We start from the raw sequence: 142,318 nt of genomic DNA, 5'->3' as shown, positions 1-142,318 counted from the left end.
CCCACTCTCCCATCTATGCCGAATCTACGGGTGGATGTTCCCATCTCAGTGGCGACAGGAGGCGGCGAGGTGTGTGCCTCTCAGACTCGAATGTGCTCGACAATCACCAAGGAATTGGCAGGAGCAGGGACCGGTTCTGAGGAGCTGAGTCTCCTGTGCAAGGTGCTCCCCAACAGGGCCAGGTGCTGGGCCGGGGGCCACACCCCAGGAGCAGAGGCCTGGCCTTCCTTCCGACGTCCTGCGGTCTCCCCTCCAACCAGACCCTGATGTGAGGACTCAGACATGACGGAAAGGGCCGTACTACTACAGCGGCCGAAGGGAGCAGCTGCCTGGAGACCGCGCTTAAGGAGCTGGTTTAAAGCAAGCAAGATTAGCACCTTTTGTCCCCACGCTTGGTGATGTCTGCTTAGTTCCGGGACCTCAATTCTACCAGGGTTTTTATTCATCCCTTCACCTCCGGAGAGCTGTGCTCTAGATCTAGACAAAAAGACTCACATTAAAAAGCTATTTTTACTCACTTAGCAAAATGGACACATAATGTATGTCGCCGGGAACCAAGGCGACGCTTTGCACATCTCCCCGTGGCCTCGTCTCCCTCCTCCCCTGCCCCTTTCTCTTAGATCCTTTTGCCTTATTTTGTAACTGAAACCTCCTCGTGGTACCTTTGCCAAAGGTAGCAGTGCGTAAATTACTAAACACAATTAGCAGATGGCCACGCCGAGCCATGCGCCTCAGCAGGGGCCGCTGCCCGGGCCTCAGCACAGAGGCCGCGCTGGAGCCGCCACCGCCCGGGCGCTCGGCCCCTCGGCCCCGGCGCTCCCCAGCAGACACATCTGAAATCTATAACGCAGTCAGATTGTAAATCTACTTATTAGAAAGGCATTTGTGAAAATAAAGACGTGTGACATTTATGAAATGTTGCAACCCAAGCGTCTATTCATTGCATTTTAACTCTTTATTCCAGTCTTTGTTTCAAAATGACTCGCGCTGGATTTTCCTAGAGAAATGTAAATGTTAATATTTTTTTCTATTCCCCTGACTATAAAGCAGCTTAACATCAAGACTAAGTGGTTAGGAATCAGTTACCCAAGGGCAGGAAAATAATGTGGTTAAAAAATGTGTTCACTGATATTAATTCAAAACTTCAGACCAATATTTTATGAAATTCTGTAGCTGCAAACACGCAGCTGGGCCGCGGCACACACCACCCTCTCTGGAGGACGACGCCCTTCCTAGAAAGGCATTTCCAAAGGAGCAGCCTGCGCCCCACAAGGCAGGGTTGTGGGGGCACAGCAGAAACTACTTTATAAATCTCCAACCCCCAGAGCCACTGGATGGATCCCAGGGGCCCAACCTTGGCAAGACCCTCATCTTGCTCGCAACACACACACCCATGTAGTACAGGGTCATGGAAGCATGTTGCATAAACAATATACAGCACGTGACATATGTGTTATCTACATATAACAATATATAATATAAAATTATATTGAACTGGGCCTCCCCGGTGGCGCAGTGGTTGAGCGCTGGGTTGCAAAGCTGCCTGCGGCCTCTGCGGCGCCGGTTCGATCCCCGGCTGCTCCCCGGCCACAGGAGGAGGGTGCCACATGGCGCGCAGACCTCTCCTGCCGCCCGCTGCTCCCCTCAGCAGTGTCCTTCGGTCCTTCTGCCTGCTCTGCTCCCCGCTCTGGCTCTGGTGAATTCTCGCACCCTCCCGCGCTTCTGACTGTACCCAGTGCTTGTATAAATAAATAAATCTTAAAAAAAAAAAAAAAACCACTGAGCACTGAGCATTTAAAAAAATAAATAAATAATTATATTGAACTTATGCAAATGAATATTGTTATAAAATTAGGTTTAAAAGACCTAGAAAAGTAAATAATGTCATACTCCACATTCTTAATCTTAGGTTAACAAAATATATATTTTATGTATAATCCCCAATTTCCCTCCAACTCATTGGTAAAGTCATTATTTCTTTAGCATCCTCCCATGTATTTATTTCAGACAGCTTTTTTTCCTAAAATCTTCTCTTTTCATCTTAAAATGCATGAATGCCAGGAAGTTCCAATTTTACCTCAGTATTGACATTTATGTTGATGAATATGGTTTTCTTTCTTTTCTCCTTTATTTGTATAGAAATCACGTGACATTCTTTTTCCTTTCTTTTTGATTAAAATGTTATATTTGATCTTCCAGGAATAAAGTAGCTCGCACAAACCAAAGTAAGGCAAAACTTGGAATCTGAAAATGAGTCCGACGGCCCTCCTCAGCGGTTGTCATAAATCAGTCCTGCCACTCAACTTCACATTCGGAATGTAATTTATTTTTTGAGAGAATTTACAACTATTCAAGCTTCGCTGTTGATTGGGTAAGAGAGGGATCTGAGTGAAGTATTTATGTCTTATTAATTCTTTTTTATGACCTATTAATTCCAACAACGTGCAACATGAAAACAAGCTCAGACTGTGTTATCTAAACCCGCCTGTCGCTCCGTCGATTCGACCCTCGTTGGGTGGACCGAGGCCTTTCAGCCGGGACTCTGACCTGGTCCTGCCTCCGGGAGGGCAGCCGGGAAGAGTCAGAGGCCTGAAAACCCCAGAGAAAACTGGGTCCTTGGAGAGCAAGAACACCGCATGATGTTTATTATAGCGTGTCTTTTTGAAATTACACTTGTATTATAAAACTAAACCTGTAATCACTTTCTTCTTATTAAAAATTAGGCCTGAATTCATTTTTCTAATTCTGATCCTTCAAAGCAATCCCATTATCCTTCAGCCGAGGGTTGTCTGGCCAGGATTAGCTTCCCCAACACCGTGAACAGGAGTTTGCTCCTTGAAATGGGAGATCCTTCAGGATGCCAGCTCACGGCCCAGGGGACATTTGGAAACAGCTTCTATTCTTTTTTTTTTTTTTAAGATTTTATTTATTTATTTATACAAGTACTGGGTACAGTCAGAGGCGCAGGAGGGCGAGAGAATTCACCAGAGCCAGAGCGGGGAGCAGAGCAGGCAGAAGGACCGAAGGACACTGCTGAGGGGAGCAGCGGGCAGCAGGAGAGGTCTGCGCGCCACGTGGGGACCCTCCTCCGGTGGCCGGGGAGCAGCCGGGGATCGAACCGGCGCTGCAGAGGCTGCGGGCAGCTTCGCAACCCAGCGCTAAACCACTGCGCCACCGGGGAGGCCCAACAGCTTCTATTCTTTAACCTCAATTGTATTTTCCATTTTATATTTGTTCTCGGGTTTTCGTGGCAGAAAAGAACATAATGGTGTAGGCGATTCCCTTTGGTTTCTACACAAACCGAATCCACACTCTCCTGTTAATGCTCCATCAGTGATGTGAAAAAAGAACTGTTTGGTCTTTAATTATATACATGTGATATTCTGCAGGTACCAGAGTGATATTTTAAGCTCCCTCAGCTTTGTTTCAAGGTTTAAGTATATTAATTTCCATGCAAATCATTCTGTGGCAGAGTTCACTGTCATGCTGATGCTGGAAACCTCCATCTATCAGAGAGAAGGGAGGGATTCTGGAAGGAGGCAGGACGCTTCGGGAAGCGAGTCAGGACAAGTCCCTCTTCCAGGACTTGATCTTTCGACACCAAGTTCCAAGGGACAGCCTGCTTGCTGTCTAAGGGAGGGTGTGACTGAGGCTGGGTGAGACAGGCCTGCGCCAGGTTCCTCATCAGAACCACAGAGGCAGCTGTGGCCCAGATGGAACTCCTGCACCAGGCTGGACCCCCCTGGCCTGTCCTTCCTTCCTGACATCTTTTGATATGCAAAACAGGCAATTTTTCAGAAAGGGGAGAGATTTTACCAGGAGAAACCTCAAGAGTGAGTGTAACCAGAGGATGGCGCCCCACAGGCCTCTGCATCTCCATCGGAGCCTGCAGCCCCACAGGCTCTGCGGACCTGGGGTGACAGCCAGGATTAAAGATGTGAAAGACTGTGAGTGCTCAGACAGACACGCGGTGAGCGGCACCACAGGTGGGGGGGGCTGCGGAGGCCGCAGCCTGGCCCTCTCACCCCTTCCTGGGCTCGACGTGGGAGACAGCCTTCTTGCTTCATGGACGGCAAGTCCCAGGCTGCCAGGGCCCTCCCGGGCCACTGCTGAGCATCCCCATGCCGAGCGCCCGGTTGGTGGTCCTGCATTTCTCCAAGGCGCCCCGTGTCCCAGGCAGCTGTTGACCAGCATGTTTACTGACTCACCAGAGTTAAGAATATTGACACAGCCCTGGCTTCTACAGAGTAGAAATATGTGGACACCGAATTTGTGAGCAAAATTCTGATTTCTTTCTTCAGAGGCCCGTCGGGAGGCTGGCGGCTATGGCCGGCATGTCCTGCTGACCACGCTGCAGAGGCCCGGCCCCTGCCTCGGACTCGCCTTGATCAGTGCCAGGGTGGGGGATGATGTTGTGTACAGAAATTGCAGTTATGTTTGTGAAAATAAAGTGACCCGCGCTCTTCTGAACCAGCACGTGGCCTGTGCTGTGTGTTGGGGGGGAGGGGGGAGGTTTCATTTCACTTTTTTTCCAGTAGTAAACTACCACGCTTGCATGTTGCCTGAATAAGGAGCAGCTTTTTAGAAGCAACAGTAAAAATAGGACTTTTAAAGCCATTAGTATTTCTAAGAAACGGCCGGGAAGCAAAGCCGCAGTTGATATTGAGACATCCAAGCCCCCAATTCTTAATTATTGCCCAAGAGTTACATTGCTGAGGCCCTAACTTCAATTTTAAAAGAAGGCTGTTTTCCTGGGTGCTGTTCTAGCTCCTTCTGTGCCTCGATGTCCACAGTGTGCAGATCAGTACATGGAAACACGAGGGGGAGGGTCAGGCAGGGCCGAGGGCTGGACGACGCCCGTGTGTGCTGGACAAAGGCGCCTATCTCAGCCACCAGAGCCGCTGAGCTGGCCGGGAGTGGACACAAGTGTTGCCCTGAGGTCATCTCAAGGCCATGTGAGGAGACAATGGCTCTAAAAGCAGAGTGGAGGTCATCGGTCACCCTCCTGAGGGCCACTGATGGACCAGAGCAGAGAGGGGGAAGAAACAGTAAGTCTTACCCGCCAGAGACCATAGCAACCCTAACTCGGTAGAAGGTTGTATAAAAATATCTGCTTTCCCAAGTGCATTTATTCAAATAAATTCCTCTAAAGAAAGTCCTGGAGAAAAAAGAAATCATGAAAGTTGGAAATTAATCAAACACGATGCCAGGGTAAGGCATCAGCTACCGTGCGTTGTCACACAGTATTCTCAGGGCCTTGCCTGCTGGCGCGGGGCCGGGCACTACCCTGGCCTGGCTCCCACACCCTCTGTGGGCTGGCCTTCTAAAAACAATTACCGAAGGGCCTCCCCGGTGGCGCAGGTGGTTGAGCCCAGCGCCGTGAAGCTGTCCGCAGCCTCTGCAGCGTGGGTTTGATCCCGGCCGGCCAGGGAGATTCCCACATGGCGTGGCAGACCTCTCCTGTCTTGCTCGCTGCTCCCCTCAGCAGTGGATTTCATCAGTCTGCCTGTTCTGTTTCCCGCTCTGTCTCTGGTGAATCCTCTCACCCCCCCCCCACACCTCTGGCCTGTACCTTGGATCTTGTCTGCATGAATAAAATAAATCTTAAAAAAATAAATAAGTAAATATATAAAAATGAGAATAATTACCGCACTTTGGTGCAACATAAAATAAAACTTCAAATTCCTATGTTTATGAAAATAGTAAACTGGAAGCATCATGCCCTTAAGCATTAACTTTTCATTTTTAAATAATTAAAAGTAAATTATTGAATAAAGTCATGTAGTAAAATGCTCCATTGAGCTTTCGTGACTTTTTAGAATCATCAGTCAAGTGGCCGGTCTGTGTATTCCCTTCTCAGAGAACCTGCAGCTGAAACCGAAAGCCACCGTGTCTTGTTCAGCTAATAAATCTGAACCCGGACACCGGCACGATACAGCGATATTATAAATAAAGGAAAAATATGTGCTGTTCGAGTGGGATCTTTTTTCTCAGCATCAGCTGCAGACTTTGGGTTTGCTTTACTTCAAATGGACCATCTTGTCATTCCAGGAACCGTTACCTGTTTGCTGCTACCCCAGGGGGCCACGGGGCACACGCACCTCGGCGGGGTGCAGGGGCAGGCCTGTGGGAGGCTGTGGGGTGCGGGGAGGGGCCCGGGGGGGGCAAAGAGGCAGCTGGGACTGCAGGTGCAGGGTCACGGCGGGCTCTTTGTGAGGTTTCCTGGGATTTGTAGCGTCCTTGAAACACATGCATGTATCCAAGGTCAGAAATTTTCATTTATTTTCCAAATCATTCCAAATCATAATCCAAATCCTAATAGTTTCTCAGTGTAACGCAGGCCCTAGGGCACGGGGCGCTTCGCCGTGTTGACTGCACTGGACGCTCGGGCGGGCTGAGGCCTGTGGGTCGCCGGGCCTGGGGCTTCCCTGGGGAGGGCGTTCAGGGCGGCGAGGGGATCAGTCCTTAAATGTTCTTCCAGACCCTCGTGCCCGCAGCGTCCTTCCCCACAAACCGGGGCCGGCCCCTCGCTTGGCCCCAGACAAGCTGTCCACCACCCCCGCCCGGGCCTGCCGGCCCAACCCAGCCAGGGAGGGCTGAGGCGTCAACTGTGCACTGGGGGGGAATTCTCCACGGTCACCTCTCAGCCTCTCCCTGGGCGCCACTGCACCGCCTGCGTCTCCACAAGCACTCGCACTGTCCCGCGCGCTGAAGGGAAGTCGGTTCGTTGGAGATGAACAGACAACGCCTTGCCCGCACCGGGAGCCGACGTGCCCGTGCCTCTGTGTGCCCAGGCGGCCGTCTGCGCAGGGCCATGGCGAGAGAATTGCCCCTCGGCCGCCCCACCGTGATTTGCTACCTGTCCCCCCAACCTAGAAACCTGGGCTCTTGCCAGGAGCAAATGAGCAGAACAAATGAGAGCAAGAAGCGCTGTCTTTGTGGTATTTATAGTCTGTGGTCTAAGTAGAAGCAGGAAATACCAGAAATTTCCCAGAGAGAAGCTGTTTCCAGGAGATTTTTCAGACTAATTTTGCATAACCACATTTGCTTATCCAGGAGCCCGAGACAGCTTGAATTAAGCATCTGAACTTCTGGGTGCTCATTTGAACCAAAGCCAAACTCTGAACTTTTCAGGTTTCCCTGTCATTAATCAAAATTCCGGAGATCAATGGCATGTAATGAATCAAGCACAATAGCCACCCTCAGCGGCCCAGGGGATCCCCACACACCATGCTGGGTGGCACTGTGGCCCACGTTGAGTTCCCAGAGTGGACACTGGGCTGCCGGGAGCACGGGAGCCTCGCAGGGGCACGCCCCGTGCACAGAACCGCCCGCTGCTGGGGGGAGGGGCGTCCCAAGGCCTGAAATAGCATGTGCTGCCTTGACCTCTTCAGTCCCACATGGCCCCCAAAACTTAAAGAGGAGGCCCGTTGCCCCAGATAGGTCCCCCACCCAGTATTTCCCTGTTAGCTGACCCACAGCACCCTACCCAATCCTCACCCGCAGGTTTCCCTTCCTGCAGCCAATCCCAGGCCCTCCCAGGAGCCCGGCACCCTGGCTCTCACCCCAGGCGCCCCACTGGTCCTGCCTGGCTGGCGGTGTCCACCCGGCCATAGGTCTGTTCAATCCACCAGCTTCTGCTTGGTTTCCTCTGTCCAGCCCCACGTGCCGTGCACTCGGCCATCTCGTACTGTTTAGGATGGGGGATGTCCCTTCCCAGTGGGAAAGACAGGAAGCAATGACGGGGGAAAGGGATCAGTGGGGCGGCTGCATGCCTAAGGGCCTTTGTGGGCGGCTTCGGAAGTAAGAGCGCAAGTTTCTTGGGGGGATGTGCGCGCACATGTGTGTGTGTGTGTGAGCATGCACGCGTGATGCACACACAGGGATCTGTATATCACCAGGGACTGGGATGTGAGCTGGACACCTCTGCTGTGTGCCCGTGCCACAGGGGCACTCCTGGCACCAGATTCACAGGAGATCACGAAAAAAAAATATGGTCTCTGGTCAAGCAGGTTTGAGAAATGCTGAGAAATGAACAAATTAAGATACATTCATTATTATTATCAGTCTATCAAATTTATTTGTAGATCTCATGTTCCAGAACAATACTTTGGTAAATGTAGTCTATATGATCACCTCTTGTTTGAAAAAACAATTAAAAATGTACTAGAACCAATTTTTTATCTCACTCCCATTATTTCCCATAAATAATATACTGATTTACTTGGCATAAATAAAAAGAAAGTAAAAACATGGGATACTGGTGGGAAAAAATAACATTGTGGAAGATTTAAAAACAAAAAAGAAAGAGGGCCTCCCTGGTGGTTCAGGGGTTCGTCTCAGCACTATGAAGCTGTCCACAGCCACTGCAGCACAAGTTCGATCCCTGGCCAGGGGGTGACCCACATGGCACAGCAGACCTCTCCTGTCTCCCCGCTGCTCCCCTCAGCAGTGGATTTCAGTGGATCCACCTGTTCTGCGCCCCACTCTGTGTCTGGTGAATCCTCTCACCCCCACACTTCTGGCCTGTACCCCAGCTCTTATATGCATAAATAAATAAAAATACTTTAAAAAAGAAAAGAAAGAGAGAAATCCTTGCTTATCACTGCCCATGACAAAGCACTTTTCACTCCATTTCTTCTCCTGCTCCCCACACACTCTCCATCCCCCCACCGTTCAGGTCCGCAAACCCTCTTGGTACCTTTTTCCAGTGATAAAGATGTGAACGCCTTTCAACTGACGTTAGGTCTCAAAAAATAAATAAAGGAATGGAGCAGGAACTGAAAGTAGCGTCTGATGGAGACGCGGCTCCTTGGGGAGACGCACAGGCACAGAGGGCATGTCAACATATATTTAACATTTTTTTGAAATTCCAGCTTGCTATTATTCAGAATATATAATTCACCATATTGCTTTGATGTAAAACAAGATGACAGAACGCTCTTTTAAAGTTTCATCATTCGCAAACTCGCTAGGATGATGTTCCAGAGACTCTCCCGGCCAAGATTACGTTGACTGGGTGCATGGACAGACGGACAAGCCGAGCATCGAGCTCCCCTGACAGTGGGGATGGGAGGTCTGACACCCCATCACCGTGAGGCCCCGTCAACATCAAGGCAAAGACCAATTATTCTAAACAGAGGTGAGAACCGTTTTGTCCAAGAATTTTTCAATTTCATTGTCGATAGCTTTGTGTATTGTGGTGATTAAATTCCAAATTGACCCTTTTTTTAGGAATTTAGAAAAATTAAATAAGAGACCAGGAAAAAGACTAATCAATACAAAGTAAAAATCAAAATCAACAAGCAACTATAAACCAGAGACACACTCTTCAGGGGGAGGGGAGGCAGGGAGAGGAAGGTCTAGAGTCAAAATAAGGGGGGTGCAATTGTATGGGGAATACAACCATAACGAAAATGCACACGTTGTGCAAAGATGAAAAATGATGTAAGAATTATATAAAATAAAATATTAAAAAAATATATGGTTTGTTCCCCTCCTACCCTGGCAGAGACAGGATCGCACCACCAGCACTCCGCAGCCCATCAAGCCCCGGGACAGCCGGGCCGGCTCGGCCGCCACAGCCGCTGAGGGCACCTGACACAGGCCGCGCACCCAGCGTGAGCGCCGGGGGCAGACACGGCCGCCCGAGGGCCACGGTCTCCCACGCGTCAGACAAAGGGGCCCTTGCAGGCTCAAGTACATCAGATGTGACGTTGGCTTACAGGAAAACTTCCTTAGAAAGTTCAAGAAACATAATGTTGCCTGTGTTTTAACCAACTGCTCAAGAAGCGCCTTATTTTGACCGCGGGTCTGTGCGAAGTCGGGGCAAGTGTGTTCCGGCCTGGACAAGAAAGCAGGGCCCGTGACATCGCTGCGCCGGGACTGTCCCCGGGAATCACGCAAGGGCACAGCCTGCAATGGCAACAGCCTCCTCACAAACGGCGTCCAGGAAACACGTCAGGAATCAGGACGCATCTCCCAGCACCGCATCCAATGCACGCCCGACTCACTACAGAGGTGCCAACCTGGGCCTTCCTGGGGGCGCAGGGGCTGAGTCTCAGTGCTATGGACAACCGGCAGCCACTGCAGAGCTAGTTCAACCCCCTGGCCAGGGAGCTGCCCTCAGGCGCCGCAGACCTCCCCTGTCTCCCCTCAGCAGGGGCTCTCAATGGTTGCCCGCTCTGCTCCCCACTCTGTCTCTGGGGAATCCTCTTGCCTCTGCCCTGGCCTCTCTGGCCTGCACCCCAGCACTTGTATGCATAAATAATCGAATCTTTTTTTTTTTTTTTAAAGCACCAACCAAGAAAGAGGGCGGGGCAGTCCCAGCCGGCCCACTCTGAGGACAGGCTTCGGCGGACACTGGAGCCTGACCCCGGGGTTATGAGGCCGGGGGGGTGGGGGTGAGGGTGGGGGTGGGGGGCCCCCAGGACTCACCTTCCTGCCGCGGCTGCCGGAGGGGTGCCAGTCCCACATCAGCGCAGACCCCGTGACGACTCTGCCAACTCCGCACCGAGGGATGAGACCCACAGCGCCGTGGACGCCGAAAGGGCAACAGGGAGGGTCAGTCCTCGGCCTCTGCCCAGCCGTGTCTCGCCGTGGCCGCCTGCTCGCCGCCCGCCCGAGGCCGCGTGGGGGATCCCGCTCGCCTGGCGGGAAGGGCGCGCCTCTGCCCTTGCCCAGCTCTGGGGGTGTGAGGAGGACAGCGGCGTCCCGGGGGCAGCCCTGCTCAGCCCTCCGGCCTGTGGAGCCGGTTCTCCCTGACTTCCGTCCAGCCAAGGGCTGCGACGCCCAGGTCCTCTGGGTTTCAACCCGAGGAAATGTTGGCCTGGCCGTGGCACTGCCAGGACAGCGAGGCGGGCACACCATGGGACTCACTCTGCCCAGCTCCGACTTCCCTTGCCGCCCCCTCATTCACCCGCAACGGACACTCAGCGCGTTTCTTTCCAGAAGGGACTCGGAAGCGCGGCGTGCGGCGTCACAGGTTTTCTTGTTGGTGGCTTGTTGCTCTGGTCGCTGCTGCTGTTCTGTCACCTGGGGCTGCTCTGCGACTCCTTGTGAACCAAACGCCCCTTGTAGGGTAAGGAAAAACGTCGGGCTTTTCTGCCCTCCCGCCATCAGGCTGGATGAGGGATCCCTGCGGTCCTGAGTAATGCCTGAGGGCGGCACCTGGAGCGGGGGTGGGCCTAGGTGGATGGGATTCACCTGGGCTGAGACTGGGCTTTCAAGGGCGGCGTCCGGGGGACGCCAGCAGCAGCCGAAAGAGAAGCCGAGAAGAAGCCAGGAACGAACGGAAGCCGAGGGAGAAGCAAGAGAAGCAGAAGCTGAGAGGAGGCCGGAGAGCCCAGACAGAGTGAAGACCTGCTGGGGGCTAGAGGACGCCCAGCCTCCCGGCCCCCCCGCGCCCCTGCCTGCCCTGTGCCTGGTAAATCTAAATAAAAGACCTGCAAAAGCCACTGAGGACCCTGACTCCGCCTTGACCCGGTCTGCCGGATCAGAAAACCGCTCAGTGCCCTGCTCCTGTCCCGACACCCCTGCAGTCGCCTCCCTGGGCCGCTCCCTGCTCCGCTCGAGCCCGTCAGGGGAGAGCGGGGCTGGGGTTCTGTCGGCGCGTTGTCAACGCCACGGACACCTTCGATGGCATCATCGCTGCTGGAGGTTGTTCCCAGTTGCGGAAGCCGAGGCCTGCGAGTGTCAGGCAGGACGCAGTCAAGGCTGTTCGGCTACGAAGGGACGGAGGAGGTGCAGGCGCTCCATCGCCACCGCCACCCCACATGGATGGGCCCCGACCCCAGCACGGCCCGGGCGCGGGGCTGTTTGGCCGCCGCTCGGCAACCAGAGAGGCTTTACCATTCCCAGATAGAAAGAAAAACTCACAAAGATGTGAGTTCATTCAAATGGCTAAAAATACATAGTCATTAATTTTGATAGGAATGATTTCCAGTGGGCTGAATCCAGGGAAATGGTTGATTAAGTAGGAGAGATAACAGGAAAAAAATAGGTCTAAGTTGAGGTATTACGAGAAAGAGCACGGAGGGAAATGTAGGATGAAAGAAGTTTATTGCTATAAAATCAGACTTTTCGTTTTAATTCTTTGTTCAAATTCTCTCTGCAGTTCTGGGGAAAGGACTGTCAGACGAGGACTCCACGTGGACCCAAAGGGGCGGCCGACAAAGCTGTCACGGCTGGGAGCTGGGAACCCAGACATCCTGACGCGGTTCTGAGCACTCTGCAAACAAAATCGCATTTCTTCAACTCTCCTGTTTGGCTTTAATTCCTATTAACAGAGTTTGCATTTTGCAACAGTTTTCAGTTCACAACAAAATTGAGTAGAAGAGACAGAGGTCCCCCAAGTACTCCCTGCCCCAAGCAGCCCCAGCCTCCCCATTATCAAAGCCTCAGAGCACCACCCGCACTGCAGTCAAGGCCACCAGCGCCCACGGTCACGTCAGGGCCCTCTCCGGGTGTGGCACTCTGCAGGGCTGGAAAAACACGTGTGCGGCACAGGCCCGTTATGCCGGAGCATGCAGAGTATTTCATGGCCCTAAAAGCCATCCGTGCTCTGTCTGTTCACACTCACGCTCCTGTCGCCCCGACAGCCACCGTCCCCACAGTTTTGCCTTTTCCAGAATGTCACAGAGTTGGAATCGTAAGATGCGTAGGGTTTTCTGATTGGCTTCTTTGACGCAGTGACAGGCCGCTAAGGTTCCCGTGTCTCGATTCGTGACTGGATGACTCGCTGCGTTGCAGCACAGAAGGCATCACGTCTGGTGGAACCTGGAGCGTTGCCTGTCCACCAAATGAAGGACAGCAGCGGCCGCCGAGTTTGGGGAGTACAGCTAAGGCTGTGTGTAGGTTTTTGACTGGACGCACATTTTCAGCTTCTTGGGGTAAATGCCAACAGGCATGGCCACGGGGTGTATAAGAGGAGTAGCGTTGCTTTGTAAGAAATAGCCAAACTGTCTTCCAAGGTGGAGGGAGCGTTCTGCCTTCTCGCCAGCAATGGGTGGGCCTTCCTGGCTGACACTGGGTGGTGTTTGAGTTTGGGTCATTTGGCAGGTGGGTAGCAGTATCGTATTGTTCCAGTTTGCAATTCCCTGATGACAGGTGATGCAAAGCATCTCTAATACGCTTATTTGCCATCTTTATCTCTGATGAGTGTAACTGATTTCGCCTTCACTTCTGAAGGATAATTTTACAGGGTAGAGAATGCTAGGCTGGTGGGTTTTTTTCACTCAACAGTCTAAAGAGTCGAACACTTCTCTTGTTTGCTTGATTTCTGAAGAAAGCTTGGATATAAATCTTATCCTTTCTCTTCTAGGTATGTTCTATCCCTCCACGTAATTCTTTCAACATTTCTAAATATCTGATTTTTTTGCTCTTTCAATGTGATATGCCTAAATGTCAATTTTTTGGTATTTATGCTGTTTGGTTGCTCTGCATTTGTTGGAGATGAATCTCTGCAAATTCTCAGAGATTGCTGATTCGGTATTTCTTCTGCTTCTTTCCCTCCTCTCCTTCTAGTATTCCCATTTCACATTTGTTACATGTTACACCTTTTGTAATTGTTCCACATTTCTTGAACTTTCTGTTTTTTTTTTTCCTCAGGCCTTTTCTATTTAGGAATCTTCTATTGGCACAGAGTACTTTCAGAGAGTCTTTCTCCAGCCATGTCCAGCACTGAGCAGTGCACCAAAGACACACTTCATTTCGGTGGAGTGTTTATTAGCTCTAGCTTTAAAAATAATATTTCTTAGAAGTTTCATCTCTGTGCTTGCACTGGTCACGTGTTATTGATGCTCTTTACTCATTAACACCCATCACGTATTAACCACACCTGTTCCAAATTACTAGTCTGATGACTCCAACCTCCCTGGCACATCTGAGTTTAGTTCTGTTGCTGCTGTGTCTCCTTAAACTGTTTTTCACCTTTTCATATGAGTTATAATTCTTTCTCAGTAACTGTAGATACATAAAAGGAACTAAAATAAATGGGAGGAAGGAGCCACCGCGAGGGGCACGTGGCTGTGTGGTGGGCAGCTCCAGAAGAGGGACATCGCTAGAGGCCAGGACTAAGTCTCCATCTCTTAGCGCACTTCTGCCTCGGAACTTCACGTGGGTGTCTTCAATCCTTTCTGCCTGGCGTGAGACAGAATGACCTGAGTTGCTGATGTTGAGATTTTTCCTTTTCCCAGGCAAGGCTCTAAAAAATTCCCAATAGTTTGGGCTCTGGCAAAACAGATAATTTCGCTCGAGGGCAGGCCTTGCTGAGAGAAGCAGAATGCCTTGATGTGTTTCTTGTTGGTTAATTTCCCCCTCCCCTTTGCCAGATACACAGGAAATTTTTCCAGTAGTTGCCATGAGATCTTGGTCAAGATCCTAGAGGTGAAATTCACAAAAGCATGGGGTCTTTGTATCAACGGGCTCCTCTGGAGTTCAGCTTTCAGATTTGGTCCAGCTTTTAGTCAATCACTCCTTATTCTGACTCTGCAAGGACTCCCTGGCCATTTCTACTCTCTGGCTTCTGCTCCAGTAAGTTGTGATTCTCTGTATTTGCCCATCGCTCCAATTTTGCCCTGCGACCTCCCTTCTCTGCTGTATCTAAGAATAGTTGTTGATTTTCCGTGTATTCATCTTTTGCTTGTTATTAGAATGGAGGAACAATTTTCAACCTCCTTACATGCTGGACCAAGTTCCAGGGGTCACCTTCATGATCACAATCATTCTATGAAGGGGACACGCCACCCCCATATTATGAACAAGGAAACTGAGGCTCAAAAGGCTAATGAATTACACGAGATCATAAAAATGTTCAAACCCTGTTGAAATTCAGCTCCAGGTCACAAGCTTGTTGCCTTGGTTTTCCCAAGCATTAATCCCATGGGCAGAGCAAGAGGGGTACAGAAATGGGGAATTGTGCAAGATTTTGACAGGCACACCAAAGCCCAGTGGCAGACATACCAGCAAAGAGGGGGAGGCAGAAATTAACAAGCTGGTCCTGCAAAGCACATGGAATTAAAAATGGCCGAGAACTGCTAAGCCAATGCTGAAAAAAAGAACAAAGTTGGAAGACTCACACTTCCCAGTTTCAAAATCTATTGTAAATCTGCAACAGTCAAGATAATTGATATGGGCACAGGCTAGATACAGAAGAGATAACTGGAGAAAATTGAAAGTCCAAAAACAAACTCTTCCGCTTTTAGTGAGTTGACACTACACAAAGGCACCAATGGGGGAAAACAGAGTCTTCAACTAACGACTCTGGGTGAACTGCCCGACTTCCACTTAGGCAATGATTGTTAAACACCACACCAACAGCTTAAAAAAAGAGCTAAAACTGATAAACTGGATTCATGCATCCAACACCATCACGAAGTAACTTAGAAAGCAGCCCAAGGTGGAGGAAAATCTCTGCAAATCATATATCCAATAAAGGATATACGCTTAGAATTAATTTTTAAAAAGTCTTATAAATAACCTATTAAGAATAATAACCCAATTATGAAATAGGAAAAGTTTTAGAGTAGCCTTGCCTCCAAAATATGGGACAGCACATGAAAAGCCGCTCAGCACCTTTACTCTTTAGGGAAATAAAAATCTGAACCACGACTAAGATGCCGCTACAGAGCCACTGGAACAGCACGATCACAGAGACCTCAGCAGCGGTGCTGGCAAGGGTGTGGGGGAACGGAAGCCACCACGGAATGCAAAATGCCATGTTCACATGGAGAAACAGTCCAGCAATCCTGCAAATATGAACCACAGAGATGCCACATGTTGCAGGATTCCACCTGCGACAGCTTCCCACGAAAACAGGAGCCTGTCCACACAGAGGCCGGACAGGGTCACACGCATCATTCGCAACAGACAAACGTGGGGGCATGTCCCACCAACTGCTAAATGCATAAGCAAAGCAAGAAACGTAATGGGACACTATTTGGCACACAAATAAGCGGTGGCAGGGGGGTGGAATACTTAAACATTCTCTAACAAAGATAAACTCAAACCTGACGCCATAGAAGAAGCTGGTCACAAAAGATCAGGTATTACAAGACTCCAAGTCTATAAAATGTCCAGAACAGGCCAATCCATCGAGACAGAAGTGGATCGAATCTCGGAGCTGGGATGGAGGGAGGGCGGGGGAGGCAGATAGGGCCTGACTCCTGTTGGGTTCAGGGTTTCTTTGGAGAGGATGAAAAATGTTCTGAACTTAAATTTTGATTTGTGACACAAGTCTGTAAATACCCTAAATGCACTGATCTGTGCACTTTCAGCAGCAGAATCGCATGGTGTGTACAGAAAGCTGTTTTAAAAAAATGAACATTCAGATACAAATGAAGGAATTGCTAAAAATGGCCCTTCTTCCCAGAGATGTGGTGTTTTTATCAGGCCAACTACGTTATCCACATCTCCGGAGGCTGTTTTAGTTTATCTACGTGGGGGTTCTTGCAATCAAAACTCCTTCTTGGCCAACTCTACAACTTTATGCAGATTCTGGGGGGCCGTCCCAAGCGAAAAGGTGCATGTACAGCAGGTGTTCGAGCGATGGGTGCACCTTCCACACAACCATTCGGGCTGCAGCAACAGGCTTTAAATAGTTAATTCATTAGCTGCGTCCCTTCAGGACAATAAGTTTAGTTGCAAAATCTTCCACTGTATTTTTTCTTAAAAACATGCGTTCAAAATGGCTTGTAAAAATGTATGTTAAATAAATCTTTTTCACTATGTTGAAAGTTAAAGTGATTTAATAAAAATAGAATCCAACATTTTACAACTTGAACGAGCTTTCAAACGCCACTCCGCGAAACCCATTCTTCTCATGATGGAATCGTTTGACAGTTCCCCCTGAGACAGGCTCCCCTCCTACGTGACTGCGCGGGGCCGTGTGGGATGTGCGCCCGGCCCTGTAACCTGGGAAGGCCACGAAAGCTTAATTAATTTTCAGAAAACAAAGGGATTTGCATGGTCTAATTAGCCTCTGTTTCTTAAACAAACCCCAAACAAAGCTAGGTGATACCGTTTTCAGCAAACAAACCCTAAAACCTAATCAGTGCCCCACGTTTAGACGCCACCATTATTATAGTTGTTCAACCTTTTTTAACTCTCCATTGCTTGGAATAATAATAACCTGTTAGAACTTTGAAATGAAAATCTTTCCACCTGACAAATGCTGATGTTTTTAAGTATTTCAAAAGCCAGTGTCAAGCCGGCTCCCTTTTGATTTCCCCCCCAGGCCTGCGAGGAGCGGGCCGGGTGGGCAGGAGCAGAGGGCCTGCCCGCGCCCCTGCGCCCCAGTCCCCGCGGCGATCAGTAGGGGGAGCTCTCCTATTAGTATTTAAGTGACCACTAGAGCTCTGAAGCATTTTTATGGACTCTCCTGGGGACAAAGGCCAGGGATTTGCTTCCATCGCTGCTCTAACCTGAAGAATATGAGTGAGGTGATTTATTCAAAGTTGGAGATGGCCCTCGCGCTGCATGGAGAGGCGCCTTCTTAGAGCGGCTGTGCAAAAAGTCACGAGGGCGTGAAGGCGGCAGGCCCGTAAAAAATGACCCCCAGCCAAGGAGGAATCGGGCACCCTCACTTCAGGCCAAATGAAACTTAATTGGCTCACATGGAGCTCGTCTTGTAGAGATGATGGGGTATTTAGAAAAGCTAAAGCAAAAAAAAATGCAGACAAACAGGTTTGTGAGAAGGTGGTCCTCGCTAGGCCCTGGGGAGCACTGTGGGGTCCTGCAGAGGCGTGACTGGTCACAGTAACAAGAGAAAACCCTTGAGTTAAAGAGAGTCTCGTCACAAGGAAATGAAGGGCGTGCTGGTCAGTGTTCTGTGCGATTTACCAAAATAATCTTTCACAATCAGATGGAGACTTGCGTGATTCCAACTCGCACTTGTAACTGAAGTGACCACGCTCTTACAGACGTCAGCTGGCACGTACCACAAGGACGAAGCCGAAGACCACGGAACACAGAGTGTGGTCACCAAGAGGCCACGGCAGCTACAGCGTTCTGTCTCACCCCCGGCAGCCTATCCCCGGAGTGTGGCAGCGCCAGCAGGTGCCAAAAGTCCCTCTTATTAACGCAACTGCCAACGACTAGCTATGCCGACAGCTTCTTAGAGGAAAGCTAGTGTTCCCGGGGCTCCTGCAGCTTGGGAGCAGAGGACTATATTCTGGCCAGAGGGACACAGATGGAAGGGTAGGGGTGAGATGGGCAGCAGCACCCTTCAGAGAAGGGGACACGGCGACCCCGACCCGTCCCCCCTTCCCTCTGCAGGAGGAGGACGGCAGAGTCAGCTCGGGCCCCGGGGAGAGGCCAGCTCCCCGGGCAGTGCAGCAGGGAAACACGAGAAGCTCGAACACCTTCCTCCTTCGCAGAACAGACCCAGAACGCCAGCTCTGGCTGCCAGAGGAAGCCACGAAACCAGCGTGGGGCTGACATGGAATTGAAATGGATGCTGGACCAGCCCTGAACAGCTGGGAGTGGAGCCCCCCCCACCCCCCCCTCACCCCCCCACCCCCCCCTCACCCCCCCACCCCCTCGGGCAGCCAGTGCTGAAGCCCAACCTGGATACAGGTCAGGTTGGACATGCTGGTGCAGTTCGACACCAATCACACAGCTGGGATTGTAAATGGGCCGATCTGATCGGAGCATCCCCGACTACCAATCAACTGAAATGGACCAATGAGCGTGAAAGGCAGGCACCCTGGTGGAGTATATAAGTCAGGCTCCAGTCACCTTCAGAGGCAGACTCTTCTGGACTCTCTCTTAGAAAGGCCTTTGTAGTGCTGTGACACTGGTCCCTGCCTCTGGCACCGGTACGGTGCCTTTGCAGACCTGCCCTCCGACTCTGCCACCAGCAGCCCTGTGCACGGTGTCTCTGGGAGAGCTGTTTGCTGTTGGCTGAAGCCCACATCTCTAAGAGCTGTGACATTGGTTGCTGCCTCTGGCACATCCAGCAGTGTCCCCTGATGCTGTTGCCTTTGGTACCTACCGGTACAGCCTCTAGTGTTGTCCATCCTACCGATTGCTGCTGCTGGCTGCTGCTGACTATGGGAAGACCTTCACCGAGACCCTCGCAGAGACCTTCACATCTAATCTCTGCTTCAAACTGCTGCCTGATGATTGATGCTGCCCCCGCCTCTAACACATCCCTTTCTCCCAATTTCTCTCTCTCCCCTTTGTAGATAAACCTGTGGTTGTTGAACCCTGAGTCTGAGTCCAACCTGGTGAGCGCAGCTCTGAGAATCCAGCAACCATGACATTTGCCGCCCTGCCCACAGCTTTGCACGGTTTTGTGACCTGTTTATGAGAGGAACATACAGTGTATGTTCCTCTGACCACAGTTAGTGTATGTTTCTGTCTCCACACTTTAATCTACATCATAAAGAAAACCGAAAACTCCTTTCCCCTCCATTGTGAAATTATCTGAAAATTTAGCATATGAGCCTGGGATTACATTGTTCTATATCAACAATTTATAATAAGACTTATCTACTGGTGATCCAGTGTTTCTACCTGGACGTAGATAGCTACTGAGATGATAACTAGATAGATAGATGACAGATGACAGACAGATGATAGATGACACTTAGGTGATGGATAGAGAGACACAGATAGATGCTAGATAATAGAAAGATTTAACTAGTGGACAAGAAGAAGAAGGAGTTGGAGAAGAAGAAGGAGAGATTATGAATATAAATATTATAATATTTAAAATAACCAATCATGTGTTTGCTCCTACTCTTTTCTGATCCAATTCTCAGCTCAGCCATTAAATGACCCGACAGGCCCCTGCTCCAACCTCTCCCAGCAGGGGAGAGCTTCTTGTAAGCACTTAGGGCAACTTTTTTTTTTTTTTTTTATGTGAAGGTGGAGGTAACACCAGCTGAGTAAATGCTTGTGACTGAATGGGAACCGGTGCCTTTGTTTGCAGTTGTAACCTGTCAATAACATCCCCACTCAGAGCTCCCTATTGTACCAGATGCTGCGTGTTTATGTCCACTGAAGAGGGCCAGTGTCTTAACTCCCCACGCTGGGCTCTCCCCGCTACCCACAAATTCTTCATCTTCTCTTTAAAATCATTATTTTTTCCCAGGACCTTTTCTCATTAAAGTCTAGACTGGAAAATTCTTAATAGCTAACGTTTTTCATTTAGCCAAAATATATCTAATTTGCATGGGGCATTTTAAAGGTTTAGTCTTTTACAACTACCTGACTTAAATAAATTTGTTTCAGTATTTCCCAAAAAATGAAGTTTTAGAAGAAGGAAGATTTTATCCTCAAATTTTCTTTAGTTTTTTTTTTTCTTTTTTCTGTATGTTGTTTTTAGAAAATTGTGAGAGATGAATAAAGTATCGCAAATCTGCAGTGCCAGAAACATCTACCAATCTGAATAGGAAGGAAAATATAATCCACCCTCAGTGCTAAATCCTACAGGTGTGCTGGATATTTGTCTGTTAGACAGGTAACACTCTCGGTCTTCTAGAGAATTCTAGACCTGTCAGAAACGGTTACAATGAAAAACATTTTTTTTCTGGGAAGCAGAAATACATTAACGCCAAACCAATGCATCCTTTTCACTTACATCCAAGCAGGAAAGAGAGTCCCTTCCTGAAATTCAGACCCATTCTACCACATCTCATTCTTAATTATCTACACAAATATGGCAACTGCTAGCTCACTTCCGCTGAGGCCCTGGCGCCTGAGACTAGCTCTCAGAAGCAGCTACCCTTCACGAGACGTGGCAGCTGTTGGACAACTCACAGCCACATTCCACTATAATTAGAGCCAAGAAACACTGGAGAACCAGATCCAATTGACTCTGAAAGGAGAATGTTAGTCAGCCAGAACATCCTCACTCAAAATAGAGTGGAGGAAAAAAATTATTCAGTAAACTTTAAGATTTTCTTAAAAAAAAAAAAAAATCCCACCAAAACAATTAGCTATGCCAGAGAGAAAAACTGCCCGTGACCTCAAGTGGTGTCTCTGAGGAGCTCACCAGGTCTTCACGGGGGTCAGAGGCTCCTCATGGATCCCGTCTTGGGCTTCAGAAGGAGCCGCAAACACAGGGAAGGAGGTGGTGTCGCCCGGCTCTGAGGGGCGTCCCAGCCACCGGGCCAGAGCCTGGCAGCTCCGGGGGTCCTGGGACCACAACCATGCAGGGCGAGCAGCGCCAGCCAGCACCAGGCACACGGCCGGGGCGCTGGAGACCGGGAAGGAGCGCCGTCGGGCGTTACTTTCTGAGCCCTGGCCCGAGGTGGCCAAGGTGTGGCAAGGACAGCCTTGCCGGGGCAGCTCAGGGGGGTCAGGCCAGCAGACGCCACGGGCAGTGACAGGAGAGTGTCCTCACACGCAGCAGCCCCGAGCACCGCGCCCTGGGGGCTGCTGACAGCGTGCCAGGCTCTCCCCTTCTCCTTCTACTCGCAGATGCGGCCCCACGGTCACTGCGGTGCTTTCATTGAAGGGTGAGCCTGGTCCTTCCCCAAGGTGTTTCAGATTTCCCAGCTCAGCTCCACGCCACACAGTGGGTGCTTTACCTTCAGGGCGCGCAGTCAGCTGAGCCCAGTGCGGTGCCTGGAGTACAGGAGAGCAGAGGAGCCCCCCGCCCCGCCAGGACCCCACATTCGGACGCTGCCTGCTGACCCCGGCCAGGCTGGCCGGCCTCGGAAGCCAGGTCCTCAGCCGTGCTCGTGGACCATGAGCGCTGGTGGTTTGGGCCTTCCGGAAGGTCATGGCACCCTCTGCCATGGAATGGGGTGCCGGGACCGCCGTGGCCCAGGCCCCATCTTGCTCCTCTGAGTCAACCCAGACAACTTGCTTGATCTGCGTTTTCTCTTGGCAGTTCACGACCTCCCGGACATCACCTTGCGGGGGCCACCCCGACAGCGGCCCGAGAGCCTCCCGCAGGAAGGGGTCATCGCGCCCTGTCCCGCCCGGTTCCGCGGACGTGTGTGTGAGGAAGGGCGGGGAAAGCGAACTCACAATGCACGGAATGAAGGACTTAGGGACACCCCAGCGACGGGTGCGACTTCGCTGAGGTCAGCTCCCTCCAGTGGCTCCGGTTAGGGCGTCTTCCCCGCGCCTGGGACCCCGGGACTGCTGGGCCGAGGCGCGGGGCCCCTCCCGGCCACCTGGGTAGGGCTCCCCGCCTGCCCCGGCGCCACCAGGGACACCCGCCTCCTGTCTCACCACACGGGAGATGCTTAGAGGCAAATGGGACTTTTATGAATATAATGCTAATAAAAATTGATCTTTGAAAATGAAGTTGCCTCTTCATTCCACCTGCAGGCTCGATCAACAAGCCCCTGGAGTGATGAATGCCCGCGTCTCCCCGTCATAATTGGCCAAATATTCTTTTACTTAAACAAGCCCCTGTTCTACTATGGGCAAATAATAAATAGATCAGTTAGCAGGTTCGAAGACCCGGGAACACGGACGTACGTGGACCAGAGCAAAACGCTGCCGGCGCGTTCGAAGCTGTTGGGAGTCCCCGCGCCCCAGCCCGCATCCCCGGGACCCCGGGTCGGGCGGCGCCCCTGCCTCATGACCTCCTACACTCATGTGATTGAAGCCACGGTCGTGGATGCTGTTGATGATTTATTGTATGAAAAATGTAAATGATCTGGATGGCAGATGTTTTATATTTTCTGACCATTCATTTTCAGTGGGAATGTAATTAAAATTTATGAAGTGTATCTGCTGAATTGCATTGGCAATTGATGGTCTCCTCCAGGCTGTCCATGGAGAGATGATGAGTGATTGTGGACGGGGAGATGTGGTGACAAGGGCAGGACGTGATGTCTCTGCCCGGTGAAGTCATCGGGCCAAGAGCAGCGTCCTTGGCCTCCTCCCCGGGCCCCGCCCCACCCGCGCGGGGAAGGTGGGGAGGGTCTGGCCTCAGACCCGGCGGAGTTTAGACTCCTGGCAGGTGCCCGAGTGCTCGCCTTCCCCAAGGATGGTCTCCCGAGAGCCTGGTCGCCCGAGACCCATGGATTGAACGTGAGCCTTCAGCGGAAACCCACAGCACTACCTTCGGAACATTCCAAGTGTCTTCAAGGTTTGCTCGTATACAACTTTTCAGCCTTCAAAGTTCCTATGAAGAGCCCCGAGGAAGGCGCTAAGGTCCCTATGTCCACCTCCCCTGGGCCTGCCATGGGACGGGGCAGTGACCCACGCACCCACTTCCCCGCCGGCAGCGGTGCCTCAGGGGGAAGGGCCTTGCTGTGCCTCCCGGGGTCTCAGAGCCTGGCGCACGCCCGGAGGAGTGTCAGCCACGCGCCGGCCCTACGCCCGAGGGCCCGTGCGGAAGACGCTCCCATGGGGGAGAAAGAGGGGAGCTGGGTCAGAAGCTGCTGCCTTGGGGGTTACTAGCATCTTCCTTGCTAGTCTCTCCTCTCGTGAGACCTTTCCTTCTAAAATTCCGAAGTGTCGTTGCTGATAGTCTTACGGCCTGCAGCTCAGTGCTCCCCGTGCCCACCTTCAATCTGGGTAGGCCAAGGGGTTGGGTGACCCCAGTTTAGGAAATAGCCAAGATTCCTAAGCCCTATTACTACAGCCCGAGGCTCTGCTGATGGAGGGGTTTTCACTTGCTTGTTTCTTTTACACCCCAATTTTCATATTCAGCTGCACCAGTACCTTGCGGGGGTCCGATGAGAGGGTCATCGCAGCTGCCAGCACCAGCAGGCGGGGCCCACGTAGGCCGACCACAGCACACGCGAGAGGGGCCTGTGGGTTTTGTGGGCTCCATCGCCCTTTACACCCACGTTTATTTCTCTCCCCCCTTTCTCCAGCCTTGCCATCACCAGCTCCCCACACGGTGTTTAGTCAGGAACTTCCCCAACCACTACTTCTAATTCCTACAATCAGGATTTTGACAGCGAGTTCTTCTCACTAAAACAGGAAAAGAGGTAAAATGATTGAAAAATTGACCCAGATCCCTCATCAGACCCAGAACCTGCAAGTCAACTTTCTGACAATTTCCACGTAACCTTAAACTTCTTGGTCGCCTCTGGCTCTGTCACCCCACACAAGAAAACTACCTTAATCTACAATCAGCACAAAAAACAATGTATTTGATGTCAAAAGTGGAGGAAATGGCTGAATAAATTGTGGTAGAGCCGTATGAGAGGTAACTGCAGAACATAACAGAACGTGCCTTCATTATTTGACCCTAAAACTCCATTTCTGTGCATTATTTCAGGAATAAACAATTAGGGGAGTCCATGAATATTTAGCTACAAGTCATTTTTTCAGTTTCATTATAAAGCATAAAGTCCCACCATCTAGATGTCTGCTAATAGTTTGTGTGTGTGTTAAACAACCTATTTAATTGTGGAACGCGATGTAACTATTACAACTGACCATTAAAACACTGTCCACAATAATATGAAATAATACTTATTACAAAACTACATCATGGTGTCACTTAGCTTTATACAGTGTATATGTGTAAATAATATTTATATATATTGTATTATGTTGTTATGTTATATTATGCTATGCTATATATAGGATTTAACTGTCCTAACTTTATATAAATATATACACATATAATAGACATAGTTATATAATTATATTTCTCCTTATGTATTTAAAACTATCTTATTTTATATAAACATGAAATCAAACTTTCCACTCAAATATACACAAATAGAAACAAAAAAATAATCTGAAATATAGCAGCAGTCATCTCAAAGTGAGAGGATTTTTACTGATTGTATTTCCTTATCTTTCTTTACAGTAATTTCATTTTTCTTATAAAGAACTATGTTTTGTAATAAAGAAAAACAAAAGTTTAAAAAACCCACTTTGAAAATTATAATATTAAGAGATGAACTCAGAGTACAAGTCTTCATTGGAAGTATTATCCAAATTTTGTTTTAAACATTTGAAATAGAGTCTATTTGCTTCAAAACAATGTGGTGATATAAATGATTTTTCCTAAGGTTTGGTATTTGGGGTGATTTTAAAAAATTTTTCCTTACACCTTCGTATTTTCCAAGTTTTCGATTGAAATCATGTGTTTGATTTCAATCAGAGAAAACAGTAACTAGCAAGCATGACGTGTCTAGGGTAGACTCGGGGAGCCTTTTAAAATTCGAGTTAAAAGACTAACATAGAAAGCGCAACCCTGGGACTAGGGCGCGCGAAGGGAGAGGAGCACCCCGGGCTTCTGTGCTGGAAACTTTGTTTTCGAGGCGCCGCACTGTTTCCCAGACTCGGGCTGGGTTCTCACTGACAACGCAAGCATGTGGAGCTCGCGTTCCCGCGGAGCTGTCATAATAAAAAGACATTAACATTTTCGTATTTGGGCAAAATGTTTAACACTCAAACATTTGTATTTTTCCTTCAGTTTTCAAAACAACTTTAAATCTCTCTTTTCAAAACAGTGTGAACTGATGTCACTCATTAGCTAGCAGGTGGCCGGGAGCGGCTGCGATTTGCTGCTTCTGTTTCTGATGGAGCCCGAAGCCCAGAGCAGGTGAGGACCCTCGAGGCCCCCACGGGCACTGTCACCCGCCGGGGCCGGGACACCCAGGGGCGCACGTCTGCTGGCGGTGGAGGGCTGGGCCGGGCACCAGGGCGAGGAGCATCCCTGGAAGAGGCAAGCGCAGCAGCCCAGCTGTGCGACCCGAGGAGGGCAAAGCCTCGGGGAGACAGGAGTGAGGACAGCGGAGAAGACCGTGCCACCAAGAGCCAAGGGTGCCTGCTGCTACCCGCTCTCCAGGCGCCTGGCAGGACGCTCTGCACACGGGCCCGCGGCCGGCAGGTTCAGCGCCAGTGCAGTGAGGTGGCGGTGACAAGGTGCAATTGGAGAGGCACCCAAGGGCGAAATCATCAGGGTCCCCCCAACCTGCTGGCTGGAAAGAACGCGGCGCACCTGGGGACACACGCGCATGTGCGAGGACGTGCTGCCCTGGTGGGCTGGGGGACAGCCTCGGCTCCGGGCCTGCCCGCCGGAGGTCAGGATGGCACAAGCCCCAAGCCCTGCAGGAGACCCACACCCGGCGAGCAGGGCTGGGCCAGCGCCCCCCACCCCCCGGAGCCTGGCAGGACGCTGGCGCCACCAGGCCCTCTCGGCCACACCAGCAGGTGCTGGGCTAACTCCTGCGTGTACTAGAAACGCCTCCTAATCAGCCGAGTCAGAACCTCGCTCTGTGACCCCCACCTGGCCTTCTCCATGTCGCCAGCAGGCTGTGGCTCTGGTGACAGGCCGTCCCTTCATGAGCCGCGGGGGTCCAAACAGAAACGCAAACTCAAAGCCTGTTTTCACCCCAACTTTATCAAGTCCGCGCCGTCGGCCAGAAGGAGTCACGGGGCCAGGCCAGCCTGAGTCTGGGGAGGGAAGACGGGACCCCCCAACCACTCCCACTGTGGGGGCGCGTCCTCCACCACCCGGGTCCTGTTTGCTTCCACTTGGACAACTTTCATCCTGAAATAAGATGGATTCTTCTCGAAGTGACGGTGCTTCCGTTCTGCAGGGTCCAGCTCCCGGCAGCCGTGTCCCATGGACAAAGGGGCCCTGCGGATGGCACGGGGGCCCTGCGGATGGCATGGGGGCCCGGTGGATGGCACAGGGGGTGCGAAGATGGCACGGGGCCGGGAGGACAGCAAGGGGGCCACGAGGACGGCCCGGGCAGGACGGGACGAGGCGGGCCCCCAGATGGCACCGGGCAGTGGGACAGGACGCGGCGAGCCGGCTCCATCCCGAGCTCACTCTCCCCCAAGCGTGTCACACTCCGAGGGAGAGGGGTGCCCAAACGTGAGGCTCCGACGCCAGCGCCTCCTCTCTTGACTAATTAGGCTTAACCAGAGCGGTGGCCTGTCAAGCTGGGGAACCTTTCCCGAGAGAAAAAAGGCGCTGCTCCCCAGGTGGGTTCCGGCCGCGCTCCCTCCTGCGGCACGCTTGGCATCCGTGACAGCGCCGTCAAAAATAATAGCGAAAACCCACTGTCTGTCACGACGGAATAATTATGTATGGGCTGTGCTCACATTCGGGACGGATTATATATTTCATTGAGGAAAATATCTATGGCTTTTAAAAAGAAAGTAATGCGCTGAGGACACTGCCGAGATGAATAGCCAAATCAAGAACTTTCAGGAAAGTTCTGGCGAGTGTGTGTGGAGAGCGTGTCACTCAGACACGTCACTCCCCAGCTGCTTAATTACAAAATGCATTAATGTTTTATTACACCCTTATCGGTAATTAATCACCCACTTTGATGTAAAGTTCAGCCTCAGAAAACTATCACGAAATTGTCCTTCATGTACGAAGGAGGCGTTTTAGGGGTGAACGGAGCCGAGACAGAGGGGAGCCTGACTCCCCGCGAAGGGGAAAGGATGCCACCCCGGGAGCCCCGAGGCCCACACCCCAGAAGCAGAAGACGGAGGGACAGAGGCGGAGAGAGACCCGGAGGGCGAGAGCGGGAGGCCGAGACAGAGAGTCAGAGGGGAGGCGAGCGGCTGCAGCGGTGGAGGTGGGGCGCGGAGCCTTCCCGGGGCTTCTTCAGGTGCAGAGTTTGAATAAAAATGCAAAACAGGATGCTCCCATTCAGTAAATATTATCATTTTTATTCACTCATTAATTAAGTTGCTTAATTGCTGCTGTCAAAAGCCTCGAGTTTGTGGCTGGGCTGCTGTCGAGCTGAGCCAAGCTGGAGGAGAGGCGAGGAGCACGGCGTCCCGTTCCGGGAGCACCCGCGGGGACGGGCATGGGGAGGAGGCTGCGTGGGAGCAGGGTCCAGCCCACGGCGTGGGCCTTCGGGACGGGATGGCCTTTCCAGTCCACGACGGACGCCACCACCCATTGCCACGTGGGTCTCTGCTCTGCGACAATCATCCTATGCAAACCGTTCCCACCTTGGGCCGCCTTCCCGAGGGGCTGGCCCGCTGGGCGGCCCTTCGCATGTCAGAGGAGTGATCAGGCTAAGGGCACACTTGTCCACTGCGCTGTGTGTGTGTGCACGCGTGTGTCCCTGCACACCCCTCCCTGCGAGCCACACCGTTCCACACCCCAGGGCCTGGGCCAGACCGCCGCTCCGCAAACACCTAGAGAAACAGCCTACAAAGTGTCTCGTCGCTGACATTTGATTAATGTTCCCTGGCCTTTCCGTGCTCAAATATGCTTTATTTGAAATATTTGAATAACCTTTGAGCACTGCCCTCCAAACATGTCACCCTGTGCATGCCCAAGAGAACAGCCCAGCGCCCGGGGACAGGGCCCAGACTCCGGAGCACAGACGCGGGGGGGAGAGGGTGCCTGTGTGTGGGGTGGCCGCGAGGGGGCCGAGGGAGGCCAGCACCAGGGAGAGCCACACAGGCTGTGGGGCCACTGGCTCAGCCGCATACCCCCAACTCACCAGCAGCAGCTCCTCATACGTTTTCTTGGAAGCGCTTCTTCACATCAGACCTGTCTAGGAGCCGTGAGGCTCCCCCAGGACCCCCCTTGCACCCCTTTGATCTCCCCCCTTTTCTCTCTCAAGCTCAGAAACCTCACGTCTTCACCTGTGGCCGCCAGTTTAGAATTGTTTTGTTGTCGGCTCATCTGCTGTGAGTCCTGCACTCACATGCACGGAGACGCCCAGTAGTTTCCTGTACCCTGACTTGCTTCACTACTCATGCTCCCCTCCATTCCGTCCATCCCGCCCCGATCCGGGTACCCACCTCTCCTCGTAGCCAAGCGGTGCCCCGCGGTAGGCATGGGCCAGTCCTTCGCATGTCAGAGGAGTTATTGGGCTAAGGGCACACTTGTCCACGCCCCCCGGCCCGGCCCACCAGTGGCCCTCGGCCTTCCGCCCATCCTGGCTGAAGCCACCAGAACTCACCGCTTAGAGCCGGCGGGTGGCTTCACGTTCTCTAGACAGACGCCCGAAGGGGGCTTGCTGGGCCAGACGCTATTTCCATTTTTAATTGTTTTAAGGTCAATCCGGTCACTTCCAGTGTGGCCGCTGCAGCTGACATGCCCACAGCAGCACCGCGAGCTCCTCTCCCGCCGCACCCTGAGCCATTCCTAACTGCTCTCCGTGCGGGATGTCTGCCTCTCACCTTTGGAGTGCAATTTTAGAAAATTGCAGATGGGGGTGCACTGCTCCCCCGTCCAGTGTGCTGGTGTGTGTGTGTATGTGTGTGTGTGCATGCACATGTGTGCGAGTGGGTTGCACTGTGTGTGTGCATGTGTGCTGTGTGCATCGCACCTGTGCTGTGGATGTTGGGGTGTGCATGTCCATCTTCCCAACTCCCTGGGACCCACCCACAGGCTCTCCGGGTGCCTTGCTGGCTGTGTGTCTGGAAACACGCCCTCACCCAGACTGGGGAGGCCACCCCAAGATCAGCAGGTGAAAGGCTGGGAGGCAGGTGGTTTGACGGAGGAACTTGAACCTTTATTTTGCTGTGAAAAGACATATGGACACAGGAAACCCAGAGCACGGGCCCTGTGGACTCTGACTCCAGTCACACTGGCAGATGCGGACACTCCCGAGCCCTGGCAGGACGACCTGGGCACAAGCATCGATAGCAAGCAGATGCCCCAGCACGTAGCCCGCACAGGGCCCTCCCCAGACTGGGGCTCACCCCCGGGGTGGCTTTGTGCCACATTATGCTTCTCTATCACAAACGCTCCTGGAGAGGCTGTTTTCTTGAACATGAGGTGAGACAAATTCACACAGATAAAGGTAATATTCTGGAACAATTTTCTAAAATTGAACTTTCCACGTCGACTTTCTAAAACAAGAGGATACGGCTGGGCCCCTGCTCAGGTTCCTTCCTATACAGCTGAGACACCTCACCACAGACAGCGGCTCAGCCGGCGCCGGCTCTCTCTCCCCACTGCTCGGGGTCCAGCAGAAACCAGAGGCTCTGGGAAGGGGCTGGAGTCTGTAGGCCTTTCTGTAGGCATTTCAGCTTCTAAATGCCACCCATACTCCTTGACCTGGGGCCACTCCCTTCGCCTCTGAGCCAGCATCTGCAGGCCGAGTCTCACCGGCAGTCATCCTGGTGTTCCCGCCCATGGCACTGGGCCCACCTGGACACTCTCCCTATTTTAAGTCAGTTGATTAGTAACTTTAATTTCATCTGCATCTTAATTCCCTTTTGCCAGGTAACCTACATGGTTATAGGTTGCAGGACGAGGAGGTGGACAGCCCTGGGGGATATCCTCTGTCCACCACACTGCTTCAGGTATCCAGAGGCCAAATAAAGAGGAAGGAGGAGGTGGACAGGCAGGGCAGGTGGGGGGGGGCACATGGGGTTGGCCAAACACTCACAAAACACGCCACTGAAAACCAAGAGGTCGCTTCGGGGCCAGATGGCCTCAGTGGTGAATGCTAGCAAACATTCGAAGAATATCTAGCACCCATCATTCTCAAACTTTTCCACAACATCAAAAACTAACTTCTAATTCATTTTATGAGGCCAGCATGACACCAATATCAAAACCAGACAAGGGCAGGAGATGCAGAAATCCTCAATAAAATATAAACAAATAAAATACAATACCAATTCAAGTAAAAATACCATTAAATTTCAATTCAAGTAAAAATATCATAAACCATAATCAGGTGGAATTTATCCCAGGGACGCAAGGATGGCTCAAAACATACAAAACTTACCAAAGTGACATATGAAATCAACAAAATGAAAGATAAAAAAAAGTCACCTCAATAGATGCAGGAAAAGCATCTGATAAGATTCGGCATGGACGTGTTATAAAAACTCTTAATATGGGCCTCCCCTGGTGGCACAGGTGGTTGAGCGCAGTGCTGTGAAGCCGTCCGCAGCCTCTGCAGCGCCAGTTCGATCCCAGCTGGCCAGCGAGGGTCCCACATGGCCGGCACACCCCTCCTGTCTCGCCCGCAGCTCCCCTCAGCAGTGTACTTCGTCAGTCTGCCTTTTCTGTTCCCTGCTCTGTCTCTGGTGAATCCTCTCACCCTCCCGCGTGTCTGGCCTGTACCCCAGTTCTTGTATAAATAAATCAATCTTAAAAAAAAAACCTCAATAAAATAGATGTGGAAAGCACATACCTAAATGTAATAAAAGCCACATATGACAAACCTACAGCTGGCATCATATGCAATGGGGAAAAACTGAATGTTCTTCCTCTAAGATCAGGGACACAACAAGGATACCCACTCGCTCTACTGTCACCTAACATAGTGTTAGAAGCACTGGCCAGAGCAATTAGACAGATAAAAATGAAAAAGAAAAAAGAAATAACAGGTATCCGGATTGGAAAGGAAAAGGTAAAACTATCACCATATGAAGATGACATGATATTATATGGATAAACCCAAGATACTTCCCCCCAGAGTGTTAAAATAATTTTAAAAAAATTCAGTAAATTGCAGGCTGCAAAATCAATATAAAAATTCTTATATACAAGCCGTGAACTAGAAAAGGAAGAAATCAAAACACTGCCATTCACAATCACATCAAAAAGCATAAAATACCGAGGAATAAATTAAACCGAGGCAGTGAGACTCTATGTTCTGAAAACTTGGGATGTTGGGGAAAGAAAGTCGAGACAGTGTTGGGGTCCCGTGGGAAAGGAGTTGTGGGGGAGCGCTCGGTGCAGCCGCTGTGGGGAACAGCGCGGAGGGTCTTCAGAAAATCAAACACAGAAACACCGTGGGGTCCAACAGCCCCGCGCGGGGCGAGAGCACGAGAACACGAATGAGAAAATGACCCCCCATGTTCACTGCAGTAACAGTCACGACAGCCGAGACACGGAGTCGCCCCCGGCTGAGGCGGGACCGCCGGGCAGGACGCGGGGTGACCCCGGGACGCGCCCCAGCGGCGCAGGCGGGGTCCTGGCGCCTGACCCTGCGGGCGGGCCTCGAAACAGTCCCAGTCGATGGACCGAGGCAGGAGGAGGCCGCTGTTCGGGAGCGAATAAACCAAACCAAAAACACACACTCGACCCGACAGCAGGACGGGCGCCGCGCACGGCGGGGCCTCTGCACGTCCCGGCTCTGGGAGCCACAGGCCGGAGGCACCCGGGGGGCCAGGCTGCGCCCCCCACTCGCCGGGTCGCCCTGACGCCGCGGTCCGGGCTCCCCCCGCCTGCCTGAGGGCCACGGGCGGCTCGTGGGGGGCCCGGGGGGCGGGCGACACCTGCCGCGGCTCTTCACACAGGCCGCCCCACGCGGGTGCGGCGGGGCGCGCCCTCTTCGCAGGGAGGGGCTCGACCCGCACCCAACAGCAATGTGCAGACCCCCCCACGCTCCTGCAGGGAGCCCGCGGGCGCTGGGGCCCTGCGCTGCCCTGCCCTGCCCTCCTCTCCCCTCCCCTCCCTCCCCTGCCCTGCCCTGCCCTGCCCTGCCCTGCGCTCCCCTGCCCTCCCCTGCCCTGCCCTGCCCTGCCCTGCCCTCCCCTCCCCTGCCCTCCCCTCCCCTGCCCTGCCCTGCCCTCCCCTGCCCTCCCCTGCCCTGCCCTGCCCTCCCCTGCCCTGCCCTCCCCTGCCCTCCCCTCCCCTCCCCTGCCCTCCCCTGCCCTGCCCTCCCCTGCCCTCCCCGCCCTGCCCGCCCTGCCCTGCCTTCCCCTGCCCTCCCCTGCCCTCCCCTGCCCTCCCCTGCCCTCCCCTGCCCTGCCCTCCCCTGCCCTGCCCTCCCCTGCCCTCCCCTCCCCTGCCCTCCCCTGCCCTGCCCTGCCCTGCCCGCCCTGCCCTGCCCTGCCCTCCCCTCCCCTCCCCCCCCCCCCGCGGGACCGTGGGCCCAAAAGCGTGGTCAGGGCCACAACCAGCCACCAACGAGGCCCGTCCCGGTGCCGGAGCAGCCGCAGCTGCGAACCTGAGAACCGGGTCCCGGCGGCCCGGAGGACCCGCTGGCTCCCCAGCACCCCGTCCTGCGGCGCCCCAAGGTCGCGGCGCCCCCTGGCCGGCTGTGGACGACCTTCCAGAACACTCGGGGCGCAGCCGGCGCAGGGCAGACGGGGCGCGGGGCGGGGTCTGATGGGCCTCCCGGCCCCCAGAGAATCTGCACCCCGTCTGGGCTCCCCGGCCTCCCCCACCCCGGCCTCTCCTCCGTCCTCCGCGCTGCTCCCCGGGACGCGGCCCGAACAGCTCCGCCCACAGGCCCAGGTGCTCCCGCGCGCCCCCTCCAGGCCCCCCCCCCCCCGTCGGGACCCCTCGCCCCCTCCAGGCGCCCCCACATCGTGCCCACCCCCATCCCCTCCAGGCGCCGCCCCCGTCAGCCTGCCTGCCCGCCCCCTCCAGGCCCCCCCCCCCGGGACCTCCCCCCGCCCCGCTCCAGGCGCCCTCCCAGTCGGGACCCCCCCCTTCAGGCGGCCCCCGCCCCCTCAAGGCGCCCCCCCCTCGGGACCCCCGCCCCCACCAAGCGCCCCCCGTCGGGCCGCCCGCCCCCTCCAGGCGCCCCCCATCATACCCCCCCACCCCTCCAGGCGTCCCCCCCCCCCCCCGTCAGCCTGCCTGCCCCACTCCAGGTGCCCCCCCCCTGTCGGGCCCCCCGTTGGGCCCCCAGCCCCGTGCCTCCCAGCCAAGGCCGCGGCCACGGCCACAGGGGCCCGGCTCGGCTCGTCCTCGCCGCCAAGCTGGGCAGGGGGCGCCCGCGCGGCCCGTGGGGGGCCTGAGCTGCCGGTGGCCCCGGACCCTGCCCTCCGGCTGGACCCCAAGGCCCGCGTGCTGGGAGGAGGAGCGCGGGCACAAGAGGGGCGCACAGCCGGGGAGCGGCTTTGATGTGCGGGAGCAGGATGGCCCGTTCACACTTTGATGCCTTCGGGTCGGGTTGAGAGCGAGGTCAGGGGTGGCGCGGAGGTCACCGGGGCTGCCGGCTGTGAGAGGCGGGCTGGGCCGGCGCGTGATGGATGGGCCGGGCCTGCGGCGGCACCGGCGGGCCCACAGCTGCGGGGCGGCCCTGACAGATGTGGCGGGGCCCCCTCGGAGGGCGCCCCCTCCCTGCTGCCCCCGGGCCTGGGAACCAGGCCGGGCCCAAGCCGGCCCCGCTGGGCAGCAGCCCCCGGGCGGCTCGTGCATCTGCTGGCGGAGCAGGAGGGCAGCGCGGGAGGCCTGGCCCGGCCTGGGGAGGGCAGGACGTTTGCTTAGTGGGGGCAAAAGGCAGCTTCTCCCCCCTCCACCTGCGTGGCGCTGTGCCAGCGGGATGACTAAGCCGGGAATTTCACAGGGGAGGCAGTGGCCAGCAGGCGGGCGGACAGTCCCCCTGGGTCAGCTCTAATCCCTGGAAACAGAAGCAGCGCTGGCCTGTGAGGGCAGTTGTCCCAGGCCCGCTGGGCTGGGCGCCTCCTGCCCGTGACCTCGCAAAGAAGGCCTGGACGGCTCCAGCAGACTCAGGTTTTAAACAGAACGCCCCGCCATTGAGCAGAAAGAGCCTTCTGGGGGTTCTGCCTAGGGGACATGTCCTCTGCCCTCCCCCGCCCCCCATGGACCAAGGCAGGTAGCTGAGAAGGACGCAGCCCTGAAATTCTCCTGTCCTGCGTCTGGGGCGCTGCCCCGGGGAAGGAAGCCAAGACGTGCCGGGCCAGACGCAGGCCTGCGTCCCGGGCATTTGGGCCAGGCACACCCCGCGTTGTGGACTGGGACAGAGCAGGGGTGTCACGCGAGGCCCCTGGGCGGGCAGGGGAGGGCGGGTGACAAGCCTGCAGTATCAGGAGGTTGTGGTGGTGTCAAGACCAGGCCGAGGCACTCTCCCCGCCCTGCCAGGCACAGGTCGGCGGTCCCCTCCCTCTCCCTGCCCTCAGCCTGGCAACAGCTGCACAGGCACACAGCTCTTCTAGGGGGAGCCAAGCACAGCCCAGAGGGTCTAACAGCAGAGCCTAAGCAGCAGGAGGCCAGGCGAGGGCAGGGGAGGGAGCAAGTTCTGGGTGAGGAAATGGCCGGCGGGTCCGCTGGGCTCCCTCTGCCCATGTGGCTCGGGCAGCAGGACCCGGGGTGCACTGCTGAACACTGGGGTCCCCAGGAGCTCCCCTCGAGGTCTGACTACCTTTCAAGTAGTTCCACTGATGGGCGATGATTAGCTTGTGGATTTTTCAAAACCAAGGCAATTAAAACACTTGGATAGATGTAAGCTTTGCTTATTACACCAAAACATCATGCCCTATTTGGCAAAAGGGAAAGTTAAATGTTTATTAAAAGACTCAACACGAAAGTAGCCTGGGATGATGGCTGTGAAATGCAGACTCCTCGCAAAGCTCCTTCTCTGGGGCAGGAGCTGCGCACACGCGTGCTGGGGTGGAGGCGAGCTCAGTGGTCGCCGGGACCCAGTGGACAGCAAAGCACGTTCCTCGAAAGCCCTCATGAAGCAGACAGTGAAATAAATGGAGAGACAGAGAGAGAAGATGCACGTGGCCAACCACAGAAACAAAAGGGCAGAAACAGCCGAATGTAAGTGTGAGTCATGACCAGGTAACATGCGCTGCCATCAGGACTCACAAGACAGAGAGAGATTGTTCTGAGGGAAACACCTTACGAAAATCATCTCCCAAAAGAAAAAGATGGTTAAAAAAAACTACCATACCGATAATTTTGAAAGAAATTAAAAAGCTTGTCAAATATCTACCACGAAAAGTTTTCAGGCAGAGAATTAGGTATCGACTTCCCAGGGGCACATCATTCCTGTGGCATTTAAACGATCTTAAGCCGTGGAGAACTTTCCAATCATGTTTACAAAGTCAACCCTAATACCAAAGCCAACCAGGAAAACTGTAAATAGAATTTTAACACACTTGTAAATATAGGCTACAGAAATTCTAAGTATTCACATTGTGAATCCAACAAAATAAAAAAGTGTCGCACAATGAAAAGTGGGTTATTCTAGCCTGGTAACACAATTTTTAACACTAATTGTTTGAAGAGAAATTTGAGATAAGCATATCAGATGCAAAAAAAAAAAGACTTTGAATACAATTAATACAGACGTTCCCTTTTTTAATAACAAATAGTAAATTAGGATGGAAAGAGAATACTTAAATGGGCCAGGGAATGTAACTTCCAAAACTCACAACCAGGGCCTCCCCGGTGGCGCAGCGGTTGAGCGCTGGGTTGCGAAGCTGCCCGCGGCCTCTGCGGCGCCGGTTCGATCCCCGGCTGCTCCCCGGCCACCGGCAGAGGGTCCCGCATGGCGGTTCGATCCCCGGCTGCTCCCCGGCCACTGGCAGAGGGTCCCACATGGCGCGCAGACCTCTCCTGCCTCCCGCTGCTCCCCTCAGCAGTGTACTTCGGTCCTTCTGCTCTGCTCCCTGCTCTGGCTCTGGTGAATTCTCTCGCCCTCCCGCGCTTCTGACTGTACCCAGTGCATGTATAAACAAAACAAATAAATAAAGCATGCCTCTATAAAAAAAAAAAAAAAAAACAACCAAAACTCACAACCAATAATTTACACTGAGTGGCAGAACATTAGGGGCATTCCAGTGAAGTCAGAAATGAGTACGGCTAAATTCATCTTTTTATTTCCAGTGTTGCTTTGGAACGCCAGGTCAATGACATCAGATAAAAATATATTTACAAAGAAATTATTGGAAAGAAATATATAAAATTATTACTAGTTGAAGATGATCTTCATTATGTATGAAAAAATCAAATTATATTGGTCAATAAAGTGACTGAGCCAAGGTAAAACAAAAATCAATTGATGTCCTTCTATGTCAGGACAACAAACTAGAGACTATAAAGGAAGGAAAATTCTACTTAAAAAGTCACTGGAGCAAAACAGAGTAGTAACCAGTGGGGTAGCCATTCAACAAATGGGTCAGGGTACAGGATTAGTGACATGGAAAAAGACGGAGTTAGTTAGACCCCTCCCTCCCACCACACACCACAGTTAACTCAAAATGGGTCACAGACCCAAATGTGAGAGCTAAAGCCATAAACTCCTGTAAAACGTCAGAGAAAATCTTTGTGATTTGGGGTTACATGACAAATTCTTATATAAAACACCAAAAGCATAAGTGATAAAGAGTTAACAAGGGAATTGCTGACACATCTTGTTAAATAAGTATCCAGAGCACACTAAGAATTCTCATAACTCAATTTTAGGACCATACGTAGCTCAATTAAAAAAGGCCAGAAATTCATATAGAAACTTTCTCACAGAAGATACGCGAATGCCCACTAAGCGCACGAGACGTGTGCTGGTATCACCCACCAGGTGAACACACTGAGATACCACCGCACGCCCACGGGACGGCTGTCGTGAGAATGTCCAACAGCACGACGTTTTGGTGAGGACGTGAAAAACTGGTTTCTTTATACACTGCCGGTGGGCATGGAAAATGGTGCGGCCACTTTAGAAAGAGAGTTTCGCGGTCTCTGAAGAGGTCGAAATAAACCCATCGTATAGCCCAGGGATTCCATTCCTAGACGTCTACTCAAGGACAATGCAAACACACGTTCATGCGAAGGCTTGTAAACCACTGCTCCTAACAGCATTACTGAGAGCCCAAAAGTGGAGGCGATCCAGGTGTCTATCAGGTTACGGATGGACAAAGCGGATGTCACGTCATCGACGATAAATGCTTTGTCAATAGAAGAGAACACAGCACAATATGCTGCGACGTGGATGAACCTCAGAAACATGACACTACGTGAAAGAGGCCAGACAGAAAGACTGTCCATCCCGCAGCTGCATCCACAGGGAAGTCTGGGGAGAGCCGTCTACGGAGACTGAGAGAAACGAGTGGTTTTCGCCAGCTGAGGGGAAATGTTGATTAACGGCAGAAGGGCGGGAAGAAAACCAGTGAGGGTAAAGGGAATGTTCTGGCTGCATCATGGCGATGGTGGCACCGTTGGGTAAATATACAAGAGTTACTGAATTGCATACTCAAGTCAAGTGAGTTTTATGGTATATAAATTATACCTGAGTAACATTATTTAACAAAACGTGTCAGCAATGGGCAGGAAGTATATCACTAGAAGCCATTTTTGCAGTGGCACCGTAACTTAGCTGTGCTGGGAAGCGACTGTAAGCGACATAAATAAATCCCACTAATCCCAAAATAAGCACATCCACATCGCAAATTCCCTTTGGTCGGATCCCCAGATGCCTATGGCTGCTCCTCCCCCCCGGAAGGCCTGACGCCCGAGACAAGGAGACATGTGTCAGAGGGAGAACAGCACTACAAGGAGAAAACGGTCTTAGCTGATTGTGTTCAAACTTTTTGTGGTTGTCACAAATGTGACTCGTCTCGGAATCTTAGTGCATGCAAGTGAGGGCCCCAGACCTGAAGCGCCCTTAGCTTAGCCATAAGTTTGCTTCACTAGAAGACATGAATGAAACAAACATATTTATGAGTGGTGTCAAAAATATTTATGACTGGTGTCCTTTTTTGCATATCTACTAATTTTGATTGAATGTTAGACATGGTGGAGCCTCTTCCTCCAGGGAGTGTTCAGTGTGTTGTTTGGCGGATAGAGACTTGGGAAGTTCTCCCGAGGCAGGACTGCCGTGATGGAGGCTGACAGCCCCTGTCGCCAGCGAGGCTGGGATGTGTCGTGGGGCTCTTTCTTCCCGGCAGGCTCTGAGTACTTATTGTTTTGGAATCATGGACTTGCCAAAAAACCCCTTTGCTGTTCAGTTTTCTGTTTAGCTTCTTCATTCTTTGATTGGTGCAGGTAAGTAATTCAGCAAATGACTAGGGGTAATGAGGAAGTGACTCGTCTGGCTATACCTTTTGTGTTAACTTTGACTTTTAGAACCATAGTAACACCACCCCCCCCAATAAATGGGCAAATAGAAAACAAATGAGTAAAAAATAAAATGAATAAGGATAGAGAAGTCACAATTGAATTAAACAGCAATATATAAACCTAGCTGTATATGAGTAAATAAGTAAAACACACTGAAAGTGACATGAAATTAGCTTTCACAATTCTGTCTTGTTTTTCTTAAAGCTGTATTGAAAGTTGTTAGTAAACTAAAGTAAGTAGTTGAAGAATTTTAATTTACTTCTTTTCACATACATTAAAAAATATTTCCAGAAGGAGGCATCCTAAAATAGAACCCTAAAATTTGTCATTCTCTTATAAGCAATCTTTCTCTGTTTTCTGTTTTCCTCAGTTCTTGGCATGATGGATTCCAACTGAAGCTACTGGAGAGGGAGGGTGTGGGTGGGAATAAAATGGGGAGGGGCTAAAGGTCTACAATGAAAGGATGTGGGTGCTTTGGGCGCATGGGGTGTGGCGATGCAAACCTGAGGAGCTGTACCGAATCTCCTGAACCCTACACAGTGCTGTAAACCAGTGCTGCGCCAAGAAGTAAACAAATAAATAAAAAGAATAAATTAAAAAGAATATTCAAATTGGTAAGCCTGTGCTGAACAGTTTTAGGAAAAAATAAATTTTTACACAAACATTTTCAAATTACCTCAACCCACTTTTGGTGAAAATTATATAAAGCCATTTTTTTGTGTGGTGGGCAAAAATAAAAAAGAGAAAAATTAAAAAATAAAAAAGCCAGAATTTCTTTAGGTATAATTTCTTTGTAAGTCATCAAGTAAGCTGTGTGCCTTCGAGGTGTCACTACACATTCAAACACCTACTTCATAAAAGTAAATCTAAAAATTTATAAAATGACATTGAGTGACGTGTAAGCATGACAACAACGCCAGGCCGCGCCGGAGGGTATGAAGTGCTGACTCGCAGATCTTAGAAGCTGCTCCCCGTAAGGGAAGAGGAGGAAGAAGCTGTTCTCTCCTCTAGCTCTTCCACCTCAATTTTCTGGGGCACTTACCCAGAGTCACTTTTTGAATTAAAGTAAATGTCCTGAGTATTTTTTAACTACAAGTGATTTTTATTTATGCTTAATTACTGATGAATTACTGAACTTCAACTTTAACTTCAAATTGATCCCTCAAAACTTGAAGCTCCTGTCATTGCCGTGAGTATCCAGTCAAGCTAATCAGAGAGTCTGATTCCAATTTGATTTTTTTTTTTTTTAGAAAATTGTTCCAATTCATTATGTTTTGCTCTTTGCCATTAGAGACCTCCTCAAAGCGAACCAACTTGCTCAATGATCAGCCCTGGAAGCTGAGTAGCAGAAAACAAAACACCTGGCAACATTTTCAGGCGAAATCTGTGCAAATACATTTTTCAGCAAGTCTACTGCTCTGCCCGCCAAGGCACTATCAGGCTCCTCTTGACAAACAAGGTTAATAGAGAAGGCTGAGCAAGAAGGAGATCATGGAAAATACAATTCGCCGACACGTCTAAAAATTTTAACCAAAACTCATACACATTTACTCGCCAGTCAGAACCAAGGCCTTTTTTTTTTTTTTTTTAAAGTTAACGTTCATCGTCTTTCCTTTTTACGCAAACCACACCCCACCTCACCGTCCATGTTTTGTTTCATACTTTTTCCTCGAGAGGAAAGGAAACATTTTAAATGCAGAATCTCAGTCTTTCAAGATTTTTTTGCAAACCTGAGTGGTTTCTTGTTCACACTGAAATCATTAGGTTTTTTTTTTTTTATCAACTTGACTTTGTTGAGCCTTTTCCAATAATCCAACTTACTTTTCATAGAAAGAATAACTTTTTATTCACATATTCTGTTAAATAATCTAATTGTAATATGAAGACACATGACAGAATGGTTTAAACACACTTGGCAATTCATAACCTCTTCTCCACAAACTTGAACAGTCTGGCAATGGATTTTGAGGATGGAAACATCATTTTGTTTCAAAGTCATTTCTCAGACCCGGTATGGGAAACAGCCAACCTTTAAGTGTGCTACTTACAAATAGTTAATCCAATAGTGGATTGATTTTACACTGCTCTCACTTATTCTCAAGCAGATATTGTACGGCTAATGAAAATATTGAACTCTGTGTAATGTGTCAGTAATTAACCTACTACTTTTGGCCACAAATACATATATCAATTTGTGACCAGCTTACAAATTCAGGCTTTCAGAAGGTTTTAAATATGGTGAAGGGAACATTCAAGATAGTTTCATCTCATAAAGTAGACCTTTATTTTCTGCTCTGTGCACATTCTATTTTGGTATTCAGGACTGATTTTAATAAGAATAACTTACCAGGGACTCTTCACAGCACAGCCTTGTTTTCCATATCAGCAGAACGTATTCATTCATTTATTTTATAACTTAATTAATTTGTGAGCTCATAACCCAGGCATGGGCCGTATATCTCCCGTGTCTAGCCCTGGGTACTGCTGATAATTCAGACACTACAGGCCGTCTCCAGCCCTCCCTGTCCTTACGCCCCTCGGCATCTTCCCTTCCAGAGGAGATATTTGTTCAAGGCAACTGGCCTTACCTCAGGATGGGGGCAAAGAAAGTGCCTGCTGGTTGCCTCTGAAGAAGAGGACATGGCAGGTGGGACCAGGAAGGCCTGGGGTCACCGGTGTGTTTGGGGGGTACGACGGGGGGGAGTCTGAGGCAGACAGGTGGGAGGCACAGCCCTGGCGAGAGGAAAGCCAGAGGCAGGGGCTGTGAGCAAGCCAGGGCTGCGGGTCTGTGAGCAGGCGGGGGACGCGGGAAAGAGTGGGGGGCCAAGCAATCCCCACCTTGTGCTAGTTCAACATTAGCACCAGCACTGTAGAGGCCATTTCCAAAAACACTGAGTTATTTCCCTTCATAACACATTTACTACATAAAACAATCTTGAGATAATATCAGAAAATAAAATTTTTATCAAGCAAATGCACAGCTGCTTCTAGAACTTTGTCCCTTCTCCTATACTCAGCTCTATCTTTTTTATTTTAGTGGCATTTGGGAAGATTTGTTATTTTTCATAATATATGGTTGGGATTGAAATATTTTTCTTTAATTTCCATATTCCCAAAATTCACAATACTATTTATGTGGTCATATCACGACGAATACGACTTCATGTCACATAAATAGTCCTGAAACTTTTTATGTTGTCTCCTGCTTATGGAGGGGAGTTTTCAGAAACCCTATATTATGGCCCCGCTCTCGGCCCGCTCCCTTCCGAGGCTGGCTCCGTAATATATGGATGGAAGTTGCTGCTTTGACGCCCGTGTCAGCCCGAAACCCGCTTCCTGTGTGCATCAAACGCCGGTGCACGATAAATCAACACGTGTCTGCACGGCTATATATTCTTTCTGTGGCTTTAAATATTTTTATAATCACGGGTGCGATATAGGACTCGGGGGACCCTTTAAAGCAGCATTTGAAACAGCTGAATGGAGATTCAGGAAACCTGTGCGGCTGCTCGGTGGCAGAAAAACTTCTCTGAACCTTTGAAGGGATCAGGGTTGGCTTTTCCCGGGAGCGCTGGTTGGTGCTAACGGTGCTGACACCGTCTCGGCAGAAGCCCGCCTTGTGCTCCCCTGCACTTGAGGGGAGCTGGGGGACGGGCTCCTCCTGCCCACACACGGGCCCGGCCCAGCCCAGGGCGTGCGGCGAGGTGGCCCTGGCAGCGCTGCGGGCGGGAAGTCGCTCTGCCTGTCGCGCCTGTGCTGTTCAGGTACAGCAGGCCGGCTCTGGGAGCGCGTGGCTGGGGAGCAGACCCCAGTCTCCAGGTCTGGGAGACCCGGCGGTGACCGGAGCCCGGCCCTGGGGTGTGGCCACCCATGCGGAGACCGGAACAATCTCAGCGGCTGAGGTTGTGCAACAAACTCACAGGAAGGATTTTCAGCAAGGCTCTGGCGCTGCACAATTTGAACTAGGCCCCCCGAGGCACTTTGAGCGTCTCTCATCAGCGAACCCCTGGCCGGCCTCCTCCTCGCACCCTCGGTCACCACCTGCCCGCTCACCTGCCCCGCTGGGCCGTCTGGGCTGAGCTCCCAGCCAGGGCCCACCCACAGCCAGAGCCTGCACTGGGGTGGCGGGTGCTCCGGGCAAGGCCTGCTCCCGAGGCAGGAGACAGAGCCCAGGGCCAGGGCCAGGGCGCCCACCCGCCCCAGGACAGGCCCGAGGCTGGTGATGGAGGTGGTCTTCCTCTGTGCTTTGCCAGGAAGTCCATCTTTCTAGCGTGGGGAGAAGAGAATCAGCTTCCAAATCTTCCCATTTGGTCGTTCGCAGTCACTTCTTTTCCGTGGGGCGGGGCTGGTCTGCAGGCCCCGTGCACCTGGGGCCTGGCCACGAGACCGCAGGTCAGCGGCGGGAAGCGAGCAGACCCCGTCCCTGCGCGGCCTCCCGAGCCCCTCCCTGGCCCGCGGCCTCCGCGCGGCGTCTCGCGCCATCAGCACCGCGGCGCTGGGAACCCCTGGGGTCCCGCCTGAGCCGCACCCCAGGCCCACGGCTGCCGGTGCCGGGAAAGGGCGACCCGGCGCTTGGTCTCCCTCGGAGTGGACAGACTGGCCGGCCCGGCCTCCCCGCGCCTGGCCCCGGCGCCCCCGGCCCTCCCGCCCCACCAGCGCCCGGGAGCCTCTGGGCCTGCGGACGGGCCGCCCCGTCGGGTATTCGTCGCGCTCCATCCGCGGGAGGGATTAAAACCCCAAATTCGTTCACGAAACGGAACCGGCTCCACGAGTAAACCAGCCCCTGCCGAGGCCGCGCCCCGCGCAGGAGCCGCAGCTCGCCCGCCGGCCCTGGACGGCCGCCCGCCCCGGGCGCGGTGCTGGCGGATGGAAAACCCGCGCGCGGCCCGCGGCCCTGACGCCCGCGCCGCAGGTTCGAGCCCCACGGCCCCCCCGCTCACCACTCAGGAGGGCTTTACTGATCTCCGGGCAACGCGTCACGTCCAGGGGGCATCCGTCTTCCTAAAACCACGTAAGATTTATGATGGCGACTTGAATGCCTCTACAACTATCTGTTTCGCACTTTGAAACACCAAGAAAGAGGAAAAATGGCTATTTTAAGGGATTTGGAGCAGTGGTTATAAAGAGGCCAGAGACCAGCAAATGTCTTGAGCTGACACACAAAAATAAATGAGGAAAGGGGACAGGATCCCCAGCAGGGGCCCTGCCTGCCCAGCTCCCGCCCCAGCCAAGCGGCCCTCTGAGAGGGGACACGGCCCGCTCCCCCAATCCTGCCGTCACTGCGGCGCACCCTGCCTGAGGCTCCTGAGGGCTTGGGGGACGCTGGCTCCCAGCGAACTCCCTTGCCAAGGCTGTTTTTTTGAATTACTTAAAAAAGTCACAGAACTGTGGAGCGATCCGCTTGCAGAAGGATAAATCTTCAGGATGAATGGAAGGTTTGTGGAGAAAGGTTTAGCCAACAGACAAATCAGCAATAACCTCTGTGAAAGAGTGAACAGTCTCCTTAAAAATGACCCCATGTGGGACCTCTGTCAATGTGCGTGGCCGTCCCGTCGGGCCCAGCAGGATGGTCTCCAGCAAGTTCTGCGGAGTCTTCATCAGAGTCACCGGGCGCCCTCTCTGGAGAAACCGCCCGGGGCGAGGGGCGGCCGGGCCCAGGGAGCCTCGCCTGCTCCCCGCACCTCCCCCCTCCGTGGCCAACACCCCACAAGTCTCAAAGTGTTTGCACAGGACCAGGATGTGGGCAGCCCCCTTAGGCAGAGCAAAGCTAACTGACCTTGGGCCTGAGCGGGAAGAATTAGCCTCATCAGGAGGATCCAGCAAAGCTCACCTGCCGCTAAATCCACCAAGGTCATGGCTCAGAGGCTCTTAAAGTGAAGAGAAGCAGCCACGACTCATCATCAGAGGAGAAGAGACAAAGGGCTTCAGTCGGGCTGGGGGGCTAGGTTCTCGCTGAACCCCGTCTTGTGACGGGGACAGTGAGTCAGTGGTACCCCTGAGAGCGGCGGCTGCCTGTGGAAGGTCAGTTTCCTCTGGAAAAGCCCTGGGCTCAAACATTCCCCCCAGGACAGCCACTCGTCTTATTTAGCATGTACTCCCAGGATGATGGGGCGCCTGTGGGCCGAGATGCACCCCCCACTCGCCCAGCTAGTTATTTCCCCACAATGCACCAATGTGACAAATACTGACCAGCTCCGTGGGGCCAGGATAAAGCTGGCGTTGAAGGTGAAGGCAACGTTCAGCACATTTTTCCTAATTACTCAGCCCATCTACTCCTTAGACAGAAAAATACACCGCGTGCTGGGCCCTCGAGCGCAGGGAGCACTTGTCACCCTCCTCCGCCCAGTGCCCCCTGGGGCATCGAGTGTCTGTGTGTCTGCTTCCTTCCCAAGGGCAAGGGAAACAGACATCTGCAGACAGACACGCACCTGCCAGAACTAGAACCCACACCCGGTCTCCCAGGAGGGAGGGGGCAAAGCTGCAAGCACCGACTCACTCTCCTGTGCCTCGCCAGTATCCCGCCGGCCCAGGGGCCTCTATTCACAGGTGCAGAAGCGGGTGCCCTGGGGTGGATGCTGGTGACAGGGGAGGCCTTGCAAGTGCTTCCTGGGGCCCGGCAGTCAGAAGGCAGCAGTCAGCAAAAGACAGTGTCCGCATATCCTCTCCCTCCCCCAGCCCCGCCCTGACTCTCACCCTGACTCTGGGCCATGGAGCTTGGGGGCTGCTGAGGCGACCCAGGGTGGCTCTTGGGCTTCCTCTCCCTCCCATCTAAATCCAGCCTGTTAGCATCTCCTACCACCTCCTGTCCTCACAGACCATCTTTACTCCTGTGTCACCCAAATTTATATCTTCAGCCTGAATGCCTTGTCCTGAAAATTAGGCTTAAAAATTGCAAAGAATGCAAAAAAATAATATTACTCCGAGGGGATATATACGCACTCCTATACTTACTGCAGCAGTGCTTGCAACTGCTAAGGTAGGCAGGCAGCCTACGTGCCCCAGGACGGACGAGGGATTAAGAAGACGTGGTGTGCACACACGACAGAGTACTACTCAGCTCTGAAAACGTGACCTCTACCCTTCGCCCATGAATGGCGCCGGAGGGGATGGTGCAATGTGAAAGGAGTCAGGAGGAGAAAGACAAACACCGGGTGACTTCACTCACACGTGGAATGTAAAGAAACCAAGGAAGGAACAGATGAAAAATTAAACCAAAACTACGCCTGGAAATCTGTCTGCAGCATTGAGGCAACCAGAGCGGGGGAGGGGGGCGGGAGCAGAACCTTTCAGCCACTTTCCGTCCGTGCTGTCAAAACCACCGGTGCCCCCAGAGACCCCGGGCGCTGTCCTTCTCCTTCCCCCCCAACCCTGCGTGTCCGCCTCCCCTGCACGCCCCCTGTGGCCCCGCCCCAACCCTCACCGCCCCCCACCCCCGAAACCACATCATCAAGCCGAAGCGCCATCCTTGTGCTTTCTCCCTGGGGTCTTCTTGGAAAGACATCGGGTTGTTAGGCTGTCCTAAAGCTGATTCCACGCAGGCTTTGTGGACTCCACCCCCACCCCAGGCCAAAGCCAAAGACACTGGGAACTCCAAATCCCATCCCCACCCAAGGGAAGGTGGCTGGGACCTGAGGGTGGGGTTCAGCAGCCAGGTTGGTATCAAGCCAGACACGTGGGCTTTGGGGATCCCCCCATGTTGGCTCCCCGCCAGCTCGCAGCGTCCGGCCAGCTCTGAGAGTGACTTTGGGTTTCCAGGTCGGCGGATCGGGTAGGACGCATGAAAGACTTTATTTCCCTATTTTCTCCCTGAGTTGTCCATTTTCCTTCTTTCCTTTTCCCTTGTCAATAAACCTTTTATGAACCTTCTGTGGGCGCCTGCAGTGGAGTATTCATAAGGCCCTTGTAAGCGCGCGGGTGAGGACCCACAGCCAGGCTCCCGTTCAATATCGGGGCTGCCCTGTAACAGGGTCACCTTCCCCTTTGCTCTCACACCTCCCCAGACCTCCAGAATGTCACCTCCCGTCTTGCCAGCTTGGTGACCTTCCCTGCTTTAGCCTCCTACCTACGCATCGCTCTCCTGCACGCTCTGCAGTAGACTTTGTCACCGGGTCGACTCTCCTTCAAGCCACGCTCCACGGGGCAGGGGTGTGTTTCTTCCCCGCTGAGCCGCGGCGCCCAGAGCAGGCCAGAAAGTACCAACAAGGATTTGTTGAGGGGGAACGTCTGACGCTGACTCCGTGATCTAGAACCAGAAGATCAGCCTGATGGAGGGCAGGAGGGGGTGACTTCTCCTAAAATGTCCCCAGTGAGCGTGTCCACGACATCCTGGAGACAGACAGTTCATCACCACGCTGGTGGTGTTGTCTTTCAGCCACCACCACGGGGCTCGTGGCTTCCCGGCAGAACGACTCCGCACACGCGAGTACGCGAATGCCCCTTCTCACCTGCATCATTGGATGCAGGTGGCAGAACTGAGCTACATGCCAATCAAAGCCGCAGAGGGAGAGCTGAAGGCGGTGGGGAAGGCTGGAGAGAGAATTTGCCATTCATAATGCGACAATCCGAGCATCTTTTTTTTTTTTCTGTAGCACGTAAATATTTTTATTTTGGATGTTCAGAGAAAATTGTGATTTATTTTGAGGTACTTCAAAATTCATTAGTTTACAAATCAGCACAGGTCCTCCTGATTCTCTCTGCTAATTAGACAGCTTCTCCTTGGAGCCAGGTGTCTGGGACAGCAGCCGCAGACACGTGAACAAGGAGGGAAGAGCGAGTCTCAGGATCCGGCCTTAAGAAATGCTAGTTAATGGGGTGGAGGGCTGGGAGAAGATTCAGGAGGAAAAGAATAAAATATACTTGTAGGCGAAGAACTCTGAAAAGCAAGGGGGAGCCTTAAGCTGAGCAAGATGTATTGTCAGGAAGAATTGCTTTTTGTCAAAGCAGCAAATCCAGAAGACTAACAACTTAGAGTCAATCATGGAACTCAAACAGCAGAACTTCTGTGCGTAAGTAGGCATGTGGGCATGCAGGTATGTGGGTATGTGGGTCTGACTGTGATGGTTTTATTTTGCTATGTATGCAAATGTATAGAGAATTTCAAGAATAATAAAAGGAAAATTCATTTGTTAGGGGGTGGGAGAGACAGGAGACATTTAAGAGTGATGGGCAACACAGCCCCTTTCCTTTGATGCTTAAAAGTGTGTTCATTAAAAACAAGGACTTTCTCTTACATGATGTAGGGTAAGGAAAAATGTCAGGCTTTTCTGCCCTCCCGCCATCAGGATGGATGATGGATCCTTGCGGTCCTGACTGCATGCCTGATGGCGGCACCTGGAGTGGGGTGTGGGCCTAGGGAGATGGGATTCACCTGGGCTGAGACTGGGCTTTTAAGGGCGGCGTCACGGGGACGCCAGCAGAAGCAGAGAGAGAAGCAAGAGAAGCAGAAGCTGAGAGAAGGCTGGAGAACCCAGATAGAGTGAAGACTTGCTGGGGGCTGGGAGGCCTGCCAGCCTCCCGGCCCCCCAGCACCCCTGCCTGCCATGTACCGGGTAAATCCCAATAAAAAGACCTGCAAAAAGCCACTAAGGACTCTGACTCCTTCTTTACCCGGTCTGCACGGGATCAGAAAACCTGCCCTGTGGTCCTTCCTGACCTTACACATGATTATAGTGCAGTGACCAAAGTCAGAAAAGTCAACAGTGAACCATTCCTATTAACTGGCTACAATCCCTGTTCAAGCGAGTGAACTGTCCCAGCAACATCTTTCAAACGCCCATCCTGGCCCTGGAACTCGTCCTGCACCTCCAGGCACTCACTTGTTGTGTCACTTAGACTCCTTGTGCCCGGCCTTTATCTCTTCCATCTTTCTGTTTTGCAGAGGAGAAGCCACTTACTCTATCCCTTCCCTAAACTTGGGCGTGTTGATGCCGCCTGGTGATGGCTCGGGCTGTGCCTCTTTGGCGGGGACGTCCAGGAAGGACGTGTTTTCCCCCTCGCTGCTGTGGATGTTGAACTTGATCACTTGTATCAAATGCAACTCACCAGGTTTTTGAATGTCAAGCTACTATTTTTCTAGCTTCCCTTTTTCCGTAAAAAGTAATCCATGTGGATATATTTTGAGGTTATAGAAGCACCAATTTCATCACACTGTCACCCACGATCTGTAGCATCTAATTCCACCACTTCTTTAATCCATGTAGCTTTTTTAAAATTTTGGAGCATCATACTTCATTATTCACGAATTTACATTCATTTTTATAGATTAAATTTCTCTCGAGATTCCTGATCACTTATTATAACCATATTTTCCTTTAAGTCCTTGAACAAATTTGTAAATATTGTTTAAAGCCCTGGGTTGCTAAATCCAACATCTGGATCTTATCAATGTTCATTTATCTTGAGTCTCAGTCAAATTTTCTAGCTTCTGTCCATGTCTAGCAATTTATTTATTAGACTAGACTTTGTGGTGTGTGGATGTTCCTCAAAAGCACATTGGTTTTGGTCTGGCATTCAATTAACTGCACTGAACTCAAACTCCAAGTTCTTAACTGCCATCCTTAAAGTGGGCTTGAGGTAGGCCTCAGTCTCTGGCCTCACAGGTGTTGCTTTTGCTGAGCCCTTGGGTCTCCCCAGCATGTGCAGTTGAGCAGTCCCCAGGGAGAAGTTCACACACAGATTTGGGGTTACCCCTTCTGCATTCTTCACTCTCTAGAATTCCCTCCCCACTTTCCAGCTGCTGCCAACCCCAAACTGTGCCCGGTGACCTGAGAGCCAGGGAGCGATGAACCGGCCGCCGTGCAGGACTCAGAGTAACCTCACTCAGAACAGGAGTAAATGCGACGGTGTCCGGTGAACTCCCCTCCCCCGAGGAGTGACCCTGTTCTGTTCTGTCGACTTGTCATCATCCTCTCGTGCCTTCCAAGATTTATTTTTAATATTTTCCCCAGCTTTACAACAGTTATTTGTGGAGAGTTGTTCTTGTGCAAGCACGATCATCAGAAGCAAAGTCTCTAACCACCAGCTTAAGTCTAACCATTCTCGTGGTTTCTTAGAACTTTGCTTCTCTCAGTTCCGCCCGTGACGTCGTGACTTTCCCCCCACGCTTTTTCTCTCTGTGACATCGCGTCTGACCTTGTTCCTGTCTTTGTTCCAAACATTCACCCGTGGGAAATACATAATTCTGTGCCTTTTTTTTAAATGAGCTCTTAATACTTCAAGTTGAAGTTAATTTTCTTTAGCGAACGAGAAGTCCAGCAGGTCCATGAATCATGTAGTTGGAGCTGGCAAACACGGGTGCCAGAGAAAAGGAAGACCTTAAGAGAAACCCCCGCTTTCATCTTATAACATGCACATTTCTATCTATGCACACACACCTTAGGAACCCAGGTGTAGACGGTCCCACGTCTATGTGCCTCAGGAGGATGTGAAAGTTTGTATCATGTACCCAAGATACTTTTCCAAGTGTCTTCACTCCATTCTGTCAGAGTCACAGGGTTTTGGCCTCCCCTGATGGCGCAGCGGTTGAGTGCAGCGCCATGAATCTGCCCGCAGCCTCTGCAGTGCGGGTTCAATTCCCAGTGAGGTCCCACATGGCCCAGCAGACCTCGCCTGTCTCCCCGCTGCTCCCCTCAGCAGTGGATTTCGTCCGTCTGCCTGTTCTGCTCCCCACTCTTTCTCTGGTGAATCCTCTCACCCTCCCGCACATCTGGCCTGTACCCCAGTTCTTGTATAAATATGTCAATCTTTAAAAAAAAAAAAAGTCACAGGGTTTTAAAATAACGGCTCAGCTGATCGCCGCCATCTTCTCACTTGGTCCTGGGGGTGCTGGTCACTGGCCCATCTCACTGACCCAACCTTCCTTGGGACGAATCCACGTGTCCATTAAAGCACATCCCTGGGCCTCCCTGGTGGCACCGGGGCTAACGACAGCACTATCAAGCTATCCATAGCCACTGCAGCGCGAGTTCTATCCCCAGGGAGGGAGGACCCACGGGGCGCAGCAGACCTCTCCTGTCTCCCCGCTGCTCCCCTCAGCAGTGGATTCCAGTAGATCTGCCCGTTCTGCTCCCCGCTCTGTCTCTGGTGAAGCCTCTCACCCCACCCCCACACCTCTGATCTGCACCCCAGATCTTGTATGCATAAAAAAATAAATCTTTACAAAAATAATAAAAACAAAGCACACTCCACCTGCGCCCGCGCTGTCTGCTAGGGGTTCTCGTTCTCACCAGGAGTCGCCGGCGCCCTGGGCGGCCCGAGTCCCACGGTGCAGACAGAACACACAGTCTCCTGCCTCGAGGCCGGCTCCGCGCCCACTGTCCTCGCTGGTGGGGGGGTCCGTCACCCGTGCCGGCTGGACGGAACAGACTGGCGAGGGGAGGAAGTTCGGGTCCTACCCGAATTTAAGACAAAGACGCAGGAAAATCTCAGGGTTGAAGACAGATGAAGTGAAGCTGGAAGTTGTGCTAGAAATTCGCAGACTCAAGTTGGTGAGACTCTGGCCTCCCTGCAATTTACGGGCCTCCCCCACTTGTAACTCTGGCCTAACAACGTGTCATCTCTCCTTTTCGTGTTATTTATTTACAAGTGCATTTCCAGTATCAACCCCTTCGTTCATTAATCCTAATATGGCCTTTTCCAACGTCTACTTACCATTTTAAATACTTACTATAATTTACAGGGCTTTCGTGAGCACATCCAAGGTATATTATATGGGGCGAGCTTAATGGAAAGTCTTGTGTACCAAAGCAGGAAAAAAACACATTTAATTTATGACGGCTTTGAATTTCGATCATAATTTACTCACGGAGACCTGTTCATACCAAGCAATACCAATACAATTTTCAGAAGCAATAAAAAAGTAAAACAATAAATGCTGATCTTAATTAGTTTTGTTTGGTTTTTTCCCTGAAAGCACAAACAGATTCCGTTCTGGGGTGATGGAAACTACAGTGAACTCGGAGCGCTTGACGTTGGATAATTGCTCTTGCGCTAATTCCATTAGCTGAGGTTCCAGGAGCGCTTCAGCCGCCAGGATTCTCCAGCGAGCGCGTCCCCCGCGGTCCTCAGAACCGGCGGGCTTGGGTCACCCCTTCCACGGAGCGGACACGGGGCGTTCCGGGCGCCGTGGGGGGCCGCGCCCCGGCTCTCGGCGGGGGCCACCCGCGGGGGACGCGCCCCGGGCAGCGCGGGGCCTCGGGGGCCTCCCGGGGAGACATGGCGGCGTCTCGGGGTCCGGCAGCCGCGGGGCGCGGCCACGGGCTGGGCCTTGGGCGCGGGGTGTCCTCGGGGCCAGGAAGGGCCCCCCCGGCCGCGCGGAGCTGGGGGGCGGTGGGGGGGTTTGGGGGCGCTGCGGGACCGCGGGGAGCAGACGCCGCCGGGCGCAGCGGGCGCGGGCGGAGCAGCCGGACCCCGCGGCCAGCGGCTTCGGGGTTCGCCGCGCCCCGGTGGATAGGCTGATTTTTATGACCACGGAGCAGCCCCTCGAGTTTGGCTGAAGTTTGGGGGAGGCCTGGACGGGGGCAGGAGGCGACTCCGGGGTGGCCCTGGCGGGCCCGCGCCCCTGCAGGGGAGCAGCGCCCGGGGCCCCGCGCAGGACCGCGGGGTGCGGAGGGCGCAGGCCGGGGGCCCGGGGGAGCCTCGATGGCCGGGGGCGCAGGCCGGGGGCCCGGGGGAGCCTCGATGGCCGGCGGCCGGGCGGGAACAGGAACCGGCGCGGGGCGGGGGGCAGCCGAGCGCAGCGCGGGTCAGCGGCAGCGCGGGAAGACCGCCCCAAGCTCCCGGACAGACCCCCCAAGTCCCCCGAGGGCGGGCGGCCGGCGCGCGGCAGGGGGAGGAGGCCACGGGGCCCGCGCCGGCCACCTCGGGCGGCGGGAGGAGGGCGCGTGAGCACAAGCCCGATGTTTCTGGATCCCCTAAACCCTGCCGCGGCCCGGGGAGAGCGGTGCCCTGCAAACGAAGTAGGGTGCAGGCTGCTGGCACCGCGGGTGTGGCTCTTGAGGTCCACTCAGCTGCTGACGGGAGGCGGGCAGAGCCCCGCAGGCTGTACACACCCCGGGGCGGGGGGCCTGGACGGCAGAGACGAGCCAGCGCCGGCGGGGTGGAGAGGAGGCACCCCCGTCTGCAGTGGAATGAGATTTGGGGGGGCGTGAGCACACCCAGCTGAGAGAGCAGAGAGCAGTGAGGAAAAGGTGCCCCCCAGAACCCTGGCAGGCGGGACCAGCACAGCACCCCAGAACCTCCAGCCTCCCAACCCGCCCGGTCCCTAAAGGGACCACCTCTGGGGTCCACCTACACTGTCGTCTCTGGGGACCCACCTTCCAGGGCCTCCAGGTCACCCCTTCTGAGGCATCAGACCAGCCTGCAGCGCCAGGGGTTAGGGGGAGACCCATATTTAGCCCAGACCCTGGCGGCGGGGAGCGCCTGACGTCTCCGAGCGCGGCGGGCCCATGTGCTGGGAATGCCTCCTCTTCTAGGACAGATCAGGGGAAACTGTCCCTTCACAGAAGCAAAGCAAGCAGGGTTCATCCTCTGTGTTCAAGGGGTGAAAAACAGAAGGGACCTGCAACGAGAGCCTCTGGGCCATCGCTAGCCCGTAGCTAGGGCAACCACCTGCTCCAGGCTGAGGAGAGCCAGGATGTTCTCCAGGGAGCCGGTGCTCCCAGCAGAGACGACCCTCCCAGCACACGGGTTAGTTCAACCAAGACACTGATGAAAGGCCACGGGTCCGTCATGGCCGCTGGGGCTCGGCCCACAAATCGCGGGGTCTCTCGTTGTCACACCTGGTAGTGGGCGGGAGGAGCCCGCGTGACACAGGAGGGTGGCGCCGTGACTTCATAAAACCAGAGGTGGCTGCTGACCGCGCACGTGTGACTGGTTGGCCAGCTGGGGGGAGGTCTAGCGCCCCATGCACCTTCCCGCCCCGGCACGGCTTTGCTCACAGGTCACCAGGTGCGAGGGGAGCCAGGAGTAGCCATGGAGAAGGGGAACCGCCCAATCTCGGGGACACAGGACAGGTAAACTGGAGTGAGGGGGGAGGCGGAGGAGGGCAGGTGCTCGCAGGGAGGACGGCACAGTCCCTGCCCTCTGCCGCCTGGCGCTGCATCCTTCCTGGCTCCCCAACCCGCCGCAGCTGCTTCTGGCTGCACAGCCAGCCTGGCTCAGTACACGACTTGGTTCAAGTTTTCAAAAAGAAATTTCAGGAGATGAGCTAACTGTGGGCAGGCAAGTATTTAAGTACAGTTGCTGATTGCTTGAAATGAAATATCTAAAACCCCCCGACTATAGATTACCTGCATTTAGGTCACCAGTGCCAGCCGGTTCCAAAAGCTGTTTGGAATTAAAACCCAATTTTCCATTATTAACCCACAGAGAGCCACCTCCGAGCGATTCTTCTAGAAAGACTCATCTTTTCCCAGCAAATAGAGCTTCTTATTTACAGTGCAAGTGCACACCTTGCCTCCACACTGCGCCCTGCCAGGAATCCTTCCCAGCTTGTGGGATAGAGCACCAAGCGAGGCACGGGGAGGTAGGGGAGCCCCCAGCCCGGTGGTGGTTACCACCTTGTGTCCCCCTCACCACACGCTCTGGCCCGGGATGGCAGAGCTGCGGGGAGAGGTAGAAATGCCACACCAGGGCCTCCCCGGTGGCGCAGAGGTTGAGCGCTGGGTTGCGAAGCTGCCCGCGGCCTCTGCGGCGCCGGTTCGATCCCCGGCTGCTCCCCGGCCACCGGAGGAGGGTCCCACATGGCGCGCAGACCCCTCCTGCCGCCCGCTGCTCCCCTCAGCAGTGTCCTTCGGTCCTTCTGCCTGCTCTGCTCCCCGCTCTGGCTCTGGTGGGTTCTCTCACCCTCCCGCGCCTCTGACTGTACCCAGTGCTGGTATAAATAAATAAATAAATCTTAAAAATTAAAAAAAAAAAAAGAAAGAAAAAAAAAAGAAATGCCACACCAGAGGCAGCTCTGACTTGGCACAAACCCAGAGCTCTTAGAAAACTAGAAAATTAGATCCATTTTATTTCATTCGTGGTCACGACTTTTAAGTTGGTCTCATTTCATCCATAAGAATGGAATTACCATGTTTTATATTGTAATGACCTGATTTGCATATGATCTTCAAGAAAAGTAGGTTTTAAGTTTTTCCCTCTAACTCTACTTGACAGAGAACAACTTGGTCCTTTCTCAGCACTGATCTCAGCCGTCAAGGCCTCACCTGGGTGTGGTTGATTCTCTCCAACCACCTCATCGCCCCGTCCCCACCGCCGGCATGACCACCACCACCACCACCACCACCACCGCCGCCGCCAGGAGCCCGGGCCTGCCTCCGCGCCAGCGTTCCCAGAAGCTGGAGATTCAAGAACTTAGGGGAAAGTGAAGGTTAATGTTTAGTTTATTTTTTCTCTTCTTTAAGTCTCCAACTCTGGAAAGAAAAGGCCGGGAGCCCCGACGGTTCCCACATACAGGAGCTGCTGCCATGGGGGGTCTCGTCCCTCCCTCCTCCCCTACCCGCGGGCTCCCCACTGCCCCCACCATCTGCGGCGCCCTCTCCGGTCTGCGGCACTGACGAGCTCTTCTCTCTGAGGCGCGAGTCTCACCTCCAAGCAGATGGGGATGCTGGCTGAAGACAGGCGCGCTCTCTCTCTCCACCCTGAAGGTGAGGCCTGAGCGTGCTCTGACCCTCAGCTCAGAGGGCAGAGATGCTGGCTGAGTGCCTTTTGTTTGCAACCGTTGAAAATGGATTTGAAGTCCCGTAACCCTTGACAGATGTCGCCGGTCAGCCTCCGAGTAAGTGGCTTAGGTGAACCATGGTTTGTTAATTAACACTTGGAGTGTGCGTTGGCTCAGTCTCCACCTGCGGTCAAGGGTGTGCGGGCACGGGGCTCAGGCTGTGCCCAGCGGGAAGCCGGTGGTGCCTGTAACCTCCCCATCTCTGAGCACCTGGGCTCTGCAGGAGCCAGGGGAGCATGGATCCAAGGAGGCACCCGACCTGGGCTGACGCACACACCCCCGGTGCTCCCTCCTCCTGCTCTTGCTTTCTTGCGTCTTTTCTCAAATTTGAGGTTAACTTGGTGCCAGAGAGCTTTTCTCATTAAGCAGAGGAGCCCATGGACTGAACTAACAGGCCGGGGCTGGCAGCGTCTCAAGGCGGAGAGTCCCTCTCCCGGGTCCTTCTGCTGCCTCCATCGCTGCCCCCCAGACCGGCAGCCCTGCCCCGGGCTCCGAGCCGTGAGCAACCGAGGGCCCCTTCACAGGACAGCAGCCCTGCGCGGTGCGCGTGGCTCAGACAGGCGGGCGCGCAGCAGAAAGGACGAGAAGGCATGTGGACACCGGCAACATTTCAGACCGCGACGGTCTCACCGGAGGGGCTGATCCCCAGGAGCCGGGCTGGGTCCCGACCGCGGCCACGGGGGTCACGAACGCTGCTGCCGGCTCCCCGAAGGGGCTGCGCCCTGCTCGCCAGCCTTGCGTTTAGGTCTAGGCGTGAGTTCTGGTAAAAATAATATCGCGTCTGCTGTGTGTATAATCATAAGATAACTCATGAATATTCAGGGCGAGGAAAGAAAAAAAGAGCTCCCGTTTTAGTTCTGACACAGACACCCCTAATAAAATGTTGTCACCGATAAGAATCTTGTTGATTATATTTGCTACTTAATTTTGAAGTGTCGGGGGATTAATATTATGACATGGGATTGCTTGGTTAGGCAGAAATGACATCTGATTGTCTGTTCAGGGGAGAACCCTCCACGGAATGACGGAAAGTCTCAGTTTACCCCGGGAATAATCCGCTCTGTGGTGCTACCGAGTGAATTAGCGAGAGAATCGCCAGAAGCCTTTCTCTCGGAGCAGAAGACTCTCCAGCTCACGCTCTGCCGGGAGGTCGGGCCTGAGGCACCAGGCACCACGAAAACCGGTGACAGGGACGGGCGCCCTGCTCTCAGGAGTCCCTCCGAGGGGCCCGCGGGTCCCCACAGTAGTGAAGGTTTTGCCGAGGGGTGTCTAAGTGACCCCCATGGGGCCTGAGGACCCACTGGAGGCCCGGGCCCAGGAGCTGGGGTGGCACCCACTGGTTCCTGCTGCCCCATCATCTCCAACTTGCCTCGACTTATCTTAATGCCTGACTGAGAGCCCCAAGGCACCCCTGGCTTCGAGTGTCAGCAAGTGTGCAGGTAAAGACAGGAAGGTCTGGAGTCAGCTCCCAGCCACGCTCCTGGGAGACCATCCCATCCGCTCCGAAGACCCTCCTGGCGTTCCCACCCTCCAGGCCCTTGCTACGCTCTCGTCTAGCATTAAAGCGTGACGTCATCGAATGGTGAAATGTAAATATATGTTACCGCAACCTAATTATTTAAAAATTATTTAAAAATTCTCACTCATGTGAGGGTGACACGCACATAGCTCTCTAATCACCAGAGGTGCAGCTGAAGACAAGTTGGAATTTGAAAAAAAGGAGACCGATTTGGTAGTTAAGAAGCAATGACATATTTCAACAATAATTAAATCCACCAAGCCCAACTTTTTATAACTAGAATAAAGCCGTTCACAGTGTGAAGAAATCCCATCTTCCTCCCTTTGCCTCAGTGTCTGACCGTCTCGAGGCTGGAAGCCGTGAGCAAGTAGACAATGAAAAGGCGAATGGCAGCAGCCCGAGAGAGCCCATCCTGGACACGTCGGTGGAAAGTGCCCATTGTCCTCGCTCGCCACTTCCCAGCGAGGCCGGCCCCCCTACTGAGCAGTCAAGTCCTGGCCCTCCGAGGGGCCACTCTCAGCTCAGAGAAACTCCAGCCCGCGAGCCCAGGGGCCTGGTCTCGCTCAACACGCAGAGGGCACCGAGGGGGAGAAAAGGCGCCTAGAACACAGCCGCCACTCGGCTCCGTCTGGTTACCAGCGGGGAACAGCGAGTTCCCTGCATCTTGCAGCTCGTAGCTCAGCGCCCCTCACAACATCAGAGGAGTGTCATGTGCATGTAGTTTGCTGCCAGGGAGAGTCATCAGCCGCTGGGGGCACGGTGTCCCCTATTTCTTTCATTTTCCACTCTTGAAAATGTATTTACAAGTTCTTTAGCCAGAGAATCGTTGGGTATAGTCTTGGGCGGGAGGGGGCACTTGTGTCTGTTTCTTCTTTCCGAAGGAGCCTGTCGCCACCGCAGTCCCCTCTCCAGCCAGGCCGGTTTCCATCGAGAGGACGCCACTGTTCGGGATCTTCTGGACAAGATGGGTCAGCGTGACTGCCGGTCGGGATAAAATCACCAAGCGTTTACACGCGGCCTGTAACTTCTGCTGAACCAACGCCATGGGGCATGGCCTGGAAACGTTTTCTTGGCACACTGTCAAATATATTTTTTTGGAAACTAAAACGCCAGTCCGTGGTCTAGACACGCAAGTCCCACTGGAGCCGGAAGCATCGGGTCACATCGCCTTCCGTAACTCCCCAGACCAGGGGCTGCTGCGTGCACAGCCCGAGGAAGCCGGGAATGACCAGCCCCAGGGCGGCAGCAGCCTGCCCCGCCAGCGCGGTGCTCGGGGCCCAGCCGGCGCCTGACGCCCGGGGTAACTCACCACAACTCCCCGTCCCCCAGCTATTTCCATCATTCAGTAGAGAACAAATTCCACTCTTTTATTTTTTTCTGAAACATGACCTTAAAAGTATAACCTATTATTTATTTTGTTGAACAAAGAGTTGCTGGTGCCACGAAGCCTGGAAACCAGGCGTGGTGAACAGTCGCTGTAATTCTCTCCTGCTCCCGTCCGAGGACGAACACGCGCTCAGGCGGGTCCTTCCCCGCGGAAGTGCCGCTGCCGGGAGTCAGGGCGGCACCCGGGGGCTGGGAGCCAGGTGAGTGAGCGCCACGGAGGGATAAAGGCAGCGTCCACCCATCTTTCAAAAGAGGGAGAGGACACCTTAGCACCTGTGAATCTTCAAGAAGATTCTAGAATACCCCGTTCTCAGCCACCTAGGAGAGTGCCGATACTGAACACCCAGATCGTTTTGCCAAAAGGAAACTGGGCCAGTGGACACTCACTGGGGGGTGCCCAGGTGCACACAGAGGAGCAGCAGCCAGCCGGCCAGCCAGGCCTCTGCACACCCCCTGAAAGGGACGGGCGCCTCTAGTGTCCTCTGAGGGCCTGTGGCCTGGGATGGTCTAACAGACCATTTCTGAATGAGGCCTCTGGCCCTTCAGTAAGAGCATCTCCCAGGAAGCAGGCCCAGAGCCCTCAGCCGGGCCCTGCGCTCAATTCCAGAGCCACCTCCCTGGCCCCTGGAGGCCTCCGCCTCAGGCAGGGGTGCGGGTGTCTAGAAGCAGTTCACAGGCTTCTATTCTAACCGGGGAGGCACGTGGATTTTACTTTATCTGTCCTCGTCAGAAATCCCCGCTCCTCCCCGCAACGCGCCAGCCCCACTCAAAAGGGAAAAGCAAGAACAGAACACCCAGGCACGTGGGTGGCCGCGCATGGCTCCCGCAGCGGGACAGGGCAGGGCGCCCAGCACACCGCTCCCCGCAGCACCGTCCCTGCCGCAAAGCCAGTCACCGAGGACACAGAAGCCGCGCCCAGACACCCTGGGACAAGGCTCGACCTCCGAAACCGAATTTCTCCCCCATTCAGTTCAGTATTTAACAGAGGCCGGAGCTGCGAGAGGCAGCGGGCTCCGGCACGGTGGGCTCCAGCACCTGCTGCACTCACAGACCAGCGCGTTCTCGCAGCGGCGCGGCGGGCACAGGCGAGCACCCCTCCTCCCTGGGCGGCCAGGCGGGGCAGGGTACAGAAGGGCAGGCCTGGGCACCCGGGGAAGGCGGGCGGCAGCGGCCCGGTGTAGTGGTGTCCGGCGCACGGACTGTGCAGACGGCGGCTTACCTGGGGATCTGCTCTACACCCTGTATTCTTCATGATTCAGGGGTTGCAGGGTGGTTCCCGCGGGGCCACAAATGACATTTCATCCTCACACTCAGGGTCCTGGCCCAAGGGAACTGTTTACAGCAGAGCTGGGCCCCACCCTCAGCTGCCGAGACTCCCGCCTGCCTCCCCTCCTCCTGCAGGAGAGGCGGGGCCCCCACGCCCTAGGTCCTGATCACTGTGCCAATGCGGGTCCTCCAGGCGGGTGTCCCTTCCTGGGCCACTGACCCAGGCAACGGAGCGGAACCCAGAGCCCAGGAGACGGCCCTGCTCTGCCCCGGGGAAGACACCCGGGTGGGCATCAGGTGCAGGCGCGCAGGAGGACTTACATTCTGGGCGACCTTTCTGCCCCATTAGAAATGTTTTCAGCCTAGAGTTTCGGTTGATTCGTATAATGATTTCCCCAGCATGTGTGACAATCCAGATTCTCTCCCATCACAGCCCCGGCAGGGCAGGGCGCTCTGCGTAGGGGACGGAAGACTTTTGCACATAGTCTGTGTCTCCCGGGATCTCTGGGGTTGACAGGCTCCCCCATCTTACACCCAGGGGGGATGGAATTATACGTCAGGCCCAGAACTGCACAGCCCACCAGTGGCACAAAAAGATCGTTCAGAAACCAATTCAGTCTCTGCAGGTCCGTGGTCTACGGTAAAGGCTGCATTTCCAGCTGGCAGGGAAATGACTGTTTTTAACTCTTAGAATAATTGACTGCCTACTTGAGAAAAAGTGAAATAAAGACTCTTGCATTATACCACAAGCAGAAATAAATTCCTCTAAGGTCAAAACCTAAATATAAAAAATAAAAAATACTGGAAGAAAATTGGGAGAATATTTGTGTGATCTGGCAGTGAGAATTAACAAAATAAACAGTGGACAGAATGACATGTTTGTCTACAAAACATTATAGACTTTTCCCCAGGAAGACCAGACTAAGGCAGTGGCTAGGCAGGCTCGGTGTTACTAGCCCACATTCAGAGAAGTGCAACAGCCCAACAGGAACAGCCCCTCCCATGGACCACGACCGCGTTCAGGCCCAAGAATGCAAACAGCCGAGGGAAGATGCTCAGCCCGCTGCCGGGAACGGGGGCATGGGAGACAATGACAATAAAATACCCTTTGCCAAATGGCAGCTTCAATGGAACAGGCTGCTGGCACCGTCACTCCTGAGGGTGTGATGAACTAGGCAGCATCCTAACTCCTGGCAGGAACGACCACTGGCACAGAGCAGAGATGGGCACGTTGGCCCTATCCAGTAAGAGTGGATGTGCACAGCCTCTGACCGTGCAACCTCACTCCCATGAGCTGATCAAAATATCCGAGTGCTATAGACACATGCAGACGTGCAGGCTGGCTTGTGATGGAACATCGCCGCAGCCTGACACCTGCCAATAAAGGAATTAGCTTGATGAGCTAAGGTGAGCTCATGACACAGAAGGTCACATTCCTATCAAAACCTGGAAGCAGCCCTCAATCAGGGAATGGTTAAATAAGTAACAGTGTCACCATGGGGTTGAATACTATGAAGCTATTAAAAAGAATGGAGAGAGACAAAAGGCTGGCTGGGTGATAACCAGGGGGTAAAGCAGGTTGTAGGCAGAGGATGGATGTTCCAGGTGGTCAAGGTCACAGGAGATTACACAGACAGAAGGGGGAGAAAGATACAGACGGTGAATAGACAACGTGATCACAATGTTTCCATCCACTTTGCGTCCCTTAATCAGTTCAGGCTGCTCTGACAAACTCAGGACAGTGGCCGAATCAGTAAAGATCTATGTCACAGTTCTGGAGGCTGGGCTGGAATCTCAAGATCTGGGCGCAGGCAGATCGCGTGTCTGGTTCGCTCTCCTCTCCCTGGGTCCTCACAGGAGAGCACGCGTGTCTCTCCCGATGAGGGCACTAATCCCACCTCATGTCTCGCCCTACCTGCCTCCCCGGTGCACTCCCAGCCTCCTCCTGGGGGGAGGAACAGAGCTGCCAGCATCAACGCTTGCAAAGACTTGGAATAAGGAGACTGAGAATCCATCTAGACCCAGTCTGGCTCCACGTGCACCTGCTCTGGGGACTCGGGCTTCGCCTGCGAGAGGCCCCACTCAGGTGGCAGACCCTCAGGAGCCCGGCTGGGGCATCTGGAGCGCCGCTGCCCCTGTCCAGTGTCAGGAGCCGTCCCCTGGGCCCCAGGGGCACAGGTGCAGTGATTGATTCCTTATAGCCACTGTCACCTTCACCGACTCACGAAGCCGCTCCACCTGTCTCAGCAGGAGACCTTGCATTGTTGATTCCTGCTACAGAGCAGGGAGGAATGAACGCAGCAGATGGGATTATGACTTATTTCTCAATGTTGAATTTATAAAAGGATCTTTTGTCAGACACTGCAGAGCCGTTGGTGGGGATGAAATGACTCCTACACATAAAACTGCTAACCTTCCCTACAACAGGTGCCTTATTTAAAGAAGGATCCCTGAGGCTCACTCAATATTACTGTCAACTCTCATAGGAGCTTTGCCCTCTCCTGGACTGCAAATCCAGGATGGGTGGGCCGCTGTGGACGCTGGCCTGGCCCGGGGCCTCCACACTGTCCCCAGGGCCTCAGTGAGCAGAGCGGCCCCAGAGCTGTGTCCAGGCCTTGCGCCCTGCACCCAGGGCTTGCAGGGGAGAGACGTCTGAGCCAGCCCCTGGGCTCGCTGTCCGCCACGTCAACAATGACATTCAGCAGCGTCACGGAAACCAGGCTTGCAGCCGGGAAGCCACACCCTTGGGCTCTCTGCCCTTGCCCGGTGGCCTCGGGGGCTCTGGCTTTAAGGGGCGCGCTGGCGGGCCTGCCGCTCTGGTGCGGGGCCAGGGTGGGGCCGGTTGTCGTGGCTCCACGGCTCCACGCCGGGCTGGGAAGCCACCGTCCTTGCAGCTCCGTGGGCTTGCGTGGGCCCCGGGCTTGTCGGGAGTCACTCGCAGACCGTCGCTCTCCCGGCCTGGAAGTTCCTAGCATCATCCAAACTGCAAGCAAAAGCTCTTCCTTAAAAAATGGAAAAAACAGGAAAAAATCAGATTCAATAAGGTATTCGTGGGATGAGCAGGAAATTTCCCTGACATTTCGATGACATCCGTCAGGAAAGTCTTTCCCTCCGTGTCTTCTTAGCTGAGTGTGAAGCCGTCTCAGGCGGCAGCAGAACTGCCGTTGCCACCACAGCCCGGCCGGCCGCGGGCTCCACTGAGGGGCCCCGCAAGGGTCGGGGACAGAACCAGCAGCCGCTGCTCGGCTGCATGCAGGGCCCCGCGGGGAGACGAGGTCGGCAGCGAACAGCTCTGCTCTGGAGGCTCGTTCTCCTTTTCTGCTCGGGAATATTCTGGAAGCGAGAGCTGCCGGGCCACCCGGCCGGGTGGAAGCTGCGCCTGGCGGTCGGGGGTGCGGACGGCTGCCTCGCTGCAGGTGGCTCCCTGCTCCCCGAGCACCAGGCCCCGCCCGGCCCGCCCCGGCGCGCGAGACAGGCTGTGATGTTCTGTACATCACACGCGCTAACAGCCTGTCAAAGTCAGAGCGACGCCAAACTGAGACGCTGACGGTGTGGGTAAGATGTTAGAGGAGATGAAAAAGGGAGTCCTCATTACTGTAATAAAAGCAGCGGGGACGCGCCGAGAATCAATTACTGATCTGTGACCTGCTGAACCCGCCCTGCGTCGAGTGGTGACTGGCGGGGCCTCCTCCATCATCAGATGATTTAGGGCGGGGGCCGCGGCCGCGAGTCCAGCAGACCCGCTTTCTTAAATCGTCCTAACGCATTCCCTGGTCCTGGTGCGGAGATCAAATTGAGCAACTCAGGTGCTAAGCTCCGCGCCGGCTGGAAATGAGGAGGAAATAATTAGCAACGGCACGAGCTTTGCCTGGGCTGTGACGCCTCCGGCGAGAACCAGGGAGACTGGACGTTCAGGCCCAGGGGTCCTTCGGGCGCCCCTCTGGCCGGCGGCCCGGGGCTTGTCGAGTGTGCGTGCAAGGGCTGGCCTCGGAGCGGGCTCAACTCCTAGTGCCGCCAGCCAAGGGCCAGGCCCGCAGCCCCCGAAGCACATCTCCGCCACCCGCCCTTGGGTCTTCGCCCGCCCGGCGCCTCCCGAGGCGACGTCGTCTACCCAGCATGATGCGGACCTCACAGGGCCCCAGCAAGTGTTTGCAGGCCGGCTGGAGGGAGGCATGGACGGACCGAGCTCCCCTAAGACAAGGAGGACGTGTTTCTAGGGCCCGTGGTGGAGAGAACCCCCGAGCGCACCCTCGGGTTGAACGACGAGGCCGCCGCGGGAGCCGTGTTTGGTTCTGACCGAGGACACGGGACTTCCCAGAGGTCTTCAGGGAAAGGCTCTCAGGTAACTCAGGGCTTCTGAATGAAGGCCAAGAATGAGTTTTAAATCTGTGATAAGTGTATAAAAGTGGGAGCAATCCTTTTTTATTATGTATTACCTCCCCGGTCATTATGAAATCATTTCGTATTCATTGTGATAACACCAATCATTAATATACTCATTTGGCATTCAGACGACTCTCTTATGCACTTCGATGGGGATTCTGTTGTAATTAACCACTAGTCAATGTTAATAGTAATGGACGTTTAAAATAATGTGCTACCAGGGAGGGTCACAGCGGCCCAGGGCCCGCGGTGCCGGCCCGGAGAGGGTGACGCCCCAGCAGGCAGCATCCCAAAGGCAGCAGGCTGAGCGCGCCCCCGGGCGTGCTGGGACACGAGTTTCGGTCGTCTCTCCTTGAGAAAACTTGATTTGAATCTGAGAAGAAAACGGTGACAACCTGGCATTTGATTCAGCATTTTTCTTTTGGTTTCTATGCAGATCAACTATGTCCTAAATTATCCATCGCTTATTTCCTCATTTACAAGCTGTGTTTTTCTGTTAGAGAGCAAATCTGACTTTCCTAAAGGATTGTTTCAGAAAAGGAATTTGGGGCGATGTCAAGATAAAATGCCCGTTTATCCTCAGATCAAAAAACTCTGGGCCCTACTTAATATGGTGGCTGACTCGCCGTGCTGCTCCTCGTTTGGGGTCAGCTGGAACCAGAGCAGCGTGGGCTCTGCATGTCCTGGGTGGGGGTGCACCGGTGTGGGGGGCGGGCCAAGCTGGAGCTGGTTTTGTCCAGAAAGTACAAGGCTCCTTTCCCAAGGCGCCCTGGTGGATGATGATTCCAGCAACCCCAGCCTCTGGCCTCACAGATACCTCGTTCAATCACCTGGCGCCAGCCCGTCAGAATGTAGAGACCCCAGCAGAGGGGATTCGAGAATCACGCAGCTCCTGGGACTCCCAGCTCCAGAGGCCTCGGGGTGTTTTCAAGCCTCTGACCTCGCACAAGAGAAGGAAGTCAGCACACAGTACCCGATCCTTGGAGGCCAGGAGGCCGCCCATCCAGAGAGCCCCGCTCTTGTGTGGGGGACACTGCCCCAGGCAGCCAGCCGCGAGGTCTGCCTGGCTCACCACTTACCTGGCGCCTTCTCCTTCAGCCAGGCATCAAGGCAAGAGGGACAGCACAGGCAGCACACAGGTGCACCTCTCACCTGGCCCAGCCCACTGGCTTCTGGGCCTCAGAAAGAGTGGCAAGTGGTGCAGGGAGGTGAGAGACTCACACACTAAGGGGGCGTCCCGGGGGGCAGGAGTGACTCAGTCCAAAGCACCAGGCCCCGGACCTGCTGTGCCGCTCCAGCCAGTGCTGCCCTCCCGGTGACAGCTATGGCACAGCTGGGGCGGGGCTCACCCAGGTGGTCTGCTTGCCAGGAGACCCCCGGCAGGGCCCTCAGGCTTGCGGCTGGTGAGGACCAGGCCCAGCTGAGCTGGGGGAGCCTGGCTGTCAGCGCCCGCAGCCCCCAGGACACATGGGCGCCACGGCCCAAGTCCCACAGCCTCCAGCCACTCTGCAGCAGACCTGTGTCCTTGATCCCCTTAAAGAAGTTCCCCTGGGCAGGATCCACTGGACTCTGCTCAGTTGTCTGATCCACACCACACTGAAATTTCTAGAAGGCCACAACGGGATGGGGTTTCAAGATGGTGTCGGCGAAACACTTGGTTTTACTGCCGCCTCAAGGCTGCGGGTCCTTCAGCCTCCTCCCCCACGTGTCCCACGGCCCAGCTGCCAGCAGCCCCTCCAGCCCCAGGCGTTTTCTGAAGGGGGGTGGATTAAGAAGTGGGGGGATTGAGAAGCAAAACAAAGGAGGTAAGAGCCCAGCGCCCCCGGGGTGCCCGCCCCATGCCCACGGCCTCTGCCCTGCCTGTGCCCCGGCCCATCGCACAGGCGCAGTTCAGGCTCCTCCCAGGCCCTCCCGTGAGTGGACACGGAACTGCCCCGCGCAGGCCTGGGGCTGGCCCCGCTGTGCCCCTTTAAATTCCACGAGCAGAAAGGCTGGGCCCGCGCTCCACCTCCATCCCTCAGGAGCTGCTCCTCACGCTACTGTACCAGTCTATAAAAACCATAAAGTAGAAATCTTTAATTACTCGGAAAGGTCAGGCTTCAAATTGTATATTTAATCTGGATTTAAAGAAGTGTGTTCTCCGAAGAGTTACACCGCGGTGTCAAGACACACTCGGGCGCCCCGCGACACCCCATGCGCGGCCACGCCCCGGCGGCCCTTCCCTCGGAGCTGGAGGCTCGGCGCGTGCGGGGACACAGGCGAGCGGCCCGGGGACAGGGCAGCACCAGCCTCGAGGAAGGATGCTCCTGGGTGGCTGCCTGGAGTGGCAGGTCCCCCAGGGAGGGTGCTGCCTGCCTTTCTCCCCCCCTCCTCTATTCTGCCCCCTTCCTCCCTCCGTGTTCAGAGTCTGTTACCCGGGCTCGCCAGGTGCCTGAGGGCAGCAGGAGCACAGCTGGGGTCCCCTGGGGGCTCCGGGCAAGCGGCCAGCAGGTCAGAGACTGACGCCACATGGAGGACAATTCCCTGGTCAGTCTAGTGCCTTCCAGCCAATGTGGTGGGTGCCGGTGGCCTAACTGCCCAGAAGGGCCAGACACGAAAGGGAGAAAGATGTCGCTAGCCCAGTGGCACAGGCGTCAAACCAGTGCTACCAGCGGACACTCAGGCCGGGCAGGAGGGGGCGAGGTACGCAGGCGGGCACATACAGGCATAGTGGGTGGTAGCGGGAGTAGCGGACAGGTGATGATGACAGAGGAGGGGGGCGGGAGGGAGAGAAATGGGTATATGGATGGATGGAAGGACAGATGGATGAACGGATGATGGACAGATGCCTGGCCGGGTAGGTGATGGACAGGCGGACACACAGACGTAAGGACGACCTCTCCATGCGGGTGACAGCTTCAGTTCCCGGCTCTGAGGGTCTGGCAGCAGCGATCCTACTGGCCTGGTCACGCCTGCCCCGCGGCGCGGTGTCTCGGGGTGACTGGAACAAAGGGACCAGCCTCCCTGCAGAGCCGCCCGGAGTCCGGCTGGTGCAGGCGGGGCGAGATGGCCTGGGAGCTGTTTTGTGCCAGAAGGAAACAAACTGTCCAAAGAACATGCCAACAGGACACAGAAGTGAACTCCGTGGTGTCACTACTGGCCTCGGCCTGGCAACGTGGGAGTCAGAACGAATCCTGCGGGTAAACGATCCACCCCACGGAGCGAGCAACAGCCTGTGGCTGCGCGGGTCAAATCCATGAATCAGGAGGAGGAGGAGAATCTCCTCCTAATAACGAACCAGCAACTGGCTGCTGTGGCCTCAGTTTTGCAGCCCCCCGGGGTAACGCGGGCGAGGCCCGGGGGCGGGAGCAGGGCCGGGCAGGGAGCCGCGGGAGGAGGCGCGGTGGGGCCCGGGGCGCGGTGGGGCGGTGCAGGCGGAGGGGACGCGGCGGAGACGAACGCGACCTAAGCAACGAGCTTGAAAACCACCCGTCGACACCGTCAGAAACGCCGAGGGGTGGCGGCGGCGACCCCTGCCCGGCGGCGCAGCGCCCCGAGGCACGGGAGGGGCCGGTCTCCCGACGGGCACAGGGAAGAGCCCGCGGCGCGGGCCGAGGCCCTTCCCACGCCCTCCGCGCTGCTGCGCCCCGGCCGGGATGGGCCCGCGTGGCGCCGCCCGGGCGGGACTGGGGGCGCGAGGCCAGGGGCCCCGGACTAGGCTCTCGGCCGACCGCCCTTGTGTCGCTGGCAGGACGGGCCGCGCGCTCAGCAGCCCCGCCCGGCGAGGAGGGGGTTCCGGCCTCGCGGGCGCCGGCAGGCTCAGAGGGCGCCCCCGCCTTCCCACAGACGGGACGCAACGGGCGGAGGCCGGACTCCCCGGCACGAGGCCTTCAGCCCCACGGCCGCGCGGCCGCCGCCTTCTCCCCGCGCGGGGCGTCCCGCCCTCCTGCGAGCCTTCTCCACGCGCCCCCCGAGCCCCGGCCCACGGCTCCCGGACACGGCTCGGAGCGGGCGCAGGCCGCCCTCCTCGACGAGACCCGCGGTGGGGGGGGGCCTCGCCTGCACCCCCCGGAGCCCGCCCAGGCGGGGCTGGACTTCCCGGGAGCGGCCGCGGTGCCTCTCCAAGCGGCTCCGCCGTATCTCCGGGAGCGCCGCTTCCGCCGGGCCCGGGCGGGCGTCCTCGGAACCTCGTGGGCGCGGCGGACGTGGACAGCCGGGCGGCGAGGCCGGGAGGGAGCTCGCCCCCCAGGCCCACCCGCCTCTCCTGCCAGTGCGCGCGTGGGCGCCACGTCGCGGGGAAGCCTGTGGCCCGCGCCTCCTCACTCGCGCCCGCAGTCGCGCCCCCGGCCGCCCCCCTCGCGAGCGTCTTGGCGTTTGTTCCGCGTGATTGTTCTTCTGATCAGGGGCTCTGGGGGCGCGGCAGGCACGCTCCACGCGGGTCAAGAGCACCGCAAGCGCCAGGAGCGGCTGGCATGGCCGGTGCCTCTCCCGGAGACGCCTGCCCGAGCAGGTGGGAGCCCGCTTGGCCCGCGGCCACCGGAGCTGCAGGTGTGCGCCGCGCTCCACCAAGTCGCCGCGGTAATGAGGGCAGGTCCGCGGGGACCCGGCGGGCGGGGGCGAGGGGAGGGGTGGGGCGGGGAGGCTGCGGGCGGTCACCCCGGGGAGCCCTCGCCCCTCCTCCTGACACCCTGGCTGCGATATCAGGTAACGGCAGCAGCTGTCCAGGGGCGGCGGGGACAGCCAGCGCGCACGTGGTGGCGCCGTGGCGACCATGCACCTCCCGGGTGGTTAGGGGAGCAGGCTCGGGGCACAGCTGCGCAGGGGCGCGCGCGGCGGCGCGCGGAGGCCTGGCCAGGCCGGCCCCGGGGACGTCCCGGCCTCGCGAGGCCAGAGGCAGCCGCCCCGGCTGAGCCCTCCAGTCGCGCCCTTTTCTTTGCCCTCGCCGCGTTGTCCCTCATCTCGCCTTGGGAGCCGTCACCTGGCCAGCTCGTGGCCTGAGAGTTAGTGCCGTGCGCCTTCCCGCCCTGGCTCGCCGCTCCGGGAGACAATCCAGGCCGCGGGCAGCGGGCAGCAGGTGCGCGCTCCGACGCCGCAGGCTCCCCTGTGCACCCGGCTGCCCCGCGCGCCCCTCGGCCCTTGCCGGCAGCGCCAGCGACCCCCGGGCGCTGCGACGTTTGCCAGGAGGGCTGGCGCGGGCGGCGCGCTCTGCGGGTCTGCGGGTCTGCGGGCTGCAAAGGCGCGCGCAGGGCCGCCGCGAGCGGGAGTGGGCAGATGAAGGTGGCCGAAGGCGGGCCGAGGCAAGCGGGGAGACGCGGCGAGCCCGCGGCCCTCCCGTCGCGCCCGGAGCCGGCCAGGCAGGCGCAGCTCGCCGCTGTGGCCTCCTGGCCAGGGCAGTCCCCAGGCGCCCGGGCAGGCACCCCTCCTCCAGCGCGACCCTCTCCTCCGCCCGAAGCGGCCCCGCGCCCGCGCCCGCCCCCCCAAGCCCTCCTCCTCTTCCCAGGGCCGGCGGCTTCTCCTGTCGGGCGGCCCTGCCCGCGGGCGGCGCCCCGGCCACAGCCACGCTTGGAGCAGCCGGACAGTGGCCGCAGCAGCGCCCGGCAGCGCAGGGAGCAGGTCTGAGGTGCGTCCTCCAAGTCTAAGAGCATCCCACCCGGAGTGGGGTGCGGGTTCAGGCAGGTGGATCAGCGCCCGATATCAGGGCAGAGGGGGGGGGGGGGGGAAGTGCTGGGCCCTGGGGCTGGGGGTGTCCCAGCCGCACCAAAGCCACCAGGATGCGGTGAGGTGAGCGGGGTGTGCAGGCCTGACTCTCAAGCCAGGCGTGCCCAGCGCCTGCCCCAGCACCTGCCGTCCCCCAAGGTCGCGCTTCCCAGCCCCGGTGCCCGCCCGGGCCAAGATGGGCCCGGCCCAGGGTGCACAGGCGCCACGGAGGCAAGGGCTCTGTCTCCAAACTGGGGACGAGAAGATAACAGGGCAGAGGGAGTAAGACCGTCCCTCTACCTGAAGGATTAGACATAGAACGTCTCTACCCACAGTCACCCTGGAGCCATGGGGCGGAAGGACGGGGCACCAGCCATTCCCGGCTCCAGGGCACCAGGCACCCATTCGACCTCAGTGCTCCACATCTGTCTTTGCCACCTCCTGCCCTGAATGTGTCTCCTTGGGAACCGGGTCGGCCCGGAACAGGCCCCGGGACACAGAAGGCACTGAGTGAGCACCTGAGGGGACCAGTGGGCCTGCTGGGGGCAGTCAGCATGGAGACCTCCCCCTCCAAGTTGCTGGAAAATTCATCCACTAGTACTCACTGAATGCCCACCACTGTCGGGGTGTTTTAGGGTACGGAGGGGCCTCCCCACAGAGCTCCATACGGGTCTTTGCGAGAAGAGCCGCAGCAAGTGCAGTCCTCTCATGAGGGAGCTGCCAGGCCACCTGCCTCTCCACCCTCTGCTGCAGGGCTGAGGCAGAAAGGGGCACTGGCCTCTAGACACTTCCATGGGCCATGGGTAAGCACTTCCTCCCAGGTCTTGGGATGTGATGCTGAGGGACCAGAGCGACACAGGGCTGGACCCCGAGGCACTGCTGGCACACAGGGGCACACAGGCGCTTGCACACGCTGCGGAGGCCAGGACAGGTGTGGGTGAGCAGGTGCCCGAGAGAGCGGGGCCCATGCACAGACTGCGCTGGGGCAGCCAAGACAACTATAGGACCCACAAAGGGTCCCCTCAAGCCAGATGCCCAGAGCCAGGTCCAACGTGGAGGCCAGCGCCAGAGGCAGAGAGCCCTCGGAGAGGGGGGCTGGCCCGACCTCCGAAGGGGGAGGCTCCCCGTGCACGGAAGCCCGAGCAGGGTCGCGAGCGCGCTGGGGCGTCTGCTGGAGACGCGCGAGGACCGAGGAGCTGGCCGAGGGGGGCGGCTTCTGCTGGGGGGAGTAGGCCGCTGTCACGGGTTCCGCTATATTTAATCAATATTTATTCCCGCGTTATTAGCCGTAAGAACATTAATAGAAAAAGTGTCATGTAAACATAAAGTCTTAACTATCGCTAGCAAATTGGATGCATAAGCTGATTAATTTGAAATCTGTTTGGATATCCTTTGGGTCACAGCGCCAAGTTTCTGGGTGTTCGGTTTGAACTGGTGACTTTCAAAATTGATGCTGAGGGCAAGAGACAGCGCTAATTAGTGCACGAGCCGCTCACAGCTGAAGAGCCGGGGAGGCGTCCTTCTTGGGTCAAAAGTGAAAATGAGCTTGGCTCCCTCGCTCCGGAGCCTGTTGACACCGTCCTCGTCACAAGGCAGCGCACTGCCTGGCAGAGCTGCCCCACCATGTCACCAGAGCCCCAGCCCGGGGCCGCGGGGCTAGCAGATGAGTCAGGCGGCCGGGGCGGGGGAGCCCCGGGGCCGCGCTCCACGCTGGGGCCCGGCAACTGCAGCCCTTTGATTTCACGGGCAGTAAATTCATAGGGGCCGAGTTCAAAGGGGGAAGCAGAAGCGAGGATTAATGATGCATAGCCAATGGGAAAGACAGTGTTATCTACTTTATTTCACCAGCGCGTTTCATTTCATTGACGGACCCCATAATCCCCCGTCACGTGAGCATATAAATGAGCGCAATATCAGAACGGGAGCCTTGCTGCCCTAGAGCGCCGTGGCACAGGCCGCAGCCTCCAGGCTGGGAGCGCTGCGAGCCCAGCCAAGGCGGGGGCAGCCGGCAGCCTGCCCCGCTCCCCTTGGCCCTGAGCGGCTCCTGGCAGCAGAGTGCTGGAGGCAGTGGCCGCACTTGGGCCGGGCCGGTCGCAAGGACACAGCTGGCTCCTCCCTCTCTCCCTCACGCCCTCCCACACACTCTGGTGCTGAGCACGTCAGGGCTGCTCTGAACACACCTCCAGGAGCCCAGGCAGGTGTCTCCTGCAGGCGCGAATCAGTGAACATTCCGCGCTGTGTGGTGGATCACATCTCTCCTGGGGGGCCCCCTGCAGCCCCACAAAAGGACAGGGTGGTCCACAGCAGGAGGGCCTCTGGGCGGCACCCCCAGGGAGGGGCAGGAGACAGACTCCAGGCCGCCCAGGTGAGGCTGCCAAGCGCCTCCTGCTTCTCCATGACCAGCAGGTCCCTAGGGCCTGGCTGTTCCCAGAAGGGCCTTGGCTCCTGGCCAGTCAGACCTGGCCCAGGTCAGCGAGGTTAGGCCTGGACGGGGCTGGAAGGCAGCCCCAGCAGTGTTAGCGTTTGCTCTTTGGAGCCTCAACTTCACAGAACGTCACCAGCTGTGAGGGAGCCAGGAAGTGAGAGCAAGTTGGACGCTGCACCACAGACACGGGGGTGGGGGGTGGGGTGTGTAAAGCAACCAACCCATTCCGGGCAGGTTTATGAACAGTTCTAGGAGCCACATGCTCTTCGCCGTTGTAGTCGCCGCACGCCTCCGTGCACTCCGCTCCTCCACCCTCGACACCGCACCCCCACCACCCCGCACCGTGCTGCACCACCCTTATAAATCAGTCTCTCAGCTCAGGTGCACCCACCTACGCATGCGCACACCCCACTCCAGGTGCCCGCCGTCAGGCATGCACTCAGGACCGCAGGGTTCCATCATCTAGCCTAGTGGCGGGAGGGCAGAAAAGCCTGGTACCTTTTACCTTAGCCTACAGTCCACCCCCTCAGGGTTTTCTGCCAGATAGTCTACATGTATACAATTTTCTCAGCAAACAAACACTGCAGCCCTGGCCCACAAAAGCAAATACATCACAATATAACAAAATACAACAGAACACAAGTAAGTCCAGGCAGGGCATCAACCTAGTGGCAAAAGACAGTTATTGGTACCAACAGATGAGCCACCAAATCTGCTGCCAAAGGCACTGCTCATACGAGGGAGGGGAACCACTCACGGCATCTACTGTAACACGCCAGGAGCCGTCAGGCTTCCTGGCCTTCTCTGGCTGTAGTCTCGGCTACAAGCCACACACAGCATCCACCCCCAGGATGCACTCGCTCTGGGATTGGTGGTTCTATACTGTTGGGAGTCATCGCCAAGCCTCAGGGTTTCTGTCTGCGGTCGCTCCAACACTCGGCCTTCATGGCCACCCATGCGACTCGCAGACCCCTGCACTCAGGCCAACCCACTGCACAAGCACATGGGTCGGGGATCCAAACTCTGCATTCGGCTTGGGCTCCACCCCAAGCCACGTTCCCCACCCATCCCCCAAGGACAGGTTCCTCAGCTCCTCACCCTCACTCAAGAATGAGCAGGGCATCCCCCGCAGGTGATTTTACGAGACTCCCAGGGCTTCAGCATACCCAGGCTGCTTAACAGCCACTCAGGGCTTCCCAAACTTAGCATCAGCACCAGCTTTTGCTTTCTCAGTTGGCTTTTCTTCTCTGCCTGGCTGCTGGGCATGCACAGGCTGCTTTTGGCCATCCCACTGGCCACCCCCAGATTCCCAAAAGACATAACTTGCCAAGGTCCTCCACCTTCCGCCAGGGTTGTCAGTCCAAGTCCATCAGTCCAAGTCCATTAGGCCTCTCCCTGCCATCCTCACCGGCGAGCTCCGAATCGTGGCCCTCTCTTCCCGACAATTCTTGCTGCTTCAGGGGTCGTTGGTTGGTCCTCTCGGGCGTCTCCTCCTCCAGCTGAGGTCTCATCCCGCAGCTCCCGGACGGTGTCCACCTTCTGTGCCACCATGGCGCCTCCAGCGCTGTCACAGGCAAACACAGTCTGTTACTCCTTAGTCCCTCCAGGTCTTCGGAGGGCTCCATACCCGTCTGCATGGATCATCTTGCCGACTTATGCCAATTGTAAGGGTAGGAATGGACACAGTGCAGGTTTTCTGATCCAGCAGACCAGGTTAAGGAGGAGTCCTGGAGCCCTCAGTGGGTTTTTGCAGGTCTTTTATTGGGGTTCACCAGGCATATGGCAGGCAGGGGTGCTGGGGGGGCGGGAGGCTAGCAGTCCTCCCAGCCCCCAGCAAATCCTCACTCTATCTGGGTTCTCTGCTGTTCTCTCTGCTTCTCAGCTTCTCTTTCGGCTTCCGCTACTTCTTTCTCGGCTTCTTGGCTTCTGCTGGCGTCCCCGTGACGCCAACCTTAAAAGCCCAGTCTCAGCCCAGGTGAATCCCATCTACCTACGCCCATTCCTGGGGAGGTGCCCACTGGGCGAGGAGGTCGGCCACCGAGTACCATCTGCTTGTGGCCGGCCACCCGGCAATCCCTCCCCAGGTTCCAAAGGGTTTCGTCTGCGTAGAGCTGTCCTGCTTCGAACCGTCCTGCCGTCCACGCCAGTTGCAAAGCAACCAACCCATCCCGAGCAGGTTTATGCACGGTTCTAGCAGCCACGTGCTCTTCGCCATTGTTTGTAGTCGCCGCACTCCTCCGTGCACTCCGCTCCTCCAGCCTCGACACCGCACCCCCACCACGCCGCACCCTGCTGCACCACCCTTATAAATCAGTCTCTCAGCTCAGGTGCACCCACCTACCCACCTACGCATGCGCACACCCCACTCCAGGTGCCCGCCGTCAGGCATGCACTCAGGACCGCAGGGTTCCGTCATCTAGCCTAGTGGCGGGAGGGCAGAAAAGCCTGGTACCTTTTACCTTACCCTACAGGGGGTTACGACCGCTGGCGCAGACGCGGGAGACCACAGGCGGGGGGAGCACAAGTGTCCTCCTTCCTCTATTCCAGGACGTCGGGTCCTCCCCCGAGTGTCGAGCAGAGGTGCTCCACAGCTCCCACCACACAGGTGGCGCGTCCGGGTGCAGCTCCTGGACCCTGGCGCCCTGGCAGGTGTGGTTCCTCACTCCGGGAACACAGGTGTGGCCAGCCAGAGCCTCTGGGCCTCCCCAGACATCCGTGGCCCAGAATGAGCAGCTGGCCAGAGACACCTGGACTTCATCCATAACCCGGTTCTGAAGGGCACCGGAGGCCCCCGGGGGACGCCCACAGAGATGCCCCAGCTGCTCGGCCACGCCGCCTCTCGAGACTCCGATCGTCACTCCGGGAGCGGCACTAATTGAGCCGCAACAGGAAGATGAGCAGGTGTCATGGCGCCCAGGCCCGCGCTGCCTGCCGAGGGGACAGCCCTGCGGCGTCCTCAAAGCAATAATTCCATTTTATGTCTTTCACATTTAATAGCAAATTCGCCATTTAATCTTCAAGACAGAAGTTACTTATTCTCAATCTGCGGCTCCGCCACAGCTGTAATCTCATGCCACTCACCGGCCGGGGGCACGGAGACCATCACACTCCCAAATCAGACCCATTTTTTCATTAGCTGCTCCCTTCCTGCGAGGCCGCCTTTACAGCTGGCTGATCAGCAATCAACACCAGTTTGTTTCAATCAGAACCGCGCCCGTAACTTCTCATTTGAAAACCGCTCCTCCAGAAGCACATTAGTGGGAGACACAGAGGCCTCCTGATTGTAGCGCCGGCGGGTTTTCTCCTGAAGAGAAAAGGCAGCTGAAACCCCGGAAAGAAGAGAAAGCCCACACGCTCGTGCCTGCCTTGCTGGGCCCGTGCGGCGGGGCTCCCCCGTCGTCCTGGGTCAGCACCTGCTTGGAGTTAGGGACGGGAGAATAAAGCCTGTGGCAGGCTTGGAATGGAGGTGAGGGGCGCCCCTTACCTTGACCCGCAGGGCCAGGAGCCCTTTGCTGTTGAAAGGCGGAGGCTGAACCCGGTGGAATCTGACGCGCAGACGCGCGTGTCCCTCCTCTCGGGACAGTGCGGGTCCGGGGTAGTGGGTTTGCCATCCATCCCTCCCAGAGGAAGGAAGGGAGCAGCGGACACGGGCGCCCCCCGGCGCTGGCGGCTGGGCTCATGTCCCAGGGAGGCCCTCTGCCCCGAGTCCCGGTGAGTGGCCAGCCCCCCCACCGCCCTGCCAAGCAGGGACACTTCAGAGCCGGCTCCCGCGCGCTGGGACACGCTGACTCTAATAACAGCTTTAAAATGCTTTTCTTATCTTGCTCATCCTGGCTGGCTTTCACAGGGGAAGTACATGGCCACACACACTCGGAAATGCACTTGTCACAGCTGAGGGACAGCTGGTCACCCCCCCCCCCCGCGGCTGGTGGGGCCCGGAGACTCCGCCAGTGCACGCTCGCGGCGGGCCACCGAAGCCACAGAGGCTCTCCGCTTGCTTCTTATTGCAGGGGCTGGATTTGGGGGTGTTCTCCGATGTCATTCCTTGACGAGGGGAGGTTGTGGATTGCTTGGACCACAGAGCAGTCAGCTGAGCCCGGGACGCATGCCAGCACCAGCGCCTCCCCAGAGGGTGCACCCTCCCTAGAGGTATAGGTAGCCAGTGCCGAGGCCGCTCCAGGAGCTTGGGAGCTCTGGTCAGGGCCTCCCGGGTGAGCAGGTCAAAGCCACGCTGAGTGCTGCGGTGTGGATGAAGCCACCCCAGCTGGGGAGGACGGAGTCTGGGGAGGGCTCTGAGGGAAGGGTGGAGACAGAAACTCTGACGACAGCAAACGGGCACCAGGAGCGGCGGCTTCTCACCCCCACACCCTTAGCGCCACACCCTGTCCGCAGGGTACCTGGCCACCCTGCCTCCTGAGTGTCCCTGTTTGTCCTCCAGGAACTGGGCTCCCGGAAACCACGAGGGAGAGTTACTTTTTCCTTGCGTTTTACTGTCTTTACTGATCTTCGGGAGAAATGTCTTATGCCTAACCCTGGTCCTCTGGCACACGATCTAGCACCCAGGCCCCAGTGCCAGAGAAGGCTTGAAATCAGAGGAAAATCAGAGCAATGAAGAGAACAGATTACAGGTGTGCGGGGACAGTCATCCTAGCACTTGCCGAGAGCTAGGGTGTCACCGCCACGAGCTTGGGGCGCGTCCCGAGGACCAAACCACCCGGTTCCAGGTCAGGAGCTGGTGGAGGCTCAAGGATTCCCCCCAGAACCTCTGCCCCCATGCCGAGTTCCATGTGAGAGCTTCGGCCAGGGCCGCCCCTCCCTGCTGTGTGAGTCCATCATTCCAGCCAGAAACAAAAACGAAGAGGAAAAGGAGAAAACGTCATCATCGACCCAGCCCTTCCTTAATAACCCGTCACCGCTGGCTTTTGCCTTTGTCCAAAACGTGGCTTCTCTTCTACCCAAGGGAGGGGATCAGGCTGCCCTAGGCCACCCGAAGGGTCTCGTCGCCCACGTGAAGGCAGTTCCTGAAAGAGGATTCACAGACTTATATTGTAACCTACCCATTCTTCCATCAGGTGAGAGGCTAAATCTCACGTCAAGGTGGCCCAGCTTCCGGGGCAGAGTGAGGCTTGAGGCTGAGACCCTCAGTAGAAAGACACCAGTGATGTGAGTTTTTTGAAATCTCATATATCGAGGTGATGACTTTGGAGGGAACAGCCAAACTGTGGGCTCAGTTGTCGGCTGACAAATCAGTCATGAACATCTATGGCAGGGGAAATTTTAACACGGAACAGGCAGGATATGCCCTCACTTTCCAGAAGCTTCTATAGGGTCAGTGCCAAGGGGTTTTGCCCACAGTGTGAAGATGAGTCTGTGAAATTACCTGCGGTCTGAGCACACACCCCGACCTGCACAGGATGCCTCATTCACTTACTCAAACAAGAGATTATGAATTGCTCCCGAGCCAACCAGACCCAAAGCCAGCAAGGGGCACAAACCAGGGAGGGGAAGGCTGTCCCGTGGACTGTCCTCCGGACCGAGGGGTGGGCAGGGCTGGGAGCAGCAGAGAGGGCAGTGCAGGCAGCCCAGGGAGGCCAACCGCCCGTCAGCCGCATCGGTCCATCTGGTAGACCTTGACCAACAGCTGGGCAGCAGCCCCCCTCCACCCTCCCCCTCCGTCTTTTCTCTCCTCGGTCAGCACAACGCACACCACGGCGTAGTCAGGGAGGTGCTCACGGATGAGTGGGTGGAATTTATCCTTAAGCTCTAAGACCACCTGAGGGACTGTAGGTAGAAATGTGACAAGATCCGCTTTGCCTTTCTCCCAAAATCTGGAAAAGATGAAAGGTAGACTCATTCTTTCTTTCATCCATTCATTAATCCACTGAACACCCATTTGAGGAGATTCTACTACGCGTAGGGTTCGGCACTCAGCAAAAGGCCACTATGATGGGCAGGAGACGGAGCTCACTGAAGAGCCAGGGCTGGACGCATCAGGCGCAGAATCACTCAAACACCCAACAGTCCGGCTTGTGCCCGCGCACTCACAGCAGACGGACGTGGCTTAAGCGCTGCTTAGCAGTTCATCGAGTCTCACCTGTGTGCTGGGGATTACATTGGACATGGGCACTCAGCTTCAGCAAAGCCCATTTTGACAAGACATCACGGCGGCAAACCCCACAGGGTATGAGCCTGACAACGCGCTATGTGCCAGGCGGCTTCCAAGACAGCGATGTTTCACTGCGGGAAAATGCAGACAGCGTCCTGCTTATTCTCCACGTCGACACCCCCCCCCCCACCGTGGACATTGTCCAGGAAGGATTAGCAGGAGGGCATCAATTTACAAATGAAACCAGACCCTCTTCTGCTCTGGGGGATAGTCTTCGAGTCTAAAATTGGACATGTCCTGCACCATCTCAGGCTCGGTATCGCTTCCAAACCTTCCTAACAACACTCCCATGCCCCAAAGTGAAGAGAATCTTGTCCGACCAAATTCTCCTCAAATTCAAAATGTTGCCACGCACTCACGGCCCTCATCGCTAAGCAGCATGGGCGTGTGCAGGGAACACGGGTGTGCAGCCCCAAACCCTCCGCCCCTGCACCTCACCCTTGGCAAATACAAGTGTGAATGAATCGGACGGAAAGTCCTTTGAAAGGAGCTTTGAAGCCCAGCGACGCGGCTCTGCAGGCAGAGGGGAGAGGCGCGGGCGACCAGACCAGGCGCGCTCGTGCTGGCCCTGACGCTCCCTCGCGGTCTGACCTTGAGTAAATCGTCTCCTCGCGGTGCCTCCTCTCACCCACCCTGTAAATCTGAGCTTAGCACTGACCCTCCGTTACCTCGTGGGTGCGCCGGGAAAAGAAATGAGGTAACACGGCTGAACTTACGAGGAAACCTGGAGCGCTTGCAGGAAAGAGTGACAAAGATGATTAAGAAGCAGCTGGATTCCTTGAACAAAGGTTACGTGGCACTCAAGATCATTTAGACTGAAAAAGAGAACACCGAGGAGTGACTTAATTATGTCCTCCATGTACGGCGATATTTTCATGTTGATCTTGGTCTTTTTCTCTCTTGCACGCTCTCCCCTCCCCCCTCCCCCCCCCCCCCCCCGCTCGCTCCCCCTCCTGACCAGCAAGAAGAGCCGCTGTCCTTACCTATCACTCAACCCCTCCCGACTGGACCAGACTATTAGCCCCGTGACTCCACCGGGCCTGATCGAAGGTTCCTGCCCAGCGCCTCCTCCACCTCAATCCCTCCCCCGCCCCCGCGCCTGCTGACATTGATCTGAAAATCCCCAACCTCGTGCCCAATTTCCTGGCTCCTGGATCACCTAGAATTGTTAGAATAAAATACAGAATCGTGCAAACTTGTCATGTAACAAAATTCTTGTTAACCTAAAAGCACTCCTCTTAAATTCCTCTTCACCCTCTCCTGTGGCAGCTCTGTCAGCAGTGGCCTGACCTCGAACTTGACTGGAAATATTCAGACCATTAGAGCCACTGATAGGAGAGAGGGGGCCACGGAGAGGGCCAGGGAGGGGCCCAGAGGGGCTGCAGGAGGGGCAGTGCAGCCATCACGGGCCGCGCGTTCTAAAACGGGAAGACACTGAGCAGGCCCAGGGCATTTGCCAGAACCTTGTGATTTAAATCCAACCTCCTGAGCTCAGCAAGAAATATTAGAATTCTGTCACCAACAGGAGACGCGGGCGAAAGGGAGCAGCTCTGGTAGACTGTGCTAGGACTCGGTCTCCGTCACCCTGTCCAGGAATGCCGTGGTGAAGGCGCAGACCTGCTCACAACAAGCAGGCAGAAGACGGTCTCTCTGCCCCTCGCTCAGCACCTGCCAGTCCGCTGGCCCGGGAGGCGGGCAGGCCGGCACAGACGAGGCCACGGGCTCCTATTCCTCATGATAGAGCCCAGATTGCTCTGGAGGGGCCTCCAGCTCCTTGCGATGTGGCAGTGGCCAGCCTGGCCAAGCGGCCATCCCTCCCAGTCATGTCATGCGACCACCCATCAATAGGGAACAAGCACAGGGAACACTGGCACCAGAACTGACGTCCCAACCCTGGCCTCTGCTCTGTACTCGTCAGTGTCAGGGAGGGAAACGGTGGTTTTAGGAACGGAGGCTTTGTCGTGGCTCATAAGCCAACCTGCACATCTGCACACAGAGAACGTGCTTCAGGAACTCCTGCATGTCCAAGCGGGCACTCACTTGCCAAAATGCACATTGCTGCCCCTTCCAGGCCGACGGACCCTCCCCCAGGAGCCCCGCATCACCGGGAAACAGTGGTGGACGCTGGTTCTGCAGCTGTGTCTGTCCCCTCCCACGGCATATCTGAGTCTCATGGGCCTCAGGAAACCTAAGCAAAGAGGGGAAGCTGGGTGGGTGCTGACAAGCCCCCACACTCCATTTTTCCAGGAACTGGGCTGCAACTGTGTTCCGTTGAGCCCCAAAGTAGCCTCCGTTCCCATCGTCCCATCACTTGAGTCCCTCGTGGACATTTCCAGACAGAGCGTCTGTCACCCTCACGAGGCTGCCGCCCTGGTGCCAAGGCCTCTCCGGGACAGTGCTGAGGGACGGCGCCTGGAGACGGTCCGCGGAATCCTGGCCCCGAGACGGCCGCTTCCCAGCCCTGCCTAGGCCCTCCCGCCAGCCTGATGCGCCTGGGCAGGGGCCGGGGGCTGGGCTTAAGGAGACCCCCTCGAGTGTTCCTGACAGGAAGGGGTTAATCTTGTAACCTCCTCCGGCCGTGCCCCAGTCCGGGTTGTCAAGGGGGGAGATAAGCACGGGGCTATTTTCCGGTTTTGTTTCACTGTCTGTCAGGAGAGTGGGCCAATTTCATACCATTTGCCGCTTTCATTACTGTCTCAAGGTTGTCAGAAGAATTGATAAATTTCAGACTGTTTTTCTTGTCCTCATTACAATCTTAAGGTTGTCATGAGAATAAATTGATTTTGTGCCATTTTTGTCCTCATTACAGTCTTTGTCATGAGAATGGCTTCATTTGGAGCCATTTTTGTTCCTGCGGCCATTTTCACCACCGGAGAAGAGATTCCTCCTCGGGCAGAAAGAGCCCGTCCAGGGCTGACCGCTGCGCTGGGCGCCTGCAAGGCTGGGGGAGGGGCGCCCATCCCGCCTCAGGAGGAGTCTGTCGGGCTCTCCGAGGTCCTGCAGGCCTGGAAACAGGACAGCATGGCTCTCACCGCCACTTGCTGCACTTGCGGATTGTCCCTCCTGCGGGACAGAGAACGTTCTAGATGCCTCTAGAGGGCTTCCAGGCAGAGCAAACAAGTGATCCAGAAGGAAAAGCGCCAGGAGGCACAGAGGCAAGCGGAAGTGACATCCCTGAGACACGGGGGTGGTGGCTCCGACGCAGGCTTTAACAGCACCTTCACATGGCTCCATCCCACGCCTGTGCCGGGAACACGGAGAAGCTGTCCCGCAAACGTCTGACTTTCCAAACACAACACAGTAAATAGCCCAAAATAGGCTTGATTTCCCTTAAAGGAAAAGGACTCAGGTCCGAGTGGACTCAAAGTAGATGATGGCAAACGGGCCCCTCCCACGCGGACGGCGGCCCCGTGTGTGAAAGCAGAGTCGCAGCTTTCCATGCGGTCGCATGTTCAAGATGAGCAGCGGGAAACTGGCTTGAGCTTTGAGGAGCTTCCTGCTGGAGATACGGCCACAGCTAGAATTTAAGAGAAAGGCCCAGATAGTCGGGGGTGGGCTTGTGTTGTCAGAGAGGACAGCAGCGATGATGTCAGTCTATCTACTGGCCACATTCAAATCTAGCAGTCAGTGTTTATCTCCTAGCTTTTTTATATATAAAATACAGCTATTAGATAACTGAATTAACTATTGACCACGAGCTAGAGAGACAGGAAGAGGATTAGCTAAAGGCAATAGACAAGCTTCTACTGGTCTCTACTATCATGGTCTCTACTATCAAAGGAAGGCGCATCCATACCACAAACCTGCTAATATTGTCAGGCCCAGGTGCAAAGCTAGATTGGGAATCACTCAAATGTCTTTTAAGGGACGGAGGGTTATATGATATGGGGTAGATCCATGCAGTGGAATACTATTCAGCCATGAAAAGGAATGAAGTACTGACACGTCCAGTACATGGCTGAACTAGTGCCTGGTGCATGTTCACATTATACCACGTGAAAGACACCCATCATGAAGCCCATGTGTGGTAAGAGTCCCTTTACACGAGAAGTTCAGAACAGGTAAATCTGGAAAGAAAGCAGAGCCATGCTGGCCTCAGACTGTTGGGAGAGGGGGAGAGGGGTGACGACTAATCCAAGGGGCACAGAGTGTCTTTGAGGGTGATGGGAATGTTCTCAAGTCAGGTCACAGCGATGGCCGCGCAACCTTACACATTCGCTAAATCCATTCAGCTGTACAGGTATATTTTATAGAACATAATTCATACCCGGTTTTTAAGGAGTAACTGACAGGTTCGGACACGTCTCCCCGGGAGACCGCAGGCCTGGCCGAGGCAGGGAGCTTGGGGAGGAGTCGGGGAGACGCGCAGAAATGGGCGGGTCAGCGTGTTCTTCAAGTGAAGAGAAGGTCACAGTGTCCCAAGCGCCGCCGCGCGAGGAACCGTCAGGCGGGGGAAGCGGTGAGGTGAGGTGAGACGGGCTGCACTGATGCATTGACGGGCAGCAGGCGGGCAGGACGAGCTGGGCGGACGGGCGAGGAGAAGGGTGGACAGAACTGTCTCCAGGGAGGCAGCAGGGGGCAGCCGGCTCCGCAGACGCCGCAGGTGAGCGGCGCGGGCCCCGGCGCGGGCGGGCAGGTGCGCGGGAGACCCCGCCCGCGGTCAGAGGGGCCGACGGCCCCTCGGCGGAAGAGGGGTGTCCACCCCTCCCGAGGCCCGGGAGTCAGGGGTGAGACGCGGCGTCTCCTCAGCGAGGCCGGGGCGGGCGGCGGGAGCCCGGCCGCTCCGGAGCCCGGGGAGAAGCGCGGACGGAGGCCCCGGCGGTGCGGACACGAGGCCCCGGCGGTGCGGACACGAGGCCCCGGCGGTGCGGTCAGCAGACTGGGCGCTCCGGCCCCGCGCGGCCTGGAGGGGCCCCGGGCGCGGGCGCCGTCGCTGGACCGGCCCCTCGCAGAGGCCCCGCGGCGGCCGCCCGGCGGGACCGGCCCCTCCCCTCCCCGTCTCGCGACCGCGGGGGGCCCCCCACCCCGGGACTGCCCCACCCCGGGACTGCGCGCGAGGAGGCCCGGGAGCCGCGCCTGTGGCCCCGACGGACCAACCCCGCGGGAGACGCAGGCCCCCGACAACCTGATCGCCGAGGCCCTGCCAAGTGACCCCTAATTTTGAAGAAGCCGTCCATTCCCAGCAAACCGACTGACGCGCTGCCGGGGGCCCGGCCAGGGCGGGGCTCGCCCGCTCCCGGGGCGCCCCGACACGACCCGGCCTGCGCCCGAGAAACCTCCTCTGGGCACAGCTGGGATTTGCTCATGGAATCAGCCGTGACACTATTCACTTCCCCGAGGAAAAGCCGGACCTGCCCTCGCCACGCCGGTCTCCCTCCCCCTCGGTCCTGAGTGCGGCGCCCCGGGACTCGCGGGTCCCCCAGCGCCCCCGCAGGCCGCCGGCCAGAGAGCCCCGGCCCGGTCCTGCGCCTGGCGGCACCACCTCCTCCCAGAGGCGCCCCGAGGCGGCGAGGACCCCGCGCCGTGACCGGGGCGCTCGCGTGGAGCCGGGTCTCCGGGGCTGCACCCCTCGGCCGGCGCCGGATGCGCGGGGCTGGTCCGTGGGGCCAGCGCCCGGGGCCCTGCCAGCCGCACCGGCGGCGTCTCCCTGAGCAGAACCCCAGGGGCGCTCTGAGCGGCCCAAGCACACCCAGCGCCTCAGAGAGGGGCCGCGTTCGCGGACGGGGCTCCCCCGGGAACCTGAGGAGTTTCCTCAGCGCAGTGCTTACTGGTCAACCTTTCCCAGTTTCTCGTTTTGTTTAGTGCTGCAAAACTGAGCAAGTTTTTAAAGCAGGATATGATTTTTGCAAAGAAATGTCTAAACTTACTGAAATAATGGAAGTAGCAAAAAAAAGAAGAAGAAGAAAGAAAGAAACAGCAAATAGGGCAGCTTTGCTCAGCCAGTGCAGCTGGCAGATTGAGAAAGCAAACGCAGGGCCGCTGCGCCGGCCCCAGAGGGCGGCTGCGCTTGGGTCGGGCCTGGTGGGCCACACTGGCCACGTCCAGCAGCTGCCCCCGCTGGCTCTGAGTCCCTTGTCGGAGCTGCCTCTGAACCCTGCTCTGCTCCTTGCACCGAAGGCGGCAGGCGACCTCGCTACAGAGCGAGGAGATGATCCCTTGATGAGGCCACGGGGTTCCTCTGTCTGTGGGGGCGCTGCAGGAGAGGCACGTGGCCAGGAGGTTGCTGGGGACGTCTGGGAGCCTGGCCCTGAGTCCCGAGCCTGCACCTTTGGGACCCCGCGGAGTTGGGAAAATGTGCAAAGAGGCTCTTCAGCCTCAAGAAGAACAAGGCCTGAGCACAGCCCCACAGGTGGAGCTCAGCCCTGGCTGGTGACACCATCCAAACTAGCGCAGCAGGACTCGAGGCCTTGGGCAGGGGAGGTCAGCTGGAAGCTTACGGGGGAGCCCTGCAAACAAAAGCTACACGGATTTCCGGGGTGACGGAGGCAGAGAAGGAAGCCGAGCAGCTGAGGACACCGGGCGTTGGCCTCAGCAGCAGCCCAGGGAGAGGCAGGGACAGCCTGCCCCTGGGCATCCAGGGAGCACGGCCTTCCACGGCCTTGATTTAGGACTTCCAGCCTCCAGAGCTGGGGCAGAATAAATTTCTGTTGTTTTAAGTCACCCAGTTTGCAGTATTTTGTCAGAACCACCCCAGGAAACAAATGTATTTAGAATGAGGACAAGTTCCATCGTGTTGGGATAGCAACTGCAACGATGATGGTAGGAGGGTCGTCGGAGCCGCCTCTGTGTCTGCACAACCCGTGAATGACAGCATTGGTTAGTCTCCCACTTTGCAGAAAAGAAGGCAAAGGTCCGGGAGGGGGATCGTGACCTGGCAAGCAGGCCCCCCGGCTCAGGGAGCGCGCCGGGAGTCAGATGGCATCTGCCTGGCCCAGAGCCCACCCACACGAGGTATGTGTGCCCTGCACAGACAACCAAGACGCACCCTGAAGTCTGGAGACAGAGGGAGCACAGGCAGAAGCACAGGCAGGGGCGTGCGTGGCCCCTCCTGAGTCCGGAGACCGACTTAGCTGCATTTGGTCTAAATCATCCAAAGTTCAAAATATACAGGAAAAGCGTCCATCGCCTTCTCCAAAGCCCCGCATCTCAATGTAAATGCAACTTGGATGTTTAATACGTCGTGCCTCTGTGTCCACACCGAGGGCCTTTCGCGAGCTGTTTCCAGCGTGTGTGCTCCAGTAATAAAAAACAGCTCAGGTTTAAAAATACCATATTAATAAACATTTATCAATTCTTATCAAGCAGCAAAGAGAAACATATTGTCTTCTCTTATCTGACACCGGCTAGAATAAATAAATTCACATTACAAACACCTTCATTTTTCTTTCTTTCTTCTCCCTCTTTTCCTACCATGCAAATGTGCACGCTGGGGGGGTTGCTGTGCATTAATGGCGGCTTCTCGACCTTGGCACTCTCCACGCTTGGGACGGGATAAGTCTTACTTATCCGTCCTGTCCGCTAGCTTCTTGAATCCGCCCACTCAATGACATTGGCCAGCCCAAACCCTGCTCCCCAAAAGTCCCCAGAGATTGCCAGATGTCCCCTAGAGGGAAGGGCAGGTTGGCCCCTCACGGACACCCCTGTAGTGGATGCAGGTGCCTTTTCACGCCTCTCTGGTGTGGGCTTAAAACTCCTGAAGTGGAGCTTGAAGTCAAGTCAGATTCGAATACTAACTCAGTAAAAAACGGGAACAATAAACAGCTATTACACTGTTCAACAAAGTCCACATGCCTGGGCCTCCCTGGTGGCGCAGGCGGTTGAGCGCCGCGCTGTGAAGCCGTCCGCAGACTCTGCAGTGTGAGTTCAGTCCCGGCCGGCCAGGGAGAAACCCACATGGCGCAGCAGACCTCGCCTGTCTCGCCCGCTGCTCCCCTCAGCAGTGGATTTCGTCAGTCTGCCTGTTCTGCTCCCCACTTTGTCTTTGGTGAATCCTCTCACCCTCCCGCACCTCTGACCTGTACCCCGGTTCTTGTATAAAAATAAATAAATCTTTTTTAAAAAGGTCAACATTCCTCCCTCCCAGGACTTGGTGGCCTCAGGGCATCTCTTAGGAGGCTGTGCCCTTTTGGGGTGTTGTCCACCCCCAGCCTCTGAGCCCCTGGAGAGCAGCCTGGTGCTTTCTCCCCTGGGGTTCACAGCGCCCGCTTGCACTTCTGCCCCAGAGCCAGGCCAGGCCTCCCCTGGACTGAACAACAGGCCCTTCTCTGACAGCCATGGCGGCAGCAAAATGACTTTAGTTCTGAGAGACCCGATGACCACCCCAAGCAGGGCTGAATCTCCCACCGCTGCCAGCAGCCGGGTCTGTGGAGGGGACGCTGCCTGGCCAGTGGGGCACGGCCGGGTGAGCTGGGCATGGTCAGTGGGCGCCGCGAGGAGCCTGGGCACACAAGCCTCTGCAAGCGCCAGCGCAGACACAAGCAGGTGTGGCCCAGGCGCGGACAGCACTGCCCCAGGGCCTCCTGCGCCAGCAGGGAGGGCGGCCTGGTCAGAGCGGCGGCTGCGGAGAGGCCCCGCAGGGGGAGACCACGGGCGCGCGGGGCCTGAGAGAAGAGGGCGCGGGCGTTGTAAGCTTGTTCTTCAGGGTGGGGGCGTCAGGTGCTCTCCGTGGCCCCGGAAGGCGCCGCGTGCCTCTGCCGCCGTGGACAGCCCGGCGGGGCCCCGCCCCGGAGCGCAAAGCTCAGGCCGTCTGGCGCGGGCGTCTCCGCGCTGGTGGCCGGCTGGGCGCGCGCTGGTTACCGGGCACCGCGGGCCGTGAGCGCGTGACCTCGAGGCAGGACACGGCGCCCCCGGACAGCAGCGGCTCCTCCAGGTGCCCGCGCTGGGCAAAGCGCCCTTGGGGGCCGCCTCCCCGGGCCCGGTCCGCGCGGGGCCTCCCTCCTGCGCCGCTGACCCCGGTCAGCCCCGCGGCGCCCCGGGCAGGTGCCGGGGGTGTCTCTCCACGGGCAGCCAGCGTCCCCGGCGCCGTGCCAGCCGCCGCGGGGCTCCTGCCGGGCACACGCACAGGGCGCCCCTTCCCCCCGGCCCCGCCGCCCTGGGACAGCCCGGGACTCCCCGGGGCGCGCATGTCGTCCTTGCGCGTCTGAGACGCCTCCCCTGGCTCGGCGAGCCCCGCGCCCCGCGCCCCTCGCCCCAGGACTTCCGCCGGGCACCCTGTCTTGTTTGACCGATTTCTACGGCGGCGCCCGCTCAGCGAGGCAAATGCCCTTTTAAAGGGCAAAGCAAATTCTCGCTTAGATCAACTAGGGGTGAAACATGACATAGAAAATTCCAGCATCCCTGCAAAGAAGCCGTTCCTGAAGGAGTCCCGGGCTGCCATTTGAATGCATGCCCCTGGGAAGCACAGCTCATGATTATTTGTGTAGATTATGCAAACTTTGCCTTTTCAAAAACAATGACTAAGTTGCAGAGAATCAGGCGGAGAATTTGGACGGTGCTAAGTGAGAAGGATGGGGAGGCAGGATGCTGATTTATAAAGGGCAACAACCAATTCCTTATATTATCCCCGCGACCCTGTCTCCTGCACAGCAATCCCCAGCGCTCCCTCCTGAAAGCCCTTGGTTCTCAGCTCGCCCCGAGGTATAATGTTTGATAATATAACTACTGCTTCTGTCACTGCGTTTTGTACAAACGCATTATATGTAGCCGGAATGGTAAAGATTTATGTACGGGTATGGAAAATAAAAATCAGCATTGATTAAAAGCCCCAGATAGCCCATCCAATACCGCCCAAAGAACATCAGTTATTTTGCATTTTGACGTGGCGATTGATAACTCATAAATGCAAGCAGGAATGACAAATGCGGATGGAAACTGGCTTTGACAAAAACGATAACAGTATCAGTCTCCAGGGGCGATGGAGGTATAAGCAGGAGCTGTTTAAAATATTTAATCATTTTATGAAAGCTGCAAGATGCTGCCTGACCCTGAAGGAGTGTGAATGTCACATGGATCAGAAATTGCCAAGTCTTTGAAGTGAAATAAAAAAATGGTGTTATTATAGATCCTTCTTGACATCCTATCATTTTTGTGTAGGATTAAAAATATGTAGACGAAGCTCCGGATCACGGGCCCGGCAGAGGTGCGGGCTGGGGAAAGTCGAGACACGCAGCTTGTGAATTTTACTTCGAAATCCCAAAGCATTTCTTTGCTTTTCTTCCAAATGGCAAGAACAGAGCCCAGCGCACCCAGCCGAACGCCGCCGCTGGGTTCCGATCGAGGGTGAAACCCCTCCCTCCCCGCACCTTGGGTCCTGCCTCCAGCTCCTGTCCCTCCCCCTGCTCCTGCCTCCCTTGGGACTTGAGTCTCGAGTCTGCATTTAAATATGGGCAGCGCTGCGGGGCAGATGTGGCATAAATAAACGTGGGGTGCATTTATGCAGCAGCGGGGGGTCTGGGTTCTCATCTCCCCCCATCTGCCGTGGCTAAGTCCCAGGACGCTGGACCGGGTGGCTGGGCATTCTCAGCACCGTGCAGCGGCTGCAGCCCAAGCTGGACCCGCTTCCCTCTGGTCCAGCCTGGACCCTCTGCGCGGTGCCCCCTCTCCATGCTGCATCCTGGCAGTGGGTGTTGGGAGGCGTCTCCTTCAGGACCTTCTCCCCATCCATTCTGGGGACTTGAGGTCCCCTCGGACGTCCTGGGATGGGAGTCACTTAGCCCTGGCAAATGAGATTGCTGGGATGGGGTGTCACTGCGTGGGCAGGCGTGCCCTCAGGCCCCGGGCAGCAGGGACGCCCAGGCGGGCTGGTTCCCATCCCGTGCTAGCTTGCCTGCTGGGTGTCCACCACCTCTCTGAGGCCAGGGGACACACCCCCTAAACTTTGGGAGTATCGCTCTCCTCAGGGGCAGACACCCATGCACACCCTCGTGCCCACACGGTCACACCTGTGAATACCTCACACACTCATGCACATGTGTGCTCACACCACTCACTTCCACCGGCTCTCACACTGATGTGTGCCTTCCCATTGGTGCACACATGCTCACACACACTCACACACACATCTCACATGCACATGCAGGCCCAGCCACACTGGCTCACACGCCCCAGGCCTGTCCTCCAGCGCGCGGGAAGCAGTGGGTGCCTCCCGCCCACCCCGTCCGCACCGTATTGTGCTCACTTATGTGTCACTTTCTTCTGCACACAAGGACAAAAGGACATGGCCGTGGGAGTGTCTTCATCGCCTGCTAACCCCACACCCCATTCTTCTGAGCCCACGCACCTCGGTGGTCCCCTCATCCCCACATGCCGCCCTGTCCCCGGAGCCCCCACTGTTGCCCAGGGCCGCTGAGCCGCCATGACCCCAGAATTGCCACAACACGCCACCCGGCCCTTGAGGCCAGACAGAACCCCTCGGAGAGGGAGCATGCCGGCTGGAGGGGAGGGTGGACCTCCTCCTCGGCGGGCCTCACGCCCACTTTACACAGGAGGGAATCGAAGTTAGAAGAACAGCATCCCTGGCTCAGGGTCACAGCCTGGGAAAGCAGAGCTGGTGCACCCTGGCCCCTGCCTCAGCTCCCAGGCCTCGGCCTGCTCAGGGGAGCCAGCGTGTGACATCCTGAGTGATCCCCCCAGGCCTGTCCTCTGGCATGTGGCTGCTCCAGCCCCGGCACGAGTCAGCCCCAGCTCAAACCACCAAAGCCACTGAGGCCCTGGGCCCAGCTAGCTTCCCAGGCCAAGTGCCCTGACCCCCGCCAGCCTGCCCTGTGGTCCCCAGGGCCCCCGGCCCGCTCAGGCAGGCCTTCGAGGCAGTGCAGGCACTGCCTCACCCGGGTAACCTCCTTCCTCTGCTCCTTAAAGGAAAGCGCAGACCCTGGGAAGCTCTTGCAGCTACTTGAGTCCAGCCAGCGTCTCCTTCCCCCGAGTGCCCATCTGCTGGACACGAGCACGGTCGGGGTCAGTGATGTCGTAGGGGCCAGCCTTGTCTCCCCTCGCTGGACTGCGCGTCTCTTGAGATACTAAAGAACACACCACAATCCTCACAAAGCTCGCAGCTCAGCTGGGGAGGCAAGACTTCTTAGGGACAGAGCGGGCCTCTAAGGGGGAACGGCGGGCGCCATCTTGGAGACCCAAGACCGAAGGTCGAGAGAACCGGGTGGTCACCCTGGCTTCACGCCCTCGGGGAGCTCCTGCACCCCGAAACCTCTCTTTTCTGTGATCTGTCAAAGCAGACATTTGCCCTGGCCGACCTCCAGCACCTCCTCAGTAACAGCCTGTGGTCCGGCGTCGGCATCGGGACGTGCTCCCAACCCGAAGGCGCCTTTGCCGCCCTGAGAGTTCTGCGGAGACCCTGGGAGTCACACTCCCGGTGCGCGCCCGGCTGCCGGTTCTTAATCATCCTGAAAACCTGGTCGCGTGTAAGCCGGGTCCAGGGAAGCCCCACGTGCCGCCACGTCTTCGTTGGCACCGAAACTTTGAAAGCCGTCCCTGACGTCTGGTACCTTGGCAGGACACGGGCAAACAATGCCCTCTTATCCAAGAAGCTGGGAAACGGGACCAAAAAGCCAGTGCACATCTTGGCCAGACGTTCAGTGCCTGGCATGGGCATCAGGGAAGGGGGGGGTCTCTGAAGCCTTGCTTGCTCCTCTCCGCCATCCACTGCCAACCTGGGCTTCACGATGCGCTCCAGGGCAAACTCGCCACGCAGCAGCTTATTACACTACTTAAAGCCAAACGCAAGGTCATGACTGCCGGGTCCAGGGGCACAGCCCATCCGTTCAGCTCATCATGATGACAGCAGACATTCTGGGAGAGAAAGGCTGAGGAGTACCAAGGGATGGTGACCGACTGAAGGAGAGACGCTGTGCTGCTGCCAAAGAAAAGACAGCCCATCAGCGGTGACGGGCCCGACAAAGTACATCAAATGTCTCCCCCAAAGGCCACCCAGGGCTGCCCTGCCTGGGACTGTGGACAGAAGCAGGACAGGCCGAACGCGGCTCCCACGCTCACTCGGAGTCAGGCTAAGGCGTAGCCGGTCCGCATCTCGGCGGCCTCGGCGCTGCGGGACTAGTGGCTCCCCCAGTGCAGCCCGACAGCGCCTTCGTACCCCGGCCATGGAGCTGTTGAGTAGTTCTCTGACTCCTTAAGTTTTTGAGTCCTGCTGAGAGTAGCATGGCTATTTTTGCATATCAAAGGTATTTGCATGCTAGTCTTTTATCTCAGCGTGAGAGATGTTAAATCAACAGCACCAGCTGGAAATGCACGGGTGCAGCAGCCGACTACACCTTTCAGCCATGAAATGCAAAACTGCACCTTTCTTCATGGCTGTACAGTGTCCGGTGGTGAGGCTGGACCCCTCTTCCGGGCGCCGCCCTGCAGCCAGGGGCACTCAGGCGCCTCCATCCCGGGTATGGGAAACAATAGCAGGTATTAACAACAGACATTGAAGGCACATCATTTTTTTTGGTTGATGATTTTGAGTTCTTCGGGTACATGTTCAAGAAGAGGGTGTTCTTTGGGTGGGGCTGTTGCATCACATGATATTTCCATTTTTAGTTTTTAAAGATAAATCCAGATCATTTTCCAAAATGGCCGCACCAGTTTACATTCCCATCGGTAGTATCGCAGGACTCCTCTCTCCATAACTTCTCCAGCCCTTGTTGCTGGGGTAGTTTGTTTTTTTTTAAGATTTATTTATTTATGCATACAAGAACTGGGGTGCAGGCCAGAGGTGTGGGGCCAGGGGTGAGAGGATTCAGCAGAGACGGAGTGGGGAGCAGAACAGGTGGATTGACTGAAATCCACTGCTGAGGGGAGCAGGGGGCGAGTCAGGAGAGGTCTGCTGCGCCATGTGGGGCGCCTCCCTGGCTGGAGATCGAACTCAGACCACAGTGGCTGCCAATAACTTGATAGCACTGTGTCTTTAACCCCTGTGCCACCAGGGAAGCCCAGCTGCTGGGGTATTTTTATATGCTGTTCTCATGAGTGTAAGGTGATATCTCCTTGTGGATGCGGCCTGCAACTCCCTTACTAAAAGTGATGGTGAACATTTATCCAGGCATCTATTGGCCTCTGGTCATGAGCTTTGGTGAAGTGTTGGCTCAGATGAGCTGCCCATTTATTAACTGAGTTGATTTTTATTATTAAATTGAGCCAGCGCTTTGTATATCTTTGATATTTAACCCTTCATAGGTTTTATATTTTATTATAGCCTTTAATATATTTAGAGTTTACTTTTGTGCGGTGAGTTAGAAAGTGATACAACTTCATTCTTTGACACGAGGCCATGCAGTCTCCCCAGAGCCATGTGTTAAAGAGCTTCCTTTCCCCAGTGATGGTTGTGGCTCCTTTTTGATACATATGTGAATTTATTTCTGGACTTTTGATTCTCTTCCATTAATCTATGTGTCTATTTTCATCGCAATAAGCTACTGCTTTAATTACATTACTCATAAATAATATTTTAAATAATTTTATGTATTAATGACTCCAATTTTAAATCAATGGTATAGTTTGTATTAATTGTTTTACCTTAGCAATGTGGCCGAGTGTGCTTCACTACCTTTGACAATGAGCAACGTGGCTCATTGGTCTCTTAGGGTTCTCAAGGTCTGTTCAGTTAGTCCATGAGGCCAAAACTACTTTCATCCTAATTCTAGGTGTTATCTGCCTCTTGCACTGAGTTGGCACTGGTGCTAATGGTGGAAAATCAAAACTGAGCAAAACTGGGGCACCGAGGGAAGACCATCCATTGCTATTTCTCTTACTACCTCACAGTCACATTATCCCCCACCCCAAAAAAAAGACTGTTTCACTTCATTGATGAAGCTGTTAAGAATAATTTCATTAAATCTTGATCTTCTCATAACTTGTCTTTGAAGATTCTGAGTGATGAAATGGAAATTTGCATAAGCGTCAAAGGAAGCTGGTCCAGAAAAGGCATCTCTGGGGCTGCTGGAGTTGGAACTGCACTGGCTTTTCTCCTGGAACCCCCTTTTTCCTTGAAAGAGTGACTGACAGACAAACTATGGTTATTCACACTTGGATACTTGGCAGATTCTTCTCAAAATGAATAAAGTGAGCCTGTTACTACAGGGAAAACAGTTGGCAGTATTTGTTGCCAAGGATAAAATTCAATCTTTCAAGTGAAAATTAGAATTTTGAAAAACATTGTCTATCACCATGAACTTGACAACTTCCCAAAACTTTAAGACTTTTTTGATGAGATTGGGTAATATTAACAAATGTCATATTTTGATCATGTTAAATGAAATGTGTCAACATTGGGAAGCTCTGCAGAGCTCAGTAGACCAATAATTTCAAACCAATGCAAAATATTGAAAAATAATACATGGATGAAAAAACTCTGCAAAGTGCAAGGAAGACCAATGGGTGTTAATATCACAGAGCATAAAAGTTCATTGATATGATTTCAGATGTCATTTTACTACTAAGTTTTAAGAAATGCCCTTTTTCCAAGTTTTGGTGTAGCATCAAAGACAAATATCTACAATTATCTGAAAAGACTCTTAGTGTTCATTTTTCCAGCTATAGAGCTGTATGATGTCATAGTTTCATCATCTATTTCTACCCAAAAGTCACAATAAAGTAAATGCAGGAGCAGATGTAAAAATTCAGATTTGTGGTAAGCCACACATTGAAGAAGTTTTTCAAAAATGTAAACAATGCTGCCCTTACTATTTCTTTCGCTTTGGGAATATAGCTATTGGCGGGGGGAGGGGGGGGGGACATATGTTATTTATGCTAGCATAAAGTTATGTGCTTAATGATGAAGTGTTTAAATGAATTAATAAAGAAATATCTCCAATTTTCTGTTTTAATTTCTAAGATAATAAATGCCAGTAGATACATTCCACATAAATAAATGCTCTCTGCAGTTATCAATACATCTTTGGAGTCTTGGGACCAGTCTAAAAATGTTGGTTTAAGTCAATGTGGTATAATTTAAAAAACAGGTCAAAACTTGGGTTATTTTTAATACCTAATCTGTATTTATTTACATTCATCATCCCTGTTGAAAACAATTCCTCTAACGGTACAACCTACATATAATTAACACTCTACACATTAGCCATTAGGGCAGCGATTGCGGCTGCATAGTTCCATTCCCACTCCTGATCGTTGTGGAGTGAGTGGCCAAACTCACCTTCAGTGTGCCAGAGGAAGCAGGCGTGTCAAAGCTAGTGATTTCGTATTGACTTGTTCTTGCATTATTAGCATTGCCTTCAACACGCAGTTTCTTTGAGAAATTCTTAAGTCATGTCTCCATTTTGCAAGGGTAGGTTGGGGTGAGGCTAGAAACATGACTTGTAAAATATGATTTGCAGGTCGGCACTGGCAAAGAGCAACACTCAAAATGTTGCTGACAATTTTTCCTCCGCCTGGTCGAGTTCTACCCTTCCCTGAACCTACCTCAAGGACAGTAAGAGACACTCGATTGATCATACGATACATCCAAAGAATGATCATGTGATACGTCCAAAGAATGTCATCCAAGGATGACACCAACACCAATCTGCATGGTGACACAGCTAAGTTTCTTCTTTCAATAGAGAAAAAATGTGTAAAAATATATATGTGAATATATAATTATACACCTATATGTATATATAAATGCATGTGCATATTATACATGAACGTATTAATATACTCGACATACTTATATGTGTTTGATTTACATATATTTATGTACATTTTTATTAACTTATGAAGTCTGCATATTTATGCCACAAGTATGAATTGTATTTATAAAACCTCCTTGTACCCCAGGACGTCATTGGGCATAGTCCCTGGAGCCTCACTCAGAAGCCCACTGGATGAGGGGCTACCATTCAGCTGAGCCGACCACTGCCTCCGCGGCACGGCTGACCACATGGTGGGCACAGAAAGAAGCCTCATCGCCCCCGGGACACATCCGTACCGGGGCTCAGATCATCCAGAATCGCAGGGTAAGGCAGGAGAGCAGCTCTCCCAGGCCCCTCCCTGTCTTTTGAAAGCCCCTTCTCATGATGAGCACCTGCACCTGCGAGTCGCCTTCACTACTAAGTCACGGAAATGACTTGAGGTTCACTGGACGCTGCTCCTGCTCGTGGGCTGCAGGAGAGAAGAGAAGGCCACCTCACCCTGCCGTGCACTGGGGACACGCAAGAGCACCGCGCACCCCGGAGGGGCAGGCAGGCCTCCCCAGCTCCCACACCTCTGGAGGGGGCAAGAGGATGCTGTGGGGTACAGAGGGGTGCAGCAGAGTGCAGAGGGGTGCAGTGGGTGCAGAGGGGCACAGAGAGGTACAGAGGGGTGCAGCAGGGCACAGAGGGGTGCAGTGGTTGACGCGCCTCCCTTCTCAGTGATGGAGCCGCTTGGAAAGCCTTGACTTCTAAGAGCCATGGCAGCCTCTTCCCTCCTCCCATGCGCTCACTCTGTTCTTTCCAGGAGGACATTAGAGCTTTGTCTGTTCTCCCAGAGGCACTTTAGAGGCCAGGGTGAAGCCCACCCTTAGGTCTGCTGCTTGGCTGCCATGGCTGGCCTGGGTGGGTCACAGAGCAAAGGGCATTCACAGGACAGCATCGAACATTCCGGGAGAGGAAGGAAGCCACGCATGGCCAGAGGAGGGAGCCTTCAGTCCCTGGGGTCCCAAACACCCCCTTTCCAGGCCCGAGGAGCTCGTGTGCTTGGGGGCTGGGAAGGCAACACCAAGGATGGATTATCTCATTTCATTTAACCCGGCTCTTTGTCTAGCAAACCATGCAATTAACAACACTACAAATGGAATCTCCCTCCATCAAAACAAAGCACGAGTCCACCCTGGAGGATTTACTGGCAAGGCTTTCTTGATGGGGCTTTCTAGAGCTTTCTGAAGACAAAGTGGCGAGTCAATTTGCAGTGAGAAAGCAAGGTGAGGACTTCCTCTCCCCCGCTCCCCCTCCCAGCCCCCACCGCTCCCCTCCCCACCCCCCAGCAGTTCATTTCAATATCCTTATACCTAAATCTGAGACAATGTGTAATTATATAGAAGGAAAATCTGTCAGAGGATAGCTGGAGTTGCTTAAATCGTGCTGATTTACAAAGATGAGAGATTTTTCCCCCAACTAAAAAAATACCTTTCTCCGGGTGGAATGGCAAGCAGCCTCCTGCAAAGTCAACTCCTTTCCTGAAAGTCATTGCTAGTTTTATAATTTCTGAGTCATTAGATAACAGATAGAACTCCACACTTAGTGGTTTAAATGTTTATGGTCTGCAATTCATTCTTAATGAGCTCGCTCCATGTCTTTATTCTTCTCCGCGCCCTCCTGCTGGGAAGTGTCTTGCTCTGCCTTCCCTTTTGTTAATGATTCCGCAATCATTTTGGAGCCATTTCTCCTGCCTTATGTAATTCTGACACCACGAAGCGCCCAGCTCACTGCCTCTCAGTTGGAAATGTAACCTTTAATGTATTAATTTCTCTTGCTCAAAACAATTTAACCTCTGTCTTGGTTTTGTGATTGCTAAGTGTTCCAATTAAATGCCTCTTTCATTTTTTGTCCTGGAGGGCTGCATCTTACGCGAATTATGCTGCCCACACCCCACCCGCCGGCCGCGGCCACGCTGGGCGCCCTGACGCGCTCGCCACCGATCCATTATCTACCTCACGAGTGCCTGTCACGGTTCCAAAACCCCTCCTTCCCCAAAAAGATTAATTAAAGTACTTCCAAGTGCAGGCGGCATTGGCTGTGAAGGAGAAACGGATTATTTTTTTACAAGGAGGAGTCACCTGGGAGCAGAAGGGTCGCTCTCCCCGCGTCCACCCGCTTCTCAACCCACATCCTTGCATGGAGAGTCCTTGTGCTGCAGCACCGCGCACCCCACAGCTGGGCAGGGAGGACTCGACGCCCCTGAAACCATCACCAGGCCTGTCAGAGGCTTCCGCCCGAGTATCTGCTCACTTACTGGGGGCTCCCCTGTCCCCCTCTGGGTCTATCCTGGCAACCCGAAGAAAAGCTGCACATCTGCAAGCGGGTTTCCACTGCCGGGGTTCCGGCCCCCCAAGGGGCACTGCCCCGCCAGGAGCAGCATCGGAGGCACGAAGGCACCACGTCTGACAGAACTGGTGCTGGAGCATTTTCAAATAGTTGCAGGTTTTCCCGATCTGGATGCTTTAGCCGCGTCGTGAGCTGTGTACCAGCCTGGGAGAGAACACGGTGGCCTGGGGCTGCTCCTGGCAGGAAGCGCAGGGACAGAAGAACATGTTCAACGACACAAGATGGGGGACACGGAAAGCCCCGGACAGCTGGGTTTCCTCAACAGTCAGCAACCCGGGGCGGCAGCCAGAGCCCCGAAGACCCAGCGGCCAGACTCACGGAGGAACCTCATGTGGAGAACTCAGCACTCGTGGCTCTGGAAGCTCAGGCTGCCCAGGGCGTGCCGGGAACCCCTGTCCTGCCCCCAGCCCATGTGTCCGTCCTGACAGGCATGGCCTTGGGGTCCACAGGGCCCAGGTCCTGCGTTTTTTATTTGATTAAAACAAAACCCTCCTTGTGTCTGTCATTACAAACGCACAGATGCTTATTGCAGAAAATTCAATCAAAATAAGACAAAAGAGGAGAAAAGAAAGCAAACCCTAATCGCATCTTCTGTGCCTCTAACGAGGCAGCCGACGCAAGTCCTGGCCGTGGCCACTGGCGCCGAAGGCACCCCCTGCTCGCCAGCGCTGGGCGCACAAGGGCTTAAAAATCTTAGCGCCTCTCCCACGTGCAAGGAAATTTAAAAGGGAACTGGGCCATTTTTTTTTAGAGTTTTCTTATTTTAAAAGCAAATGAAAATATTTTACGGCTTGCCTGAGGACGTAATGCTGGGGCCGGCAGGTGCCAGGAGCCGCACGGTCCATGCCCACCAGGAAGGGCAGTGGCCCCACGGGAGGCGAGAGGGAAGCCAGGTCCTCTCCGCCCTCCAAGCACGGGCATCTGACAGGTCCCGCGGAGAGAAGGCTGGTCATCTGCCCGGCGAGGGGAGCCCAACAGCTCCCTCTGGTACCCACACCCCGAAGCGTCGACTGTCCTACCCCCTGCGGGACGGAAGGCAGCCCCAGTTCTGATCATCTTCCTGAAGACGCGCCGCGCCGCCGCCTCGGGCCTAGAAAGAGGACTTGCTTCTGGGCCGGTGGTTTCCTCGTCCTTCACCCCCAGGCACAGCCTCGCAGGGGTGCTGGACTCCAGGGCGGCGAGTGTAGACGCCAGGGGCTGGGCCTGGCCCACCTCAGCTCCTCCTGGGCTCCTCACAGCTGGAGACACTGACAGCGTCTCAGAGTAAATTTTTGGATGACTTTTAAACGTGTGACAACAGAAAATAGTTATGACAATGAAGAAGCTCCTGGGAGGACAGGAAGGGAGGGCAGAGCACGTGGGGTGCAAACATAACCCACTTCTGCCAGTAAATACTCGCACGACCCCTCTGTCCACTTTTGTTGTGTTATTTTTCGTGAGGTCACATTGTCGCTGCACTGCATGTGATTTGGGGCATAGAGTCACCCCGATCAGAGGTACGTCACCCCCACGCCCCCGCCAAGGCCCCAGCCTACCCCTGCTCCCTGCCCCAAGCCCGCCTGGTAGCCTCGGCTGGGCTCTCCCATTCCCAGCCCTTATTTCAGGCTGTGTCTCTGCATCCCCACCCTGCCTGCGCGCGGCGCGTGCCCCTCCAGGACCACCCAGGCGTTCTCTGCGGCGCTCACGTCACTGTGGCCCCGTCCTGCCCCCTCTTGCCCCGCTGTCTCCACGAAGGGGGTTGCCCATCCAGCGCTGCGAGAGCACGGCAGGCCGGCGCCCCACCTATCCGCGTTCTGCCTTCCTCGGGCAGGGCCTGGCCAGGGCGGCTGCATCCTGCCACGGCGGGCGGGTGTGTGGTGCATTTGAGGCCCCTCCGCACTCTTTCCCGGGGTGGGGCGTCGAGCTCCCTGGCCCTGCGCCCGCCAGCCCGCCCCGCCAGCACGTTGTCCCTGTCTCTGGAGTGCGGTCCCCCGGGCGTGGGCCTGCTGTCCACTTCTGTGTCTGCTGGCAGGTGAGTGGAGGCGCTGCCCGCACCTGAGAGGCCTGGGCTGGGAGCACAGTGGGCGGCGCCTGCAGAGTAACCGCAGGTGCTCACGCCCCAGAGCGAGGCCGGCGCACGCCGGGTGAGGACGAACTTCCGTTGGGTCTCCTGAGAGATGGTGCCCTGGCCTGGCCATGCTACCTTCACCCCAACCAACACGAGGCCCGACGTCCCGACCATGGGGGAGGAGACGGCCCTTGCCACAGAGCACACGACTGGACGGCGCTGGCCGTGGGGGGCAGCAGGGCAGGGAGGCCAGCGCTGGCCCTGGTTGGCTGATGCCACCAGCCTGCCAGCAGCCTCCCCTCTTTCCAGCCCCACCTCCCACCTCCAACCCTGGCTCTTGGGACAGTCAGAGGCCGGGGCCAGACCACAGACCTGCCTGGCCGGCCCTGCGACGCTCCCCCCCACCCCAGGGTCGTCTGGGTCTGATGGCTGCCACCCTCATGCTCCACCGGTGGGTCCCTCGGAGCTCCCTTCTCTGTCCCAGGTCACCCACAGACACGGCTGCTCAACAGAACCTCGCTGGGGGGTCACGGGGGTGCAGTAAAGTGGAGGAGGCAGCTCTGTGTGTTGGTCTTTGTTATTATTTACTGTTTAGAAGGCCTGGGGTGTGTGCGCTGTGGCCTCTTTCCAGTTGCTTTTACTTATGTTTGTGTCATTTTTATTTTCCTTTTGTCTCTGTGACCACCACGAAGCACAGCATGCTCGCTCCGCAGAGTCCCTGACGGCGTGACTGTGAACCCGCAGAGGCACGTCCGCCACTGTGCTGCACGGCGGCGGCGTTTCTGCCCCACTTCTGTGCACGGTCACCAGCAGCCGCACAGCCCATGCTCAAATATTCCCCCTTCTGAGTGATGGTTTGGCCACAAGAGACTCACCCTGGCCTCTTGCCTGTGCCTCGTGTCACCGGAAAGGTCAGCAGACCCGGTCATTGAAACTGAGCCCGGGACCCCTGCTGAGGGCCTTTCAGCCCAGTGTCCACTGGACCAGCTGCGGGAGCCGCTGGGCTGTGGCCCAGCCCCCCGCATTAAAGCCGCGGGGACACCAGAGGTTATGTCACCATTCAGCTGCGCTTTGAGGTGAATGTCTGTCCTTGGGATCTGGAATCAACCAAAACAAATTTGGGGTCAACTGGGGGTCATCCGAGGGCCCTGGCTGTGCTGGGGGCGGGGGGGGGGGGGGCACTGCCCTGCCCATGGCTGCCCCTGGCCTGCAGCTTGCGTGGACCAAAGAGCTGGGGGTGGGGTCCAAAGAAAGGAGAGAGTTAGACATCCCTCCCTGTGTAGCCTCAGTGTTCCCATCTAATAATTTTTGTTTAAATGCAAATTCTTGTCACTCCTTATGCATTTGAATCAATCTCTCAAAAACAATTGCAAGCGCCAGATGAAAACCAGTTTCTCAACAGCTGGAGAACATTCGCAGAAGGCAACTTTTGAAAAGCAGAGCTGTGGAGAAAGACAGAGATGGACACAAAAGGAACCAGCCTCGGTGTGGAAAGTGCTCTGACCCCTCCGGCCCTGGGGGAGACTGGGCCTGGGGGGGCCCGCAAGTCGGGTGAGAAGCGAGTTCTGTGTCATGAGCACCATTAATCAAAAATTGCCCTGCCTTGTATTTTATTTTTAAAAAGGGGCTATTATTATTGTTGTTGGTATTAGCGTCTTCTTCCTGGGTTTTAAGGCTGGAAAGGCTGTTGGAGTCTATCCTGACCGCAGTGCCTGGCACGGGCAGATGAGGGGCCTCTCCGTAGGCGCAAGGGGCAGAGACTGCGGGAGAGAGGAAGGAGCCACAGCGCGCTCGTGACCTGAGCAATTAGTTTGAAACCATTTATTGATATGTGTGCCCCAGATGGATCGTGACTAAGTCCTGACTTTTTCAATGAAACAGCTATTATTTATGTCTTAACCTTTCTTATTTTGCCACAATCATTCGGATTCAAGCGCACTCAAAGACATGACCTGGCGATGCGACAGTGGGATCAGGAAGCCGACGGCCACAGGGACTCGCTCCGTAACACACGCGCCCTCCCAGGCCAGCTGCTGCGGACGCCCCACCCACAGACGAGGCAGCCAGGGATGGGGGCTGTAGGACTGCTCGGGCCGGTACGTGGGGAACCAGGGCTTCGCCCTGAACCTCTGACGCCGGGACCCGTGCTCTGGGCCGGGCACACATTCCCTGCCGATACTGGCATCATCCTGGCTGAGCGTACCCTGGGCTGGCACAGCGCTCACCCAGGGAAGACTCTTGCCCCGACAAGATGATGCAGCGGGATTCCATGCAGGTGGCCGGCTAGCTGGACTCACAGCTTATGTCACTTAGTTTGACCCAAAATTAAGAGAAGTTCCTGAAAGAGTGTGCGACTTACAGACAGGCCTCCCGGCCCAAGGACCGGCCACGAGAACACTGCGGGGACATTTCTCCGCGTGGCCAAACCACAAACCAAAACTCATGAAAACTTAACCCACCGTGCTGCTGCATCTCATCCAATGACCCACGAGGCCAGGCGCCATCACCGCGGACAAGATATGCCACAGCTCAGCGCCCAGGCCATGGGGCCAGCCCCGCGGGTTGAGAGCAAAACTTTGTACAACAATGGCCGAAATAAACACAAAACGCCGGACATTCACATGTGATCGCTTTAAGCAATCACGCGTGATCCACGGATGCTCACACTGGTTTGTTTCTTGGATGCTTTGGCTGCATCTCACATGCTGACATGTGTATCTCCGCGACCAAGTAACAGACACACGGATAGAGCAGGAGGGCTCAGAAAACTTCCCGATAGGACGACGCGATGGGGAAAAGTTGGGATGAAGCCGTGTTAGCATTTACGCCAACCGTGAGGCTACGCTCGGGTAACCATGGCAACCCTGCTCCAAGGCCAGTGTGTTGCAGAAGCTTAGCAACCCAGCATGTGGAGGAGGAGGAGGCCAGCGGGAGTGGCACCGCCTCCTGCGGTGCCCAGGACGCCTCACCCCACGGAGGGCACATGGGTGTGAGGAGACGGGAGCTCTGGAGGGGGTACCACCGCCCCACCTCAGCAGGGTCTCTAGCGAGAGAAATACCAACGGTCGCCTCCGTGCCTGATTCTGTTAACAGTAGGACCAAAAGCTAAACAAGTGACTAATGCATTGTCTGAGGGTCTAGAATTTTCAACATTCTAAACCAGATTTGCAAAGCAAGTTGTCAAACCTCCAAAACTCTCAGAGAGAAAACACGTGCTCCTTCCGAGGAGGGCAAAGTCCCAGGCACGTGACAGGGCCAAGCAGGACACGGCCGCATGTAAGTGCAGAGGGCAGGTATTTCATAATCCTCATGGGAAAGGTATTAGAAGGGAGACCCAGGAGGAAACTTGTGCCCTTGAGGACATTCGCCCAGACGACCGAATTCCTGCAGAAGAGCGGGGTTTTGGAGGTTGGCACTGCCCTGAACTTCATTCAAAATGAGACGCGTCGAGTCGCAGAACGTCCAAGCTGTCCCCCAAAAGGACTTGAATAGACTCTGACTCTCAAAAATTTGGTCAGGCAGGTGTTCCACGTGAAGATTTAAAGCTACTGCACTGGCTTTCCATTTTGTATTTTATAAATCATTAACAAGAGCCAAGTAAGAACCCAAACAGAAATACCCCCTTCGCAAGTGTGGAGACAGTTAACCTTTAAACAGACGGGTAATCCCAGACAGCTCTGTGAAATTAATAGAGCTTAAACCTGAGGTCTCGGAGCTTCGGGACACATCTTTGGGGACCATGCCATGTTTTTGATATCATCATAAATCAACGTTTTCCTCGTCAGTCCTCACGCCTGCATCGACTCCCTCAACGCCGCATCCTGAGTACGTAAACCATGGCAATGCAGCTCTGCCACGGAAGGTTCTGGGTATGTGTCCCATTGCTGCCAGGAGGTTGTCCAGGGGGGCCTGCAGGTGGAGGTGGTGCTGGGGGTGGAGACATGTGCCCCGATCCTTCAAGGGAGATGCCCTCCACCTTCCAGGAGGGCAGGTGAGATGGGACCAGGGCACCCTAGCTCTGAAGGGGAAAGGCGACCTGATCACATCAAAGGAGCTTGGGGGGCCACATCGGTTCAGATCACCATGGGGACACCCCTAGAGGGCAAGGTTATGTCTGGGGACGCTGCCTCCTTTCACAAAAGAGGTGGTCCAGGCCGGCCTGCAGAAAATTACAGACACGGGAACAAAGACAAGGACTGGCCCCCTACAGCATCAGCCTTTCCAGCTACGGGAACAGGTACCTGGGGGCTTTTTTAAAGACGGGTCAGTTTTGAATGTGGCCACAGTCCCTCCAGGAAGAGAGAAGCAAACGGAAGGAAAGCCAGAAGCCAGAGCTCTGAGGCCAGCCTCAGCCCGCCGGCCGAGTCAGCCATCGTCAGCCGCTGGGGAGACATGGATGCCAGACAAGCACAGAATGGGGCCAGGTCCCGTCTCTGGCCTTGATGCTCCTGGGGTCACCAAGCCCAGGACCCGAAGCCGGAGCCCTGCACGCATCAGCCCCGCATCACCGCAGCGTCTACAAGCTGCTCACCTTGCGCCCTTCACACCCAGGAACAGCCAAAACTACAGGAGCAGTCGCGGCACAGACAGCCGTCAGGCGGTGACTCCCCAGCGAGGGAGCAGCATTTGCTCTTTCTGCAAAGGATGTTTCTCACTGAGCTGCAGGGACGGGCCAGGTCGTCCAGCACAGACCTATCTGGGCTACTTTCTATTGCAAAAGTTCATTAGCTGAACCGCTGCGATGGTCAGGAAGCCCTAGAGCTGGAGAATTCAATAGGGATGGACGCAGGATACAAATGGACAGACGGCATGTCTGGACAGATGGACGTCAGCCAGCCGGGGCTTGTCCACACACTCAGAAACCCACAGGAAGTTCACCTGGGATGGGGCAGACGGCGAGACACGCCCAGAATCATGAGACCTGCTCTTCTTACCTTCTCCTGGGAGGTCCAGCAGCACGTTAGCATAAATGCCACCAAATGTTGGCCCCGAGTCTTCCTTGTTATTTTTATAGACGTGTAATTAGTGACGAGATCCCGCCGCCTTCTCTACGGACTCGAGAGAAGTCCGGACTCCATGCAGCCGGCCGCCCCATTCTGGGAGGTCCCCGGCGTCCCGGGCTGGGAAAGAAACAAGCTTCCATGAGGCAGGGGGTGGGGGGACGCCAACCCTTCCCCCCCGCACACGCCCAGTGCACATCACGACACGGGCCGCTGGCCACCAAGGGTGCCCCGGGCCCACCCCGCCACTTCCTTGCAAAAGCGCCTCTGTCCGCACCCACAGCCGGGAGTTCTGCGCCGTAAAGATCATAAAGAGCAACGTCCCATGTCTGGAAACAGAAACGATTTCCAGGAGAATTTATGTCTCCGCCGTAATTAACCTGCGTGTGGAGCGGCGCCCGCGCCGTCCTCCTGCTAATTATTAAAACCCAACTCAACGGCTCCGCTCAGCAATAGTCCCAGATAAACAGACACCCCCAAGTTTTTGTTCAAAGCCTCAGCCATCTCCCTGGGCGCAACAGGCTGCAGCCTCCTGCCTTGTCCTCTCCCTGCCCGACGAGACAGCCCGGGGCAGCTGGACATCCTGGGGCACAGAAGGCTCCACGCCTCCCGGCGCCTCCCACCACGTGGGCCATTCCGTTGAGTGCCTGGAACGTGTGCCAGTCGGGCGACGCCTCCCGAGCCCTGTGCGCAGAGACTGTTCCCACCACCTCACTGGGCGAGAAGGCACACAGCCGAGCGTACACTCCGCGCACACGGACGTGTGCGTCCGCGTGTACACCAGCGCTCCCAGGGGCCCCGGTCGCCCCACCCTTGTCTGTGGTCAGAGCCACCTGAGTGTCCAGTGTCCACACGGGAGGCAGCTGACCAGGGAGCCCGCCCACAGATGAAAGCACCAGGAAGACAATCAGCCTGGTGGGAGCAAGAGGGAGCCCAGGCCTGGGAACTGTGTGCCTCGGCCGCAGGCCGGAGTCTCAGGGCAGCCCGGGCCCATCCAGCCCACGGTGAGCACAGGCCCCCAGCAGAGGGAACCGCCGCTGGCACCCCATCCTCTGGGGAACCCCAGGACCAGGAGGTGGTATTAGCTGCTATGGGGCTGCTGCAGGTTTATTTCCCTCCTGGCCGCAGTCAAATGTCAGGCGTGTGTGTTGGGGGCGCTGGGCCACCGCTCCTACCTCCCCGGAGCAGTAAAGACCAAGAACCCAACACTGGGTGGCTGCACAGCTGCCCAGGCCACAGTAAGTGACCACAGCATGGTCTTAAGACCAAGATGGAGCCTGGCCCTGGCCGGACCTCGTGAGGCCTTGCGCTGCCTGTGTACCCCAGGGCAGCACCCCCGACATGCCTCTGTCCCCTCACACCGTCCTGTCTGCCCAGCTCCTGTGTCCATCCACCACTTTCTTCCAGAGCATCCTGACCCACGGGACGGGTGACAGGCGCTGGAGGCCGGCGCTCGGCAGCGAGGCCCAGGCCTCAGGACGTTGGGGGGGGGGGACCCTAATCTTCCTAACAGGAGGGCATCTGCCGCCTGGGAGTGGCCCAGGAGGGTGTTACCATCACCCCCACGCCACCTGCGGCCACCTGGGAGCCACAGCCAGGGCTGTCCCTGCGTCTGGGAGAGCCTCCACACACCAAGGGAAATGGTTCCCGAGGCACTAAGGGGGGGCCCTGCCCCCCGTTATGCTGCCTAGAAAGTGACATTCAGTAACAAGCCGCTGGAGAGCCTCGCTGCGCCCGAGTATGGCTGGTAAACCACGCTCGGGTGTCTGCAAGTTTGTTCCATAAAATAAACATGTTTTACCTGAGCCAAACTGCATCGGACTCTCATAATTCATGCGAGGACCTAAAACGCTTTTCTTGCTGTTATTTTTTTTTTTTAAGATTTATTTATTTATTCATACAAGCACTGGGTACAGTCAGAGGCGCGGGAGGGTGAGAGGATTCACCAGAGCCAGAGCGGGGAGCAGAGCAGGCAGAAGGACCGAAGGACACTGCTGAGGGGAGCAGCGGGCGGCAGGAGAGGTCTGCGCGCCATGCGGGACCCTCTGCCAGTGGCCGGGGAGCAGCCGGGGATCGAACCGGCGCCGCAGAGGCCACAGCAGCTCTGCAGCCCAGCGCTTGACCGCTGCCCACCGGGGAGGCCTCCTGCTGTTATTTTAACGTGCTTCGCTGCAGGATGAATCTGGGTTCAGAATCTCAGGAATTAGAGATCGGGGGATCCGGGGCAGCCGCGCCCCCCACTCCGGACGCCGCGCCGGGGAGGGGGCCTCGTTGGCCGCTTCTGCCCCGAGAGCGCCCTGTCGGGCCACACCCCAGAGAAACGCGGGTTTCCGACCCGACCCCCACCCGGGGCGTTCCTGGCCCGCGGATGGCGCCCGCGGCTCGGGGCAGGACGGTCTTGATAACCGGGTTGCTCCGAGCCGGCCGCGCGGGTGTAGACCCTTCACCAGGAGTTACAGCAAAGGAGCCCAGAGGCACCCAGGACCCCCCATCACGTTCCCGCTGGAAAAAGTCATTTTCAGGGGGACGGGGCCTTTTATTCCATCTTATAAAGAATTTTTTAAAGCAAAACAAAATATTAGACTTGTTGGAAACAGGTTTCTTGCAAGAACTGGAGAACAGGGGCGTCACCCAGAGGGGGACAGAAGACCCCAAAGCCGGGCCTGGCGGAGCAGGGGTGGGGGGCCCCTGCAGTCCCCCCACGGGCGGGCGGCGAGGAGGCCCCGGGCCCGCAGCGCGCGTCGGGAGGGGCAGCCCCGCGGGGCGCGTGGGAGCTGGGGGGGCGCGGGCTGCACCCGCGGGTCGCCTTGCGCGGGGCTGCCGGATCCGAGGTGCTCCGGAGTGACTGAGGAACCTTCCGCTTCCCGAGCCGCCCGCGCGGGGACAGCAGCCGCGGAGCGGGGGTGCGCGTGGGGGTGCGTGCGGGGGTGCGCGTGGGCGCGCGCGGGGGTGCGCGTGGGGGTGCGCGCGGGGGTGCGCGTGGGGGCGCGCGTGGGGGTGTGCGTGGGTGCGCGTGGGGGTGCGCGGGGGCGCGCGGGGGTGCGCTTGGGGGTACGCGTGGGCGCGCGTGGGCGCGCGGGGGGGTGCGCGTGGGCGCGGGGGGGTGCGCGTGGGCGCGCGGGGGTGCGCTTGGGGGTGCGCGGGGGTGCGCGTGGGGGTGCGCATGGGCGCGCGGGGGTGCGCGTGGGGGTGCGCATGGGCGTGCGCGTGGGCGCGCGTGGGGGTGCGCGTGGGCGCGCAGGGTGGGCGCGGCGGCCGGGGGGAGCGTAAATCTTCTGCCCCGCGGCTCGGGAGGCAGCGCCGGGAAACCCCCCCTGCGCGTAGCTGCCGCTCCAGAGTCCGCAGCTGGTCCTGCGGCTGAGAAGATGAAGCCCCCGCTCGCCCCGGCCGGCCGAGCTGCCCCTGGCGCTGTGGGAACGCGGGCGCGGGTTTCCTCCAGCAGCTGGAGAGGAAGGACGCGCCCGGGAGACGCCGGCACCGCCGCAGCCGACGCTCGTGTCCCCGCGCGGCCTCTGCGATCGCGGAACGCGCCGCTGTAACTAACGCAGGCAAAACGCAACCGTCACCCCAAGCGCAGAGACACGTCCATCTCCCGGACACGGCGGAGGGCGGGGAGGGGTTGGCGGGGAGAGGGGCAGAGAGGCCGGGAGGGCCCTGCCCGGGCCGCAGTCCCCAAAACAACCTGGTGAGAATATTTGAAGTCAAGGTGTGGGGGAAGCTCAGCTGGGGGGCAGGGGCCGGGCCGCCGCCACCTGGAAGCCAGGCCCACGGCCTCTGGGGGCTGCAGGACCACGATTCCCGGTGCTGAAAACAGAGAGTTAAGGAGAGACGGTTTGGGCCGCTTCACTGAAATTCACAGGGAGAAAAGGAAGATGAACAGCGCGCAACCCGGAAAGCACCTAGTGTCCGCCTGGGAAGCCAGAGCAAAACATCACACCCGGAGACCACGAGGATGCCCTCAGGCCCAGGCGGCCCGGCACGGCCAGCCCCGGATCTGCCATCTGGTCTCATCATCTCTGTGTTTCACTGATGACATCCCACGGCAGGTGGCCTTTCAAGACCCACTCACAGGCCATGGACCCCTGAGCCGCCCCAACGCCAATCCCTTTTCATGGCTGTGTAATGCTCCCTGCGGTCTGTGCCACGGCGTGTCTGGCCACCCACGTGGGAGGACCCCTGGGCTGTTCCCTCCTTGGAGCCCTCACAAATATTTGCTCAACACACTTGCACGCAGGCTTGCAGCGGGCACGGCTGTCATTCTCTTGAGCTTGTGTAGTTTTTGCTTTGTTTTCCTTTGTCTTGCTTCTCACGGAGGCGACTCCAGGTCACAGCATTGTGTGGGATGCAGAAGCGCAGGCCCACACCAGCTCAGTGTTTTAAGAAACTAGTAAGCTCCTTCCCAAAGCGTCTGTAGCATTTTCTATTTCCACCAGCAAAGTCTGCAGGATCCGATCTCTTCTCATTCTCACCAGCACTTGGCGTCCCCACTTTTTACTTCACCCCAGCGTCCTGATAGGAGCGTGCTGCCACGTGGGGAGCCTGCCGAGCAGTCCCTGGCGGCTAATGATGTTGAACACATTTTTATGTGTTTATTTGCCATCTGTATGTCCTCTTGGGTGAGATGTTGCTTTTTGTCTTTAGCCAATTTTCTAATTGGATTTTTGTTCTTTTACTCTTGAATATATAATGAACTCTTCCCGTATTATAGATATTCAGTCCTGGCCAGATACGTAGTTTGCAAATATCTTCTCGAATTCCATAAATTTCTTTTATTCTTTTAACAGGATCAATCTGTCGCACAACAGAAGTTTTTCATTTCTAGGAAGACCAGTTTATCATTTTCCTTTTGCAAGCAGTGCTTCTGATATTAAGTCTAAGAGATTTTTGGTTGGCCCTAGATTGCAAAGATTTTCTCCCATTTTCTTTCTATAATTTTTCTTTTACACTGAATTTCTTTATCCATTTTGCATTAGTTTTTGTGTACATTGAGAGGTTTAGGCGGGGGGGGGGGGCACTTTTTTCCTATGAGTATTCAATTGCTCCAGAACCGTCTCTTGAAAAGGCTGTATCTCCTTCATTAAATTGCTTTATACCTTTTCCAAAAATCAGTTGGGTGTGTAAGTAGGGAATCTACTTCTGGGTTACCTGTTCTGCCAGTGATCTCCAGCCTTGCCCTCAGCCTGAACTGCTGTACTCACACACTGAGTCTGGATGGACCCCCCACCAATGTATTCTTCTTACCTAAGATTGTTTTAGCTATGTACTTTGTCTTTCCAAATAAATATTAGAATAACCTTATCTCAACCTGCAAAAATAATCTTGCTTGGACTTTCAAAAGAACTGTGTGTATAATTATTCATACGATGCTGAATTCTATTTGCTAATATTTTATTAAGGACCCTCGCATCTGGATTCACAAGTTTTCTTTCCTTGAACTGTCTAGTTTGGGATCAGGATCATACTAGCTACGTAAAATAAATTCTAAAGTGTCCCTATACTCTTCAATTTTCTAAAATAGACAATGTAGAGTTGGCATTAATTTCTCATTAATCATTGTAAACACCGAAACTCTCCAGTATAACCATCTGGGCCTAGAGATTTCATTTATGGGAATTTTTAAACAACCAATTCAATTTCCTTAAAGTTACAGGTTGTTCAAATTATCTGTTTTATACTTGGCTAATTGTGGCAGTTTGTGATTTTTGAGAAATTGGTCATTTTATCCAAGTTATCAAACATCTGTGTAGTCATTCATAGAATTCCCTCATTTTTTTCTGCTGCCTATATAATCTTTAATGATTGACTTACATTTTCATCTCTGATAATAGTAATTTTTTGCTTTCTCTTCTATTTTCTTTGTTATTCTTGCTAAATATTTGTCAATTTGATTGGTCTGTTCAAAAAATCAAATTTTGATTCACTGCTTTTTCTGTCTTTAATTTTATGGATCTCTGCTTTTAACAATATTAAATCTTTCATTCTGCTCGCTTTGGATTTACTATGGTTTTTGCTTGTTTTCTATGTTCTTGTGTTGGGAGCTCAGATTATTGCTTTCAGACACTTCTGCTCTTCTAGCATATGCATGTGATGCTATAAATCCCCCTCTTTGCACCACCCTAGCTGAATCCTACAAATGTCAATACGTTGTATTTAGTTTTCATTCAATTCTATACTTTTTAAAATGTCATTGAGATTTTCTTCCTAAAGTTAGCTGTTCAGTTTGCAAGTATTTGAGTGTTTTCCTGTTACCTTTCTTTATTTTCTAATAGTTTGATTCCATTGTGCTCACAAAACACACTTTATTTTGACCAAGATATAGTCTGTTTTGATACATGTCAAATGGGCATTTGAAAGGAATCTTTTCTGCTCTTGCTTAGTCAGGTGTTCCATTAATATTGATTAGAATTTGTTGCTTGATACTGTTAATCGAGTTCTATATACTTTCTGTTTTGGTGCCTGATGGTACTGTGAAGTGTTGGAATAGCCGTAATGATATTTCCAATTGTGGAATTGTTTTCCACAAAGTTTTTCCTGTCGGCTTTCCTTTCATTTCCATCAAATTTTGTTTCATAGATTTTATGACTTTATGGTTTGCTAATGCACATTAGGACTGTTGTATGCTGTTGGCAGATTGACCTCTTATTTACTGTCCCTCTTAAGATTTTCTTTGCTCTACTATTGATATATTTTGATTAATGTTTGTGAGATATATCTTTTCTATGCTTTTCCTTTCAACTGGCCTATATTATCTTATCTGAGGTGAATTTTTACAAACATCATATAGTTGTGTCTTGCTTTTAAACATACTCTGCCAATCTCTTTTAATAGGTATATTTAGATAATTTACATTTAGTGTAGTAATTGATATTTTATGACTCACATGATTGTAAATGACATTTTCCCTGTTTCACTATTTTCTTCTATGCTTTCCTGAGGTTTACTTGAACACTTTTTACAATTCGATTTTTATTTATCCGTAATGCTTTTTAGTGTATCTCTTTGTATAATTTACTTTAAGTGACTTATCTGGATATTACATTGTATTCACAGCTTACCACAATCTACTAGTGTCATCATTTTATCATTTCAAATGAACTATACAATCCTAACCTCCTTTTATGTCCTTTCATTCTTCCCTGCAGATAAATATCCTTTCATTTTTCTCTGCTTATAACATAATCATCTTAAATATTTTCTATTCATATACTTACAACCATATTAGACAGTGTTATAATGTTTCATCTGTCAAAACTTAGAAAAGCTAAAAGGATAAATGAAATCTATTGCATTTATCCATCTCTTTACTTACTCTTCCTTCCTGGTGTTTCAAATCTCCTTTTATCATTCACTTTCTGTTATTAGAATTAGCTTTAGTTATTCCTTTAGAAGAGACATGCTGGAGATACGTTATCTTAGTTTTTCCTCATTTGAGAATGTCTTTATTTCCTCTTTATTCCTTAAGGATATTTACACTGGACATAAGAATGTTAGTTGACCATCTTTTTCTTTCTGCAGCTGACATTTGATTCATGATTTCTCATGAAAAGTCCATGATCATTCAAATTGGTTCTTTTCCTATAAGCAAGGTATTATTTCTTTATTACTGCTTTTCTGACTTTTTTTTTTTTTTTGCATTTTAGTTTTCACAAATTTAGCTCTAAAATATCTTGGTGCAAATTTATTTGAGTTTATTCCATTTGAGGTTCACTCAACTTCATAAATTGTAGGTTTATATCTTGTATTATTTTCTATCATGCTTTGCATAAGGATCTCAGTGTCTACAGGCATTTCTGGGTTGTCAGTGACTTTAGCTCCATGTCTGGAACGTACTAGAGGGGAAACCTTGGAACTCAGCACTATGTCACCTTGGGTCCCTATCTTCCTGGACAACCTCCTTTCTTCTCTCCCCACTCAAAATTGTCTTATATTTGTTTTATACAGAGTAAAAAGTGTTTTAGGTGTTGTTAGTGGAAGGAAAAGTGCTTCTTTTCTGCCTAGAAGTGAAAGTGTCATCCAAAATATATCCAAATATACTTTTTTAAAGTCTAGTCAAGCTGAAATATGAAGTTAATGTCTCTGTGGACTGAAAAAAAAGGCACAGAAATGAGTGGGCGTGGAGCAGGGCTTCCATCCAGAACACTCAGCGGCAGCTAGGATCCACTTCTGCAGAGTCACAGGACTTGAAACACTTCATGTGTGAACATAAAGGAAGACGATCCCCACTTCAGGACTTAAGATGAGAAACCTCCAGCCACAAATGCGTTGATGAAGACTCACGCATGCCCCAGGAGCTCGACAGCTGTGAGAATGGGCGGACACAGAGAAAGCACCGAACAGACCTGGGTCCAGTCGCTTTCTGCATAGTTGTGTGGACAGGAGGCTCTGAACTGCCCACAACATCAGCAAGAAACAGGAACCCCTGTAGAAGAACTGAGTTGGGGTGGAGGGGCAGAGGGAGTGATTCAGAGAAATCAGGGAGAAAGGAGGCTACAGATATATTGCAAGGCCCATATGACCTAAGCATACAGAGAGCAAAGTCAGCAGTCAAAGCATAAAGTTATTTCCAACAAAATAAAAATAATAATGTTTAAATGACTTTAAAATACATCTTCATAAGATTCAGAGAAGTAAAGAATAAGAAAAATTCAAGAAAAGAACATGGCTAGTTATCTACTGCCACCATAATGCTGTGTAACAATCACCACCAAAACATGCAAAACCTTTGTGGCATAAAAAGTGCTTATTGCTCCTGCATCCGGGTGAGCTGAGTGGCTCTGCTCATCTCAGCTGGCGTGCCTCACTGTCTAGGACTGATCTACTTGTTCTCAGCTCATCTGACCAGAGCGATGCAGCACTGCTCCATGTGTCTCTCACCCCCGCCCCCCAATGCGCTGGTCTGCACATTTTCTCATGGCAACAGCACAGGTGCAAGAGAGTCAGTGCAAACACAAAGCCCTCCGGAGGCGTAAGTCAAGAATATGGTCATCGTCACCACCACTGCATTCTCACGGCCAAAACAAATCACAAAATAAACCCCGACTGAAGGAATGGGGAAATCGAGAACTGCAGGTACAGCAAAGGGAACTACTTCAGGGGAAGATGAAGAATCAAGCCCATTCAAGCACTCAGCCTGCCCTAATGAACAAGGAATCAGGAAATAGAAATAGGCAAGTAAGAACCATGAACAAATGAATATAAAACAGAGATAAGTGGAAAATTAGGAAATGAAAAACGTCACTCAACTGAAAACTAAGTAGACAAAGTAACTCTAAAATGATGCAGATGAAGAGGGTATTAGTGAGCTGGAAGATGATCGTGTGGAATTTATCAAGAATAAGGCACAGAGACACAATGATAAGAAATACAAAAGACAAATTAAGACATGGAAAACAGGTTAAGAGGTCCCAACCTTCCTGACGAAAAATCAGACACCATAGCAGTGAAGCCATTATTCACAGATTAAAAAGTGAAAGCACTCTGGCATTCTGGATGGAAGGAGGATCACAAGCCCCCAGTTAGAAAGCAAATGCTAGATCCCGGTGATGAAAAAAATAAAAATAAAACAACAGATAAACACACAGCAGTGAAAATAAAGACCATGAGTTAGCACGGTATCAAATTTCAAATCAGATTCCAAAAATGCCCAGGGCACAGAAATAATCTCACCTGAATGTTGAAGAAAAGCTATACCAGCCTACAAGTCTGTATCTAGACGGACTATCACTCAGTTGTGGACGTACGTTTTCAGATTTCAAAAACTACTATTTTATTAACCACAGAGAGCTCACTAAGGGACGGGGGAGCCCTACCCATGAGTATGTTTCAGTCAGGAATAAAGTAAAGAAGGAAGGAGGAGGATTTTTTAAAAAAGAATAGTAACTTGAGAAATCAGTTTAAAAATCTTGGTTAACTACTGACTCATTTTTTGTGAATTTCCATTTAAGAATAAAAAGGCTGAATTTTGTGAATTTTAAACATGACAAAGCAACATTTCTAGTCCAGTACTATTCTCAATCTGATTGGGACTTCTAAAATTTACTGAAGTCAACGACCGTTTACCCAGGAGAGTTTGAGCAGTACTGCTCCAGACACAGCAGGAGGGGGGCACTGATGCTGGGGTTCACTGCAGAGTCAAATGTGCTGAGATCCTTGTCTTTTTCAGAGGGAAGTTAGAGACAAAGAATAAATTTAGATTTAATTAGAAATTTGTCCATCTGCTTAGAGGTATTAGACAAGTGTTTGCCAGGTTTTTAAAGCCATTTAGGGCTGTTTGAACAATTAGCATCACTAACAAAATAAACTCATGCCCAATGGAAGATAGTATATTTTGCCATTAAAAGTCATCAAAGGAAGTTTCTCGAATCCTGAATGTCTTGCAATTACCTTCTAATGTATTTTGCATATTTTTAGACAGAAATAACTTCCCATTTACAAAGTGAATAGCTGTGAAAAGAGTCTGCTAATGCTTCTGGTGGATTTGAATAGTGATCAGGACTGGGGGAAGGTCAATTAAACCCACATACTTCACTGGAGTCTTTTTTATTATCAGAAGTGTCTTCCTCCCCCAGCCAAACTTGGCCTGTGCAGTCTGGCCGCCTAGGTCCTATAAGCACTGTGTGGAACTTTTGTCTGATATTTTGCAGCACAAAATGTGCCTGGCTTATCTTGTTTACAAAAGTTGGGGGGAGTGTGGATTCTTCCCTAGCTCACTACTTTGCACCCTCCTCTCACTAAGGACAGCCTTGGCCGGGAGGAAGAGCCCGGGGGCAGGGCAGGCAGCAGGGGCTGGGCAGCCGAGCACAGCTGGTGACCACTGGTGACCGAGATCGCTGTGCTGATATTTAAGTCACGCTGACTGATGATATGAAACTTGGGGAGATGTGAAAAGAAACAGAACTCAACTTGCCCTAGCAGCACTACAGTGGGGGACATTCCCTTCTCCCCTCTCGCCTCTCACCCCAGGCAGCAACAGTGTGGGGCGCCCTGGAGGGTGTTACTTACGGTCATTCTCCCAGATGCCCCCTGGCGGGACCGCAGGCCCGGGGTGCAGTCTTGGAGCTTGTCCGGGACGTACAAAGGCTGGCGGCTCGGGCTTGACACCGGACTCTGCCAGCAGAGCTGGGGTGTTCCTGCTGACCTGGCTGTGTCCTTCCCCACGCCCACGCCCACCCCCACCCCGAGGTCAGCGTGATGATTCTCCCAGTTTCAGATCACCCGAGGCCCGGGAACGCTAAGCTCAGGACCACAGGCCCAAGCTGGACTCGGAACCCACCGCCCTCAGTGTCCACAGTGACCGCTTTCGCCTTTCCTGGCGCCCCGTCCCGTCCACCCAGCACTTAGGGGCGTGGAGGGACAGGGCTGCTGAGAGCTGGGCTCAAAGGCAGAAGAGTTTCAGTTCCCACGGGTCTGAATACGGCTGCTGCCTCTGGGGGGCCCGGAGGGAACAGAACAGAAGAGCAAACGCAAAGAAGGAACAAGAAGGAAGAAGGGAGGGCAGGCGGGATTCTTTACTTTCATCTGTTTTTTTTTTCATTTGTTTTCTCGCGCCCAGGACGGCAACAGCAGATCTGCGAAGGACTCCGCCGCCAGCCTTGGCACGCACCCGCTTGAGCTCCGTGGGATGAGCCCTCGCTCTCCACGCGTGCGCACCGGGGCCACAGCGGTGCCATTCAGTGGCACCTTTACAATGCCAAGCGCGATGTGGCATCAGGGACAGCGGGCGTGCGGGCAGAGGCACGGGCATGGCGACCTCCAGCCCCAAGGGCAGGCGGGCCGGGCAGGGGTTACCCAACCTGCCGGCCGCCAAGGGCAGTTAGAGCCGCGGCAACACCGGCTTCAGCTTCAGACCAAGCAGGAAGCGCCCGGCACAGGTGGCGGGTTAAGAAGCTGTGGGTAAGCACAGGGGGCACCACGGGGGATAAGGTGGGCTCCTGCCACCTGCGGGCCCCGCATGCAGCTGGAGGGGATGCGAAGTGAATAGAGCAGAAGACGGAAGGACCAGGTGGTTTCACTCATGAGACTAGAGAGAAGCAGAACAAAGGAACAGACAAACCCAAACCAGAGCCCAGAAACCCGTAAGGTGGAGGCCACAGACGTGGCGGGGGGAGGGCAGAAGGGGAGGGCCCTGTGCCTGGGGGCGCAAGTGTGGCCGGGACCCATCTGAAGAGGTGCGGCTCTGCACCCCCTAATCACAGAGTGATGAGCATGAATGTTCCCTTCCCGCTCCTGTCACCCCAAGACCCCGTCCCCAAGCTCAAATCCCCCGAAGGCTCTGTCCACAGCCACCGACCCTGCCTGCCCGTGCGGGGCGGGCACCCCTCTCAGCCTCGGCGTGGCCCACTCTCCCTGCCACGCCGCTTCACCCGCTCCCAGCGCTGCCCCCAGGACACCACCGCCTGGGTCTGCCGGGTTCCCCTGCCCAGCACCGAAAACGAGACCCTGGCCCGCCCCGCCCTCGCCCTCCCCGGAGACCCTGCTCCACACCCCAGGCCCAGGGCTGCTGCCCCGGCGCCGTCACTTGGGACGCCCTGACCTCGTCGCTCTCTACCACGGGCCTCGGTGCCCTGCAGTGCCCCGGCCCTGGGCTCCCCAGTGGCGCTGGCCACGTCTCGGCTCTGCCCCATCGCCCCAGACGTGACTCACAGAATCCGCACCGCCACGCATCAGCGTCCCCCGCAGCCCACCTTTCAGCTCCTTCCTCCTAGCTCCCCGCCCTGGCAACCTCGACGACCTCCGGCTCGCCCAGCCCCGCGCCGCAGCCCCAGCCCCTCCCCTGCCCGGCTCACCCAGCACCTGCCCGTAGCACCCGGCTTCCCCTCGTCTCCTCCGCTCTTCACACGCCTGACCCCGCCTCGCCGGCCTCCCCGCGGCCTCTCAGGCCTGCCCGCCACACCCACCGTCTCCCGCTCCACCTGCCTCCGATGGGCATCAGCAGCTGCAGGCCTGCAGACGCCAGCTCTGTGGGGTCGGCGCCTGAGCTCCACAGGCAGAGAAAGGCTATTTCACTCTCTGCTCTAGTCTCAGGCCTTTCCAGAAAAGCGTCTGGCCACGACAGGCCCTTGATAAATCAGTGCGGGTGAGTGGATGAGCCTCAGTGGGGGGGCCTGGCAGCTCGGTGGCCCTGACAAGGGCGCAAGTGGCCCGGGGGTGCCCCGGCCCGCGGGAGGAGCCGGCCTGGTGCTCTGCCGCCGCCAGCAGTGTTTACACAGCACATCACCACAGCCTTTCGTCTAAACTTTGGGAATCCACCTGAGCAAATTTGTTTGTGGTGGCAGGACAGAATGTAAATGTTAACCACCTTGTAAACCTGCAGCTGACGGGAGCAGGATGCGGAAGAGAAGGCGGGAGTGTTAATAGCCTCATCTCACCAATTAGGAAGTCACGTTGGTGGAGCAAGAAATGGAGGTTTACGGTGTTTGTGTTTAAAACCTCAAAGGCAACCATAAGAGCAAACTCAGAGTCCTACGAGCAATGGCGGGCGGGGGAGGCCAGAGCGGGAGGCGGTCAGGTGAACTCCGGGCAGCGGGACCTGGAGGCTGGGGGGGCGGTGAGCTTGGGCCCCACAACCCAGGCCGCTGCAGTGAGGGGACACCTGAGGACATGGCCCAGACACAGGCCCCCGTTCCCGCCAGCAGGCCCCCCACTCACGGTTCTGGAATCCGCCTAAAGGAGAGAATTGATCACTGGCCCAGGGACCCTCAGAGGTGATTTTGTTAGGAATCTTTGCCGACATTGATCGCTGGACGCAGTAATTAAAGCCCATCCTTGCGCCAGCAAGCCCCTCACTCGGCGTGGAGAAGAGGGCCCGGCTCCCCGGGACAGGAAGCAAGCCGGTGCTGGAGACGCAGGAAAGGGTGACTACGGAGTGGATGGGGTCATGGGGGGAGGCTGGGGTGTGAGCTTGAGTCTGGGGGGGTCAAAGGTCATTATTATCGGGTCTCTCTTAACTGCAGTGAAGCACGAACTCTCTCCTGAAATGGCCAGCCCTGTAAAGCAAGGCTTTCCTGCGGACGGTGTCTGCGCCGGGCCAGCCTGGCTCTGGCGAGAGCGCCGCTGAGCGCCGGCGTCTGACCACGGCGCCAGTCCTCCAGCAGGCGGGACGCTGGCTCGGGGTTGGTGCCAGGCCGGCCGTGGTCTCATCACGCTGTTTCTCCTTCACCCTTTATCTCCAAAGAACTCAACTAACAGCCTACGAAGGGCTGGAGGTGGGTTTTGAGGCGCTTCTGACCCTTACTTGGCTCTATCTCTGACTCTACCTAGGACGCTAAGAAAAGCCATAGACCGTTGTTAGAACAAGCCGACAACCTCGTCAAGACGTGGCTTCCAAGGCCTCCGAGGCTGACGGCATTAATCTCGCCGCGGCTGCTCGGCCCTGCCTGGTCCCACCCCGTCCACCCCTACTGAACCGTCCCTCACCACCCCTGCTCAAACCACAGCCCCAAGTCCCTGCCTCCTCCAAGACGTGTTCCTGGTGCCAAGGTTAACCACTCAGTAAACGCCACAGGGCGCCCGCAACAAAAGGGCTCCAGCCCCAAACACCCCAGGCGCAGGATGCCTGCTCTCACCGGGTCCCAGGCGGGGGTGCTGAAGCCCACGGCTGCGCATCTACTCAGCCCTCCGGAGGAGTCTCCCCAAGGGGCGCCGGTGCCTGGGCTCAGGCTGGAAGGATGAGCAGGAATTATGTGAAAAGGTGGGAAAGAATTCTAAAAACGGAGAAGGAATAACCGAGAACACAAAACGTAAGTTCAATAAGTGGTAACAGAGGTCATGAGAACGGAAACGTGGAAAGAGTGGGCGCTGGCAGGACACACACGGAACAGATCAATGTCCCACCACGTGTGCACACTCATGTACATGTGTGCGCACACACACACCAATGTGCGTGCACATTCATGCACACACAGGCCTGTGAGCACACATGCACACACATGCAAGTCATATGCACACGAGCACATGCACACAAGCATACACACGGGCGCCTGCAGTACATGTGCACACACACGGATTCAAACATGGCGGTGACACACATGTGCACCCTTGCTTGCATGTGTGAACAAGCATGCACACAAATGCATGCCTGTGCACATGAATGCAAGTGTGCGCACGCTCACACACATACACGCACTCACACGTGTTCATGCACACTCACACAAAGTACACCTGAGAACACCCACACAAGCCCTGCCCCTCCTAGCCCCTCACGAAGCCACTTTTCCACCCTGGACCAAGCAGAGCGGGCACGGCCAGCTGAGCTGTGACAGCTCTGGGTCCCCAGGAGGCACCCTTGCTGCCAGTAGGACAGCTGTGGGGACAGAGCCCGAGCACGTCACCTCTCGTGGCGTTCACACAGGCAGAGCCACGATGGCTGGGGAGGAAGAACTGGTGAGGTGTAGGCCAGAGGTACGGGGGTGAGAGGACTCACCAGAGACAGAGCGGGGAGCAGAACCGGCGGATCCACTGAGATACACCACTGAGGGGAGCAGCGGGGAGACAGGAGAGGTCTGCTGTGCCGTGTGGGTAGCTCTCTGGCCGGGGATCAAACTCAGGCCGCAGTGGTGATAGCGCTGAGACTTAACCCCTGAGCCACCGGGGAGGCCCCAATATTACTTTTTAGACAATCTCTTTAAAGAAGTTGGCATCTCACTGAGGCTTTGATGGCCTTTTTCTGGTGGTGAATGATGGCAAGATTTTCCTGTGCCTGTTGGCCTCCACATGTCTTTGGAAAAGTGTCTATTTAGCACTTCTGCATCTTATGACGAGGGCTGTTTCTTCTCTGTGCCGAGTGGCGTGAGTTCTCTAGGCAGTGTGGACCAGCCCCTGGCCGGGGTCTGCAGAGACCTCGTGTCCCCTTCAGGAGGGCATCCACGCCGGTCCACTGCTGAGCAGAAGCTTTTCAGGTTGAAGTGACCTGCTTGTTTACATTTGCTTTTGTTTCCTTTCTCCTGGAGACGAAACCCCAAAGATGCCTTGGAAGCCAATGTCATGGAGCGTGGCCTGCTTTTTCTTCAGTGCACCTTCTACCCTCACCGAAGTGTCCAGGGCAGAGGCGCCGTCAGAAAAAAAATGTGTGTGTGCCCGTACGCCTGGGCGTCGCTCTGGCCCCCCACCACCACATCCCAGTAGTTAGACCCTCACAGACCCTCCTCAGGCCACAGTGGCCCCACCCCAAAGCCCCCTCACCTCAGGGCCGGGCCGGACTGACATCTCCCGGGCTGCATTTCGCTTCCCCAATGATGCCTGCAGCAACGCTCACACACTTGCAGCCAGCTGTATGTCTGCTTTCCAGAAAAGTCTCCGATATTTGGTCCCTCTTTAAATTGGCTCATTGGCTTGCTCACTGCTGTGCTGGTGTGTGGGCTCCTCGGGACGTGAGCGCCTCATCAGACACAAGGTTTGCAGATACTTTCTCCCATCCTGTAGGTTCCTTTTCATTCCATTGACTGTTTTCTTTGCTGTGCAGAAGATTTGGGGGTTGATGCCCCCCCCCAACGGGCTCTGTGAGCTTTTTGTTGCCTGCACTTTCGGTGTTCTGGATTCTTGATTCAATTAAAATCCACTCGTCATAACTGACTGACACGTTCCTCAAGTATTTTTAGTGTGCAGGCTGCCTTCTCTTGCACCTTTTTGATTTCTTTGCAAAGGGTTCAGTGAGGAAACTGGGTGGTTTCCTTGGTCTCCCGAAGTCTGGCTCGCTGGCCGCACGCCCCTGCCGACCGCGGCCACGGCCTTCATGCCCCGCAGGTCCTGTACCTGGGTCTGCGTCAGCCCGAAATCTTCTAGAGGTTGTTTTATGCCTATAAAAGCAAACCTGAATATAGTCTCTCTCGTCCTTTCTTGCAAAAAACACAGGACCCTTCTTCAACAGATTTCCAGATAATTACCTTAGTCTCAACCCACCCTCGCCCTCGTCTTCTCTCTGGGAGTCGCTGCTCCGGGAGCACCTGCGCCCAGGGCCCCGGGCCGGCACCCTCTGGCTCGGGGGTCTCCCCACACTGGCTCGTCGCCGCTCCCGGCATGCAGGCTGCATCGATGCCCGCTGCTGCCCCACGCCCTGTCCCGGTGAGTTTGCGGCCCCGCTTATTCTCGCTGCTCCCCTGTTGTCCTGGACGGGTCCAGAGGCGAGCAGCTGTGCCCGCCCGCCGTCTTCACAGGAGCGGCTCCCTCCTCTCCGCCGGCGCTGACTGAGCCGGCGCCACTCAACCCGGAAGCCACCAGCACCACCACCAACCCCGCCCCCCGCCCCTGCACCTGCTCCAGCTCCTTGCCCTCGTTGCTGACAACTTTGATTTTCTTCCTGTCGGCCCAGTCATTCAAGGTGCACGGATCTTTCCCGGAGGCCTCAGCCCATCTCCCCTGCATGTGGTCGCGCTCCTAGCCCGACCTGGCCCTGGCCCGGCCACGCGGTGGTTTCCTGTTGACAGTCTGCTCCAGCACGGAGTTCGCTTCCTTGCCACTCCATTCCAGAAGCCTCTATGCTCGGTGATGTTAATTGTGGCGATGGTGAAATAGCGTCTCTCTTCAGGCACATCAGCAAAGCTCGGCCCATGCCTCGCTGGTGTGGAGCTCGGAGTCGCGTCCAGAGCGCCTCCACGGGAAGGATGGCCGCGTCCTCCTGCCTCACACAATGCTCATTTCCACGAGAGTTAATACACTCGGAGCATCGGGGAAACCTCCTGGTGGTAATTTGAATTTTCCTCTTTCCTAACTGCGCAGTCTTAGTAGCCCCGCTCAGGCATCTGTCATAAAATTTCTACAAAGTTCTGCTGTGGCTTCTTCCAAGATTTAGAACACAGCACAGTACCCTCTGGTATCGGGAAGCTTCTGGCTCTCGCTGGACGTGTCCTCTTACACACCACAGCTGCGACGGGCTGGCCTTCATTTCTAGTCTTTTCCAACGTTCTCTTTCTGTCCTTTGTTCCAGAAAGCATGTTTGCTGAGGTAGTGGGTATTGCAGCACTGCATCTGTTTGGGGGGCCAGAGGTTTAATCGTCTACAAATGTGTAGTTTCACACCAGGCCCAATCATCCTCCCCCATGCTCCCCTGGCCCCTCCCCCGCTGCCTCCCCAGCACCCCCCTCCCTGGGCCCAGCGCTGTGGTCAGCTCTCAGTCATCTACTGTTGCTTTGCTTGTCTGAGTCCCCCTGGAAGTGTTACCAGCCAGTTTGTCTTTTTCCTGATTTACTCCACTAAGCATCATCCCTCCGCTTCATCCACGCCGACGCCATGGCAAGAGTTCATCTGCTTTCATAGCTCAGGAGTTTTCCATTGTGAGTATAAAGCACCTGAGGGCAGGAAGAACTGCGGAAGGAGCCCACCCAGAGGCTCAAGAGGGCGCCCCCCTGACTCCTCCATGCAGACGGCCTCCAGGCCAGGGGGGAGCAGCATGTGCTGGGTGAGCCAGGAAGCCCCGGATGCGCCTCCTCGGAGTGGAATCCACAGTACCCAATGCTTTGGAGATGAATCAGGAAAGAGAACACAGAAATGTAAGCCCCTTCTGCCCCCAGGAAACTAACAACAGCAATAACGGGAAATTTACAACGCACAGAAAAAGAAACTAGCTCCAGGGTGCTGTGTGGTTTCGCCCTGATTAACATGCTGAGTCACAGCCGCCTGCGCGGGCTAGTGTCTTACCAGAATGGAAGCCAGCGCTACCTGGACGGGCCAGGGGGAGACGTGAGCACTGAGATGTTGTTATCCACACAAGAAAGTCATCATAGAGGGTCTAGCGCTTCCTAAAGTCTTTGTCATCAGGATGCGGAGGCTGGGAGTGAGATAGCAGAAACTGTTTTCTCAATAATGAGCTTTATGGAATTATTTTCTTCATGAAACACATAGCATTCATAAGAATTAAAACAGAAGTAGGGTAGGACGTGTCCGAGTGGGCTTGAAAAATGATGGGAGCGCCTCTGCACCTGGGCACCACACCAGACATGCTCCGTGTCCAGACTGCAGCCCAAGTCATTCCTGTCCGACTTGCTTTCAATACACTCTTCAGAACAACACTTCATCACGCAAGTCGGGAGAAGAGTACTGTCCTCGATTTCAGGTGATGAACCTCGGGATTGCTGCCGCATTCCATACAATGATCGGGGGAATTTATGTTTGCACCGATTCCAGAGTTATACTAGTGCTTTTCCTGGAATTTACATGACACTTTTCTTTCAAAGTACTCAAAGCATTTTACAAATTCCGTTTCATGAATTGTCACAACATCTCGAAAAGCCTGCCATCCAGTCTCGTGAGCGGGAAAGGAGAAGGTGAGGCACGAAGAAGTTCAGTTGCTGCACCCAAGTCTGTGACAAGGAGACTCGACTTTTTACACAGTGATTGGTTTGCAAGTACAAGAATCAAATTAATTCACCTCTGTTTTTTTAAGAATCTGGACCACTGTTTGTTTTTTTTTCAATGTGAACAAAAATTGGTGAATAGCTATTTGAAAGGACTCAGAGAGACTAGTTAAGCTCAGAAAATAATTTTTGAAGTAAAGTTGTCCAAACTGGTTGTATATATTACTTATCTGAGAGTTGTTAGAGTCTCAGGGGAAAAAAAGAAGTGCTTGATAAATAAAAAACGAGGGGATAGCAAAATGATCTTGGGAAAGAACAGAGATGAAGTACTCACACGTCTTAATTTCAAAACATATTGCTGAGCTACAGTAACCAAAACAGTGTGGTGCTGGCATAAGAACAGACTGTGGCCTGTCTGCAAATAGATGAGAAAGCCTAGAAATGATCCCTCACATGTACCGCCCAAATTCTGACAAAAGTGCCAAGCCCATTCAATGGGGGAAGGAAAGTCTCTTCAACAAATGGTGTTGGTTTGGGCCTCCATGGTGGTGCAAGGGGTTGAGCACTGCCCTGTGAAGCGATCTGCAGCCTCGCAGCACGAGTTCCATCCCTGGCTGGCCAGGGGGCAACCGACATGGCGCAGCAGACCTCTCCTGCCTGGCCTGCTGCTCCCCTCAGCAGTGGATTTCAGGGGATCGGCCTGTTCTGCTCCCTGCTCTGTCTCTGGTGAATCCTCTCACCCCCCCCATCTCTGGCCTGTACCCCAGGTCTTGTATGCATGAGTAAATAAATCTTTAATAAAAAACAAAAAAAAATGGTGCTGGGACAACTGTAAATCTACCTGCAAGATGAAATTGGAAGCTTACCGTGTGCTATATACAAAAATTAACTCAAAAGGTACCCATGACCTAAGCAAAGGAGTTAAAAGTACACAAGTCTAGAAGGAGACAGAAGGGGAAACGCCATGACATTGGATTTGGCAATGATTCTTGCATCTGGCACCAGAAGCACAGGTAACAAAAGAAAAACGAGATAAATGACGCTTCACTGAGATTTCCAGCTGCCGTACATGAAGGAGCACTGTGGCGACAGCAGAAGGCCGACCCACGGAGTGGGAGAAGAGATTTTCAGGGCCGCCCGGACGGCCGAGGCGGGCCCTGGACAGGCCGAGCGCGCGGCCTGCGGCGGGCGGGCGCGGAACGAGCCGACTTGGAGGCCGGGTGCTCCCGACCCCGCAGAGGGCCGCGGTCTCAGCCCGCGCTGAGGAGAAAGCGGCGCAGACGGGGCGGGCGCGGGGACACCGCCCGCGACGCCCACCGGGGGGAGCGTTTTGGAAACAGCGCCGCGAAAGGCCGTCGCCCGCCCACACGCGAACATCCGCCGCTCCGGGGCCGGCGCCGCCCGCGTGCAGACGCCCGTTTCCTCCGTTCCCCGGCGCCCGCGTGGACGCCCGCCGACGGGCCGAGGGCCGGGAGGACAGGCTCGCGGTCCCCGCAGGCCGCGGCAGCGCCCTCGAGCAGAGCCCCCGGCCGTCTGCCAGGGGAACTGAGGCTGGTCCTGATTCATCTCACGGGGGTGGGGGGGTCCATTTTGAGGAAAACCAGCGCCCTCCGTGTGAGACGCCGCCGCCCCTCCCCTCCCCCCTCCCCTCCCCTCCCCCCTCCCCTCCCCCCTCCCCTCCCCCTCCCCTCCCCTCCCCCCTCCCCTCCCCCTCCCCCTCCCCTCCCCCCTCCCCTCCCCCCTCCCCCCTCCCCCCTCCCCTCCCCCCTCCCCTCCCCTCCCCCCTCCCCTCCCCTCCCCCCTCCCCTCCCCTCCCCCTCACACACACCCCGGGCCGCGGCGTGTCCCAGGGGCGCCCCGTCGGCGCTCACACCTGCCGGCCCAGCCCCCGCGCCACGACGGCCCGGCGGCATCCGGAGGCCGCGGGCCCGTTCCCGGGAGTCCGGCCGCCAAGCCGCGCGCCGACTGCGGCGCCCCCGGGCAGCCCGTCCCGCCAAGGGCGCGAGCGGCCCGTGGAGACCCAGGCCCGGCCCTCCCGGCCCGGGCGCGCCCGAGGCGGACACTCGCGGGGGAGGAGGACGCCCCCGCCCAGCCCGTCCCCACGCGGCCTCGGCCCTCCCCGCCCGCCGCGCCGGCCTCTGCGTTCCCGTCGGCCCCGCATCCCGGCCCCACAGCTGCGGGCCGGCCCGGCGCCCGCGCCCTCGGGGCCGCCTGCCTCGGGGCGCTGGGCAGCCTTGGCGGGTGAGCCCGGCAGCAGCGGCCCGGCCCGGGCGAGAGGGCGCTGGGGGCCGGGTCCCCGCCAGCACCCAGGGCCGAGGGAGCCGTGTGGGGCGGAACCGAGCCGCCAGAGCACCGACAGCAAAACCACCCAAGCGCCCCAAAGGGTCCAGACTCCCCACGATGGTCCCGATCCGGGCCTGGAAGCCCCTCTGCCCCGGGACGCTGCCGCCCCGCGAGCTCCCCGCCGCCCCACCCACGGGCGCGGGTCCTCCCTGCCCACCTAACCCCCCCCAGGAGAGAAGTGGGATTCGGGCGCCACGGGGAGGGGCTGGGCTTCAGGGGGGCTGCTGAAGACCGGAGGAGACAGAGGCCCAGCGCCCGGTCCCCGGGCCCGGCTGCCTCTGCCCTGGGCAGGGGTCCACCCCAAGCAGGAAGCCGGGCTCCCCGATAAGGGCAGAGGGCTCCGTGCTCCCATCTAGACCCAAGGCGTCCTCCACTGACACCCCCGAGCTCGGGGGGAAGCGCCTGCCAAGCTCAGGGTCAGAACCTGGAGCCCTGGCCTGTGACTGGCCACGCTCCCCTCCCCCGCCCCAGGCCTGCACCCTCCCGGCCCTGGGGGTCTGAACCGTGGTGGCCCCAGGAGGCCCAGTCCCCATCCTCTCTCGGAACCTCTGGCCCCAGCGGCCCACACCTGACCGCTGTCCGGGCCCTGCTCCCTCCAGCTCAGGTTCTACCACATGCAGACGCCAGCCAGATTGGAAATGACTGGAATTTGGCGGCAATCAGAGCGGGTACCCTCGAAGCTGTGCTGCCCCGACGACGTCATAAAACCCCACAGGCCGCGAGCGCCCAGCTCCTCTGGCTCCAGGCCTAGGCCAGCCGCCTGTCACCACCCCAGAGGCGGCGCTTGGGAAAAGCCTTCCTGATGCGACGGGAACGAGAGGGCCTGGGATCCAAGGAGGCACATCTGTAAGGCCGAGCGCCCCGCAGGAGCAGAGGCCCCTCCCTGCCCTGAGCAGGCCAGGGATATGCAGGCTGGGGTTGGGCCCTTTGTGGAAAAGAAGCTAAGTTCATGAGAGTCTGGTCGTCAGTCTCTGAACCCACCTTCTCTCTACAACAGCCACGATGATGCCAAAAAGTCCTGGCCTAGGCGGACCTGGGACCCTGGGCTGGCCAGTGCCTGCTGAAGGCTCCTTGTGTCCTTCCCCACGTTTCCGTGCAAAACGGAGGCGAGGCTACTGATGTCCGGCCGACGGCAGCCGCAGGAGCTGCCAAGCCAAGGCCAGTCTCCAGCACCTGCGCATGAAGCCACAGTCCACACCCCAGGGTGAGGCCGGGGTGCAGGGGCCGGGGCACAGGGCTCAGAGCATGGACCTGGAGCACAGAGGCTCGGGTGAGTGCAGCGGCTGAACCCCGCCAGGCCCACGCAGGCCGGTGTCCCCTCAGAGGTGGCCCGCGCCAGGCCACGCGGCCAGCTCCTTCAAACCCAGGCCGGTCACTCCCGCCATCTCCTCTCCCAAGGCCCTCGGGGTGGAAGCCTCTCGGCTGCGGCGCCCTGGCTGCCCGGCCCACGGGGCTCAGGCTGGAAACTGCTCGCGTGTGATGGGGCTCGAGAGGCGGGACCGCGGTGTGAAATGATCCGAGAGCACGGAAAATTGTTGTCAGGTGTTGGCACTTGAAAAAAAGCACTGCATCTTGTTCCCGTTGGCTCCGCGGAGCTTCCGCCAAGCACTTTCTGCCTTGGTCCTGTTGAGAGACCATCAGCGTGAGAGCTGACCCCGCCGCCCCGGGGCCCTCCCCGCAGCCGGCGGCAAGTGGGGTCTGCAGACACTCGTGCGCTGGGGACCGTATCTGTCCCCCGCCCCACTGGCAACACGAGGCACAGCTGTTTGCAGGTGCAGGAGTTGCTCGGCGTCCGTGCCTCTGGCGCCCTGACCACAGGGTCTTGCGCCAGCCGTGCCGTTGGGGGAAAGCTGACCAACATCGAGGGACCTCCGAAGCCCCTCGAAGCTCAGGACTCACAGGTCCTGTCTCGGCTCTGGCTTCCCTGCCGGGAGGCGCTCACAGCTGTGTCCTGGAGGGCGGCGGTCACCGGAGGGGCCGTCGCTGGGGGATGGCCAGGGGTGTGGGCCCCTGAGCCCCCTGGTGTGGTTGTCCCCTCTTTCCTGCAGGTCAGTCCCGCCCTGCTGCCTCCCGCCTCAGCCTGAAGGCCCACCTCCTCCCGGGAGCCCACCATGGCCTGCGGGGGGCGCCGGTCTCTGCCTGCGCCGCCTCAGGGTGCAGGAATCGGGAGGACCCTTCTGAAGCGGGGCCTCGGGCTCAGAGGCGGGAGAGCGTGTGCGTGTGTGTGCGTGTGCGCGTGCGCGTTCAGAGAGAGGGGAGTGGGAGAGAAATACAGAGTACCCGGAATTATCTATGCATAAAGAAATTAAAAGAGAATATTTTCCAGAGCAATTGAAGCCCATCTCCTGAACAATGACGACAGCTCCTCATTCTCGACAACAATAGAGGGCACGTAGGAGTCAGCTCATTAGAATATCTGTGGCTCCTTTCTGTTCTCTCCGCATTAAGCCCCCATAATGTCAGTTGTCACTTATTAATGACAATTAACTAGTAATCAGCAGTGAGACTCTTCGAGGTGGTCTTTGCCTGACAGGTGAAGAAAGAGAACATTGCGTAGTGCCACGCGGTGACATGGAACCTTCAAAGGGAGTACGGCATTTCCATAAATTATTTCAGAAAGAAATTTTCTTTTATACATTCTCTCTAAAGCTTAAGGATCTTTAACCCTAGCAAGGCCACGCTCTGATTCCCCTCCGGGCGGTTCCTTTCTCACCGAGCGACATCTCAGCACCAGCCACCGTGGGTCGGGCGGCTCTGGGCACACTGCACACACCCTCTCGGCGGCTACCACCCGCCCCCCTTCTGGCATCTAACTACTTAGCAGTAGTTGCCCCCACCGTGGCACACCTCTGTGGCTCCCGCCGCCAGCGCCGGCCTCAGCCGTGTCCACCCCGCAGACGCCGGTGCTCCGCGCTGCGCCAGCCACTCCGCTGGCCTGGGGCCTGGGGCCTCGTTCTGTCCTCAGAGCCTCTCAGGTGCTCTCCCGGCTCGCCAGCCCTCCTCACACGGGGCGGCATGAACGCAGCCTTGAAGAACACAATGGAAACCACTGTGGGGCCAGGGACGAGGCCCCTCCCACGGCTCCTTCCGGAGAGCAGGGCCAGCTGGCCCAGCGGCCGACCCCTGCACCCGTGCCCAGCGGCCGACCCCTGCACCTCCAGGCGCACCTGCTCCCCGCCTCCCTCCGCCCGGGGTTCTCACAAGCGGAGGCGCTCAGCTGGCCCGTGGGGCTGCAGGACGAGGGAGACACTTGGAAAGTGAGGAAGACCTCACGTTACCACTACAGGAGAAATGTTTGTCTACGGGACATGGGGTCTTAAGAAAGTCCCAATTTGACCTTAAGAGAGATGTGAGACACCGTCGTGGGCGTTGGGGGGGGGGAATCCAGTTGGTGGGCAACCGGGGAGAAGCTCTGCACCCCTGCATCGTCAAGTTCACGTTAGAAAAGAAAACAGTTGGCCACATCTGTTCATGTCCAGGTCACGCAGATGGCAGGTGACTGGTCTCCTGGCCTGGAAACCACCACAAGGCGGAAGGGCTTCGAAGCTGGACCCGAAATACCGGACTGTCTGTGCCTGCGCTGGGGGTGCGTTCTTCAACGGGAAGAGGTAACAGATTTAAATATGGAAGCATCTCATTTATAAAGGGAGGGTTGCTTATTTAACACAGAAAATGTAAGAAAAAGAAGAGGCCATCAGGAAGAGGACCTTCGAGGCCCCTTTTCAGAGCCTCAGAGCCTGCTGCTTTCTCCTGAGACCGGGGCGTGACAGGGACTCGACGCTGCTGCCCTCGGTGGGTTTTAGAGTCTGTGACATCACGACGCTTCCATGACAACGAATCCAGTATCGTCACTGTAATGTAGGAGGGAGTAGTCACGTTAAATTTAAGAAATAATCACCAGGGGAAGGATGCATGCTTTAAATGCCCTCCTGTGTAAAAAACATTTTTCACAGAAATCTGAAGTTTGAGCAAGGCCCTTTCCATCACGTTTCTCCTTGCAGATTATTTCAGATTTTCATGCCTTTGATTTCCACCAGCTGATGAAGATGTAAAGACCCCAGTCACAACTTTTAGAGTCCGGCGTGGGTGAGGCCGTGCATGACGTCATTCAGTCCCGTGAAATCCCGTGGCCCCTCGAGCCCAGACCGACGTGGAGCACCTGTCCTGGCCGGCCCGTCCTGGCACCCCGCGTGTCCGCATGAGGGCAGGGGTTGCCAACACGTCGGCAGAGAGATTTGGAATGTGGCATTTGGTTTTACTAATTTATAAATAAGTGTATTATTAAAGATTCTACGGTTGAAATTGGGAATTTCAATAATTAACTGGCTAATCATTAATCAATATAAATTGGACATAATAATACAAACTATTTATCCAAAATCTACCACTTGGAAATATGACTCAATAGCTACTGTAAAACTATTCAGAACATAAAAGATTCAAAAACTCCCACTTTTCTTAGTGTTATTGTTACATAGCACTTATTATACACCCCCATATTTTGTTATCCTGCACAGAGAAAAGGAAATTCTTGGTTTCAGTCATTTGGATAAAATTGGAATGGTTACCCTGAAAGCATACATAAATGCATAAAAAATTACCGAAAGGAAAAAAGTGTTTTCATCGGGGGATGGGGATTAACAAGTCCTGGACAGTCCTGGAAAGGACTGTAACAAGTCCTGGAAAGTCCAGCTGGGTACAGCCTCGCTGGGAGAACTTGGCTGGGGAACCGGCCGGCAGCGCGGGATTCTCCCGAGTCACGCGCTAGTTCAGACACCGTCCACCCCAGTGTAAGGCTCCTCGGCCCCTTTCACTGTCGTACGCTGTGGTCAGACAAGTTTTCAGAGAAAAACACCCCTGACATTTCAGGTTAGTGTCATTCTCTAGGTCTTAAAATCTCCTTTTAATTCATCTCCAACTAGAAAACGTTTTTTTAAATTTATGTTTAAATATGTTGATGTGAAATGAGCAGAGAAAAGACAAATGCCCTAGGATCTCACTACAGGTGGAGTGTTTTAGAAAAGCCAAGCTCGCAGGTAGACTCGCTAAGAGAGCAACGCTGAAGCACCCTTGTGGCAGGAAAAGACCTGGCTCTTCCAGGGCCACCTCCGCCATGTGTGCTTGTGCACGCGTGTGCGCCTTGCGCAGTCACGCTGCACGCCCGGAACTGGGGAGGGAGCTAAGTGGCCACAACATGGCAGTGAAAAGCATGACACGTGCACTTCTCGAATATTTTAGCAAAACATGGCCACAGCTGTGAGCCCGCTATCCCTCCAACCTGCTCAACCCCTGGGTCAATTTTCTGTGACCAACACCCCTCCACGCCGGGTAGATCCAAGTGTGATCTTGTGTGACGTACAGGAGCACAGACCAGGGAGCTGGGGCCAACGTCCACATCACGTCACTGAGGCCCCAGACTGCCCTCCAGCCCCCCAACCCCCGAGAGCGGCTTGGGCTCAAGGCGGCCGTTGGGGAACCAAGGCCCTACGGTCGGTGACCTGCTCCTGGCAGGAATCCGTGGAGGCCGCTACAGCAAGGCCACCACGGTCTGAAAGCCCTTGAGCTTTAACTCTGGCCAAGCTAACCTGGGAGAGGCGGTCAGAGGAGTGTTGAGACCGCAGCACTTTCTTTGCTTCTGCCCCTCCCAGTGGGTCAGCACCAGGGACGAGGTCACACCTCACTGGGCCGTCCAGTTTACTTTGAGATCTTCATTTCCCTGGTCAATACCAATCAGGAATCATTAACAAAAACCACAGAACTTCCCCTCCTACAGGCGGGTAATTTAAAGACAGCGCTAAGGGCCTTACCTGCCTGAAGTCCTGTGGCCGCGTGAACGAGATGTCGTCTGAGGGCTAAACGGGGTGGGCAGCGGTCAGGTTCCTGGCCCCGAGTCCCCAGGGAGCTGCAGACTTCAGCTAAGCACCCCCTCTCCTTTTTGTGGGTGTGTGTGCATCTTATCCGCACTGGTCATCTGAGTTGAAAAGACCATAAATCACGTGAAAGGCCTCCCCAATGTTGACCCAATGTTGATCTTTCATCTCTGCTCTTAATCCAACTTCTCTCTGAGTAATACCGACAGGCAATAAACATCACAAGTATGATAGATCACACCACAAAGATGACGTTGGACAATCAATGACGACGACCAGCATTTTAAAAAACAATCCTCGAGTTGACAAGGAAAAGGTGCGCAGCACAAGTCGCCCGCCGCCGGCTGTGTAGGCGGGAATGAGGCTCCTGCCAGCAGCTGGGCCGCGGGCACCAAAATCCTACACGATACAGAAGGTTCACTTCTAGGTCCTTGTTGTAAGGAAATAATCAGAAATGCAGATGAAGATGGTGAGTGGAATGTTCTGTGATCTCATTTGTAATGGTGAAAACGTCAAAAGAATCTAAGCATTGTTTCTTAAAATTCTAACTAATAGAGAAGCTCATTGTGATCTCAAGGAGAAAGTCTTGACGTTATCTACCAGCAAATAAAAGCAAACTACAGGAGTTTGTTGATCAGGATCTCTATTTTGCAGAGACATGAGGGGAAAGATGCTAGCACTAAAACAGTGATTTTTTTTGTCTAGATGACAATAAGTTAAACTTTACTTCTTTCTTTACTTTTTGTGTTCCAGATTTTCTGCGGTGATTACACATTAACTTTATTCTAAGAATAAGATACATGCAAAAACTAAAAATCACCTCCAAATTTTATGCTTTGGTATCTTTTAAGTTTACCTTTCAATAATTGGCTTTCAGTGATTTCTACTATAGTCACAGAAATAATAATAATAAAGTAACAAGAAATTTTATAATGGGAAAAAAGCAGAAACTTTTTTGTAAGAGCAGTTTTCCGAAAATTCAAGGCCATGCAAAGGCAGGTGGGCAGAAGTTTGTAAAGCAAATCCCCACTGAGGGGTGACCAGCCCCTCCTGGCACCAGGCTCCTCTGCCTGTCGCCCTTCAAGTCCAGGTTCTGTCACAGCAGGTGGCCCTGTGTTCCGGCGAGGATGCCTTGAACTACCACAGACATCACTCCAACTTATTTTTCAAAGCCAACAGAAGACAGGGCTGGTGAGTCTGGAGGAGACTGTGAACCAGGGTTGGCGTCATGCCCTCAACGGACCACTCAGCCCTAGTGCCCACCCTACGGGAGAGACCCTGGCCCACAAGGGTGCAGCCGATGCCCTGGGACAGAGCATGCCAGGACCCCAGGCCTGTGGAGCAGTGAGAGCAGACTGGCTGGGGCTGCCTGCACTTAGGCCCAGGTCCTGCCTGACCACCAGCCAGGCAGCCTCAGCTCCTCACCTGTAAACAGTGTCCGGGCCCTCCAAATCCAGCCGTGGGGCCTGGGCACTGCCCCGAAGGAGCCCGACAGTCCTGGTGCTGGTCAGTGCCCTGTGAACCAGCGGGTGCCATCTTTACCAGCAACACAGTGGACCCTGGACACAGTCTCCAGCCTGTGCTGGGGACCAGGGACGTGATGAGACAAACATGCCGAGGAATCAAAGGAAGGAAAGATTAAGACAGAAAACCTGAGTTCTGTGCCGCGCCCAGTGTCAGACCGTGTCTCCATTGCCTCCACATCTCTGTGAGGACGCGTGGCCTCCTGCAGGCCACCTCCTGCTATGGGGCAGAGGCCAGGTCACTCCCTGGGGGCTGCCATTCGAGGACCCACACTTTGCCCCAGGCCTCACCATTTTCTTCACCAGCACCCTTAATAACAGCCTCCAGCGATGCTACCTAATCACCCATTAGTGAGTCAAGTCTCAAAGGCTTAAGTTCCTGAAGGACTGGGGATTTACCAGGGGAAAGAGCCAGAAAAATCAGCAGCAGCGGCAGGGCCAAGACTGCAGGACGCACCCCCGCCACCACCACCACCCTGGCAGCAGGGCCACAGCCTCCGTGGGCAGCCGGGGCGGCCACGCGCCAGCTGAGGGCTGCTGCGCCCACCCGTGAGCCCAAGCCTTTCTCAGGACGGGCCTTCATGAGCCTGTAAGCAAAGGAAGCACGTCTCCCACACACGTCAGCAAGAACTGCAGGGCGAGAGCCGAGGGCGAGGCCAAGGTCTCCCCGGGGCAGACCTGGCAGTGCCCCAGCCCCGGGCTCCTCGCACTTACATGTCGTCTGGGTGGTCTCCTCCATGGAGCCCTGGGCTCTGTGCAAGCTGAAGAATAAGGCTGGGCCCAAACACTGAGTGAGCAACTTGTTTTCAAAAAATTGTCCATATATAAAAGCTCAGAAATCAGGCCTCTGTCTTTGGAGCAACGGGCAGCAGCCCCAAGGCCCCCGGGCTGCTAGGGCAGGACCCCTCCCCCCCATTATTAAGTCCCCGCGCACACACAGGCCAACACAGGCATTTGCAGTAGTGCAGGAGGACACTCCCGGCCAGGCCTCGCCTGCACAGGCGTCGGTCGCTCCAGGCTACACTCGGAGAGGCCAGCACCAGTGGGGCTAAAAATTGTAATTATCACTTAAAAAAAATGCCATGCTCATCATCCGAATGAAGCATGTCAGCACACAAATCATGAAAGGATGATTCTGAATAGGATCTTTGTTGGCTGATTGCATAGGCAATACCTCTTGTTGCTGAAATAGCATCTCAAAGGCAAAATAATGACGACAGACAATGTATGTAAATCAAGAACTGCATGTGGGTTTATTTTACATTTGAGAAAACAGTGGATTTAATTGTGTGAACCAAAAGGTACTGTACAATATTAATGATAGAACATCAAAATGTATAATTAATAGTGCATTGCTCGCCTGTTTTCATTTATTTATTTTTGTCTGATAACATGCATCTGGAAAGATGCAGGTGCCAGTGAAATTTCTCTATTTAAATCAAGCTGCAGGAACTAAATTTTATTCAAAAATTGTGGTTTTACATTATATACACAGAAATTTAATATAAAATGACAATATAAAAAGTTAAAAGAGAGAGCACACAGCCAGAAGGTACAAAGAAAGTTGAATAGATTAAAATGGTACGATGTGTAACACGGAGGAGTTTTAAGCTGATGCTGGCAATTTACAAGGAAAGGACTCCAACATTTGCCCCATTTTTTTTTTTCATTTACCAATGCAGCACGTTATAGAAAGGTCAGCTTGTACCAAAGCTTACATTTGTAAATGACTATAAACCGCAGTATTTTACAGGAAAAGAGAAATAGCATTTTTATACATTTTTAAATAATAGCTTGCATACTTTTTTTTTTTTTTTTTTGCCAAAAATGGCATTTTTCAGCATCCAGAGGGTTTGGGCATAGTGGCAACTGGGGTGTTTGATGGTAGGTTGGTTTTTTTTGTTTGTTTGTTTTGTTTTTTGTCTTGTTTTGTTGTAAATGTGCAGAGTCCTGGCTTCCTGACCCGAGTCTAGACCCGTCCCACCTCCCCAGCCGCATGCACGCTTCCTTCACTCTCAGCTCTGCATAGCGAAGCTCGCTTTTTAATTATTAAATAAGTTTTGTGTCTGACACAGCTTTTGATCTGAATGAAATGCCTTTAAGCCTTTTTTTTTTCCTTTTTCTTTTTTTTCTTTTTGAGTGAAAGGCACAGAAATGCGATTGCAGTCCTCAAAGGGTTAAATTTGACACTACCATGTTCTATGACCTTTATTGTCATGGCAACTTTGTAATTTTAGGATGTCTTTTTATCATGGTTATTTGTGTCTTTCTTTCCTGCTAAATAAATGTCTCTGAGCACTGTGCCCCACCATTTCCTACAAAAGATAGCTTAACATCAAGAACAGATGTTGAAAATAAAGGTCAGACTTTGACTCACGGAAAAAGAAAAATAACATGCACAGATCAGACAAAGAGCATATAAATATAACTACAAAATATGTGTAAGAAAAACCAAGGTCCAGAGAGGCAGTTCGGCAAGGAGGGAGGCTGACCGCGAGGCCAGGCCGGGAGGGGGGGCCCAGGGTGCGCCGGCGGCCCCGCGGCCCGGCCGCTACTGTTTCTCCAGCTCGGTCACGTAGATCAGGTGGTCCTCCGGGGACTTGCCGTGGGTCTTGCTAAGGTGCAGCTTGACGGCGTGCTTGCTCGCAAAGGTCCGGTTGCAGAGTTTACACTGGAATGTGGAGCCCAGGTCGTCTTCGGCGGCCCCCAGCGGGCCCAGGGCCTTGCCGGCCAGGGCTTTGGAAACGTTCTGCTGTTCCTGAAGTTGACTGAGCGGCAGCTTGGAGAGGTCCTTCAAGCTGAAGCCCAAGTGTGTCTCTAGGTGATTGATGTACGTGGAAGCAGTTCTGAACTGAGAGGCACAATCGTTGCAAAAGAAAACGGGGTGCCCTGTGTCGAGGTTCTTCAGGAACTTGGTCCCCCCGGTCCTCCGCAGCTGGTACTTGACGTTGGCCAGCCAGTGGCTGATGGTGGTCATGGACAGCCCCGTGAACTTGGAGATGTGCACCCGCTCCTGCGGGCCCAGGTCCGACATGATGTACTTACCTTCCGGGGTCTCCCGCAGGCTCGAGGCGAACTGGGCCTGCAGGATGAGCAGGTGCTGGGGGTTCCAGTTGGACTGGCGGCCCTTCCGCTTGTGCACGGGTGACAGCTCGTCCAGCGCCTCCTCGAAGCTGCTGCCGTCGGCGTCCGACTTCTCCGACACCGTGGAGGGCGTGGAGGACTTGGGGGTCAGCCGGCCCGTCAGGTTCTTCACCATGTCCGAGATGTCCATGAGCGCGCTCTCCCGCAGCGGCGAGGCCACGGCGTCGGGCGCGCTGGACACCAGAGGCTTGCTCTTGGACTTGGTCAGGTCGATGGGTTGGTCGCTGCTGTCGTAGTAGTAGCGGTCGATGGCGTCGGCCTGCTTGGCGGGGGCGGCGGGGTACACCGGCTTGTCCAGCATGCTGTTGCTGATCTTGTACAGCATGGCCAGCGGGTCCAGCGAGGGGCTGACAGGCTTGGACACTTTGCCCAGGTGGGTGTTCATGATGGACTGCAGGGCGCTCAGCGGGTTGATGAGGGAGGGCTCGGGCGAGTGGTCCGTGATGATGCCCAGGTTGCCGCAGCCGTTGGTCACTTTGGCTTTCAGGTGCTCGGTGCCATTGGGGGTGTGGGCATCCGCCGCGGCCTCCTTCCTGGCCTTCGCGGCCTCTGCTTCGGGGCCCTTCTTGGGCTGAGGTTTGCCGCCGACGTCCTCCGTCCTGGGAAAGTCCTTGTTCTCCTTGGCCCCGGGGGACACGGCCTTGGCCGGGGGGCCCTTCTCCTTGTCCGCCGGCCTCTCCTCCTTCTTGACGCTGACCTTGCCGGTGACCTTCTCCACCAGCTCCTCCATGGCCGACACGTTGCTCTTGTGCGGCGGGGGCGTGAGGCTGCCGGGGGAGTGCAGGAGCGCGCCGTGCTCGGAGGACAGGGGCTTCACGCCGCCAGCGTAGGACGGCTGCACCGGCACGGTCTGCACGGCGGGCAGAGGCTTCACGGCGCCGGGCAGCTGGTAGGCGGCGTGGATGCTGGGGTAGCCGCCCCACGAGGGCGCGCCGTTCTGGGCCTTGCTGATGGCAGTGGACACGGTGTTCTCCAGGGACTTGAGGATGTCCACCCCGCCCTTGGGGCTGTCGTCCAGGTCCTCCTCCCGCAGGTACTGGTAGAGCGCGGTGGGCTCGCCCCGGTCGGCCGCGTCCTCACTCTCCTCCTTGATCTTCCTGTCGGGCTCGCTGGCCGCCACCGGCGCCTTCTCCTTCTCGGGGTCCTTCCTGTCCTCGGTGGCAGCTGCGGGCCCCGCAGGCGACTCGGGCTGCTTTTTGACATGGGCGGCGGGGAGGCGGGTGTGTGTGGTGGGGGGCAGCGGTATGGACTGGATCTTCTCCTCCACCACGGGGTCCAGCACCAGCTGCTTCCCCTTCTTGGAGGCGGAGGTGGTCACCTTGAGGAAATGGCCGGTGACCATCATGTGGGCGGTGAGCTGCTGCAGCGTGTCGTGGGAGCTGCCGCACTCCATGCACTTGAGGATCTGCGCTTTGCGGGCCTCGAACTGCCAGGTGTAGCTGGCGCCGTTCTGGTACCCGTAGCGGTTGTTGGGCGTCACGTAGGGGTTCGCAGACTTCTGGTCCTTGGCCGCCTCGCTCAGTGCCGCCTCGGCGGCGAGGCCTGCAGGCTCAGGGGAGCCGGGGGACGCCAGGTCCTGCAGGGCTCGCTTTTTGGTGGAAGGGACCAGTTTGGTGATGGCTGGTACTGGCTCCTTCAGAGGCACTTTCTGGTAATGCTTTGTCTTGATCATGTGGACACTCAGGTCCTGCAAGGACTCGAACGAGTGGCCGCAGTACATGCACTTGAGCACCTTCTGTGCGTCCTCCTTGCCCTCCATCTCCATCAGGGAGCGCTTCCGGGGCTTGGACCAGCGCTTGGTCTTCTCGGAGTCCTTGTCCCTGTTGTCATCGCGGTAGTGGCCCGTCTCGTTCATGTGCACCGTCAGCTCCACCAGCGTGTCGTAGGCCGCGCTGCAGTCCTTGCACCGGAACTTGCTAGCGCCGGTGAACACGGAGCCGTAGAGCTTGTTGTTCTGCCGGTACAGCTGCACGGTGCTGAAGAGGCTGGGCTCGGGCAGCAGCCCATAGGAGGTGGTCTGCTGCAGCGTCTTGGCCAGGGCGGCCTGGTGCCAGTCGTACCCCGAGCTGCTGCCGCCGCCGGTGCTGGTGCTGGTGCTGGAGCTGGAGCTGGTGCTGGAGCTGGGCGCGCTGGCGGGGGCAGCAGCGGGGCCGGCCGGGCCGGCGGCGCTGGTGGGGGGTGTGGGCGCCGGCGTGGCACCCTCCTTCTGGCCCGCATCGGCGCTGCTGGTGGTCGAACCGGACTTCTTCAAGTCCAACGCCAGGCTGGACCAGCAAGACTCGGAGAAGAGGTTGGCGTACACGGCCTTGATCTGCGCCAAGCTGTCCTGGGGGTAGGAAGCGCTGTCAGGGCCCGGCGGGTCCTCCTTCTCCTCTCGGGAGGAAGAGCCTTTGAAATGAGCCAGCTGGTCACTGCTCTCACTGAAGGGTGAGCCGTACCCGGCGTCCTGGTTGGTGGCGGTGCTGACCGGGGAGTTCTGGTAGCTCTGGGCCTCCTTGATGTCCGTTTCCTCATTGCACACGTAGTCGCCGCCTTCCTGGATGTCCAGAGACAGCCCATCCTCCTCTGTGGCCTCTGCATCTATCTCTGCTGCCTTCAGCTCCTCCTCAGGAACGTAAGCTGGAAGAGAAAAATGAAACAGGGTGAGACGTAAATCATCTCCAAGGACGCCGTCTCCCTAGCAGAGAGAGGATCTTTAGAAAGACGCTCTTCGCCCGGCTCCTGGCCACGCGGCCACCCCATGCAGCACCTCCAGGGACCTGGCACCCCAGGGCAGAAATCAGGCCTCGCCCAGACAAGGTCACCCGCCCACGAGGACACACCCGCATCAGCGGAGAGTCCTAAATGGGGGCCACCACCGTCCCTTCCCAGAGATGCCCCCGGGGCCATCCAGCCCAGGAGCAGACAGCCCGGTCACTGCCCCAGGGCCCTCCCGCCTTCTCCCCTCCACAGCGACACACAAGTCCCTGGCATCATCCAATCAGGCGGGTCCTGGAGTCCACTGTCAGGCCAGAGATCCATAAATAGACGGTATTTCCCTGGTGAAATCACCCCTCAGTGGCCAGCGATAAAAATACTTCCAGCTCCACTAGATGAAGGGGGAAGCTCAGCCCCTGCCCCCAGGAGAAGCCCCCTATGTGGGCCCGGGAGGGTGTGAAGCCGGGCTGTACACAGCAGCAGGTGACCAGCGTCCATGGGCCCGCGTGGCCTAAGCGTACAAGGGAGAATCACTCAGCCCTGAGGAGGAGGATGTGCCCACCCAGGCAGCCAGGATGGCCCTCGAGGGCACTGCGCAGGGAGGAGCCAGGCAGACGCAGACGACGCAGGTGGCCCGATCCACCAGGAGCGCATCAAATTCACAGAAAATGGGGGAGGGTTCCAAGCGGGGTGCTCTTGGTGGGCGGAGTCCCAGCCTAGGAAGGCGGCCGCCCCTGGAGGGGTGTGCTCAGCGCCTCCTGGACTTGGTAGCCCCTTAACTTCCATGTTTGGAATCTTTGACCAAAACAAAAATACTTATTTTTCCATTTTAACCACATCCGTCAACAGTCTGCGTTAGGAGCTGCCCGAGGGAGCAGCGCAGCCGCCTCAACAGCCAGGAGTGAGGACGGGGCCATCACGCACCGCATGTTTTACCGCCGACATTTCAGGCCCTTTGGGGGGTGACCAAGCCTGTTAGTCCTCAGGCGATAATTACACGCGCCACCTCTCCACTTATGTGACCAACATACTTTTATTTCTTTTCCTCGTTTTGAGAGCACAGCTAGGTGAACCCGTGTTCCATCACCAACTTGGGGATTTGGGGGTTAAGACACTTCCAGAAAGTCCCTATTAAAATGCACTGCTATGACCTGCGAGGGGTGTCTCATTAAATATAATCACTCATTATCACATTATCAGAGCCAGATCCTGGGGGAACGTGGCAGAGCGCAGGCGTTTTCCGGGACGTGACAGGAGAGAAAGCGTCCCGGCCGCCCAGAGGGCGCACAGGGCGGGCGAGGAGGCTGGGCAGAGGCGGCAGACGCCAGTGCCCTGTGCACAGGCTGCAGGTGGAGCCTCTCCAGCGGCCTGGGGCCCGCGCACAGTCAACAGTCGGACCCCCTGCCCGGGCACGGCACCCACGACCTCAGCACATGCCGCTCAGCTCACCGCAGAGGCGGGGCCGTGGCCACCAGGGCACTGGGAGGCAGCGCCGTCCACACCTGGCCGTGGTGCAGCCCACGGGCTCAGCCGCAGGCCTGGTGCTCCCGGTAACCCTCCGGCTCCCGGACAACGGGGAGTGGCCGGTGGGTCAGTCTCACTTCACCCACGATGACAACAGGCTGGGGGCGGCCAGGGCTCCGGGGCTCCAGGCCAGGGTCCTCAGCTGGCCCACTTCGGAGCCGCAGCCCCACCGCCCTGGGCCTGCTGCTGTTCTGGGCCCTGGTGTGGACCCGAGGCCCTGCCTCGCGGAGTGGGTGTCCTGGCGTGGGCGCGGCCTGGACACGCCCAAGCGGGTCAGGCAGCTCCACACCCAGACCTACTGCGCGTCCCCAAGCGGGGCCGTCCAGGCCACAGTAGCGGTTCCAGGTCCTGCAGCCCTCGCACCCCGCGCTCTTTGCACCCCTCACTACTGCACGGCCCCCCAGTCCTGCGGGCACTCCCAGCCCCCCAGGCTCTGCCCAGAGCAGCCCCCAGGTCCTGACTCTGGAAAGTCCACTTGCAGTGCAGTGGCTCCGGGCCCGACCACGCCCTGCGCCCCGGCTGTGGGCCCCGCCCACCGCGACGCCCCCACTCTCAGGAGCTGCCTGTCCCCGGGGTGGCTCAGGTGTCATCTTCGCCAGGATGCCTTCCTAATCCCTCACAGGAGTCGCGCTCCCCGCAGAATTGCCATGTTTACCTGTCTGTCTTCTCGGTCACACTGGAGCATCCATTCCTTCCACCCCAGCACCCGGGCCCCTGGCCGGGCACTTTCACCCACGACCTCCGGGCCCGCACACCCTCCGGGCCCGCACACCCTCCAGGCAGCACCATCGCCGCGATGAGACGCGAGTGCGGAAGCGCGGCCCGGCCACACAGAACGCCCCGTGGACCCACCCTGGGCGCACCCCGGGCTGGCCTGTTCGGCCCTGGGCCGGGCCCCGCTCCCCCCAAGGGCTGCTGGAAGATCAGGGCAGGAGGGCCGACGGAGCGTGCGGCCTGCGCCCTGGCGCCAAGGGGAGTGTCTCCACGAAAACAGCGGGACGAGGAGATGCTGCCGCACCCCGGCTTCACTCTGAAGTCAGGACGGGCCCAGACAGGCCACCCCAGGAAGACCCTTCCCTGGGCCCTCCATGAACTCTGCGGGGTGTAAATCCAGACAGCGGGTACGGCGGGCAGCTCCCCCACGCACTGTCCCCCCAACATGGGAGAGAGCCCAAGGCCCTGGGAGTGACAAGGGGAGAAAGTCACGGCCCCTCTCCAGGCCCTGAGCCCGAGGCGGCGCTGCTTCTGGAGGGCACCGGGGCTGCCAGCGGGGAGTGGCTCTTGACAAACACGGCACTTTCAATTCTCCAGGGTTTTCAGCTCCACAAGCGTGGAGGAGCCCGCACCGTTTCTGGAACAGACGCGAAGTCTGGCCAGCAGGGCCTGGGCCTGGGGCAGGAGGGGACAGCCAGGGCACGCGAAAAGTTTTGGAAACGATTAGTTTTATTTTTGGAAGGTTACAAAGTAAAGGGGTGAGTGCGACGAGGGCAGGGTGGTAGCTTTCAGTCTAAGGGGTTTGTGGGGGCGGGAGCGTGTCCCCCTCAGCACACCTCCTGCTCTCGCCTCCGCAGCCCCTCAGGGGCCCTGGCCTCGGGCACCTCCACCGTGGGCCAGCGCAGCCCTTGGCCTTCTCCACACCCCCAGGACCCCCGCCCGCGTGTCAGC

General features: G+C 55.6%; 1 protein-coding gene across 1 annotated transcript in view; it reads right to left on the bottom strand.

Annotated features, from left to right (window-relative positions):
• Positions 1-135,839: 135,839 nt before the first annotated feature.
• Positions 135,840-142,318, bottom strand: part of TSHZ1 (teashirt zinc finger homeobox 1) — a gene marked incomplete at both ends in the record, with an annotated part of 60,876 nt that continues 54,397 nt past the window's right edge. Inside the window, one exon of the mRNA XM_084251866.1 lies at positions 135,840-139,051. Coding sequence (XP_084107992.1) covers positions 135,840-139,051 — 3,212 coding nt within the window. The remainder of the gene's footprint in view (positions 139,052-142,318) is intronic.

The sequence above is a fragment of the Talpa europaea genome (genome assembly GCF_964194135.1).
Source record: "Talpa europaea genome assembly, chromosome: 13".
In the NCBI taxonomy this organism is placed as follows: Eukaryota; Metazoa; Chordata; class Mammalia; order Eulipotyphla; family Talpidae; genus Talpa; species Talpa europaea.
Note: the sequence above shows the minus strand (reverse complement) of the source record. Positions and strands in the feature narration are given on the sequence as shown.